The sequence below is a fragment of the Plecotus auritus genome (genome assembly GCF_963455305.1).
Source record: "Plecotus auritus genome assembly, chromosome: 9".
In the NCBI taxonomy this organism is placed as follows: domain Eukaryota; kingdom Metazoa; phylum Chordata; class Mammalia; order Chiroptera; family Vespertilionidae; genus Plecotus; species Plecotus auritus.
The window spans coordinates 123,835,334-123,965,648 of NC_137783.1; the positions used below are offsets into that span (position 1 = coordinate 123,835,334).

The window sequence follows — 130,315 nt, forward strand, 5'->3', positions numbered from 1 at the left end:
CAACACAGTTGGGAACACCAATGGTAGTTTCTAGTTATATATATATATGTATATGTGTGTGTGTGTGTGTGTGTATATATATATATATATATATATATATATATATATATTTACATATGTGGATATTTATTTAGAATAACAGAAATAACTAATTACAAATTTTATAACTTGACAATTAGCACAAATATTTCAAAATCCAGAAAAACATTCTAGTTTTATTAACTGCTTGACATACCTCTATGTTGCTTTTTTTACATATTTGGAGGGAGGGGACTGTAAATGTCTTTGTAATGGTTTTGTAGTATCTTTTTAAAAAAATATTTTTATTGAGTTCAGAGAGGAAGGGAGAGGGAGAGAGAGATAGAAACATCAATGATGAGAGAGAATCATTGATCAGCTGCCTCCTGCACGCCCCTTACTGGGAATTGAGCCTGCAACCCAGGCATGTGCCCTGACCTCCTGGTTCAGAGGTCGATGCTCAACCACTGAGCTATGCTGGCCAGGCTGTAGTATCTTTTTTTAAACAGAGTACTGAAAGATAATTTAGCTTTTCCTCTTTCACGGTTGATCAAAATTATTTTTAGATGAAAAGATGCCAAATAAACAAACGTGTCCTCAACCACAGGTACACTAGCTGTAGCACAGCTTTAAGTCTGTACCCTACATAAAGCAGAATTCAGATAAACGCTATTCTATATGATTCCCATAAACAAACAAGCATGGTGCCTTTTAGACTGTATAGGCCCCATTATCAAGTATATCAAGTGTGGACAGAATCTTTATTTTGATAGATAGTGATGAAAACTAATCATCTGCTAACAGCTTCACATATCTAATTATTGGACATTTTCCATAAGCTACTCTATGGCTCCATATTGCAGGAAGACCTCCGGCCCTGCATCTGGTGCTATGGAAGTGCAAGACCATGTAAGCACAGTGCTGAGGACCCTCGGACCCTTGCTGGTCTTGGCAGGGCCCTGATGTTTATGCTTCATCAGCTTCCTGGAGCTTCAGCCTCTGCTGATGAGGAAATGGAGAGAAAAAAGTTCGGGCGGGACAAATCAGCATGGGGGCTCACAGCTCCTGATCACTCACAGCCCTGCAGTTTTTTTCTACTAGAACATACTTTACAAGTCTCTTTTCAGGTTTTCTTCATTGAAACTCTCTCTTGCTATCAGGTGGGTACTAGATTTATCGGAGTGATCACTTCATAAGTTATATAAATGTCAAATCACTATTTTGTACACCTGAAACTAATATTGCATTTCAACTATAATTGAAAAAATTTTAAAAACTACCTCTTGCTTGTCTGAAATTGTTTACAATTCAGTAAATTTAACTTTTATCTCGGAAAGCATTATAGTTCTCCAAAGTGAGGTTTTTAAAGTAAAATGACCCATTATAAACACCATTCACATGGGTAAACGCAGGCCTGGAGCTAGAAGAGAAGGCAGAGAAGTGATGCACTGTCCAGACCTCCATCTGTGCTGTCAGTCTCGCCTCCAGAAAGCATATGCTCTATTTTAATTAGGCTACAATTTAAAAAATAGTTTTGAGATAATTTTAATATTTAGTGCTTACATCTTATTTTACTCTTCTAAGAGGTCATGCTCATCCCACATTATGAATATTACTTTTCCTGGAAAAAAATAGTCTATTCATAAACTAAAATACCTTTATTTCTTTAGTAAATAAAAAATAAAAGAAAACCCACCCGAGTCCTCTGCTAGCACATTTCAGAAAGTCACCATCCTATCTAATAAAAGAGTAATATGCAAATTAACCATCACTCTGCTACAAAATGGCGGTGCCCAAGATGGCGGCGCCCAGTCCTCTTAGCTCCACCGGAGTCCCCCAGTCCGCCCAGCGGCGGCAGTCCAGGGTGTCCAGCTGGGAGGCACCAGCGCCTAGCGCAATCCCCAGCCACAGCCTGGGCTGGGTTCTCAGGCCAGCAGGGCCGCGCACCCCCACCACACGATCTTCTGCCACAGCCTAGGCTGGGGTCTCAGGCCTGCAGGGCTGCGCACCCCCGCCAGTGATCTTCTGGCCAGCGGCGGCAGCCTTGGCTGGGGTCTCAGCCTGGCTGGGGTGCACCCCCTGCGGCACGATCCCTGGCCAGCAGCGGCAGTCCAGGGTGTCTGGCTGGGAGGCGCCAGCGCCCGACACGATCCCCGGCCATAGCCGGGGCTGGGGTCTCAGCCTGGCCTGGGCACGCACCCCCAACGGCGCCATTCCTGGCCAGGCTCATATGGCAGCCTGGGCTGGGGTCTCAGCCTGGCCAGGGTGCGATCCCCTTCCAGCCGTGGCAGCCTGGGGTCTCAACCACTGAGTCACACCAACCAGGCAGATATGGAGGAATCTTAAATGTTTCTTTTTAAAAAATATATATTTTATTGATTTTTTACAGAGAGGAAGGGAAAGGGATAGAGAGCTAGAAACATCTATGAGAGAGAAACTTCGATCAGTTGCCTCCTGCACACTCCCCACTGGGTATGTGCCCTCAACCAGGGTACATGCCCTTGACAGGAATCGAACCTGGGACCCTTGAGTCTGCAGGCCAATGCTCTATCCACTGAGCCAAACCGGTTAGAGTTGTCCAATATGCTAAAGAAAAAATCCTATCTAATAAAGAGGGAATATGCAGGGGAGGGCATTTGGGGGTGAGCAGGTTGTCAAGGGAGGGCAGTTGGGGATGATCAGGCTGGCAGGGGAGCAGTTAGGCATCGATCAGGCTGGCAGGGGAGTGGTTAGGGGGTGATCAGGCTGGCAGGCAGAAGTGGTTAGGAGCAATCAGGCAGGCAGGCAAGCAGTTGGGAGCCAGCAGTCCTAGATTGTGAAAGGGATGTCTGACTGCCTGGATTGGGCCTAAACAGGCAGTCAGACATCCCTTGAGGGGTCCCAGATTGGAGAGGGTGCAGGTTGGGCTGAGGGACACCTCCCCGACCCCCCCCCGCAGTGCACGAATTTCGTGCACCAGGTCTCTAGTCACTGATAAAGGTTTAATCTCCAACATCTACAGGCAGCTTATACAACTTAATAAAAGGAAGATAAATGATCCAATAAAAAAGTTGGCAACGGACCTAAATAGAATCTTTTCGAAAGAAGACAGAAGGAAGGCCAAGAGACACATGAAAACATGCTCAAAGTCACTAATTATCCGAGAGATGCAAATCAAAACGACAATGCGATACCATCTCACACCTGTCAGCATGGCTATCATCAACAAATCAACAAATGACAAATGTTGGCGCGGATACGGAGAAAAAGGAACCCCCGTGCACTGCTGGTGGGAATGCAGACTGGTGCAGCCACTGTGGAGAACAGTATGGAGTTTCCTCAAAAAACTGAAAATGGAACTCCCATTTGACCCAGTAATCCCACTCTTAGGAATATATCCTAAGAAACTAGAAACAGCCTAGGTGCCCGTCAGTAGATGACTGGATCAGAAAACTATGGTACATCTACATAATGGAATACTATGCTGCCATAAAAAAGAAGGAATTCTTACCATTTGTAGCAACCTGGATGGAATTGGAGAACATTATGCTAAGTGAAATAAGCCAGTGAATGAAAGAAAAATACCACATGATCTCACTCATTTGTGGATAATAAAAAACATTATAAACTGATGAAGAAAAAGATAGATACAGAGGCAGTAAAGCATCAAACAGACTGTCAAACTACAGCGAGAAGGTTAGGGAGAGGTGGGGGAGATAAGAGATCAACCAAAGGACTTATATGCATGCATATAAGAATAACCAATGGATGCAAAACATTGGAGGGTGAGGGCATGTATGGGAGTGGGGTGGGTGTGGGGCCAATGGTAAGATATGTACACATATAATACCTTAATAAAAAAAAAAATAAAACAACCCATAAATGAAGTCTAAATACTTGACTCTCTTTAGATCAAAGAGAATAAAAACATTAAATTAAAACATAATAAAATATGAAATATTGGTTTAAAATAGCATCTGGCTGGCATCTCTTAGCCCAGATTTTCCAAACTTTTCAAGTTCCAGAAAAAGACATGATATAATAGAAAAGTTAGACTGATAATGGAAGGAATCTGGAAGGAATATCTACAAACTACACAGCTCATGTAACCAGAGGAAAACCCCCTAAGGCTTTGTTTAACTTACATATCCAAGAGTTGCTACATAAAACAGACACGCCTTTCAAACAGATATTACAAAAATATTGCATAATTCCATCACTTCCTTTTTATCCAAATATCCAATGAGAAAGACATAGGTATGTATACAGGGTGGGGCAAAAGTAGCTTTACAGTTGTTCATATGGAAAATAATACAATAGTTAATCTACATTAATAAAAGAGAAACTTGCAAATTGACAGTACCTCCGCTATGCCCACAAGCCATGCCTACCAGCCAATCAGGAGTGGGTATGTAAATTAACCCAACCAAGATGGCTGTGGCCACAGAGTGAGCAGGAGGCTTGGGTTTCCCTGGTGATGGAGGAAGCCAAGCTTCCACAGCCCTGGCTTGCCCTGGCCTCTGCTCAAGGCTACAAAGTTTCAATTATAGAAGATAAATAAATCCCAGATACCAAGGCCTCTGCTTGGGTTGCCGGGGGGCGTGGTCAGCCTGCAAACCACCATAGGCCCCTTGCCCAGGCTGCCCCACGCCCCAAGGGAATCCCCACCCTGATCTGGGACACCCTTCAGGGCAAACCAGCTAGCCCCCACCTGTGCACCAGGCCTCTATCCTATCTAATAAAAGCAATATGCAAATTGACCAACACTCCAACACACAAGATGGCTGCCCCCATGTGGTCAAAGATCCTGCCCCCATGTGGACACAAGATGGCCACCACAAGATGGCCAGCAGGGGACGGCAGTTGGGAGGGACCAGGCCTGCAAGGGAGGGCAGTTAGGGGTGACCAGGCTGGCAGAGGAGGGAAGTTGGGGGCGACCGGGCCTGCAGGGAAGGGCAGTTGGGGGCAAACAGGCTGGCAGGGGAGCAGTTAGGCATCAATCAGGCTGGCAGGGGAGTGGTTAGGGGGTGATCAGGCTGGCAGGCAGAATCAGTTAGGGGCAATCAGGAAGGCAGGCAGGTCAGCAGTTGGGAGCCAGCAGTCCTGGATTGTGAGAGGGATGTCCAACTGCTGTTTAGGTCCGATCCCAGTAGGATCGGGCCTAAACGGGCAGTCGGACATCCCTCGAGGGATCCCAGATTGGAGAGGGTGCAGGCTGGGCTGAGGGACAGCCCCTCCGCCACCCACCCCCCCATGCACGAATTTCGTGCACCGGGCCTCTAGTTTCAAATATAAGGAGGTAACTTTCTTAATACACTAGAGGCCCGGTGCACGAAATTCGTGCGTGGGGGGGGGGTGTCCCTCAGCCCAGCCTGCACCCTCTCCAATCTGAGACTCCTCGAGGGATGTCTGACTGCCCGTTTAGGCCCGATCCTACTGGTAGGATCGGGCCTAAACGGGCAGTCAGATATTCCTCTCACAATCCAGGACTGCTGGCTCCCAACTGCTGGCCTGCTTGCCTTCCTGATTGCCCCTAACCGCTTCTGCCTGCCAGCCTGATCACCCCCTAACTACTCCCCTGCCAGCCTGATTGATGCCTAACTGCTCCCCTTCCAGCCTGTTTGCCCCTAACTGCCCTTCCCTGCAGGCCTGGTCGCCCCAACTTCCCTCCTCTGCTGGCCTGGTTACCCCTAACTACCCTCCCCTGCAGGCTTGATTGCCCCCAGCTGCCCTCCCTTGCAGGCCTGGTCCCTCCCAACTGCCCTCCCCTGCTGGCCATCTTGTGGCGGCCATCTTGTGACCACATGGGGACAGCCATCTTGTGTGTTGGAGTGATGGTCAATTTGCATATTACTCTTTTATTAGGTAGGATAGATACTATGAGCCCAAGACAATATTGGAGTGGGGGAGGAAATGATGTGTAATTATGTTAAACCTCTTTGTAATCAAAGATAAAGAGACTTAATTTAAGTATAATCCTATTTTGTTTTGAATTACTATTACTGGGGGGGGGGAAGGGGGATCCTTTAAGGAACTGCATTCAGTAACAACCCCACAGTATAGCAATATGTATAAAATCTTAAATTCAGCAAAGAATGGCATTTAAGATTGTTTTAAGGTATTTTGCCTGAATAATAACATAATACCTCAACTTCCAATTAAAAATATAAACCTAGCCCTCTCGTCTCTCATTCACTTCTGACTAGACCTTTTAAAGGCAACTATCGATTACATGGTTAGATTGGATGCACATTAACCCATAAACCCAAATGAGCAAAAAGCCCAGCGATGTGTAAAACCCAAGAGGCACCCTGAAAGGCTGACCTGGGGAGCCGCTTCCTCCTTTCTTATTTTATGAAACAATGTGATCACCTCTGGAGATGAAAACTTTTGGTTGGAAACGTAGAACCAGGATACCCAGAGGAACAAGAATAAAAGAACGCTACATCGTGCTCCACAACAAATACTGAGATTATGAAAACAGATACTACTTGTTGAAAGAAGAGGACATCACTAAAAATAGAAACATAAAACTTAGGAAGAAAAACTAAGAAGCACATGGATAAGCCTTTGCCTTTTTCATGTCATCTGCAAGTCTTCTGCTTTGTGTAGGACTTCGGAATAGGTAGTTTAGATGCAATTATTAGGCATGCTATTCACCAGAGCGGACTCAGTCTCTTTCCCTACCAGATATCTGAATACAGGATAAGCATCCTAACATTGCCACAACCGGCTTGAACTTCAGGCTCTCAAGTGTTGGATGCAGACCTTTGCAAGTAAAATGTGATTTCCCAACTCTTTATTGTGTGGATATGAATTGTGAAAGACATCTATCTTCCAGCTTTTCCCTGTTTCTGTGGCTTCACAGTGCTGGGCTCTGCATCGCCATTTGGCCATTTTAACCCAACTTTGGAAATCACGAAGGTTAGCCTGGTTTCAGACCCTGGTATGTCATCTCTCCCAGGGTACAGAGATGACAATAATCCAAATGGCAGTTTTCAATGTTTTGAAGCATGTGGGTCTGTTCTACTAATCTTGATTGAGATATTTAAGAGATGATAAAAATAAATTTAAATATTGAAGTATATTTACATTGTATGTAACCAAAAAACAAAATTATATACATATTTTTTTCTTTCACATATTGGACACTGTAACTGCTCTGGTCTTGACAAACCAGTAAACATGTAAACCCAAACTGAAAGTGTCATAAAATAAACTTCTTAAACAGGAAGTTCATGAGACCTTGGAAAGGTGATACCATGTGGTTGTTTCTTCCTTTTTTCCTTCTCTTTCTTTTTCTTGATGTTTCATCTTTTCTCCTTTTATTCCTTTTCTGTCCTCTCTCTTAACTTTTCCGTTGGTAGAATCGTTAGTACTTGAATCTGTCTCGCTTCCAGAAGACGAAGAAGAGGGAAACACGCAGTCATCTGAAGAAAAAGATGTTTATCTATGTTGGGATCGGTGGTGTTTCTGGTTTTGCTCTTTTCCCCCGTTTGTGATTGCCTTCAGGCTGGTCCTGCATCTTCAGGACTTGTGCGTGGGCACTTCTTTAAAAAAAAAAATGTATTTTTATTCATTTCAGAGAGGAAGGGAGAGGAAGAGGGAGATAGGAACATCAATGATGAGAGGGAATCATTGATTGGCTGCCTTCTGCACGCCCCCTATTGAGGACCGAGCCCGCAACCTGGGCATGTGCCCTTGACTGGAATAGAACCCTAGACCTTTGAGTCTGCGGGCTGACTCTCTATACACTGAGCTAAACTGACTAGGGCACTTCTTATTCATGTCTACAAAACCTGCCTGCCTTGGAGAAAACTGTAGGGGAAAAGGCCTTCCTGAGTGGGCTCAGGCGGGGCCAAGGGTGCTGAGGAACCAGGGTGGGGAGCGCCCGCCACCGCCGCTGCGGAGCCCGACCGCAGGACCACGGGGTACTCTCTAGTTACGTTGCATTTTGCCTACAGAAATTAGTTGTAAGTTATTTCGGATGTGAAACCTGACCTTAGACATTTCCTTTGCGTTTTGTGAGGGTTTTAAATCCAGTTACCGTCCCTAACTTCATGGCAGCCAGGGCTACCCGGCCACAAGTCCCTGCCCAATGGGAGAGGTTTGCTGAGCAGCGTGGCCCAGATGCTCTCAGGCGGAGGGGCGAGCTCAACGCTCATAGGTGAGGCCATGACCCTGAGGCTGCCGCTGCCAGCTTCCCTCCCGCCTCCAATCACTTGGATGAGGGCGCCGTAAGATGCCAGGCAGATTCCGCGAGAGGCTGCAGGTGGGTGGGGTAGGATCACTCCGCTGGGACACCGGTGCTTCCGCGGCTGAGACTCTCAGGCTGCCTGGGAGCGGATCGCTTGGCGGGGGCGCGGGATTTTCCGAGGCTGAGACCCCGAGGCTGCAGGTGTGTGTGTGTGTGCGGGCGATCACTCCGTGGGGATGCGGAAGCTTCCGAGGTTGAGAACAGAGGCTGGGGCGGGGGCGGGGGCGGGGGGGGGGGAAAGAAGGGGAGGGGGAGGGGGTCGCTTGGCGGGGACGTGCAAGGTTCCGAGGCGGAGACCCGGAGGCTGCCGCTGGGAGGGGATCGCTCAGTGGGGACGCGGGAGCTTCCGAGGTTGAGAACTGAGGCTGGGGGTCGGGGGTGGGGGGTGGGGGAGAGGGGATCGGTTGGCGGGGACGGGGTAACTTCCGAGGCTGCAGTGGGAGGGGATTGCTCTGCTGAGACGCGGGAGCTTCCGAGGCTGAGACTCGGAGGCTGCCACTGGGAGGGGATCAGTCCAAGGCAGTGGTCGGCAAACTCAGTCAACAGAGCCAAATATCAACAGTACAACGATTGAAATTTCTTTTGAGAGCCGAAAACCGACTTCTTGCGCAAGGGCCACGAAGTTTCCATCGCACTGTACATGCGCGCCCTCACGTGGCTCGGGAGCCGCAGTTTGCCGACCACTGGTCCAAGGGGAGGCCGGAGCTTCGGAGGCTGCGGGGGGATTTACCCAGTGCGTGCTAGGGTAAGTCATAAATCAGGTTGAAGGAGGGGCAGAAAGATTTAGAAGGCGCAAAGAAGCCACTCTAGTACCAAGCAAGTGACCGCCCTAAGACGCGGTTTTGCGGACTGCGCATTCCGACCGAGGACTTCTCTTTCTAGAAAGAAACTCGGCGATGGCCTCCAGTGCAGACCGGGGCCGGGCATGCCGGTCCTCCTCACGCATGACTGTCGGGGAGGCCGCGGCAGGCCGCTTATTGCGGGGCTTCCTGCGGCTGCTTCCGGTCCTGTGGTGCTGGGTGTCCACCGCCGGTAAGGTGGGGTGAGTTGGGGTGGGGGTTGGGGATGGTTGTCGCTAGGCAGACTCTCCCTGTTCATCTCCTTCGGGAGTCCCGCCTGACGTCCTCAGCCACCTGTACCTTAACAGTCCCCAACTCTAAGCTTTCCTTTGTGGAATTGTAGGAATTAAACGGATTTGAACATTTCTAAGAAATTGCAAGAGACCAGAATAATCAAAACAATATTGAAAAAGAAGAACAAAGTTGGAGGATCTTATGCGGATTAAGGAGGGGCCATGAACTAAGGGCCTCTGGACATGAGATACCTCCCTCCACACCCCCCCCAAAAGGAATTTGTTTTTGTGTTTTGTTTTTTATAAAGCGTCAGGTAGAGTGTCTGTTACATAGTAAGCTCTTTTTTAAAAAATATATATATATTTTTATTGATTTCAGAGAGGAAGGGGGCGAGGGAGAGAGAGAAATGTTAATGACGAGAGACTCATTGATTGGCTGCCTGCTGCACGCCCCCTGCTGGAGACCGGCTAGGGCAAGGAATTTGATTTTAATTACACAGTAGTGTCTGAGAGTACAAGGCCTAAGTTTTTTTTTCAAGGTTCTCCCATAACTGAATTTTCTTATTTCCACAGATTGCTTGATAGTGGAGATGGAAGGGAAGAATCAAACTGCGTTGCTGAATGACAATGTCACCATCTCCTGCAAGATCCCTGGTTCCACACCCCAGAACACCAACATTATGGGTATTATCTGGTATCTGAAGCATCAGGGGAATGAAACAAAGGTGTTTGAAATGTATGGAGACCATCAAGAGGCATTCAGACCCGGAGCCAGCGTGTCTCTAGCGGGGCTAGAGAAGGGGGACTTCTCACTGCACCTTCTTGGAGTCCAGCCTAGTGACGCAGGAGAGTACCGATGTAAGGCGGTGGTCACCCCTGAGGAGGCCCAGGGAATAGACTTTCTAAATGTTTTGGGTGAGTGCCTGAGGCAGTGTCCTGTCGTTCCCATGGTGATGGGGCTTGGGGTAGAGATGTGGATCAGTGAAGTAGAGCAGAAGTTTGGGCATGGGCCTTGGAGTTGGATAGACACAGGTTTAAGTTCTAGGCTTCCCTGGACGTCTGGACAACTTAGAGCAAGTTATTAATCACGCTGAACCTCAGTGCCCTTTTCTCTAAACAGATGTAATAGTACCTCTATAAAGACCCTGTCTCCAGCCCTAGCTGGTTTGGCTCAGTGGATAGAGTGTGGGCCTGCGGACCAAAGGGTCCCGAGTTTAAAAAAAGACCCTATCTCCAAATATAGTCACAGTCTAAGACAGTGGTTCTCAACCTTCCTAATGCCGCAACCCTTTAATGCAGTTCCTCATGTTGTGGTGACCCCCAACCATAAAATTATTTTCCTTGCTACTTCATAACTGTAATTTTGCTACTGTTAATGATATTTTGCTACTGTTAATGAATCGTAATGTAAATATCTGTGTTTTCCGATGGTCTTAGGCTCTACAGCAACGGTTCTCAACCTGTGGGTTGCGACCCACAGGTTGAGAACTGCTAGCAGGATCGCTAGCGGTTCTCAACAGTAGCAAAATATCATTAACAGTAGCAAAATTACAGTTATGAAGTAGCAAGGAAAATAATTTTATGGTTGGGGGTCACCACAACATGAGGTGACCCCCAACCATAAAGGGTTGCATTAAAGGGTTGCGGCATTAGGAAGGTTGAGAACCACTGGTCTAAGAGAATGGGCTTAGGGCTTCAACATATGAACTTGGGGGTGGGGCCACAATGCAGCCTATAACGGGGGCAATGTCTATGAGCCCTTCAAAATTGTACTTAAACTTTGAATGTTTTGTACATATTAATTAGGGGGATGGGAAAGTGTATTAGGATTCATTTCCTCCGCAACCGACAGAAAGCCTAAAAAGATTTTTAAAAAATTAATAGACTTCATTTTTTAGAACAGTTTTAGATTTACAGAAAAAATTGCAAAGATAGTAGTTTCTTTATGACTCCTGCCTGTGCATATACCACTTTCTCTATTATTAACCTCTTGCATTGGTATGGTATATTTGTTATAATTAGTGAACCAATATTGATACATTTTTATTAATTAATGTCCCTAGTTTATTCAGATAACCTTAGTTTTGACTTAATATCCCTGATAATTTTCCTTGTTCTAAAGGCTACTTTGACATTCATAGAGCTATTCCAGTTTTCTTTAGATTAGGGTTAGTATGGTATATAAACCCCTTTACTTTTTGTTATTGTTGTTGCTAATCCTCACCTGAGGATATTTTTTCCATTGATTTCTTTTTTTTTTTTTAAACAAAATTGGAGTTTTTATTATCAAGACAGTGTGGTATTGACCTAAGGATATGCATATAGGTCAATGGGACAGAATACGGGAGCCCTGTTGATGTGGTGGTAAAGTGGTGTGGAAGGGAAGCAGTCTATCATCTGATATTAAATCTCATTCTCTGAGTGGCCTGAGCCCCTAGGCTATGACCTTCAGAAGTGTTCCTGGGTGAGAAAGGAAGGTTATAAAGGGCTGAAGAGCTAATCATCATTCTCCCGGGCTCTGGCAGTCTTCCCACTTGAGAGCATTCTTTGTTATGGAGAACGCACTGGGTATATTTTTAAATGGTTACTTTTCCTCTCCCTTCTCCCCAAAACAGGAGGGAATTTTTCTTGCAACTGCAAGAACCTGAGGGGGGCGGTGGGGAAGGGGTTCCTGGAGGTAAAACCCAGAAAAACCTCCTAAGTCTGGCCTCCAGCTAATCCACCTTCATCCTTTAGCAATTTGTTAGTTATAACTCCAGCACCTTCTGCTTATGGTAATATGATTTTGGCTGTGGTTCTCTCAATCTGCTTGTCTCTCTAGCTTTCAGGGTTGTGGTTTGCCCTGTCACCTTAGTTCTCTGATGGATCTAAGAAAAGTTGTTGATTTGCAGTTTGTTCAGTTCAGTGTTTTTTCCCATTATGAGGATAGGAGTGATGACTTCTAGTTCTTTACATGTCAGAGAGGAAACCAGAAGTCAACAAGGGCTTTTATTATTTTTAATTAAATTAATTAATTTAAAAATATGTTTTTCTTGATGTTAGAGAGAGAGGAAGGGAGATGGAGAGGGAGAGAAACATTGATGTTTGAGAAGTATTGATTGGCTGCCTCCTGCATGCCCTCTACTGGAGATCGAGCCTGCAACCAGGGCATGTGTCCTGACTGAGAATCAACTCGGCCACCTCTTAGTCATGGATGACACTCAACCAACTGAGCCACACTGGCCAGAGCAACAGGGGCTTTTAAAAAGGTAGTTTATTTTTCTTTCACAAAAATGGAGCCAACTCTGGGCAGGTAGGGCAGTTCTGTGATCAGCTGGGACCCAGAGTCCTTTTATCTTGCCACTTTGGCATCCTCAACATGTAGCTTTCACCTTGTGTTTGGAAATGGCTTCTCCATCTTGAACCATGACATGGTCTTCCAGCCGTTCTCCAGGAAGGAAGAAGGGGAGAGGGAGAGAAGAGCATAGTGCTTTTCTTTAAGATACTCTTGTTCTTTAAGGGTACTTCCTTGAGGTTGCTCTCCCTACTTCTGATTCTGTCTGAACTAGTAGACCCTGAGTTCACATGGCTACACCAGCTGAAGTGGAGGTTGGGAGATATAGCTTTAACTTGGATGTGTCATTGAAGAATGTACAGCAGTTTTTGCCACAACAGTGTTCCAAAGCTTTCCTCCCATTCTCAAAGGTGTCTATGACACCAAGTGGCTTAAGAAACTCTGCTTTACAAAATGGCTGTGAGAGTCAAGGTCATGGTCTATCAGCATCACATTGGCACTGGGATTACTTAGGCTAAGCAGAATCTCATTCGCCTCACTCACCGTTCCTGAAGGCTTGCTATGGGTCAGGCTTTGAACTGATAATAAGCTAGTCCCAACCTACCCTCAAATCATGACTTCTCTTCCCTGGCAGCTTTCCCAAAGTGCACCTTGTCTCAAGAGCAAGCCAAGGTGAAAGATGATGGCGACAAATATATTTTGTGTAAGGCAAGGGAGTTCTACCCAAAGAACATTATCATAACATGGAATACATGGACCCAGGAGAATCCCCAGGGCCAGGAGATTTCTGAAGGTATCACCACTGGTCCAGCCATCAAGAATGCGGACGGCACATTTAACATCACCAGCCATTTGAGGCTGGCATACAATGTGACCACCTACCAATGTGTGATAAGTCACATATCCTTGCCCACCTCCTGCAGGTTGAACTTCACCCAGTCTCGGAGAGGTAAGCATCCTCTAAACGTTTCCCTTATTCTTCACCTTGAGGGGGTATAACGTAACACTCAAGTTCCCAGTTAGTCTAGGCCAAGATGGGGGCTAATGAGGAAGGAGAGAAAGCTTGGTTTGGCCTACTTCAGCCCCAGAGTCAGTAGTCCAGACTAGGTCCCTACGCCAGGGTGAATGGCCTAATAGGTGGAGAGTGGTGACAAGAGTCCTCAGGGTTGCTGTTAACTAATGGCAGCTTAAGGAGCTGGGTGGTCTATGACCTGGAATGGGAAGCCTGTCAGCTACGAGGAGAAAGGGGATAGGATCCTGTCCATGCCCCCTGAGGACAAGGGTCTATCAGGGGCCAGAGACCCAACCTTACCAGCAACTACTCTTCTGGCCAGGCTCCAGGGCCACTGCAAACTGTTGGCTGGTAGAAGTCAAATCAGTAGTTCTGTGCCCAAGCTGGTGAGTCCATAGTAGGGAGTCCTGCAAATGCCAAGGCCTTTCCCCAGGCACACTAGATCCTGAGCTTAAGATAATACAGCTCACTACAGAACTCCCCCTGCTGGTGGGGTTAATTGAGCTCATATCTTGATTTCCATGGTCATGGCTCTGGTCCTGGGTGGGGATGACCATGCAGGTCAAATGCATCTGCCTAGAGCTGAGAGGGGTTAGGGAGGCAGTGGCTGACTGGTTTTGCCAGATAGGGCCTCGAGTGGCCCTGGAGGTAGAGAGGAATTGTTTTTGGGAGCAAGGGCCAGGGATATGTATGAGTGTGGTGTGTGTAGAATATGTGTAGCACATGGGAAATAAGGAATTGAAATATGCTTTACATGTATAATCTCTCATATAAAAGGCCCGTGGCTGTCATGCCATAATGCTGTCACAACCAAATGAGCAGTGGCTGGGGCGGGCAGGGGGGAGGCAGGAGGCTGGGGCATGATCTACTAGCGGTGATGGGTGGGGCGGCCAGCTGAGGCAAGCAGAAGCAAGCTACCCATGCATGATTTTGTGCATGCTGGGCCTCTAGTATAATAAAAGAGATTTGTGTTGGTGACTTGTGGCTGCTATAATAAATTGCCACAGACCGGGTGGCTTGTAATCAACAGCTTTATTTCTCACAGTTCTGGAGGCTGGAAGTCTGAGATCCATGTGCCAGCATGGCTGGGTGAGGGCTTTCTTCTGGGTCACAGATTTCTTGTATCCTCACATGGTGGTAGGGATGAGGGAATCTCTCTAGGGACTCTTATATAAGGGTGCTAATTATTCACGAGGGCTCCTCCCTCATGACCTAATGATATCCCAAAAGCTCCACCTCCTACTACCATCATATTGGGTATTAGGATTTCAGTATATGAATTGGGGGGCGGGGGGAGAGACACAGGTATTCAATATATAGCAGTGTATAGTGATGTAAGATGGTGTAGTGTGGAAGCTTTGGACATGTGCATGGCATACATATGTGATAGGTGGTGTTCCATATTGCCCTGTATTTCTGGAAGGTGCTAAACACACTATTTGATGTGTGGAGGTGTATGTGATAGGGATAACAAGAAGTGTGGCAGAGGATTGGTGGTTACATCTATGACAGGGAAATGACACACCACCACAGATATCTTAGCAGTGGTTGTGTGGTCACTTTGGCCCCTGCCGGTAGGTTTCCTTTTAACGTTTGCCTCCTCTTTCTGCAGGACCTGAGATGAGAAATGCCTGGGGGACTACTGAGACTTTGAGTACTATTGCTGGCTGTGTAGCAGCAATCATTGCACTGATTTATTATTGCAAAAGGTAGGGGGGATGCCAAAGCAAAGTTTAGCCCTGTGTTTTGGAATTGACTCTGGGAGTTCAGGGATCTTTGCCAATGGGTGATACTTGAGAGTTCTCAGGATCGATGCCTGGGGGAATCTGAGTGTGGTGTGTGTGTGTGGTGTGTGGCTTTTTCTGATGCTGTGTCAGGGAAGAACGTTCTCATTAGATCCATATGTGGTAGCTTGCGACTCTGGGGAGATGCACTGTAAGGCCCCTCTGCCTCTTCCTGACATATAGGTCTCACTGTGAACCAGATCTCACTGTATTCGTTCAGGCCAGGCCTTTGAACTGTGTATGTGCTGCGTTGTTGTTCTCACACATAGAACCACAGCTCAGAGAGGGGAATTCCTTCCCCCAGGTGCTCACATTTTGTTAACAGCTCAAAGGGATAGCTTACAACCAGATTTCACCATTAAATCAAGAATTTCTAGCCCTCATTGGTGTTTCCAAACTAAGACAGGTTTCCAAACATATTTATCCCTAACTGTGGTCCAAACAGCAAATAAAACAGCTCAAGGTAAAGAAATCTAAGAGACAAGTGTAAACATGTTGCTTAAAATGGTTCTAGATATTAAATTGCCCTCATTTTTTTTTTTTGAGGGGGGGAAGGGCCTCCAAGGCAGAATCTGTGCAATAGCTAATACATCTCATTAGAAATGCTGGTATATGGTCCTGGGGAAATCACTTTATAGAGCTGGTCTTCCAAGTGGTTTTTAAAATTTATCCTTCTGTTGAAGTTTTTAGGTCAATTACGTATGTTGACTAAATTTACAAATAAACTTGTTAGTCCAACTTAAAAAAAAAAAGAAATGCTTTAGGAAAATTAGAATAATCAGTTAATTAAGAAAAAAGGCCGTTTATCTAAAGTTGGCCAACTGATTCATGGGACATTTTCTTCCTTTTTTAAAAAAATATTTTTATTGATTTCAGAGAGGAAGGGAGAGAGAGAGATAGAAACATCAATGATGAGAGAGCAACATTGATCGGCTGTCTCCTGCATGCCCCCCATTGGGAATCGAGCCCACAACCCAGGCATGTGCCCTTGACTGGAATTGAACCCAGGACCCTTCAGTCCGCAGGACAATCAATGCTCTATGCACTGAGCCAAACCAGCTAGGACAGGACATTTTCTTCTGATTGGACTTAGGCCAATGCGAAAACTGGATATAAAGTGGTTTTCAAATGATTCTTGTGATATTTGTGAATGTTCTCATATTTCTGGCCTTCCTCTGGCTTCTGATATCTAGTACGGTCACTGTTAGCAAACATTTCACATTGAAAAAAGAGACTACTAAAGTCTTCATAATCATTTTGGATTCTGTAGTGGTTTGTAATGAAGGCTTCAGGCCTCCAACCTTCCCTAATATTTGTCCTTTGCCATGTAACTTTTTAAAAAATATATTTTTATTGATTTCAGAGAGGAAGAGAGAAGGAGAGATAGACAGAAACATCAATGATGAGAGGCCATGTAACTTTTCAGTGCCCTCCAATCATGGGCTGCCCCTTAACATAGAGTTCAACCTTGTGACTTGCATTGGCCAATAGAATGAGACAGAAGTGAAAGAGGCCTTGTGTATTTCCATTTGCTTTCTTTTGTGCTGACATTAGTGAGAGGAGGACACTTGTAAGCTAGCCTGAGGGAAGATGAGAGACACTGAAGCCAGCGCTAGTTGCTCAAGAGGAGGTCAGTCTACAGTAAGACCTCACTTAACGTCATGCCTAGGTTCTGCAACTTTAAACAAAACGACATATAATGAAGCTAATTTTACTATAGGCTAATTGATATAAACAAGAGGCAAGTTCCTATGGCATCTCATCAACATTATAATGGGAGGACATTGACCAAAACCATGTTTTTTTGAGAACCAGCTATAGATTAGACGACAGCCATCCCGTTCCTAGACATGTGAACAAATCTAGCTGAGATCATCACCATCAACAGGGTCAACTCTCGAATGTGTGAGAAATAAATATTTATTTTTTTAAAGCCACTGTTTTAGGCTTGCTTGTTATACAGCAAAAGCTAACTGATACAGCTCCTCGGAGAGCTGAGTTTTGACCAAAAGTGGTTGCTCTAGAGCTGTGAGAGAGTCTGCTATGAAGCATGCACCCAGGTAATATGTTCTACCTGTGCCATCTCAGCATCTGCTGCTATCCTCACCCCAAGGAGGTCCAGCCAGTGCCTGAACAAAGCAGGAGTCTTTGGAGCTCTCTGTTGGAGTGGCTGAGACTTTCTCAGAGTTGTACTATAGTCTGAAACTCTTGCTTCCCAATCCTTTCTCCTTCCTCCCTTCACAGATATCAGATCTACATCATGATCTAAAGGTTTTCCTCACCTATTTCTGTGCCCTCTTTCATAGTTCCTACTCCCAAGAACTCTCTCCTATTTCTTTTTTTTAAATTTAATAAATCTTTATTGTTCAGATTATTACAATTGTTTCTCCTTTTCCCCCCATAGCTCCCCTCCACCTGGTTCCCACCCCACCCTTTGCCCTTACCTTCCCCCACACTGTCCTCATCCATAGGTGTACGATTTTTGTCCAGTCTCTTCCTGCACCCCCCATACCCCTTTCCCCCTGAGAATTATCAGTCCACTCCCTTTCTATGCCCCTGATTCTATTACATTCACCAGTTTATTCTGTACCTCAGATTTTTAATTCACTTGATTTTTAGGTTCACTTGTTGATAGATATGTATTCGTTGTTCATAATTTTTCTCTTTACTTTTTTCTTCTTCCTCTTCTTAAAGAATACCTTTCAGCATTTCATATAATGCTGGTTTGGTGGTGATGAACTCCTTCAGCTTTTTCTTATCTGTGAAGCTCTTTATCTGACCTTCCATTCTGAATAATAGCTTTGCTGGTAAGAGTAGTCTTGGTCATAGGTTCTTGCTATTCATCACTTTGAATATTTCTTGCCACTCCCGTCTGGCCTGCATAGTTTCTGTTGAGAAATCAGCTGACAATCATATGGGTGCTCCCATGTAGGTAATTAACTGTTTTTCTCTTGCTGCTTTTAAGATTCTCTCTTTGTCTTTTGCTCTTGGCATTTTAATTATGATGTGTCTTGGTGTGGTCCTCTTTGGATTCCTTTTGTTTGGGGTTCTGTGGGCTTCCTGGACTTGTAAGTCAATTTCTTTCACCAGGTGGGGGAAGTTTTCTGTCATTATTTCTTCCAATAGGTTTTCATTATCTTGCTCTCTCTCTTCTTCTGGCACCCCCATAATTCTGATGTTGGTATGCTTGAAGTTGTCCCAGAGGCTTCTTATACTATCTTCAACTTTTTGGATTCATTTTTCTTTTTTTTGCTTTTCTGGTTGAGTGTTTTTTGCTTCTTTGTATTTCAAATCTTTGACTTGATTCTTGTGTTCCTCTAGTCTTCTGTTGGGTCTCTGTATAATATTTTTTATTTCAGTCAGTGTATGTTTAATTTCTAGTTGGTCCTTTTTCATATCTTCGAGGGTCTTGTTATATTTATCGGCCTTTTCTAGGATATTCTTGAAAAGCCTTATAACCGTGGTTTTGAATTCTATATCCAGTCGTTTGTTTTCCTCCATTTCTTTCGTTTGTGATCTGTTTCTTCATATCCCCATTTTTCACTGCTTCCCTGAGCTGGTAGGGTAGCTTTGTGTGCTAGGTTTCCTATGGCCCAGTGGGTCGGCCTTCCCAGTTAACCTGAGGTAGACACTCTTGGTGCACCCCTTTGTGGACTGTGTGTACAGCCTTGTTGTAGTTAAGTCTTGATTGTTGTTGGTATCACTGGGAGGAATTGACCTGCAGGCCAGTTGGCTGTGAGGATCAGCTGTGTCTACACTGGGAGATTTTTGGTGCTGGAGACAGCCTTATAGGATTAGCCTTGCCAGATTGCAAAAGCCTCTGTGCTCAGCTTGGAAGGGGTGGAGTTTCAGGGCGGAGCAGACAGTCTTGGCTTCCCGTCAGCCCTGCCCTTGCGCGCGAGTCTCCAGACCTCTGCCTTCCGCAGTTCCCGAGTTTCCGCCTTACAGTCCAGATTTCCCCCGTAAGAGCGTGGGTCCCCAGGGGCTCGCCTGGAACTGCGGTTCAGTGCAGTCGGAACTGGAGTTCAGTGCAGTCAGGAGCTTCCGACTCCCTTCTGCTAGGGATAGCTTGTGGTAACCTCCGCAGTCAGTCTTTGTGCGCACTCGCTCCTCCAGACCCCTGCCGCCGCGGCTCCCCTGAGTCTCCGAGTCTCCATGTGCCTTTCTCTCTACCTGACAGTCCAAACTCCCCCTGTATGAGCCTGGGTCCACAGGGTTTCGCCAGGAACTGAGGTTCAGTGCAGTCGGAACTGGGGTTCAGTGCAGTCGGGGGCTTCCTTCCCCCTCCCGCCAGAGAAAGCCAGCCAGGCACTCCACCGCCCTTCCTTTCTGTGCGTGTGTGTCTCCGTACCTCAGCTCTTTGCCGCTCCTTCTCCGTGAGCTTTCCTCTTTCCTTCTAGTTGTAGAATTTCCACTCAGCCAGCTTTCCTGTGTTTCTGGATGGTGTCTGTTCTGTCTTTTAATTGTAGTTTTGAAATTGTTGTGCAGGGCAGCAATTTAGGTGCTTACCTATGCTGCCATCTTGGTTCCCCTCTCTCTCTCCTATTTCTAATACATCTAGAAAGCTGCTTCTCAGGAGACTCACACTACTACCACAAGAAGAGATTGAATAATTGGAACTTGGTGCTTTCACTAAGGTGCATTTATGATGTCTTCAGATGGAGGAGCACTGGAAAATTGGCAGTTCTTACACAGTGACAAATAACAGAAACCACATGCTTTCTCAGAGAATGTGTAAGTAACTGACTTACTTTTCCTGATGACTGCCACAGCTTGCTCAAAAGCAGACTGTTCAAGCTGCCCTCCTGGATAGCCTCCGGCCAATCATCTCTTTCCAAGAAAAGGAGAAAGCAACACTTTCCAAAGAAGATATACAAATGGCCAGCATGGGTATAAAAAGGTGCTTAACATCATTAATCCGCAGGGAAATGCAAATCAAAACAATGAGACATCACCTCACACCTCTTGGAATGTCTACTATCAAAAAGACAAGAAATAAAAAGTAGTGGCAAGGATGTGGTAAAAAGGGAAAACTTGGGTACTGTTGGTGGGAATATAAATGGGTGCAGCCATTATAGAAAACAATATGAAGTTCCAAAAAAATTAAAAATGGAACTACCATATGATCCAGCAATTTTACTTCTGGGTATTTATCTGAAGGAAAGGAAAATTCGAACTTGAAAAATTATCCGTACCTCCATCTTTATTACACCATTAGTTACAATAGCCAAGACATGGAATCAACTTGTGTCATCGATGGATGAGTGGATAAAAAAAATGTGATACACTCCTACACACACAGTCATGTGCCACTTAACAAAGGGGATGCATTCTGAGAAATATATTGTTAGGCAATTTCATTGTTAACATCATTGATTATACTTACACAAACCTAGATGGTATACTAGTAGCCTATTGCTCCTGTACAGTCAGACTATACTAAAATCATAAAACAATATGAGACCAAATCAAGCAGAAGAGAAAATGATATCAAGAGATACAGTCAATAGGCTAGGCTGCTGCTAGTGTAACTCCACATACTGTTTTTCAGAAAACTTATTTTTATACATAGAAAGAGTACACTCTAAAATAGCAGTAAAAGGCCCTGGCCAGGTGGCTCAGTTGTCTGGAGTGTTGTCCCATGCACCAAAAAGGTTGTGGGTTCAATTCCTGGTCAGGGCACATATATACGTTGCAGGTTTGATCCTTGGTTGGGGCAGGTACAGGAGGCAACCAATCAATGTTTCTCTCCCACATCCATGTTTTTCTCTAAAATCAATAAAAACATATTCTCAGGTGAGGATTACAAAAATAGCAATAAAAGTATAGTATAGTAAATACATGAGCCAGGAACAATCGTTTATTATCGTTATCAAGTATTTTGTATTGTGCATAATTATATACACTTTTATATGACTGGCAGCACAGTAGTTTGTTTACACCAGCATCACCACACACCTGTGAATAATGCATTGTGCTACAATGTTAGGATGGCTATGACTCCCCAGGTGATAGGAACTTTTTAGCTCCACTATGAGCTTATGGGTCCACTGTTGTATATGTGATCACTCCATTGTTCCTTGAAACATCATAATGAGGCATATTACTGTGCACACAATGGAATATTATTTAGGCATAAAAAAAGGAAATCTTGCAATTTGTGACAACATGATGGACCTTAAGGGCAGTATTTTAAGTGAAATAAGAGAAAGATATGTATGATCTCACTTATATGTGAATCTAAAAAAGTACCCTCCCTCCCCCCCGCCCCATGAGCTCATAGATACAGAGAACAGATGGGTGGTTGCTTGAGGTTTGGGACAAGAAGGAAGAGAAATGGGTGAAGGGGATCAGAAGGTACAGACTTTGAATTTTAAAATAAATAAGTAATGGGGATGTGATAGCACAGTGACTCGAGTTAATAATGCTGTATTGCATATTTGAAAGTTGCTAAAAGTAAATCTTAAAAGATCATCATAAGAAAAATATTTGTAACTGTATGGTGATGAATTTAAATTAGATTTATTGTGGTGATTATTTTGCAATACATACAAATATCAAATTTTATCCTGTACACTTGAATCTCATATAATATAACTCAATTATACCTCAAATAAAAAAAAGGGGGGGGGGAGAAAGCAATATTTACTGGCTGCAGATTGTGACCAGTTTCCATTTCATATTCTATTTATGTTCAGTAAGTTCAATCTGTACATGTCAGTATATGAATAAAAATATTCCCCTTTATTAATGGCTGAGTTATTCTTTGATAGAAAATAAGTGACTTATCCCCTAACTCATGATTAGTAAAGAGTGGAGCTTGGATTTTTAATCAATATACCATACTGGTGGGAGGCAAGATGGCGACCGGCAGGAAGGTAGGGAGGGAGAGTGTGTGAGAGAGTGAGGGAGCGATAGAGGTGTGTGTGGACATGTGTGAGTGACATAGGGACAGTTAGACCCTGCAGTTCTTCAAGGGGTTTGCCAATCCGGGCAGTCTTAGATGGCAAAACCCCACTGCCGCCGCAAACACTCCTGGGAGGACACTGGCGGCACAGAGACCACACCATCTTGAAGAACAGAACTGCTTGAGACTAGGATCCTTGCCTTGTCACCACCCAGTCTGGTCTTGGAAGCAAACCAGGACCCTACAGCCGCTCTGGTAGAGATCACAGCTGCAGACTCAGGGACACCAAGACTCCAGGCACCCGGCCAGAGATTTCTGTGAGTCACAAAGCCAATCTCCCTCCCCCGCCACGCCCATGGCAGCGACATAGAAACTACCAGACCCCAGCCGCACAATAAGGCTTTCTGCACACACAAAGCAGTGGTGAATCTGCCTGACTTTGAGCCTTGGTGTTAGACACGGGAAGTTTGTTTCCTGCGACTAGTCTCCATGCCCAGGCAGGGAGACTGAGCTGAATTCGAGCCTAGCCGCTCATCCTTAGGGAGGTGGTCTTCTGCGACCAGATCCCATGCCCACGCAGGGCAGGGAGACAGCGCTGAACTTGAGCCCAGACTTGTGAACTCGGGGAATTTGTTTCCCGCAACTCCTCTCCATGCCCAGGCAGGGAGGCAGTCCTGAATTTGAGCATAGGTGCACGACCTTGGGGATATTGTTTTCTGCGACCAGATCCTGCGCCCACGCAGGGAGACAGTGCTGAATTTGAGCCTGGGAGTGCAAACCTGGGGAGTTTGTTTCCCATGACCAGACTCTGCACCTTAGCAGAGAGGCTGTGCTGAATTTGAAGCTGGATGTGCGATCTCGGGGAGTTTGTTCCCCACGACCAGACCCTGTGCCCACACAGGAAGGCAGCGCTGAATTTGAGCCTGGGTGCATGAACACAGGGAGTTTGTTTTCCACTGTGAACACCTGTGTGACCAGACCCCATGCCCACACTAAGTGGCAGTGCCAACTGACTTTGATTCAGGGCAAGCACACACAGAAGGCTGTTTACCACAGGGCAGAAGTGGATCTCCTGCCAACACAGTGTGACTGAGCAACCCGGTCTCCCGAGCAGATCCGGGACCCTGAATTTCCACACAAGAGGCAGCAAAGAGCACCAGTGACTAGACTCCGTGCCTCATTATGTGCACCTGGGATCTCTGATTCCCAGTACATTCACACTAAGAGCCAGTGACTCCAGTTCTTGGCTCATGTGCACAAGAGACCTGATTCTCAGTGTGAGGGAGCACCAAGAAACAGAGACTCTGATACTCGATTCACGGCATGGACACAGGGAGCCTCTGACTCCTGACACGCAATAGGGGACTTTGATTTTTGGCACACGCCAGTGGGTTCTCTGTTTCAACGTGGCGCAGGCAGGGTCCCTGATTCTAGGTGCACACACGAGGCCACACTAAGTGCCTGTGACTCTGACCCAGGGTGAGCGTGGCTCTCACCAACCCACAGCAACCGCACGTCTTGGTATCAGAGCTCTTCAGTGACACTTGGGGGTGCAAAACTCCCACTGCACACGGTCCAGGCCCCCACAACTCGACATCTGAACCTTCTGGTGATAGTCAGAATGGGGAGACAACGAAGCAATCCCCAGAGGAAAGAAAAGGAGGAATCGCCAAGTAAGGAAATAAGTGAAACGGAAGCATGCAACATGACAGAAAAAGAATTCCGAGTAATGGTCATACAGTTCATACACCAGATGGACGAGAAAATCAACAACCTATGCAAAAATCAGGAAGAAATGAAAAATGATATAACTACAATAAAAAACACAATGGAAGGCTTTAACAGTAGACTAGAAGAAGCAGAGGACCAAATCAGTGAGTTAGAAGATCAGGTACATAAACAAGCCCAATTTGAACAGCAACTAGAGAAAAAAATTAAAAAGGAGGAGGAGAGCCTAAAGGAGCTTTGGGACAATGCAAAACGAAATAACATACTATAATAGGGCTGCCAGAAGAACAAGAAGAGCAGCAAGGATTAGAAAATTTATTTGAAGAAATAATGACAGAAAACTTCCCTGATATGGGGAAGAAAAAAGTTACTCAAGTACAAAGAGTCCCAAGCAAGACGAATCCCAAAAGACCCACACCAAGACACACCATAATTACAATGACAAATGTTATCAACAAAGAGAGAATCTTAAAGGCTGCAAGAGAGAGACAGAGTTACATAAAAAGGATCCCCCATCAGATTATCAAATGATTTCTCAACAGAAACACATCAAGCTAGAAGAGACTGGAAGGAGATATACAAAGTGATGCAAAGCAAGGGACTCAATCCAAGAATACTCTATCCAGCAAGACTATCAATCAAAATTGAAGGGGAAATCAGGAGCTTCGCAGAAAAAAAAAAAGGCTAAGGGAGCTTATCACTACCAAACCAGCAATGCAAGAAATGCTAAAGGGAATGCTGTAAAAAGAAGAAACAGAAATGTAAGAAGGAACACAGGCTCAAAAAATAAAAATGGCTACAAACAAGTACCTTTCAATAATAACTTTAAATGTAAACGGACTAAATGCTCCAATCAAAAGAGATCGAGTGGCTGAATGGATAAAAAAACATGACCCATATATATGCTGTCTACAAGAAACCCACCTCAGAACAAGGGACTCACACATACTGAAAGTGAAGGGATGGAAAAATATCTTTCAGGCAAATGAAATGAAAAAAAAAAAAAAGCTGGGGTAGCAATACTTATATCTGACAAAATAGACCTCAAAGTGAAGGCCATAACAAGAGATAAGGAAGGCCACTTCATAATACTAAAGGGATTGATATAACAAGAGGATATAACCGTGGTAAACATATATGCACCCAATGCAGGAGCACCCAAATACATAAAAAATCTCCTGGAAGATATCAAGAGAGAGATAGACAACACTACAATCATAGTAGGGGACTTTAATACACCATTGACATCATTGGATAAATCCTCTAGACAAAAAAATCATCAAAGAAACAACAATCCTAAATGACTCACTAGATCAGATGGACCTAATTGACATCTTCAGAACATTCCATCCCAAAGCTGGGGAATATACATTCTTCTCAAGTGCACATGGGACATTTTCAAAAATAGACCACATACTGGGTCACAAGCAAAGTCTCCCCAAATTCAAGAAGATTGAAATCATACCAAGCAACTTTTCAGACCACAATGGCATAATATTAGAAATAAACTACTATAAAAACAATCCAAAACACTTGGAAGCTGAATAGCAAGTTATTAAATATTGATTGGGTTACCAATGAGATCAAAGACGAAATTAAAAACATTCTGGAAACTAATGACAATAAAAACACAACAATCCAAAAACCTATGGGACACAATGAAAGCAGTCCTGAGAGGGAAGTTTATTGCTCTACAGGCCTACCTCAAAAAACAAGAACAAATGGTAGTAAATCATCTAATGCTAAAACTCAAAGAATTAGAAAGAGAGCAACAAGAAAAGCCCAGAGTGAGCAGAAGGAAGGAGATAATAAAGATCAGAGCAGAAATAAATGACATAGAGACAATAAAAATACAAAAGATCAATGAAACTAAGACCTGGTTCTTTGAAAGGATAAACAAGATTGATGAACCTCTAGCCAGGCTCACCAGGAAGCAAAGAGAAGACTCAAATAAACAAAATCAGAAATGATAGCGGTGAAATAACAACAGACCCCACCAAAATACAAAGGTTTGTTAAAAAATATTATGAACAACTCTATTCCAACAAACTAGACAACCTGGAGGAAATGGACTTATTCCTAGAAAAATACAACCTTCCAAAACTCAATCAGGAATATTCTAAAAATCTCAATAGGCCAATAACTATGGAAGAAATTGAAGCAGTCATCAAAAAGCTTCCAGCAAACAAAAGCCCAGGCCCAGGTGGCTTCACAGGAGAGTTATACCAAACATTCAAGGAAGAACTAAAACCTATGTACCTCAGACTATTCCAAAAAATTCAAGAGGAAGGAACACTTCCAAACTCATTCTATGAAGCCAGCATCACCCTAATACCAAAACCAGATAAAGACAACACAGTGAAAGAGAATTACAGGCCAATATCCCTCATGAACATAGATGCCAAAATCCTCAACAAAATTCTAGCAAATCGGATCCAGCAATACATCAGAAAGATCATACACCATGACCAAGCAGGATTTATCCCAGGGATACAAGGATGGTACAATATCTGCAAATCAATAAATGTGATACATCATGTAAACAAATTGAGGGAGAAAAATCACATAGTAATATCAATTGACACAGAAAAAGCATTTGACAAAATCCAACACCCTTTCTTGATAAAAGCTCTCAGCAAGGTGGGAATAGAAGGATCATACCTCAACATCATAAAAGCCATATATGACAAACCCACAGCCAGCATCACACTCAATGGACAAAAACTAAAACCGTTTCCTCTAAGAACAGGAACAAGACAGGGATGCCCACTCTCACCACTCCTGTTCCACATAGTACTGGAAGTACTAGCCATTGCTATCAGACAAGAAGAAGAAATAAAGGCATCCAAATTGGAAAAGAAGAAGTAAAACTGTCCTTATTCGCAGACAACATGATACTGTACATAGAAAACCCTAAAGACTCCATCAAAAAATTATTAGACTTAATAAATGAATTCGGCAAGGTAGCAGGATGCAAAATTAACGCCAAGAAATCTATGGCATTTCTATACACCAATAGTGAACTTACAGAAAGAGAGACTAAAAAAGCAATCCCATTTACCATCGTACCAAAAAAATTAAGATACCTAGGAATAAACTTAACTAAAGAGGTAAAAGACCTATATGCAAAAAACTACACGACACTGAAAAAAGAGATAGAGGAAGATATAAACAGATGGAAGAACATACTGTGTTCATGGACTGGTAGAATCAACATAATCGAAATGTCCATACTACCCAAAGCAATCTATAGATTCAATGCAATCCCCATTAAAATACCAACGGCATGTTTCACAGACCTAGAACGAACTTTCCAAAAATTCATCTGGAATAAAAAAAGACCCCTAATAGCTGCAGCAATCCTGAGAAAGAAGAACAAAGTAGGTGGGATCTCAATACCAGATATCAAGCTGTATTACAAAGCCACTGTTCTGAAAACAGCCTGGTACTGGCACAAGAACAGACATATAGATCAATGGAATAGAATAGAGAACCCAGAAATCGATCCAAACCACTATACCCAATTAATATTCGACAAAGGAGGCATGAACATACAATGGAATCAAGACAGTCTCTTCAATAAATGGTGTTGGGAAAATTGAACAGATACATGCAAAAAAATGAAACTAGACTACCAACTTATACCATACACAAAAATAAACTCAAAATGGATAAAGGACTTAAACATAAGACGGGAAACCATAAAAATACTAGTAACTAGAGGAATCCACAGGCAGCAAAATCTCAGACATATGCGGAAGGAACTTCTTCCCTGATACTGCTCCTATGGCAATGGAAAATAAAGAGAAAATAAACAAATGGGACAACATCAAAATAAAAAGCTTTTGCACAGCAAAAGAAACCATCAACAAAACAACAAGAAAGACCACTACATGGGAGAACGTATTTGCCAATGTTATCACTGATAAGGGTTTAATCTCCAACATTTACAGGGAACTCATACAACTCAACAAAAGGAAGATAAACAATCCAATCAAGAAATGGGCAATGGACCTAAATAGAAACTTTTCGAAAGAAGACAGAAGGAAGGCCAAGAGACATATGAAAATGTGCTCAAAGTCACTAATTATCCTAGAGATGCAAATCAAAACGACAATGCGGTACCATCTCACACCTGTCAGAATGGCTATCATCAACAAATCAATAAGCGACAAATATTGGCGAGGATGCGGAGAAAAAGGAACCCTGGTGCACTGCTGGTGGGAATGCAGATTGGTGCAGCCACTGTGGAGAACAGTATGGAGTTTCCTCAAAAAACTAAAAATTGAACTCCCATTTGACCCAGTAATGCCACTTCTAGGAATATATCCCAAGAAGCTAGAAACATCAATCAGAAAGGATATATGCACCCCTATGTTCATAGCAGCACAATTTACCATAGCTAAGATTTGGAAACAGCCTAAGTGCCCATCAGCAGATGAGTGGGTTAAAAAACTGTGGTGTCCTGGCTGGTTTGGCTCAGTGGATAGAGCGTCAGCCTGCGGACTGAAGGGTCCCAGGTTCGATTCCAGCCAAGGGCACATACCTGGGTTGCAGGCTCGATCCCCAGTGGGGGGTGTGCAGGAGGCAGCCAATCAATTATTCTCTCTCATTGATATTTCTATCTCTCTCTCTCCCTCTCCCTTCCTCTCTAAAATCAATAAAATATAAAAAAACAAACACAAAATAATGTGGTACATCTACACAATGGAATACTACACTGCGCTAAAAAAGAAGGAATTCCTATCATTTGCAACAACATGGATGGAATTGGAGAGCATTATGCTAAGTGAAATAAGCCAGTTAGGGAAAGATAAATATCACATGATCTCACTCATTTATGGAATATAATGAACAACATAAACTGATGAACAAAAACAGTTCCAGAGACAGAGAAACATCGATCAGACCATCAAACCTCAGAGGGAAGGTAAGGGAGGGTGGGGGTAAGGGGAGAGATCAACCAAAGGACTTGTATGCATGCATATAAGCCTAACCAATGAACACAGACACCGGGGGGGTGAAGGCATGAGTGGGGAGGTTGGGAGGGGGGGTAATAAGGAAATAAGGGCACATATGTAACACCTTATTCAATAAAGAAATTTAAAAAATATATACCATACTAGATGCCCGGTGCACAGGATTCGTGCACTGTTGGGGGCATGGCCTGTGGGGATAGGCCCACTGTGGGAGCACCTCTCATACCGCGGCTCTGGACCCGCACTCTGAGCAGCTGCTCCCTGGTCTGGCATCTTCCGTGGAGCCAGAGCACTCGCCTCTCCAGGGGACCAGGTCAGGCTGGGCCCAGGGACAATAGCACTGAGAGGCAGTGGAGTAGGCCTCAGTCCTGCGGCAGCCACGAACCAGCCTCCGGGGTCAAATCTGTGAGCCTGGCAGTGGTGGTGCACGGCCTGCAGGTATCTGGAGGAGTTGGCAGGGAGCAAGGAGGAGGAGCCTGGGGCAAGGAGGCAATTGCAGCCTGGGTTCCTGCCTGTCGGCCCGAGGTTTGCAGCAGGAGCAGCAGCTTATCCCGGGTCAGCCCAGCTATGCTACCACTGTGGTAGCGCACTGACCACCGGGGGACAGCTCCTGCATTGAGCGCCTGCCCCCTGGTAGTCAGTTTATGTCATAACAACTAATCTACGGGTCATTCTGGCCATTCTGCCATTTGGTCACTGGGCTTTTATTACATAGGATTGATTACCAAGGAAGATCCAGGGTATGAGGTTGGGCTGTGAATCATGAGCTTGATCATTAATTAGATCTAGAGGAGAGGCTTCCTCTGTACAGTTCTAGTCTGTTCTTAGGGGAGGACCTGATAGTTGGTGTGTTCGGCCTTTGCCTTATTTTCTGTGACTGGACCAAGGTGGCTGATGCTATTCCTATGGGATAGAAGTAGGGGCGCCTCAGCCAGGACAGACTGACAGGGCTGTGGAGGGTCTCATGCCAGGTGTTGGTCATGGGTAACATACAGTGTGGTTCTGAATGCAGTTATCAGGAATGTGCAGCTGTATTTCAGGACCTTTGTGGGGCAGAGAAGCCCTGTTCCCATCTCTACTGGATGGAGTAATGACTCAGAAACAAGTCTTAGATCACTCAGGACTGGTGCAATTAGCACACAGGCATAACTTAACTTGCGATTCTCTTGGCTTAGAGCACTGATTTGCAACCTGTGTGCCACAAATAATTTTTAAAACATGCAATTCCTAACTATTTAGTCAGAGGCGCTAATCTTTCCCCTTATATCAGTGGTTGGCAAACTCATTAGTCAACAGAGCCAAATATCAACAGTACAATGATTGAAATTTATTTTGAGAGCCAAATTTTTTAAACTTAAACTTCTTTTAACGCCACTTCTTCAAAATAGACTCGCCCAGGCCGTGGCATTTTGTGGAAGAGCCACACTCAAGGGGCCAAAGAGCCGCATGTGGCTCGCGAGCCGCAGTTTGCCGACCACGGCCTTAGATTGTCAAATGACAACAGCCAACATAACAACAGCTGTCTGGTGTGAATGAGTCAAAATTATACCTATTTTTTTGTGTCAAATAGACAATATAATATATTTTTTGGTGTGTTGCAGAATTTAGTTTGTGTGCCATGAGATGAAAAGGTTGAAAATCCCTGGTTTAGAGGGACGAATAGAACAGACTCCCCATAGCTGAACTCCCACCTGAGGGTGAGTTAGAGTGGCCTTTAGCGGTGGCCTGTGGGGATGGCAGCATTGATGTGTTTGGTGCCTGCTCTGAGAATATAATTAGAGCAAACAATAAATCTCAAAGTGGAAGGAGGCACATGGCAACAGTAGGAAGTAGTCCAAAGGTGTTCATAGTGGTTGAAAGAGAATGACATCCTTTGGAAAAAAGTAGTAAGGCAGAGGAAATTTTTATAAATTTAGTAAAAGAAATTATAATTTTGTAGAGATTGTGATAAAATAATGCAAGGGGAAAAATAAAATATAATTAGATGGGGGAAATCACAAATGGGGTCTTTTTATAGGAAGATGAAAATATTTGATATAAAACATGGGGAACGGTAATTGGACATTATTAATTGGAAGAGAATCTATGATGTAGAAAAAAAAGGCATCAAGGAGTTACTAAACTCAGATATAAGTATGCTGGTCAGACCCTGAGAGACCTGAAGAGAGGCGCAAAAGAGGCAGAATTATGGGATGATTCTCATTCTTCTACTTCCAAGATGGATGGGAAACCAAGGATACAGTAGGACTTTAACAAGGATCTCAGTCAGAACTGTACTGCGTTTACTTCTCTCTGGGTTCCCCTGAAGTGACTTCCCTTCCCCAGTGATAACGGCCTTGTGAGAAAAACTGGAATGGATCAAAGAAAGAGAACGTAGAGGCAGGGCTCCTCAAAGTCTGGTTCTCTTCACTTTGGGTGCTGATGGTCTATGGAGGAGGAGTTTGCGACCCATTTGTGCTGCAAGGAATGATGCCCCTTCATGAAGAGGAGGTGTGTGTCTGAAGACCACTTCTGGGTACCGCTCACATGGCCTGTACTGTATACCCTTGCTCCTCCCAGTGAAGGAAATACATTTGTGTAGTTGCATATGCACTTTGCATTACTTCCCCACTCCGTGGTGTCAGTGCCTGAGATCAGGGGAAAGGCAGCTCACACTCCTGTACCCAAGTTGGCCAGCATAAGTGACCTGCCTTTCCCGTCACTTCAGAGTTGGGCCTGTCCAGAGTGGAAATAGAGTAGGGTGTAGGTAGCACCTGCTTCCGCTTCCATGAAGACATACAATGCCCCAGGCAGGTGGACCTGGCAGAGAGGATGCCAATAATTTAGAATGTCGTGTAATAAACTCACTCTCTGGAACACAGTCTGATTTGAATCCTACTGTTCTCTCTTTCCCCAGCTTCTTTCAAGCTGGAACACATCTGTTGTTCTTCACACCTGTCCTAGTCTGGGGTCAACAAGACTTTGGCATGAAAAATTCATACCTTCTTCCCCAAAGTCTTCTGCATGTCTTGGTGTCTGATACCTGGACCTGGGGAATGTCAGAGGTGAGCCCAGAGACATGTAGGGAGCCACCTTGGTAGAAAGCTCCTTGGGGAAGTTCTCCTTAAGGAAAGATGCTGGGTAGGAGCTCACCTGCAGGATGGAGTTGGGAGGATGCCACCTGTTGATAGTGGGTCTTGAAGTAGCTGGGTGAGTCCAGGGCCACGTGACTGGCGGGAGATGCCACAGCTTAGCCTGCTGTCAGTCTCAAATCTGGGACTCAGGGAGGCCCAGGGGCTTCCTGAGTTACACTCTCCCTCTTGCTCTTGGACTAGAGACAACTGTCTTTCTGTGGTGGATTTGACACTTAGGAAAGGTGGTGCCCCTAGTAAAAGCTGGAGCTCAGTCACTGGGACTGTGCAGCAGCCTCGGACAGACTCAGGCTCGAGTCTTGGGCCTGTCATTTACTAGCTGTGAGATTTTAGCAAGTTAATGTCACTCCTGGTCCTGTTTCCTCATCTGCAAACTTGGAGAACAGTGCCTCCATCAGCACTGGACCGTGGTGACACCACGTGCTTCCCTCCCATGTCCACGGGGACTGGGGGAGAGCCAGTTCTGCACGCAGGGTGTGGACTAGCATGGACTGATGTCTGCTCTTATGTGATGTCCAATGCTGTCCTGGAGGCAGCATATCAGAAATGAAGTTCTCACAGGAGCTCCTGCTGGGCTGAGTGGAGCTCAGGGGACCTTCTTTGGCCAGGTTAGTTCAGTGCTTTAAAGCAGGGATGTCCTCAAATGGAAGGGGCACTACCAGTGGGCAAGAACATTCACAAGGGTAAAGAAAGGCGTCATACTTTCCCTCCATGGCTGAAACTTTCCAGCTTCTCCCGGAGCTAAACCTTAAGGCTGGGGGTGTCTCTCTTAGAGTGACCAGTGGCCCTGATTTTTTGGGATCAAGTAGGTCTTCTTTGTGACCAGCAGGTGGCGCTGAGCCCTCAGTTCTGCCAGTTCACTGTCCCCAGCGCCTTAAGGTCTGAGGGCTGGAGGAAGGTTACTCTGGATGTGCTGCTAAGGGGTTTTACAGTGGGTCTGACCTCTCCTCTGGCCTTAAGAACAGCTAATGTGAGTCCCAAGAGCCAAGCACTGCCCCCAGAAAGTCTGGGCTGACTCTGAGTAGCTTCTCATCTCCTTTTTCTCTAAACCAGAAATGGGTCAGCTCAGCAACACTAGGGGACTGTGTGGTGCAGGGAGGAGGCAGCTTAGAGCTTGGAACTGCAGCAACAGCAGCTTCCTGGCTCTCAGCCTTGCCTCTCGAGTAGCCTGGGATGAACTCTCATTGATCCAACAAAAGCCCTCTGCAGGCCTCGAACTGCAGCAATAACCCTGGTTTGTCATGTACACCATCCATCCATCCATCCATCCATCCATCCATCATTCATTCATCCAGCACTTACTCAGTGCCAGGCACAGGGCTAAATCAGACATAGTCCCTGATCTCAAGGAGCCGTGGACTTGGGGAAGGGGAGACAGACCTAAAAATTCAGGTAAAAGTAGAATACCCACAGACACAGATGAAGGGGGAAGGACCATGTCTTTCCAGAGGAATCAGGGAAGGCTTCAAGGAGGCATCATTTGGCCTGAACTTCTATGGGTTTCAATAGGCAGACATGAAGCCTGGGCAGTCCAGGCAAAGGGAGTAACAGAGGCAAAGGCTCAGAGGTAGGAAGGTCAATGTTATATGCAAAGAGGGGATAGTAAGGCAGGCAGGGGAGTGGGAGGATGCACAGGATCCTGGCAACTGTGAACTGTAAGGCTGGAAAGCAGGTAAAGCTAAAATGGCTGGCTATGGGTCTAGCCTTGACCCAGAAGGCGATGGGAGCTACTGCAGGTGGTTGACATAGGAGGGTATGATCATAAACCTTTTAATAAGACCACTGGTGGCTGCATCAAAGATGGACTGAGGTGGTGAGATGGAAACAAGAAGACCAGGTAATCTGTGCAGCTACAGCCCCTGAGATTAGTTCGAGGGGCAACTGTGAAGAAAATAAGATCAGGCAGAGACTCTCATCACTGAGGGGAAATATAATAGCACCCTCTCTCTTAACATCTGCTTGGCCAGTTGTCTCATCATGTGGCTGATGCTATAGCAATCACAATAGCTAACATTTATTGAGCACTTATTATGGACCAGACATGAAAGCATTTTATGTGGAGAGCGGCTACAGTGTTTGGACAGGTTCAAGCCTCAGGCTAATGAGAGGGCACAGTCCTCTCATGGCCTCGTGCAAGTCCCAGCTTGGAAAGCAGAGCCCTCCCAGCACAATTATAGCCAACAGCTATAGCTGTAAGCTTGAACCTATGGTCCGAACACGTGGCCCCACGTGCCTGAGTGATGTGGGCTTGCTAGAGTTCAGGTGCATGTAATTGAGTAGGATCGAAACCCACAAGAATGTTGTAAACATCTTGACCACATCCTTACTTTGCCTCGTGGCATCCTATCTAATAAAGAGGGAATATGCTAATTAACCATCACTCCGTCACAAAGATGGCTGCACCCACAGCTGAGGCCAAGTTCCCATAAGAAGCCTTAACAAGCAATCAGCAGGGACCTGAGGCTACACCCTCCCCCGCCCCCATGGGGCTTGATGGGATCTCAGGCCGCCTTCCACACCCGGCAGGGCTTGACAGGACCTCAAGGTGCACTTCCCGTCCTGGTGCTGGGCTAGGGGACCTCAGGCTGCTCCCTCTACCCCAGTGCCAGGCCAGGGGACCTCAAGCCACACCCTCCACCCAGCAGGGCTTGACAGGGGACTTCAGGCCACACCCCCCACCCCAGCACCAAGCCAGGGGACCTGAGGCTGTACCGCCCTGCCGATGGGGCTTGACAGGGGACCTGAAGCTGCGTGCCACCCGCCCCCACCCCCACCTGGTAGGGCTTGACGGGGGACCTCAGGCCATGCCCCCCACCCAGCAGGGCTTGACAGGGGATCTCAGGCCATGTTCCACACCTGGTGGGATTTGACGGGGGGCCTCAAGGCATGTCCCCCACCCCAGTCTGGGCTGGGGACCTCAGGCCACGCCCCCCATCCTGGCGCTGGGCCAGGGGACCTGAGGCTATGTTCCCTGCCCGGTGGGGCTTGACAAGGGTGGGACTAGCCAGGTCTGGATCTATCCCATGAGGGGGGGGGCGGCCAGGTCTGGGTCTCATGCGATTTTGAGGTGCATGTGGGTGGGCGGGGACTTGACTCTGGGTCCCGTGGTGTGCCCCCGACTTTGACAGGAGGAAGGTTTTCATATACATTTTACTAATTTTCTTTCATCTCTGACACTTCTATTATAGAGAAAGGGCAAATAGCAATATTAAATTATTTCCTCTAATTAATCCCCTTTTAATGTGCATGAATATCGTGCACTGGGCCACTAGTCTGGCTATAAAATAAAGACACGGCTTGTAGTCCGTGGCACTGTCACTAGCTCTCCACCAGAAAGACTCTCCATCAGAGAGGACAGCATCCCACCGAGACCCAGCTTTCATTTTCTTGTCTGTCTTTTCTCAATCCTTCACCGTCCCCACTCAGGTTCACCCTTGGCTGTGCTGGCACGGCACAATTTTACATATATTTTTCACTTCCTCCCACAACAATTCTATGAGGTAGGTAGTGTTAGTATCCCTACTTTATAGATGAGGCAACTGAGGCACAGAGAGGTTGAGTTACTTGACCAAAGTCTTAGAGCTAGAGCCAGGATTTGAACGCAGGCGGCTGGCATAAGAGCTTATGCTCCAATCACTACACTAATGCGCATGATGTCCCCATCTCTCTCCCACTGAGCACCCCAGCTTTGCTACGAGTTCCTGAGAATGGAGGCAGCGCTATAAGCCTGGTGAATGTCCAAAGGTTGAAATGGCCAGACAGGTTGGCAGGGCTGGGCTGCTTGAGGCAAAAGGGGAAATGTCTCCTTGAACTGGGGAAGAGGGCCAGTCTCAGGGCTCTCTCCAGGGCTCCTGGACTATACTCCATGGCACCTCTGGAATGTGGGCTGGTAGCCCCAGCCCTCCCCTCCCTGTCCACCAGCATGCCTCCTGCTTCCCCAGGAAGAACAGCCCAGAGTTAGAGTCATGAAGGAGGGAGGCTTTATTGACAAGAAGGCAGAATTATGGGTAAGTACACACAACACTGCTCCAAGATTCCAGGCCTGGAGTCAAGCCCATCAGGGCCAAGGGCCCCTTCACCTCAGGGACCTTGCTCACCCCCACCATCCTGAGCTTTCCAGCATCTCCTTTTCTAGCAACCCCTAGACCCTCCATGGTCACCCTCTGGACAAAGTCAGTGGCAGCCATGGGTGGGGAGCCAGGACCAGAGTTTGGTCTGAGGCTCAGTGAGTGTGGAGGGTCTTTCTGCGTGGCATGCAAGTGTCTGCCCCAGCCCACCCCAGCGTCTGAGGGTGGGGGACAGAATGGGAACAGGCAGGCTCAGCAGCCACAGCCCACGGAGCCCTCACCATAGAAGCCTTGGTGTTGGGGCAAAGGGTAGGGGAACAGTGCCCATCCCCCTTCCCTGTGCCTGAGAGGTCTCAGTGAAGCTGAGCTTTCTCACGCCATTTCGCCATTTCCTCCCTGCAGGAGCCTGCCAGTGGAGGGGAGTCCTGTCAGCCTCAGCCTGTCCCTGTCTGTGCAGGCTCCACACCTCCAATCTTCCAGCTGGAATGAGCTCCCTCATTGGCTGCCCTCCCCAGCTGGCCCACTCTTTAGCTCATCACGTTTTCAGGGAGCAAGGGTTGCCGGGGTCACAGAAACACAGCAGCAGGCCCCCAAACTGGGAACTGTTCTTCCCCAGCCATCTGCCCATCTGTGGCTGGTTGATCATGGGGCTCTAGGAGTAGCTGGAGATCCAGCTTTAGGGCCTGACACTTCCCACAGTTTCCCCAGCCTTGAGTCCAGGGAGGGGCACCAACCAGTCCTGAGTTGGGGCTGGGAGGAGCAGGGACAAAAATAACCCAGTACAGGCTCCCACTGAGACCAGAAATAGGTAGTGACAATGCCTTGTAACACCCTGAGTGAGCACAGCAGGGGGGAGGCTGATCTGGGGAGGGCCCAACCTCACACTAGATCCTGACCTGGCCAACAGGCCCATACCATGTCCATTCTACATATCGTATCACACTGCCCATGTGCACACACATGTGGGGTGAGAGCCCAAGGGACCATGGCTCAGGACAGGGAATCTGGAGAGATGCTAAACCTGGGCTTGGCCTTGGCTACGGCCACGCTGCGCTTACGCAGTGGCCCACGGGCCGTAGCGAGGGTCAAAGCGTCTAGTAGGCTGCGGTCCTCATCAAGCTGGCGGGCCGTGCAGAGTGGCGTGGGCACTTTGATGGTGTTGCCAAACTTGGAGTAGTCCACGGCGTAGCGGCCATCCTCCTCAGCCACAATGGGCACGAAGCGCTGACCCCATAGGATCTCATCGGCCAGGTAGGAGGTGCGGGCTTGGGTGGTGATGCCCGTGGTTTCCACCACACCTTCCAGGATGACAATGATCTCGAGGTCCTGATGGTGGTGCAGGTCACTGGGCGCCAGGTCGTAGAGTGGGCTGTTGGCATCAATGATGTGGTAGATGATGAGGGGAGCCACCAGGAAGATGCTGTTGCCACCCACTCCATTCTCCATGGGGATGTCCACCTGGTGGAGGGGCACCACCTCGCCCTCAGGGCTGGTGGTCTTGCGCACCACCTGCATGTGGATGGTGGCGCTGATGATCATGCTCTTGCGGAGGTCGCCCACGCGCAGCATGAAGCAGAGGCGGCCTTGGCGCAAGGCGATGACCGCGTGCTTGCTGAAGATGAGGGTCTCGGCTCGCCGGTGGGCCTGGGCAGTCTTCATGAAGATGCAGCCCAGCATGATGGCGTTGATCATGAGGCCCACGATGTTCTGCACAATGAGGATCAGGATGGCCAGTGGGCACTCCTCCGTCACCATGCGCCCGCCAAAACCAATGGTCACCTGGACCTCAATGGAGAAAAGGAAGGCAGATGAAAAAGAGTGGATGCTGGTGACGCAGGGCACAATGGCGCCCTCTCCAGGGGCCAGGTCAACAGGAGCCAGGTCGCCGTGGGCGAAGGCGATGAGCCACCAGACCATGGCAAAGAGCAGCCAGCTGCACAGGAAGGACATGGTGAAGATGAGCAGCGTGTGCGGCCACTTGAGGTCCACTAGTGTGGTGAACACGTCCTGCAGGAAGCGGCCCTGCTCCCGGATGTTCTTGTGGGCCACGTTGCAGTTGCCCTTCTTGGACACGAAGCGGGCCCTCCGCTCTCGGGCACGGTACCGGGGCTCCGCAGGGTCCTCTGCTAGCCGGGTCAGCACGTACTCCTCAGGGATGATGCCCTTGCGGGACAGCATTGCTCCAGCGGCCACCAGGGAGAGGCTTCCCTCATGGGGGCACCCCCTGACCAGCCTCAGGCCTCACTGAAGGGTTCCTTCCCTGGGTACCCTTCCACTCTGGGACCACCCTCAGCCTGTGCTGGCCTCACTTCTGAGACGCCTCCCTAACCAGACTCATCCTCACCTCCATCTGGCCCCTGCTTCACTTTTTACAGCCCTCTCACACCTCAGCCCACCTGCCCATTGCCTAGTGAGCCCCCCACCCTACCGGTTCCCCACCTGGATCTCAGCTCAACAATCCTCCACCTACTGGGCACCCCGGGGGCGGGGGGGCCCTGTCTAAGACCCGGTCTCTCTCTAAGCCTTCCTTCTCAACCCACCTCTTCCACTGTGGAACTTAACACCTCTGGTTATTATCAACTGACCAGACCTCACACAACCCCCACCGTGTCTTCTGCCTCACCCATTTCTGTCCCCGGGTCCCCTCCAAGCTTGTTTCATATCCTGACCACTCCCCAGGCTCACCTTCAGGTATGCCCCTCTTTCCTACCCCACCCCCTGAAGCGGGCTCGCGCTCTTCGCTCTTCGGATCCCCCTCCAGCTATCGTCCTCTCTGTCTCCTTGGGATCCTGCGATCCTCCAGAGAAAACACCCCACCCGGCTCAGCTCCGGATCCCCTCACCCCTGGCACGACCTGACCGGGCTCACTCCGGAGTTGGGGCCTCCGGCCCCCAGCGGGCCGCACGCACGCCGGCGCCGCGCCCCCGCCCCGCGCTCGGTCCCGGCCCCGCCCGCTTGTCGCCGCGGCACCTGCTCCTGCTCCTCAAGCCGCTGCCATCGCCTCCCCGCCCCCTTCTGCCGTGGGGCTTGCAGCGGCCCGTCCTCCGGTCGGTCTGTCAGTCCGCGGAGACCGTCCAGTGCTAGGTGGGGGTAGAAGATTGAGGGCGAGGGGCGCCGGAGTGGAGTGGGGGACGGGGCCGAGGGCCGCCAGGGGGAGCCCGACCTATTCTTGAACTGGAGCGGGGCGGGCACAGACTCAAACCCCGCCTCTCGCCGGTCACCTCCCATTGCCTGCTTTTATCCAGACTCACAGGCTGGCCTTGGGGATTTGTCCCATCAGACGGACAAAAAGAGCTCCCTCCTGCCCACAGTCTATGAAAGTAGGGCGGGATGGGGGTGAAGGAAGTCGTGGCTTGCCCTCCCACTCGGGGTGACAGCTCCTGTCGCCCTGGCTTCCGTCCCCAATTTTCCCATCCTCTGTTGGGTCAATGTCCGCCTCTGAGTGCAGCACTGGGCGTTGCGGTTCCCAGAGAAAGGAGGCACCGAGGCGCTGCATAACCGACCCGGTGACTGGGGGAGACTAGAAGGCCCTGATGACTTCTCAGCTATCTGCTTCTTCTCTTTGGGGGATGTTCTTAACCTTTTCTGAGTCACGGATCCTTTGAAAATCTGATGAAATCCACGGCCCCCCTCCCCAAGGGCGGGGGGCGGGGAGAGTACCTGAGAAGGTGTAGGAACACAATTTAACAGCCACTGCAGGGAATGCTGGATACAGCAGCCCAGGAGCCTGGGTGGTCGCATCTTTTCAATCATGACTACCCCACCCTAGCCCTGCATTTTAAAGAAGGTTTGAGTTACTGGCACTTGCTTAACACCTCCTTACACCCAAAGCCTGATTTCTTCTACCTTAGTTAATGGGAGGTACTCTGTTCTCTGAGGCTGTATTAGGGCCGACTTGGGTACTGAGGACCCAAGCTCTTGGCCAGGACATGAGTGGTTTCTACTGCAGGCATTAGCCTAGGGTTGCCCTATGGCTTAGGCTCCAGATGGGAGGTCCCCAGTTCTTGGCTGAAGGGGAAAGGCTGCTTGGTCTCTATTGTGGCAGTACTAGCCCCACTCCCTTTCAGGGGCTCAGGACCCATGTGTGTTCATTGGTTGGAGTGGGGGCTTGAGGTAGAGGCTGGAAAGTTAAGGACAGTGGGTTTGTGGGCCTCAGTAGGGCCAGGTGTGGCTTTCATATTGAGTTTTCCTCTTTCCCATACCCATCAGCAGACAGAACACTATTACTTAGAATAAGCATGATCTTGGGCTGAATTACCAGAGGTACAGTGCCTATGGTGGGGAAGGGGAAAACAGGATGAGCAGAGTGGGGAGCTCAAGGAGACAGGATTACACAGGAAACCTCTGGGGCAACTATAGCTGTTGAGTCATCAGCTATAGGAGACTTGAAAATCGCTGCCCTCCCTTGAGAGTTTGGGCTTGAAAATCGCTGCCCTCCCTCGAGAGTTTGGGCACTACTGCAGAAACCCTTGAGGTCCAAGAAGGATGGACTAGTAGTGTTGTGTGACCCCAAGTGTAGACCCAGTATAGACACTGAGTGGAACAGAGGCAGTCTTTGATTTCATGCAGGGAAGAGTCAGTTCTAGTAGCCAGAGATGAACCACGTCTGTAGGGTATCCAAGTCAAGGTTGGCAGAACATTAGGGATGCTACAGAGGGGTTTGGGCCAGAATTGCCTTGGGCATCCCTGCAAGACTTCAGTGTGGACCCTGCCCCTGCTACTTCCCTTCAATTCCGTGGGGGTAGGGTGGGCATAGGAGGATGGGGATCCTCTTCTCCTCCTAGGCTCTGCTCCTGGGAGGTCCCATAGTGGAGGGAGCTGCTGGGGCCCCAGAGGCATCTCAGAGCTGGAAAGGCCAGGCCCTACTCAGAGTGTGGTCCTGAGGCCTCAGCTATTTCCTGCTCTACCCTTTCCAGGAGGATGAGCCCACTATCCAAAGAGCTCAGCCTCCAGCCCTGCTCCATCCTGTACCTCCTCATACTCATCTTCCTCAAGTCTCTTTCTTACTCAAAAAACATCTCCATTTCCATTTTGTTCATAGTCTTATCCCAGACTTCTTGTTCTGGCATTTAAGGCTGTCTGAATTTATGTCACCCATCCACCACTAAATGGACCATTTTTATCCAACTCTGCCTATATAATTTATATCCCTCCCATGCCCAACTCGAATCCAGCCTCTTCCAGGCAGCCTTAAAGGACTCTCCCTCTCTGAGCTCCTGTGGCTCCTAGAACATCCAGAATGGTTTGTGTTGGGTTCCTCTCCAATGACTGGTGGGTTTTACTTATGTTGCATGGCTCTGACCCCCTTGCAAACAAGATGAATGCAGGCCCAGGGCTCCTGGGGTATGCACCCCCAGGGCCTGGTACAGCCAGTACTGAAGGCAACATGTAAATGATAATAAAATGATATGCAAACGAGCACCTGCCATTTCTTGGCTGAGGGCAGGTATGCTCTCCTGTTTCAAGATGCAGATGGAGTCTGAGGACAGTTGTTTTGGCCTCCCCTGTCTGGGCCCCAGCACTTTCCAGCCATTACCTGGCTGACTTGTGGCATGCACTGTGCTCTCCCTCTGGAGGGCCACCATCTCCTACTTCTGAATGCCCCTGCATGGAGGATGGAGATGGGGACATGTGGTCCAGACCTAGCCAGTCAGTTTGTTCCAATCCTCTGACCACATGATTAGGGGCATGGATGTGACCCAAGTTGGTCAATTGAGATTTTTGCTGGAACTATGAGGAGAAAGCATCTCTTTTTTCAGAGGGGTAGGGTGTAAGCTGGAGCTGCTAGTGACCATTTGTCATTGGGGAAGGAGAGGAAGATGGACCCAGAAATAGAGACACATCCTGATGTCAAACACCTGGATCCAGCATACTTGAAGTAGCACACCTCCTGCCCTTCTCAGTCATATATGATAATAACTCCAGTTTTTGTTGAAGCCACATGGGGTTCCTGTCATTTGCAGGGGAAATAGTGCATTTCAAAGAGGGGTTGAGTAATCCAAGGTACTTGGGGTCCCACAATTTCAGTTCAGGAATTAAAGTAAGAAGGAAGGGGACCAAGCTATAAGGAGATCTGCTACCTTATCTGATGAGATAATCACAAAATGCTATAACTCTTGTTATGTGCTGCCCCAAAAAGCATATGTTGAAGCCCCCCGCCCCCAATGTGACTGTATTTGGAGATAGATCCTGCGAAGAGGTAATTAGGTTAAGTGAAGTTATAGGAGTGGGGCCCTAATCCAAGATGACTGGCATCCTAACAAGAAAAGAGAGAGACACCACAGATGTGCATACAGAGGAATGGCCATGTGAGGACATAGCCAGATGGTAGCTGTCTGCAACCAAGGAGAGAGGCCTCAGGAGAAGTCAAATCTGTGATATCTTGATCTTGGACTTCCAGCCTCCTGAACTATCAGAAATAAATTTCTGTCATTTAAGCCATGCAGTCCTTGCTGGTTTGTGATGGCAGCCCTGGGACAGTAATACAACCCTCATTTCACAGACAAGGAAACCCGCTTTGCCCGAGTTCACACAGCTTCTTCAGGTCTGCTTGATGCCAAAATAATGCTGGCTCCACTGGACCCACAGTCCGCCCAGCCCCTGCCCACCAGATTCAGGTCTCTGGTAGGAAATAACCAATCTCTTTATTTACAAGTGATTTACAGTTAGAAAACCCAGGTGGGAGGTGGGGCCAGGATGGGGCATGGGATGGCACTTGTGTTCTGGGAGGTCACTTGTCTGCACGGACGAAGGAGGCAAAGACGCTGTCCTTCCGGCTGAGCAGCTTCTCTGGAGTGTCGAACTCGAGGATGGCGCCACGCTTCAGGACAATCACCAGGTCTGCACTCAGGATGGTGTGCACACGGTGCTGAATGGAGCAGGAGGGGGCTGGTCAGGGTGGTGGGGGAAGGCCAGGGCAGCTGAGGGCATCCTTCCTGCAGCTTGGAGGAGGAGGAGGCATGTGGCCAGAATGTCCTGGCTCTGTGGTGACTGCCCTTTCCTGAGGTGGCTGTGATTCCAAGCCTTCTGTTTACTAATGACGTCCTCTCCCTCCACCAGGTCTCAGCTCTGCCCCAGACTTCAGGCTTCAAGTCTCAGAGACCCCCACCCCCCATTTCCTATGGAGATGTAACCCTAGCCTAGCTCACTGGGCCTTGGGAAGGGGTGAGGTGTGGGAAGGGATGGGGAGGAGGGCTTGGAACTTGAAGAAAGAGAGGGGAGGTCTGAGGGACAGCAGGTACAAATCCTCCCCACTCCAAATCCTGCAATCCAGGGTCCCTGCAAGCCTTCTAGACTCCTTGCCATGCCCTGCCCCAGGTCCCCTCCCTCTTGATCACCAGGAACCTGTGAGCCTAAGGGCTGCTCTTTCACTGGGTGTCCACCCTGCACCCCATCAACGGGCCCCTTACCGCAATGGTAACCACGGTACGGTCTGCGAAGGCCGTCATCACCACCTTCTGGAGGATGTTTTCCTGCCAGGTTGGAGCAGCAGCTGTTGGCTCACCTGCCCAGTGGCTGTGGTCTGGCCTAGCTTTGGGAATGTGGGGCCCAGGGTTGTGGCCCAGCTCCCATCTGACCCCAATCCTAGCCCCACCTCCTCCCTCTGTCTGGCCCTAGTCCACATAGGACCAACTGGGTTCCTAGCATTTAAGAAGCTCAGCTCTGTGCTTGTGTGTGTGCTGTGAGCTTATGTGGGGTGTGCTGTGGTGGGGGACAGGTATGAAGTTGCCATGGATCTGTGTGCAGCTTGTATGTATATGGATTGTGAACATGCCCTAGCTGGAGTCAGGGTCCCCAGCCCTTTGCCTTTTCTGCCACAAATGGCCTTGATGTTCAAGGCAACATCTTGAACTTCAGGGCTACTTTATGCAAATTGCCCCTAACCCACCCACCCTCTCCAAGCCCCCTACTCCGTGGATGTGCCCAGGACCAACCGTGGCCATGTCGATGGAAGCCGTGGCCTCGTCCATGATGAAGATGCTGGTCTTCCTCACGAAGGCCCTCGCCAGGCAGAACAGCTGCCTCTGGCCCTGGCTGAAATTCTCCCCGCCTTCTGTGATGATGGCATCTGAAATCAGCCCCAGGAGAGGAGCAGGGCTGAGTGAATCTTGGGTTGTGAGTAGAGTAGATAGTGTGGCTTGCGGGGAGGGGGCTCAGGAAATGTCTGTACAGGAGCAAATATGTGAGTGTGTGTGGTGAGTACAGGTGTGTAGGGTTGCCGTGCGTCACACAACAACACGGATGCCACCTGCATGGATTACATAGAGAAGAGCACCCTCTGGAGTGTGTGCTGCTGGGGCCCTGGGCAGTTCTGGGAGGGTGTGTGCACTGAGTATGCACTCCATGTGCGGGGGCCTTGGTGGCGTGTTTCTCTGAAGCCAAGGCGTGGCCAGCCTCTGCTCCCAAAGGGACAGCAGCAAATGGACCGACCCTGGGGTGGGACAGTCTCCCAGGAGCATGCATGAGCGCCCTGTGCTTGTGATTCCCCAGATGGTTTTCTCCTTCCTCTTTCCGGGAGGACTGGGCAGGCAGATGGACAGGGAAGGGTAGGACTGAATATACCACCATGGTATCGGGGACCTGGAAGCTCTCTCTCACAGGGACCCCTACTGTCCTATCGGTGCCAGACCCTGAATTGACCATTGTGTGACCCGGGGCAAGTCACTTGACCTCTCTGAGCTCCCGAATGGGGAGAGCTAGGACTAGATGGTCTCTGGGGTCCTGCCAGACCTCAGACTCCAAACTCTGGACAAACTAAGGCACGAGTTTTCCCTCCCCAGCCCTTACGGACATCTGGGTGTCTGCTAGTGCCCGACCAGCCGCTCAGCCAGCAGTAGTTACCGAGGCCTCCTGGCAGCGCCTTCACCACCAGCTTCAGCTGCGCTATCTCCAGGGCCTCCCACAGAGTGCTATCGGAGCACTTCCTCTCTGGGTCCAGGTTAAATCTGGGGGGTGACACAGAAAGCTTCACAGGGAGGGGAGCAGGGTCCTGGCTCCATCCCCACGGGCCTTGCAGAGGGTGAGGCTGGTGAAGGGAGCAGTGAGTGAGAACTGATTGACTTGGGAGTCTGGCTGGGAGGTGGGCACTAAGGTGGTGGCACACCAGACCTGAGGGTAGGGGTACCCCTAGGGACCAGGGCCTGCCTAGGCCTAAGGAGAAAGAAAAGGGCATGGGGGTAAACTCCTCTGAAGAACCAGCGCCAGCCCCTCGCGCTTCTGGTCTTGTTCAGCCCTCCTCTTTGTGCTCCAGATTCGATGGCTGGAGCTGAGCCAGTCCTGGGCGGGGCCCTGGGCTCACCGGATGGTGCCGCTGAAGAGGACAGGGTCCTGCAGGATGATGGAGAGGCGCGAGCGCAGGGTGTGCAGCGGCAATTTGGCGATGTCAATGCCATCAATGATGATACGCCCTGCGTGGAGACCATGCTACAGGTGGGGCACCATGGTGCTGGGACTTGGGTCCCCAGGAGGAGGCAGGGGAAGACAGTGATGGCCGGGCCTCCTGTGACGTCTGAGCATGCACCAGGCCTGAGGTTTCATCTGGTGGCTGTGGGTGCCTGTGGGGTGCCCGCCATATCACTCACCTTCGAACATGTCCACCATGCGGAAGAAGGCGAGAGAGAAGGAGGACTTCCCACTGCCAGTGCGACCACAGATCCCAATCTGGAAAGAGAGGAGCAGGTAAGTTGCTAGGGTGCTGGGAGCCTGGGGGCGCCGGGAGCCTCTGGTGCTAGCTATGAGGGTGCGTGGGGCTGGGAGGTCATAGCGCATCTCCTTGTCCTGGCTTTCTCACCAGCTTCTGCTTGGCTAGGGCTGGGCCCCATGTTTGGACTTGTTTCCTGCAGTGGGTTCAGAGGGGGCTCCCATGGGGACCCGCAAGCAAGTGCAGGTGTAGATGCCCATTTGCCTGGGCCTGGGTGTGGGCCTGGCTGTGCCTGGTACTCGCTGCAGGAGAGTTGGGGGCACTAGTGTGTCTCTCTGTGCATGGGTGTGGCAGGAGGCCTGGGTGGCTGCGTGTGGTGTGCAGGATGTGTCTGTGCGTCCCACCTTAAACTGGAGCCATCTCTGTCCGCGTCGCTTCCTGGCCCTTGGGTACCAACAGAAATGACAATAAAGAACGAATACAGAGACAGAGATAGTGACAAAAAGATGGAAGGAGAGGGGCAGTGGCAGAGAGAGCAGAGTGGGAGTGAGGAAGAGGGAATCAGTCAGAGAGGCAGGGCAGAGGGCCAGATGGGGATTCCCTCCCCGGGACAAGGGTGGCCTCACACTCTGTTCTGAAGCTCAGGGGGCAGTGCCCTGGGACAGTTTGACCATTTGCAGTGGGCTTGGGGGGTGCTGACAAAGCTGCTGTAACCAGGGGAGTCTGAGGTGTCGTCCTTGGTGAGTGAGTGAGGGCAGCAGGAGGAGAAGGGGAAAGGGAGGAAGGGGAGAGGTGGGCTGAGCCATGTCAGGTGAGGGGCCTGGGGGCTCTGAATGGGTGTGAGAACTGAAGGACCCTGGAGGGCCCCAAGGTGTCTCTGTGGGTGGCCCGCTCGGTGCCCTCCGCCCTGACCTTCTGTCCTGGGGAGATGAGGGCGTTGACGTGCTTCAGCACGGGCTTCAGGGAGCTGTCGTAGCGCACACTCAGGTTCTGGATCTGGATCTTCCCTTGGTCCGGCCAGTTCTTGGGGATCAGCGAGGGTGCTGGGGGCCGGGCTGGGGGTCAGCCACCAGGCAAGGGCCACAGCTGGTATCCAGGAGTACCCTACCCCCAGGTTCCCTCCTGGTCCCCTCCACCCAAGCACACCCCTCCACCAGGCCGTCTCCCCAGAAGCCCTCCTGCACCCCTCACCCAGCAGCCCCTCATAGCTCTCTGCCTCTGTTTTCAGGAGCCCATGGATGCGTTTCACAGCCCCCAGCTGGATCTCCATGTCTGCCAGGTTCCTCACCATCCAGTTGAGGTAGTTGGAGACCTGTGGGGAGTGAGCCAGTCACAGTCAGTGGCCACCTGGTCTATCCCTGGCCACCAGGATGCTCTTCTTATGGCTGAGGAGGGGCTGTCACCCCCACCCCAATATCTTTTGCTGCCCACTGGCTGGCTGTTCAGGGTGGCCCTTCCCAGAGGCACAGGAAGGGTCACCGTGAACGAGTTCCTCACCCACCCTCTGTCTGGGGCCTGGACTCTCCTGCCTGCATGGTCCCTCTGGCATCAGACTCAAAGCAGTTTGGGGTAAGGCCCAGGGGTGTCTCATGTGGGAGAGGTGCCCTGGGATTCCCTGTGTGTGGTTTCTGATCCCTCCCCTGACCTAGCCGCTGCCACTCACCATTAGGGCGTAGGTGAGGCCCAGGCCCACCAGGCCGGCAGAGAGCCCCCTGTGCAGGGAGTTGGAGATGGAGGTCACGGCCGCGATGAGGACCACACATGCACCAATGTACTCCTGTGGAGGGACGGGGCTGGCTTGGGCCCTCGGGGGCTGAAGCCACAGTGACCTCCCCTCCCCTTCAGAGCAGAGAGAAGCTCAGCTGAGACTCAACCCCAGCCCCAAACTCAGGTAAATGTCAGCACACACAGGAGGCCTGTGAAGGCTGGAGCCCCAGGAGACAGAGTGCACACAGCTATGCTCCCCCAGCTCCCCAGTCACCTGTACCTGTGTCTCACCAGCTGGCCCATATATGTACACAACGTAAGTATTATATGACCCACTTCAGACACACACACTCATCACAGTTAAACACACACCTATTCCCACTCTTCCCACCTCAGATTCCCAGTCCCCAGGCAATAACATGGAGAAGAGGGGGCTCTGGTCAGACACCGGGAGGACCACCAGGGCTGTGAGACCTCGAAGACCCCTTCCTCCCCCCTGCGTGTGCACATGAGCTGGTGGTATTCCACATTCTTCCTACCCTCCGGTCCATGTTTGGCCCTGGCTCTGCAGAGCTCCACACCCCTATCAGAACCCCCTGTCCTGGGGCCCGGGGTGGGGGTGGGTGGCACTTGCCATGCGGACTTCTAGCCATCTGTTGGCAGCCGTGAGGAAGAGGGAGGCGATGTTGTTAGAGTCTGTGTATTCGAGGAGCTTCTGCTGGAACCGGGCCTCATACCTGGTGGGAGGATGATTGTCTGAGGCAATAGCCTTGGTCCACATAGCCTGTGGGAATCTTCCCTGATGCTAAGGCAGCGGTTCTCAACCTGTGGGTCACGACCCCTTTGGGGGTCGAACGACCATTTCACAGGGGTCGCCTAAGACATCTTGCATATCAGATATTTACATTACGATTCATAATAGTAGCAAAATTACAGTTATGAAGTAGCAACGAAAATAATTTTATGGTTGGGGGTCACCACAACATGAGGAACTGTATTAAAGGGCCACGGCATTAGGAAGGTTGAGAACCACTGCTCTAAGGTAGATGAGACCTCTCTGTACAAGGAACTCTGGCGGCTTCTTTCCTGCCCTCGGGCCCTCATCACTTCTCTCCTGGGGTTACTACACATGGGTCTGCCTCCTCTTTCTGACCAGCCTGGGCTCCTGGCATCACTCTCCTTGGCCACCCCTCAGACCTGGTTGGCTTGGGCACTTGTTTGATGATGAATAATGGAATGAATGAAAGTGGCTTCATCGCTGGTCTCAGGGATGCAGTGAGAGACTCAGAGGGACTCTAGACAAACCTTGGTGGGCATTGGCTTTTCACTCCTGGAAGGTGTTTGTTCTGCTTCAGTTATTTCTTGGTGGAGGGCCTGTGATGAACTCTGTGTGTGAGGAGGGTGAAGGGAGTCTCTGAGGCGAGGAGCGTGCATTTGCGCAGCACAGGTGGATGTGTGTGGGGTGATGTGGCTGAGGCGGGTGTGAAACCCTACATCTGCAGGGCTCGCGTGTGCAAGATGTGTATGTGAGAGTGCAGGTGTGCGTGACAGGAGAGTCCACGGGGTGGGTGACTGTCTGCGGGGTGAGTGTGTGATAGTGTGTGAGCTTCTGGGGCACGTGTGTGACGGTGGAAAGAGCCCCAGCTTTGGGGCCATGTGGACCCAGGTTGGAGTCCAGCCCACTCCTTACTGGCTGTGTGTGTAGACTGAGACTGAGTTTCCTTATTAGATGGTAATAGTTCCTACAGGGCCTCTTCTCTTCATCTTAGTAGGGGGCTACAGTAACTCTGTGGTGCAGAGTTACTGCAATAGTGCAGGTACAATGCTTAGTGCAGGGCCTGGCACTTGGCAAGTGCGCAATCAATAAATGCTACTCAGCTCTCAAAAGAGCGGACTGCTGGGCAAAAGCCAATGAATTAAACACATCTAAGGGATTATTATAAAGTTCTTCATTCATTTATTTAAAAACCATCCACTGTGTGAGTGCAATGTGGCGGGGGAGGGGGGGCACCTCGCTGGGCAGCAGTTCCCCTGGCTGACCATAGGCTTGGTCTGGGGCTGGTTACAGGATGCTGGGATTTACCCGGATCCTACTGAGAGGGTCTGGCTGCCCTAGGCCCAGCCTCAAGCCTTCAGGACACCAGTTGTAAGACAGACATCACCAATATCTAGAGTAGAGGTTAGGCCCGGGGGGTGTCGAGGGGTCTGGAAGTTGAAGGAACTGGGGAAGTTCAGGCTTGAGAAGGGGACAGGGAGGAGACCCTAGATAGAGTTATGTGCCAGGCTCCAAGGAGCACCTGGATGGGAGACAGCACAGGCTTGCAGGGGGCAGGGGATGACCAGGGAACAGAGCCAAGACCAGAGCGGAGCTCTGTTTTACTCAGACAAGACCCCTAAGAGGATCTCCCACTGGCCCCAGATGTCCCAGGGTGTGAACACCAGGGACCCGGGCATCTCTCCCAGGGCTGTAGCTGGACTTACTTTGGGGGCTAGGGGAGAAGATGTCAACCTCCTTGGACCCTCCCAGCTGGTCCTTGGGCCCTAGGGTTACTCTTGGACACAGGGCTTGGTGTCGCATGGCTCCCGTCACACCCTGCACAGCCATGCCATCCTAAAAATAACCTGGGTTCACTCTCCGGTTGAGGCTTAAATACCAGAGCCCAACTATCTGGGTCAGGGGTATCTGACCTGTCTGGCTGGAGGAGAGATGCCCTAATATATCAGTCAGAGACTAATATAACAGCCCCTCTACTCCCCAGGCAGCCTCAATGCTCCCTTCCAGTCCAACATCACAACTCAGGATGGCAAGATGATGGCAGGGACACTGAAGTTTTCAGGGCATTCCTCCAGCCTGGTGAATTCTGTCCACCCTTGAGTTCTAGCTCCATTGCCACCTCCTCTGTGAAGTCTCCCCTGTGTGTTCCCACAGCTTGTGTCCCTCCAGGTGCTTTCAGAGTACCTGTCACATGGGTTTGTCCTGGCCTGCTCAAAGTCTGGACTGTAAGGGCCTCCAGGTCAAGGGCTCATCTGACTCCTCTTTTTTAGCGCCTGGCATGGGGCTTAGTGCATGGTGCATGCTCAGTAAAGGTTGTTGAATGAATGAGCAGATTCAAGCCTGGGCTTTGACGGGCTTTACACAGAACAGTAATATAAGCTCTCTGGGCTTCAATTTCCTTGTCTGAGAAATGGGAATAATCACTGTCACTACCTTGGATTGCAGGGCAGAATGAATGAGATGGGCATGGAAAGAACTCGGCAGTGTTTGGCTTACAGGAGGTACATGCCATTGACTGTGAATCTAACCCATGATCCTTTGGTGTGCAGGCTGATGCGCTATCCACTGAACACCACCGGCCAGAGCTAGGAGATTCTCAAAGATGGCCTCATGCTTGCCCATCTGACGTAAGGTCCTTTCTAGCATTGATATGTGAGTACTTGTCCCAGCCTTGTTTGTTCTGAAATTCTGCCTTAGGTCACAGGGGGTCCAGGCTTGGCTGTGGGGCTAAGGTTTTCCTCTCTGGATCATACAGTGGAGCCCACCTGTCCTGACCCTCCGGGGGACATCATCTGGGCCTTGGGTTTTGAGGAGGGGTTGGGAGATGTATGCCCTGGGCCTTCCTAAGTGGAGCCCTGAGAACTGAATCTCATGACCTATGACCTGAGGCCCCCCCACCCTCCCTGGGGTGAATCTGGTACCTGAAAGCCCGGATGGTGATGAGGCCTTCCACAGTTTCAGCAAAGTGCGAGAGCAGCGGGAGCTGGGTGGTGTCATCCAGCTGCTGCAGGTCCCTGTGCCAGGGGAGCAGAGAGGGATGGTTAGGAGGGCAGGCTCCGGGCTCAGCCTAGGTCTGCATACGAGCTCCACCCCTTTGACCATGTGGGCAAATGGCTTTGCCTCTCTAGAGCTCAGTCTCTCACCAGTCAATGATACCACCCCATCAAGCAGTTGCGAGGACTGGACAGCTCGTGTAAGTAAAGTGCTTAACCAGCATGTTGGCACAGTCACTGCTATCCTGGGCATCACCTACCCCTCTTCTATACCTCTGTCCCTGTGCTGCTGCTGCTGCTGCTGCTGCTGCATAGTCTCTCTCTGCAGGGAGGCTGCGCAGGCATGCTTAGTTCCCTTGCACAGGTGAACAACCTGAACCTGAGACAGCTGGTCAAAGGAACAGAAAGGCAACCCAAAAGCTTCCAGTCCCTCCCCAATAACCATAATAGATTTCAGCACATCATAGGTCAGGTCAGACTCTAAAGAGCTCCTAGAGGGGGAAAGGGCAGCAGTTTCCATGGAAACAGACTTGCTCCTGCTCTCCACAGCTGCACCTTGAATAGGCTGGGATGCAGAAAGCAGCTTTCCTCCAGGGCCACAGTGGGTGCTAGGGGAACAGGGCAGTTACCCTGGCAGAAGAAATGTACTTTGTAGAACAGCTTGTAGTGTTTAAACAGCCACTGTGTTTTGTGAATGTCAATGTACTATGGATACATTGTGGGTACCAGGGGATTCTGGACCAAACAGGCAAAACACAATTTATACAAGTCTTGATCCTTTGGTCAAGGTAATTGAGGCCAAAATGTACCTAAATTTAATTATTACTATTGCTAATCAGCATTTTGACTCCAGTTTTTAAGCAACCTTTGCACTTGAGAAAGGTACTTAATCTTTCTCACCATAACCCATAGTAAGAAATACATTTTATATCATAACACACCCCTATGCCACCCAAACAAAGCTTCCATGAAGCAAAGCTTACTGTTACTATGTGAATACGGTCTGATATTTTCCATTTTTATTTATTTTCTTTTTAAATGCTGGTTATAATCTATGATACTGATTTCACGACCCATGGCTAGGTTGTCACTGGCATCTTGAGAAACGCTGGCCTAAAGGTTCTTTAAAATTGTCCCTACGATTCTTTGAATCTAGGAGTTAAATAGAATTGTTCCTAGAAAAAATTCCTAGGGAATGTTCTTAGAAAATTTTGAGGAGAAAAGAGGTATGTGTGGTTCCAAGGCCCCTGAGGGCAAATGCGATCATGAGGCTGGTGGTGAGCGGCTCCCTGGTGAGGTGGCTCCTGACCCACGCGGCTGGGATGTGTGGTTGCCATAGCACCCCTCACATCAGGTGCCCTCTGACTTCACGCATCGGCAATCTGCCTGGTCACTGGACTCATACAACCCTTCTGAGACGCATTTTGGCAAAATGAATGAAGGGCATAAGCATGCACATACCCCCTGACTTAGCAGTTCCGTTCCTGACCATAGCTCCCAAGGAAACAGTCCAGGTATTAGCTGCAGCCTGTGTGCTGACACTTGCTTACATTAGGATAGTGGAGTATGAATACTTCATTTCCTTCAGGTCTATTTTCCTTTTCACGGGGAATAAGACTCTACTACTTTTATGATAAAGACTAACAAGAGTACCAAACTGCCCAATGCAAAGCACCTCCCACCCCCCTCCCCACCCTCAACCTCGGAGGTTGACAAATGATGCCATCACCTGGACGCCACCCGGAAATACTTCTGGATGAAGTAGCACACGATGGCCAGGGGCAGGAGGGCCACGAGGAACACAGGTGTGACGTAGGAGATGACGGCCAGGGCCGAGACACAGAGCAGGGTTGAGCGGCTCAAGCACTCCAGTGTGGATGGGATGTGCTGAGGGAGGGAGGAGAGGGAGAGGGAAGGGGAATTTCCATATTTGATGACCTTCAGTGTGTTATTGCTGCCAGGTTTGCTTTGTCACACTATTATAGGCACATGTCTTATCTCTCCAGCTACACTGTGAGCTCCCTGAGGGCAGGAGGCAGGACTTTGCCTTCTCACTATCCAGTGCAATGGTAAATAAAGAACACAGGCTGAATCAAAATACATATTCTCCACAAAATCAGTCACCTTTGCCCAGCCAGTGTGGCTCAGTGGTTGAGCGTCGACCTATGAACCAGGAGGTCATGGTTAGATTCCTGGTCAGGGCATATGCCCCGATTTCGGGCTCGTTCCACAGTGTGGGGTGTGCAGGAGGCAGCCAATCAATGATTCTTTCTCACCATTGATGTTTCTATCTCTCTCTCCCTCTCCCTTCCTCTCTAAATCAATAAAAAGATATATTTTTAGAAAATCAGTCACCTTGGTTTGGAATATGTTGGAACCTTCCTCGAGTGAGCCAGGGGACTCTTGGATGGAAGCCAACCAGATGTGGTTTCCCTCAGCCTTATTATGAGGGCCTTATAGGGGGTGTGGGCAGCATTATAATCAGATTGGGGCCCACTGGGTTCCTCCCCCAGGGCCCAGGTCACCGGATCTGGGGAAGCCAGCAACAGACAGAGGCCTGGCCTCTCTCCAAACTGGAGGACTGGGTCACAGTCCTGTGTACCTGGTCGATGGTATTACAATCAGATGAAAATCTGTTCAGGATGCTTCCGAGGGGTGTGGTCTCAAAAAACCTAAGAGGCAACCAGAAGAAGTACCTCATTTGTTTACTGATTTCTTTTCTGTTTATTGAATGAGGGTAGTTATTTCTTTCATTTTGGTGTCTCTGGAGTCATCCCTGGGTCTAACCTTTGCAGGTCTGTAGCCATCTGGCCTGAGTCCCTGAGAATTCCCGCAGCAGCCCCAAGGGGTGCTGGCCCCTCGCTAGCCTCTCTTACTATCAAGCCCATGTGTGACCACTGCCACCTTCCTCAGCTGCTCCCCAGGCCTGACTCACTCAGCAGCTGTCCTCCCCAGGACATAGAGTCCTCTCCAAGGGACAACCAGTCAGGGGAACAGGGCCCTGGGGACAGCCTGTCAGCTGGCTGACCCTGCAAGGCCACTCTGTCTGTCATCACTCTAGCTGTGACACAGAGTCGGCCTAACCCCAACCAGAGTATTTCAGACCCCCAGATCTGAGACAAATAGAGGGTAAATAAACTTTGAGGACATCTCTCTGGGCCACAGAGAGGCTGCAAAGTAAATAATGGAGTCAGATGGTGAGGTCTGGCACTGACAAGGGTGGGGCCAGATGACCTGTTGGCCTGTGGATTCTTAAGCCGAATTGGCTAGCCAGCTGGGCAGTGACTTCTTTTATACCAAGTGGTCTTTGGGGTTTTTATCCAGAAAATTAGAGCAGCTACACCATGTGCCCAGTGTCAGAACCTGCAGGCTGGCGGAGGGAGGACAGAGAGGAGGAGAGCTGAACCCGTGGTTGGAGAAAGGGAAACTAACAATTACACAGAGCCTGCAGACCCTCACTTTGGAAGACTGTTGTGACAATTAGATGAGTTAACCATGTACAAAGCCTAGCACTGTGTCTGGCTGAATAAATGCCCATTTCCCTCTGTTTTCTGCACTGAAGAGGGCACTTTTACAAACACTTGAGGCTCCTTGAGTCATGCCCAACAGCTTGTGACAGAGATTGTATATCCCCATTTTACAGATGGGACAACTGAGGCCCACATAATAGTGACTTGCCCACAGCCCCAGTGTGGTGGGGGAGAGGGGTACCTCATGGGAGCCAGGATAATCCGGTTCAGCAGGCTGCGGTGCAACTTCTTGGCCACCTTCAGCCCCGTCCACTCTACTGTGACAGATGTGACCAGGCAGAGCATGATGCCCAGGCTGCAGAGCACCGTGAACACCATGGCGTAGATGGTCTGGTCAAGGGAGCATTCCTGGACCAGGCAGAAAATAAGGCAGAGTCCCGGGGGTGTCTATGGCTCAGCCCCCCCAACCCCCTGGGCCCTTGCCCTGGGGCTGTTGGCCCCACCTGGCTGAGGGAGCAGTTCCTGGCCATGGGGCTCAGAGTCAGGGCACTGTCTGTCCACTTGGCCAGCCAGTAGTCAATGGCCACCAAGACCATGTGCTTGAGCAGCTGGGAGAAGACGAGCAGCGACAAGAGCAGGATGCCAGCAGACGACAAATACTTGGCGCAGGCTCTCCATGGGATCTTGGCGCGCTGGTGCAGCACCGACGACAGGTTGTCCTCCTCCTCACTCTCGGCTGCCTCCTCTGCAGGCCACAAGAACACACCCTGTGGCTTCACATTTTACGGTCCTCTAAGGGTGGAGCAGGGGGCATGTTCTCCCCACTTACAGATGGGAAGACTCAGGGAGACAGAGGGGAAAGGGTAAAATCAAAGGCATACTATCTTACCGCACACAGGACTCAAACCTTAGCCTCCCAGGGAATGATTAGACCTTAGGCCATGATTTCACTCCCAGTCCCACTGTCTGTACCTTCCTCATCTTCTTCATCCTGTAGGAGACCATCTCTCGAGGACATGGCCCGGGGCAGGCCCTGGGGTGGCTCTGGGACTTTTCTCTCCACGATGGTCTCCTGAAAGACAAATGGGGCCTGGCTAATGTCCTCAGGTATGCTGAGGGGAAAAGAGAGGATGGGGGCAACCACCCCTGGTAATGAACAGTGTCAATTTCCAGGTTGCCCTTGCCTCTAGAAGGGTCCAGAAGGACACATGTTTGTACTGCCTTCTCTCTCTCTGTCTTTTTAAAAAATTATTCTTTATTGTTGAAAGTATTATATATATATTCCCCTTTTCCCCCCATTGACCAACTACAGCCCCCCCCCACCTGCTAACCCCCGCTACTGCCTTCTCCATCAGCTAACAGCACCCCAAAGTCCCTGGGGGAGACACCTTTCCCCTATTCTCAGTCTCTGTGATATGGGAGAGCGGGCAATTCTCCCTAGCTCCAGGGGTGGGCATATGACACAGTACTGGCCAATATTCCATATCCTTGGCCACAATGATTTGTTCAGAGGTGGGCACATGACCAACTTGGACCAATGAGAGTCAGCCCTGGGACTTCTGCTAAACAATCCTGAAAAAGGCACTCTCTTTCTGACAGTTGTTGATCTGTGAGAATGTAAACCTGAAACTGCCAATGGCCCTCACTGTTACCATGGGAATGAAGCCAATTTGAGGGGAGCAGAGCCAAGGGATGGGGAGAAACAGATCCCTGGTGATACTGTTTAACGGCCTGGATCCAGCTCTATCTGAAGTTATGATATCCCTGGACTTCCTGGTTTCATGAGTCAATAAATTCTTAACCCCCGCCCCCCCCTTTTTTTTTTTTGCTTAGTCAGTTTGAATTGATTTTCTGAAACTCTGTAAAGTAAATGGTATCTGACTATCTCAGGATAAGGGGAGGGCATCCTTCTGATTCTGCCTTGGGTAGTGGGCACAGATACTGTTCATCCTCTGATAGGAGCAAGTTTATACTCCACTCTCACATCTGTCCTTTGGGGGGTTTCCTGGGACCAGCGAGGGCAGGAAGGCCTTTATGAGGTTAGGTCTAGCAGAACCTTCTTCTCAGGGGGTGGTTGCTTGGTCCAAGGATATACCCACCTTCTCCAGCTCTTGGTCCTGCCGGTTCATGAGGGTCTTCCAGTGCTCAAAAAGCTGGCACTCAGACCTCTGGAAGTCCTTGAGTGTGCCCTCCCTTTGGATGGTGCCATCCTTCATGGCAATGATCTGGAAAGGCAGTAATAAACCCTGCTGAGTGCTGCCTGGGGATATAGAGTAGAGGTCACACCCCGCCTGACTGAGGAGTCAGAGGTGGACATATACATCCTTTTCCCACCACAAATGGCCTCTGGTTTGCCCACTGCAGCAAGCTGGTAGTGATAACCTACCCTCACCAACACACTCCCAGGATTTAGGGTTTGGTACATCTGGGCGGTAATTCTCAATGGTTGCCCATGGTTGATAGGAGGGTTTGCAGAGCAACTTCGTGCATCCTGGTCAAGCTGCCTGGTTATCTGCAAGGCAGCCATGGCAGATGTTTTTGTACACTTAATGGGCTCATTGCACTCTACCCTTTGCTCCTCCTGAAGGCAGGTCTGAGAGGTTCCACCAGCTTTGGCAAAGCACCTGTTGGCTTAAATGTGTGGCCACGCCTCTTTAAAATCAATAAAACTTATTTTATTTGTGATACTCACTGTTTCACACTCATGTGGACTCGTGATTAATTTAGACACCTACCCCTGCTCCTCTCACCCCAAACACCTCCAGGGGGTTTAGGGAGGGGTGCTGGGAGTCCTATCCACTGATTCTCCAATAAACCAGGCACTTCCATGCTTTCCTTCTTTGGATTAAGGATTGTACTGCAATCTCGTCAAGGTCACCATGGAAACTCAGACATAAACTTGCACCTGTTTTAATAGCTTTTTCTTTTTTTTAATTTGGACTTTCCCCCCTTTTTCATAGTGGAGTGAGGGTCTCCCTACATGTAAAAGGGAGACTTATTTAGGGGGAATTAGAAGGGCCAATTGGCACAGGCAGACCTGAAGCTTAGGGAGGACCTCAATTTTCAGGGGCAGCTCTGAGTTGGGTTTAGGCAAGGCCCAGATGTCAAAAGTCACATGATTTCCATCTTAAAAACGAAGTGTTTTCCAATGAATTAAAAAGGAACTATGTGTAGATGTTGATGGGTATGAGGATTTAGTTAAATGTGGGGTTTACAAAATTGCATTCCACTGATAATGAAGTCCTGTTACTACTGCTGTCATTTGTTTCCAGATGGGAAAACTAAGGCACAAAGAGGGGAAAGAGTAAAATCAACTTGAATCTGACCCACCAGATGGCAGGAAGCTGGTTTTCCCACCCAGTGGGCATCCCAAAGGCCAGGGGGATGAGCTATTTAACTGAGCAGGATGCAGAAGGTAGGAACTGAATGTCTACTGATTTCTGAGACGTCTCAGTGCCAGCCCTTGTGGTACCCAGGCCAGGATGGGGAATGCCTGCAGCTCTAGGTGATAGCAAACCCTTGGGCTGTGCAGGTCTCCCTGATCTGCCCAGTCTGCATGAAGCCATCCAGTACTGATCTCTTCTGCTTGGTGGCCCTCAGACACTGCTATGAGACATCTCATTAACTTCTTGGAAGACGTCAGACTGCCTCTCCCAACTCAGCCCCCCACAGCTTGATGTCCCTGTGGCCCCTTACCCAGTCTGCGTGCGGCAGGTATTGTAGTTTGTGGGTCACTAGGACCACTGTCCGCTTATCGTCTCTGAGGAGCTCGAGGATCCCGGCCTGCATCAGGTGGTCACTCAGGTGGACATCCAGAGCTGAGAAGGGGTCATCCTGGATAGAGAGGAGAAGGTAGGGGCACATGTAAAGGGAGGGGGTGACAGTGAGTACAAAAACCAGCAGAGTTATATCAGCTCTGGTCTCAGGACTAATTAGCTGTGTGGCCTTGGACAATGTCCCTCAGCTCTCTGGGCCTCAGTTGCCTCATCTTAAAAATGGGGCTGTTATCAGTGATCATTCTCAAACAGTGGTTCCCCATAGTGTATGAAGCCTGACCTTAGCGTGGGAATCCAGGCCCTTTACAACCTGCTCAGTCTTCCTTTCACTGCTCATCTGTCTTGCCCAAGTTCTCTACACTTCCAGGGAACTTGCGATTCCAGGCCTTTGTCTACACCAGTGGTCGGCAAACTCATTAGTCAACAGAGCCAAATATCAACAGTACAACAATTGAAATTTCTTTTGAGAGCCAAATTTTTTAAACTTAAACTATATAGGTAGGTACAATGTTATTAACTTAATTAGGGTACTCCTAAGCTGGCCTTTGCTAAAAACTCAAGGAGCCAAAGAGCCACATGTGGCTCATGAGCTGCAGTTTGCCGACCACTGTTCCCTCTGCCTGGAGTCTGATGTGCTTTTTGTCTGCCTGGTGAACTCCTATTCATCCTTCAGTGTTCAACCCAAGCACTGGCTCTTCCTGTGTCCTTTCCTGACCCCCTCAGACTCTGCTATGAGACACACCTAGCTTCCCCTCCTCGCTGTTCCAGTGATACCCTGCCCAAAGCCAGATCTGGTAGTTATGTACATGAGGCCCCTAAGATCTGAGATCCTCCTTTCCCCACAAAAGAAAACTGAGACCTCCTGTGCCTGGTACAGAGTAGTACCTTAATAAAGTTTGCTGAAATAAACTAAAATACCCACTTTACTTCTCTCCAACAAGGTTGTTTAAAGTTCACATGGGATCCTGAGTGAGCTAGGACTTTGTGAAGTGCTGTACATGAGTCAGTTACAGACTGTGAACCTTACATAATGGCATGTGTTTAGTAGGGAGTGTTTGTGTGTGTTGTGGAGAAGAGAGAATAAAGCTGGGATCAGAGACCTGAGGCTCCTCTTCTAATTCTCTCTCTAAATGGCCCCCTCTTTCCTTTTGTTTAACTGACCCACACTTTCTCCAGGAAGCCTTCCCTGATTACTCTAGTCCTCACAGTTGTCTTCCTGGACAAGGCTCCTCGTAGTCGGTGCCACACAATTTGACTCTCAGCTGGGCTGTGGCTCTTGAGTATAGATGAGCTCTGCCTCCCTATCTGCACCTTTGAGGCCAGTGGTTTCTCAGTATTAACCAAGGCACCTAACAAAGAACTTGACACGAAGTAGGATAGGTATAGCTAAGAAGTTTAATCTCATGTCTGATGGCTAGTGGTTACCCAGAATACTGTGTTGAGAAAGATTCTGAGGACAAGTTAAGTGTCTGTGGGAAAAAAAATTCTGTGATCAACTAGCAATGTCTGCTGTGGGCATAAGATGGGAAGTGGCAGCACACATTCAATGTACTAGTCATTCTCATAGTCAGGCTAAGTATGTACTGATCGGTTGGGCTCTCCTACAGAGAAGTGGCCTATAACTACTACTTGCCTTCCCTCATGGCTACACTGGGTCACTTGCACTATCCTTGTCTCAGTTTCCCCATTAATAAGATGAATAAGTAATATCTCTGGCAGGAGAAGATTGCTCCTGGTGATGGTGTGTGTGTGTGTGTGTGTGTGTGTGTGTGTGTGTGTGTGTGTGTGTGTGTGTAGGCAATGGGCCAGGGAGGCAAGCCAGACACGAGGGCCCCTAGGGAGGTGCTGGCTGGTGCACTCACCAGGAAGACGACGTTGGTATGCTGATAGAGAGCTCGGGCCACGCTGATTCGCTGGCGCTGACCACCAGACAGATTGATGCCCTGTCACCAAAGGGGAGGAAAGGTCATGCCCTCACAGCCCTTCAGGAGAGCCTGTCCTGGCACCTACTCGACTGTGAGCTCTCTAGGATAGAGGCCTGGCTCTATCCATCTTTTTGTCCCCCTCACTGTACAGAGAGAAGGCACTTGTATATGTTCACTGAATTCAGTGGGAAGTGGGGCATATAATCTCCAAGTCTTCGATGAGTCATCATATAGGTGCTAGGGACCATCTGACCCATGAAAACCAAGACAGAGGATGTAGGGGTTTCATTATACGCAAGGAGGATGGCCACTGGAGAAGCCTGTTGTCTAAGCTGCGGAGTGAACAGAAAGATCATAACCCTAAGCCTAGCACAGTGCTGTGGGAGTTCCCAGTATATCCTCAGGGCCTGAATGAAGGAGAGATGTCAGTCATCTCCAGCCTGGGAAGGTGGTAAGCTTTCTGCACCAAGCAAGGCTGAAAACTTGCCACAGCAGCCACCAGCCTGGGTTCAAGGAGATGATTTTGACCCCATTGCAGGAAGCTCTGCAGCTTCACCCTCTCTCATTTCCCAGGTACCTGTTCTCCATGATAAGGATCTGGGTCTTGGTGATGGTGATGGGTGGGGAGCAGGGGAGGTTAAGGTCCCCAGTTTTGAGAAAACCCCTTAGAGCCTCTACTAACCCGTTCCCCAATCTGGGTCTGGTCTCCATGAGGCAGGATGTCGATGTCCGGCTGCAGGGAGCAGGCTTCGATGACCATCTTGTACCTGGAGTGGGGTGGGGCGGGGACACAGCTGCTCAGCCTGACCAGAGTGGGGCCTGAGCACTGGCAGAGGGTCATTAGCCTCCAGGCAGCTGTGCCAGGGTGAGCAATGGCTTTGATGGGTCTCCTGCTTGGGTGCGAGCAAACACCACGTTAGCTTTAAAAAAGCTGAGGGAAGCACGCTACACGGGCGTGGAGCAAGTTAAATATTTGAAGGATGGAATTAGATGGCAGCAAATATGCCACATAAGTGACAAGAGAGGGCCCAGGGCCCCTGTGCAGTGGGAAAAGTGACGGTCAGGGCCCACGCTTGGGGCGCTGCCAGGGAAAATTACTGCTGGTTGGTTTAGGCAGTAATGCTAATGGCTGGTCCAATATTTGCCCAGCCTGCTCCTCTCATACTTCTCGGGCCAGCTTTTCACCTGGCAGGTGCCAGCCAGGGTGCACAGAGGAGGCATCAGAGTGTCTGGGTGACATGCACTTGGGTATCAGGTAGCCTTGGATTTGAGACCCATTTCGTCACTTAGTGGCTGGGTGGCCTTGGGCAAGTTACCTAAGCTTTCTGAGCCTTGGTTTCCTCACCTCAAAATGAGAATGAGAATAGTACCTGCCTACAGGGATTGTTGTGAGCATTAGAGGAAGTCACGTGTACAAAGAGCGTGGCACTGGGTCTGGTAAGAGCTCAATCAATGTCAGTGGTTATTGTTCACTGGAGGGAAAAGAGTGCACAGGCTGAGGAGCTGGGGGTAGGGAATCGTGAGCACAGACTCCTGGGGAGCTGGGTTGGTTGTGCCACCAGCCACAGGAGAGGGCAGCAGGGCTCCCGCACCTCCCTCGCCTCCCGCCCTCTCACACGGGAGTTGGGCTGCCTGATGCCCGGGCACATCTGAATTGTTTCCAGATGGACCATATGGACCAAGCTGGAATCCAGCTAAGCCGGCTGGAGAGTGGATGGCTGGGAGTGGGGGATGGATGGAGGGGCAGGGCAGGGCAGAGGGCTGGGGCTTGGGGGCTGGTGCAGGTAGCTAATGCTGCCCATGATCAATTTCTCCCTCCCCCAGCCCACCTCCCTCTCAGAGGCTTTTACCGTTGTTTGTTGAAGGGACTCTCAAAGGTGATGTTCTCCTCCACGGTGGCATTTAGCAGCCACGGTTTCTGAGAAGCATAGGCCACGGGGCCTCTCTTCCTGGGAAAAGCAGGGTGGGAGTTGGGAGGCATTTTCAGGGCTCATTCTCAGAGGCACTTGTCCAGGTGATGGCTTAGGTCAGAGCAGGTGGGTGGGGCGGTGCTAAGGTGGGAGGTGCATTTGGCTGAAATCTGCTCTGTGTGGCCCCTGGTGACGGCTCCTTCCCCAGGGCCTGAGGCAGGTTTGGGTGTTGGGTGCTAGCTGACTTGGGGGACCTTGGCCCTTCCTTACCCTACACCCCACATGCCCCACCCCTGCAGTGTGTAATCCTTCCTGAGTCCTACCCAGAGCCAGGAGGGAACCAAGCAAACACCGGACCCCTGGTTTCCCCTTCACTGAATAGCTCTCAAACCACTCAACTTTGACATTAGCAGGTAACTCTCCAAATGCAACTTTTAAAGGAAGTGGAGCCAAGGAGACCACACTTAGTATGATGCAACTTTTGAAGACACCCCCCCGCCCCAAATTAAAAAAGAAAAGTTGAGCTTCAGATAAAAATGACCTGGTGGGGGCCAGCCAGTGTGGCTCAGTGGTTGAGCATCGACCTATGAACCGGGAGGTCACGTGCCGGGGTTGCAGGCTCGATCCCCAGTGTGGGGTGTGTGGGAGGCAGCCGATCAATGATTCTCTCTCATCATTGGTGTTTCTATTTCTCTCCCTCTCCCTCTTCTCTCTGAAATCAATTAAAAATATATTTAAAAAAATGACCTGGTGGGAAGGAGCAGCTTGATGTGCTGTGGCTTCCAAACCACCCCTCGGACACAGAGCCCTGTATGGCTCCTTCCTGGGGCCTGCCCTCCACAGTTCTCCTCGGCCTGAGACCCCCCTGAGGAAGCCGGGCCTGGAGGGCAGTGCTCCCGGGACACAGTACCTGACGTCCGCCTCAGCTGCCGGCTCCCGCTCTGGGCTGCAGCAGGGGAAGAAAGACACACCTTCAGGGTTCACGTGAGTGGACTGAGCTCTCCGCAGACATTTCCAGCTCCCTCAAACCCAGCACGAGGGTCTTTATCATCCCTGTGACCACGTCTGCAGCCTCAAATGCTGCATGGAGGGGTGTGGCCATCCAGGGGGAGCCTCCACTGCTGGAACCCCAGAAGTGTCCAGAATCCCTGTAAGGTATGTGAGGAGGGTCCCCCGGGAAGGGTAAAGGGGAGAATGTGGGAAAGGTGCCATTGGTGTAGGCTCATGGGGGAAGGGGACGTCTTGCATCGGAAGAGTAAGAGGACCAACATGTGATTCCTCCAGACCCAGCCTCTGCATCAGGGCTCAAGTGCACTGGCCGAGGTCTCAGGCTGACACAGCTACACCAACAGCTGGGACAGGGAGTGCTGTCTGGCTGGAGCCAGGCCTGGCTGGGCAGGCAACAGTGTTGCCTGCAGTTTGTGGGTGGGAACCCACAGCTGATGAAACTCAGGTGGCACCGAGAGAACTGAGAAGGTGTGATTTGCAGCCCCATGTGGTCCTCTCAGAAGACGACAGAGGAATCTGGGATCTGCCCTGAGACCTGGTCAGCTGCAGTGCCCATGGGCCCTGGACTGACCTGACCTGCTCCGGGACCAACTATTCTGTCCTGTTATTCTCATCCACACAAGCGTACTTGTCACATACCACGAGGCCCGATTTTTGGCTCAAAAACTATGGCCACTGTGGCTAGAGAGGCTGGGCCTGTCATCACACGCTGGCACTTGGGGACAAGGTGGGAGAAAGGGCAGGGAAAGACAGGGACATGAAACTCTAGTGTTAGAGAGCGAAGGCCTTAAACCCGCATAGTTGAGTCACTCTTTCCAATCCCGACTTCCCACCACCTCAGTGTGTTTGAATGTTCTTGGGAGAGGTGAGGTTAGGGAGAGTTTTGAGAGTCTCAGAGACCCATTAATCGATTTCACTTTGATTTTTTAGACAAGAACATTAAGCAGCAAGACCACATATTTTGTCTGGTCTGGGGGATACCCACCTCCTCTCTGTACAGCCGTGTTTCTCAACTTTTTTTCTCATGATCACCCCTGAGGGCCATTTTAGACCAATGTTTTCTAATTGACCTTTCTTGAACACATTTCTTATCCAATTTGGTGTTTTTTGTTGTTGTTGTTGTTGTTGCTTTTTAAAATCACAAGGTTGTACAACCATCACCCCAATCTAATTCCAGAACATTTTCATCACCTTAAATAAACCCTGCCTCCTTTAGTAGTCACTCCCTTCCTGCCTCCCCCCACTAACCCAGTGGCAACCACAAACCTACTTTCTGGCTCTGTCTACCAGGAGATTTTAATCCCACAGGTATACTGTATATCTATTTATATACCATGGTCACAAGTCATTGTAATGTCTAAGTTTTTTCTCTCCCTAAGAACCAGATTTTGTTTTCGTTGAGAAGGCCTCTGAAATTATGTAGGTGGCACACCCCTGAATCCATAATCAATATCCCCACCACCATAAGCACCGCCCCCACTCCCCCTGCCGTGCCCCACATCCAGACCCTTCCTTTATCCAGACCGACCGGCTTCCATCAGTTCCAAGGTTGTACCTGGGGTCCTCTCCCGTCTCACTGTCAGGAAGGCTGCTAGGGCACAAATGGGAGGGAAAGAGCACCAGTTACTTCTCTCTCATTGACTTTCTTTCCATCACAGTGGGTCTTTGGGGAGAAGCAATCCCCACTGTCCTCACTCCCCACCCAATCCCAGTGTCCCAAGTGGCTTCCTTGGGGCACACACTGCTGTTCTCAATCTCTGCCTCTCCAGAAGCTGGATGGGCACCTTCCCAAATAGCAAGGGCTTCACCAGTGCTCCTGGCATGATGAGAGCAGCAGTGAGGCTGGCTGGCACCAAGATTGGCTTATAATTGGGAAAACTAAAGCTCAGCGAGGGAAAGGGACTTTTTCAAGGTCATAGTCATTTCCTACAGTGTTTCCAAACCGTGGAATGAGACCCAGTAAGTGGATCTGAAATAAGTGAACTGCACTGAAAAACAAAACAAAACAACCCCAAATCAGTGTGGTCAAGATATGTAATTTTTTGTGTGAAATTGTTTCTCTTGTTTATCAAGGAATATATGAATGTAGTGGACTGTGATGTAAAATGCATTGCACACTGTGGATTCTAGTAAATGTGTTTTTTTGTTTTTGCTTTTTAAAACACTGAGTGACGTGACCTGATTTTGGTACCAGTTTTGCCAGTGCTCTTTCTTCTGCCTCAGGCCATCTCTCAACCGTTCAGCAGCAGCCTCCTGCCAATGAGAAGTGTACTCTGACAGGCGCATTTGGGGAAAAAGAATCTGCTCTGCTTTCAAGTAGATCTTACGGAAACAATACTGAAACCAGCTAACATTTATTGAGCTTTTATAAGCACTGTGACAAAACAGTGCTATCTATTTTAAAGCTCAAAATAACCACACAAAGGAGGCGTGTTTCGACTGTCCCCACTTTACGAAGAAGGTGAGGCACAGAGAGGCTAAGTAACTTGCCCAAAGTCACAGAGCCGGCAAGCAGCAGAGAAAATAGATTTGTTTGACTCCAAGGCTCCATATTCTTAATGACCGTGCCACATAACTTCACTGTGATCACGGGCCATGGCTCTGATAAACGCCTTCTTGTCAGGAAAACCAGGATGGACTGAAAACAGGGGCGGAAAGAAGCCTGAGGAAATGAGGAGGTTCTTTTCTGTCTTCAGCTGAGGGGCAGGGCTGACTGGAGACCCTGATGGATATGTCATCACTAGTCTCCAGTCTCTGTGGTCTCACTTCATTCTCTCAACCCAACCCAACTTTGGGTCCCTAAACCATCAGATAGCTGTGATTTACGGACAAGCTGGTAACGTGAGCAGCATGGAAAAATCCAAGCTTACAAATTCCAACTGTGTGGCCACAGCCCAGATAAGCTTATCTGTGGAGTCTCCTGCCTTGATTGCTTCCAGGGTTGCAAAGGCTGTCATTTATCTGGAGGAAAGCGCATCTGCGGGCTCCCCAGGGACCGGGCCCACAGTGAGCCCTCTCTGCCCTAATCCAGTTTGCACCATTGTCTGGGCTGCTCAATTAGCTCTTATAATGGACTCGCTCCCTCTCTAATCAGCTCCTGTGTAAGTCTTTTCTCCCAGTGGGATTTTAAGGCAGGAAGAACATCTTTCAGCCCCCACAGTGCAGAGCACACGACGGATCTGAAATAAAGGGAGGTTGTTAACTGACATGTTAATCATTCAGGAAGAAGGGAGGGGACTAGGATGCAATGTAGGTGTCCTCATGCCAGGCACGGAGTGAAGTTGTTTATATTCACCACTTCATCCTCACAGCAACCCTAGAAACAGGTGTTAGTATCCTCCTTTTACAGATGGGGAAACTGAGGGATAGAGTTTGCATAATGTGCCCAATGGTACAGAGCTGGGAGGAGGGGAAAGCTGGGAGTGAATCCAGGTTCTTCTCCTCTTTCTAGTGTAGACCCAGCTTCCCTAGAAGGAGCCTCCTAAGACGTATATGTCTATGTTTTAACCTGAAAAGTAAAGAATGGTATATGTGGCGCACACTTTCTCTCACTGATTACTGGGCTCTTCAATGAGTGTTGCGGACATTCTCCCAGGCCTGCACTTTGGGGACCAAGCCCTGAGCTGAATAGACAATTTCCCTAGTTTTCCAAGCCCATATCCTTCCCTCTAGCCAGCCATGAGCTGGGCACGTGAGCGCACCAATCTGAATGAAAGCACAGAACCTGCCCTGCAGGGGCTCACAGTCTGGTAGAGTGAATCGGACAAATACAGAACGTTGTAAGGGCCAGAAGAAAGTAGAGCAAGAAGGTATTATAGAAGCACTGAGGGGAAGGTACACACAGACACGTATGCCAATGCATAGAAAAGACTGGAAACTTTTGGGTGATGGTTTTTATCTTCCTTATACTTGTGTATCTTTTCTAAATTAATGCACATCCTTTTAGACTCAGAGAAAAATGTAATTTTAAAATGTAGTTTGGAGGAGGAAGCAATCTGAGGAAGTAAGGAAGGGCTGGTAGGAATTACAGCAGAGCTGAGCCTTGGAGGGAGAAGCACTGAGACAGTGGAGATGGAGGGAGGGGTGCTGGGACAGGGGAGATGGAGGGAGGGGTGCTGGGACAGGGGAGATGGAGGGAGGGGTGCTGAGACAGGGGAGGTGGAGGGAGGGGTGCTGGGACAGGGGAAGTGGAGGGAGGGGTGCTGGGACAGGGGAAGTGGAGGGAGGGGTGCTGGGACAGGGGAAATGGAGGGAGGGGTGCTAGGGCAGGGGAGATGGAGGGAGGGGTGCTGGGACAGGGGGGATGGAGGGAGGGGTGCTAGGACAGGGGAGATGGAGGGAGGTGTGCTGGGACAGGGGAGATGGAGGGAGGGGTGCTAGGACAGGGGAGATGGAGGGAGGGGTGCTGGGACAGGGGAGATGGAGGGAGGGGCTCTGGGACAGGGGAGGTGGAGGGAGGGGCTCTGGGACAGGGGAGGAGGCAGGAGAAGTGGAAAGAATAAGGGGTCCGAAGTTTGTATCTGAGAAGCTACTCTACTCACTGGTTGAGAAACCTTAGGCAAACCCCTTTACTTAGGGGAACCTCTGTTTTCTCATCTGTAAAATGGGGGTAATTGCACAAACCTCACAGGGACACTGGGAGAATATAATATAGCTCATAGCTCGAGAACTGGGGTGGGGGTGTCGTCATCTTTTCAGCTCAGGGCTTGGTCCCAAAGGTGCAGGAGGAGCAGGAACTGAATGGCCCCAACACTCTTTTAAGACCCCAGCAATAAGCAAAAAGGGAAGAGGTGGACATTGAGGTTGGAAGAAGTTAGGACTCATAGGTCTCTACGTTCTGTTCATCTTGCCACAGGCAGGCTTGTCGTTGCCCTGAAATGTTACCTTTTCTACCCACAGTGCCTTTTCCAAATGATGTCATTGGGTCCTCATGCCCAATCTCTGAGAGAGGAAAGGGTTTCCTCATTGTCCTGCTGAGGAAACTAAGTTTCAGAGAGGTGAAGTAACTTGCCCAAGGTCACACAGCTAGAGAGGCAGAGTCAGGTCTACAAGCAGAGACCATCTGATTCCCAAGGTTGGCTTCCCATAGTGTCCCTTCTCCTGTCTGCCCAGGAAATCTGGGTGCACCTGAACCCTGGGCCCAACGCCCCAAAGGCTCCAGGAACTATATGAGCAAATGGGACTACAGTCCTGAGAGGAACCTATTTCTCATCCCTGAGGAATCAGGGATCTCGGGAGGCAGCCTTCACACCAACCACTGCAATACAACAATGTTCAGAGGCAGGCCCAGGGTAAGCAGGGCCTAATGCACTGTTGCCATGTGGAAGCCTTGGCAGGGGTGGGGGCGGGCAGCAGGGAGCCCGAGGGAGGCTGATTTGCACAGGGAGGTGGGACCTTTTCCCCACCCGATGCTTTCCCTCGGGGCCCAGCTTCCTGCTGGCTCCCCGGGAACGTTGAAAATCATTCTACTGCAGACACTAATGGCCCTATTTTTTATTTTCATGGAAAAGATTTCATTTAAGTACATCTACTAATATTGCCTTTTTATAACAATGCTTTCCTTTTAAAGATTAAAGAGAGAGTTTGCAAATTCCCAGGTTGATAGTGCATTGAGCAGAGTGCCGGGCAGGGGCTGGCGACCAGTATGAAAGGGAATGCTTGGGTGTCACACGATCCTCCAGGAGAGCTGGACCCTGCCAGATCTGCTCAGGGCTGCCGCAGTAATTCTCCAACCCGGAATGCCAGGCCTCACCCAGTGGACCCTCGGGGCCTGCCCTGGGGTCTGTCTGCACGCCTCTGTCTACTCAAGACGGGTGAGCTCTCTGAGGCAGGGGCTAGGTTTTCTCCTTTGTAGTCTGGACAGAGGGGCTCACAAAATCCACATCTTATGTCGGACACCTGGGGTCCAACATGGAATCATCCTCCAGCCCTGTCCTCAAGGAGCTCAGTGTCAGGGGGAGACGGCCGCAGATAATCACGGTGCAGTGAGAGATGCGCACTAACAGGGCTCACTCATTCCCAATGTTGGTGGAGAAGTTGGGCGCTGAAATTCTGGGTTAGGGGAACAGCTTGGGCAAAGGGATGCAGGAAGGAGAGACACATAACAACACATTTATACTGGCAGTCTCTTGAAGGTCATACATGGTTTCTGGTTTACTCATTTAGCAAATAAATTCATTTAGCAGAGCCACGGTGGATGCAGAGACAAATAAGAGATGGTCTCTGTCCCCAGGGAGCACACCACAGTCTCCTGGGAGACAGGATGGAGTACAATTAAAGAGCATTTTGTTCCTGGCATAGAAGTACATCATCAAAGAATAATATTTATAATAATATTTATAGGGCACTCATCACATGCTAGGTTAAGCCTCACGTCCACCCCGTGGGTAATAAGGGAAAGCTGGTACAGAAAGGTAACAGAAGTTGCGAAGCACAGAGCCCCAATTTGAACCCAGGCAGCCTGGCTCCAGAGCTTGCTCAGCCACACTGCTCATTTGTTCACTGAAGGAATAAATGCACAGTTGTACAAACAAACCAAACTCCCCAGAGCATTCTCCACTCTGCGCCTCCTGTTCCTCCATCTCCCAGCCTCGTGCCTCCTGGAACTCTTTCTTCCAGGCACTAAAAACCTCCATCCGGTCCCTCTTTCCCTCGGCTACTGGGAAGCTCCAAGCCAGCTTGTGTATTAAATGCAGTAGCTGACTTCTGCCCAGGTTTCTGAACACCTTTTCCAAACACTTCATTTCTTGGTTCCTTTATTTCTTTTTAAAAAGCTTCTATTTTATATGTATCATTTAACAACTAGTCTCAAGTGCTTTCTGGGAATAGGTGGGTATAAATAATAGATTCGTGCTGGACTCAGCGTGGGGTTCTGGCTCTTTAATTAAGATAGTGATCTTTCCCCAGAAACCCATGTTTGTCTGGGTTCATTTTGGCTCCTCAAAACATTGACTGAATGGTCTGCTCCAGCTTTGCTGAGGATCAAGCTGGAAACCACTGTCTGGGTTGCACTCCCTCCCCCTCCCCCTCCGCTGAGTGAGCATCGGCTTTGGAATCAAACGGAACTGAGTTGGAATTCCATTTATCAGGGGGATGGATTAGGGCAACTAGTTGAACCGTCATCTATGAAATGAGAACTGTCAGCAGTACTCACCTTGCGGTTGTCATAAGGATTAAATGGAATAATGCATGTAGAGGACTTGGCAAGGTACCTGGCACATAATAAGGGTAATGGGTATTCATGATGATGATGGGAATGACCAGTCACAGAGTAATCACTGGACACACAGTGGGTGCTCAACAAATGCACAATAAAGGCATCCTTAACGGAGCAGGATGGTTGCAAGGAGGGCTGCCCACCCGCCCACTGTGAGTCTCTCCCCACTACCTGAGCCCTGAGGCTGTGTGTATTACCTGTTCCAGAAGACGGCCCCCGAGACCTTCTGCATCTCCCCCAGGGTGGCAAGAAGAAGCGAGGACTTGCCGCAGCCCACCTGCCCCACGATCATGGTCAGCTGGCCTGCAGGGAGGGAGGCCAGCAGATGGGGCTAGGGCCAGGAGGGAGTCTGAACAACCACCACCCAGAAAGACAGACAGATACGCCCAACCCTGGGGCCCCATTTCCTTTCCTCCTACCTAGAATCCCCAAGGAGTCCTTTCCCTTTTTGAACCTTTCCTTCTGGAAATCTACACCCTCCTTTTCCTTCCTCACCGATGATTTCCCCCATCCCTCCCAAAACTCTTCTTCTCCCTTCCATGGTTCCTCAGTGTGAGCCCAGCTCCTCATGGTCCCACTAACACCACCCTGAGTCTCACCTCCATCCCACTTTCATGCTTTGCTCAGCTGCTGCCCCTGCCAGAATGGCCACCCTGCCTCCTGGCCCAAGGGACCCTGCTTATGCTGAGAAACCCCACCTCTTCCATAATGCCTTCCCTGGCTACTTGGGTCTGATCTTTTTGCTAAGTGCCCATACTGTCTTCCACCGGTGGTTTGACATTGAGGCCCCCATCTTGCCCTGTCCCTGCTGCTGTATACAGACCCCTCGAGGATGAAGCCCACCCCCTCTCTAGCATCCAGTCCCTGGAGCACCCACCATAAGTGCGCACAGAGCAGACACTCAATAAATGCTGATTTTTCTTGTTCTCTCCATTCGGTGGAGACCTGGGGAGGGGCACTTCAAACATGACTCTAAAGGGGACACCCCAGACCATGATGGAGGGGTGAGCGGGACCTTACCTCGGGGAATGTGGATGGTGATGTTGGACAGTGTGGGAATTCCATCGGGGGTCCATGTGAAGAAGCCTCCAATGATCTTCATTGGCAACACCCACCGCCCGCAAGAGAACAGAAAGACAGCTGGATTTTCAGTGTTAAAGTCTCTTGCCTCCCCTCCTCCCTGAAAGCCAAAAAACCCACTGATTCCAGTCCCTGGGTCACTTCCAGGACAGGGGAGTAGAGAAATGGTCTTCTCATGCCCACCCCTGCCCGAGGCACCCTCCCTGAGAGGTCAGCCGTGGGCCCCCCACTTGGTTGAGATGGAAGATTTGTCCCTATGAACCCCACAGGCAGGTACGGTGACCTTGGGGCAGAGGGCTCAGCACATAGGTCTCTGGCCCTTCAGATGCCGAGCTCCTTCTTGGTGATGGTGCTGGGGGACCAGGCATGGGGTGCAAGGTCTCAGACTCACCTGGACACAGCAATTGTCAGCATTCCCGTCTGCACTGGGGGCCAGCCTCTGCAGTGGGCCTGTGAGGCCCCGACAGTCCTCCCGGGCAGGACGCTTGCGGTTCACGACCTTGAGGGGCTGGGGATGGTTAGGAAGAGGTGAAGGCGCAGGGGGCTGGGAGCTGTGCAGGGAAGGGAGCCCCCTTCCTGTGAGGAAAGGCTGAGGCAGGATGCAGCAGGGATGAGTGGCAAGGGGAGACCAGGCACTCACCACGGCCTGGTCCTTGCTGGCCTGGCCCTGAGGCGCAGGCTCCCGGGGAGCACACTGCTCCTCTCGGATCTCTGCACTGGACAGGAACTCACTCAGCTTTTGCACGCTACAGAGGAAGCACAGAGACACCCCTCACCCCTGCCAGGGGCAGAGGGGAGGGGAGAAGGGAGAGGGTGCAGCCTGAGAGAGCAGCTCTGAGAAAGTTCTGGGTCCTGAGGTGCAGCCCCTACAAAGCTCCCACTGGAGGGGGATAAAGCAGGGACATCTGTGGTGGGAGCAATAGGTGTTACCAGGATTTGTTAGGGTTGAACAATCCTCTGGAGTAGGCTAGGGTCTGGATTAGGGCATATTTGGTTAGTTTTAGGAATAGTTCAATGTTAAGGTTGGTTAGACTAAAAGATGGTTGGTGTTAGACTATATGAGTTACTGTTAGACTTAAGGTTGGTCAGTGTTAAGGTTAATTAGGATTAGAATTGGTTATTAATAGTAGCTAATATTTATTGAGTACATACTATATGCCAGACGCTGTATGTCTTATAAGCATACAGTTTAATCCTGCTAGGGGAGGTGTATTATTCTCAACTCATAAATGAGAAGCCTTCCCCCACCCCACCCACCCCAGGAATTTTCCTGTGGACCCAGAGAAGGCTCCAAAAGTTTTCGTTCATTTTCTCTCATCCCTGGGGGTGTGGAACCTGTCTTGGGCAGCTTTAGAATGATCTATATACCTCTTTGCTCCCATTTGCTAAATCTTCCATAGCCTTGGGGCCAGACAGGCCCTCCAACTCTCAAGGCAAGAATAGTCTAAGGCTCTAAATGTACTGTGGCCCCTGGTTTCTGCTCTGTGCATGAACCCCCCTCCCCTGACCAGGAGTAAATAGACTGGCAGTTCTGCCTACCTCCTCCCCCCCCCCTCCGTGTCTCCTGGATCCAGCACTCTCTCAACAGTGAGTGTCTGCATATGGAAATGCTCCTGAGAATCAGCACAAGGATTTCCAACAGGTGCAGCATTCTTGTGGTTTTTACACAGAATCACAGGGCTGGGTGGTATTGGGGAGGGGGTGGTCATTAGAAGTCACAATGCGTGGCCAATAAAACTGAGGCAGCACAGCCAACCCTGGAAATGAGAGCTGATCTTTTCCAGCCTGTTAGTCCCTGGTTAGATATTCATTTGACAACAATTTTTCTGGGTTATATATAACCCCTTCCATCCTAGAACCCCGGCCAGAGCTTCCTCGTCTAAATTGCTCCTTCCATCAGCTACTTCAACCCAATAGCTACTCCTTCCTGCTAGCTGCCCAGGACCTGCCAGGGTCCCATGAGACAGGGGTGTCATTTTCCTCAAGGCTATAGGGGCTTGGGTACAGAAGGTATTTGTCACTGCCTGGTCCCATTGACGATGAGGAAGGACATAGCCAGCTTTCCTCAGAGATATGACAGGCCACTGTTTTCAAGGAGCTATTTCAGAGGACCAAGGAGATCCTCACAGTCAAAGCCTCAGCCCTCTACCTTTGGGCATTCATTCCCAAGAGGGCGATGCCTCTGGGAGAGGGGCAGTCACCACTGGGCTCAAGAGCCTGGAAGTGGGGCCTCCCAGAGCACAGGCCAGTTGGGGACAGGTCCTGCAGGCATGTGGGGGAAGTTGCTTCACTGACCAGGGCTGTGAAGGCTCTGGGACCCGTGGGAAGGACAGGGGATGCTCGGCCTGAGGAAAACAAAGATTCAGTGGATATCTTCTGAAATCCGGGGGCTGTCCTGTGGGAAAGGGATGGTGCTCATGCTGGGTGGCTCTGGAGGGTGGAACTAGGACCAATGGGTAGTATTTATGAAGATGTACCAATTTTGGCTCACTGTTGAATTTTTTTTTTTTTATAGAGTTATCTTGGAGTTGACATTGACATTGGAGCTATGGAAGCAAGTTGGTTAGTCCTTTCTCAGGGATGGCTTGGAGGGAAGCCACACGGGGCCTACACCCCTCTGCCCCCCACAACCAGCTCAGAGAGGCCCAGATCAGTGGGGAGGCATGTCCTGGGACCAAATAGCTTTGGCTGTAACTGTCAGTCACCGGAGCCAGTGCTGGGGCTGTCACATGAGCTGCCTGTCCAGTGCCCTGGCTGGACCCGCCTCCTCACCTGACTAGAGCTTTGACTGTAGACCGGACCACACTGGACAGCAGGAACAGCGGCGTGACTAGGATGTGGAAGAGGGAGAGGGAGGCGAAGGCCACCGAGGGCGAGAAGTCGGCCTCTTTGAAGAAGCTGACGTGGCCCACGAAGGTCTGTGGACAGAGGCACAGAGTGTGGGCCCCTCCCACACCAGAAGGAAACAAGAGGCCTGGAACAGGGGACTCAAGGGGACCTTCCAGTTAGGGACACCTCCACCATCCTCACAGTCATCTCCTGGCAACGTCCCCAGCAAACTCAGGACTTAAAGCTGGAGGGCTGGGATGCCCCTCCCTATCCTGCCCCCTCCTTGCCAGGAGTGGCCAGGGCGGAGCCCTCAGGTTGGGTCAGCTCTGCCCCATTTCAGACAGCAGTCCTCAGCCAGGAGAACTATAACCACCTGGTCACAGTGCTTGCCCCCTGGCTACCTGGCTGGCTCTCTGTTACCCAGAATTCCCTGAAGAGCCAGGCCTGAACCAACCCAATAAATCATGTCGAAAGAGAATTTCCAAGCATGCCTGATGGGCTGTGAACTCACAGCTCAGGGACACTGGCCCCGGGGGAAATAAATGCATCTTCTTAAATAACGGTAGCTATCATAGAAGCCAGGGATGGGAGTCCTGGGTGAAGGGGCTACAGGTTCACCGGGGCCCAGGCCTTTCTGGGGGGGCATGATGCCGCCCCCACTGCTGAGCTCATACATGGCTTTGGTCAAAATCGCTTAGGAAAACTTCCACTGTAATATCTAATGACGTGCAGGATTGTTCGTGCCGTACCCTTACAGTTCAAAGGGCAGGTTACAAAACTGCATGTGCGGCCCAGTCCTATTTTCGTAAAAAGGTCATATTACGTGCCTTCAAAAAGGACTGGAAAGAAACACATTGAAGATGCTGCCAGTGGAATTATGGGTGATTTAAATTCTCTCTGCCCTTTCCGCTCTGGATTTCCCAACATTTCTACCATAAACATGCTTGGTAGCTATTTTTAAAAGAAAGATTAATTTCTTGAAGACTAAGCCTCAGGTCCTCCAGGCCCGGAAGCCCGAGGCCCTTGTCTTCCTGGAGTGGAGGAGGCACCCACTCTGTATAGAGACTTGCAGACCACTGCCCTGTTTGCAGTTCTACTGCTGAGTCACCTTCCGATGTCCCGTGCCGAAGGGCGGCCTTCCACTCCAGACATCCTGCCCCCACAGCCTACCCGGAGATGGAGGAAGCAGCCACTTACGATGAGGACAGCTGCGATGGGGATGGCCGTATTCATGAAAACTGTGGAGGAAGCACAAGTTCAGTGAGAGGGATGAGGCAGCTAAAATGAAGGCCCTCTCCCGGGTGGTGGAGGCAGTGCAGCCTGTGGGTCCCTTCCCCAGCCATGGGACAGGGTAGGGGCAGAAGTCCAGCCCTGTGGCACCTCCAGCTCCTTACCTGTTTCCCTCAGGAGGACTCTTGTCCCATGCCTCTGAGACATAAGCCTTTACATAGAGGCTTACATGCTCCTATTCTGCTCCACAGTGTGAAGAAAGCCCCGTGAAAAAGTGGTGGAGATGGGATTGGAGAGGTGGCGGCCTGTGGTCAACTGGGAGGCCAGCAGTATGGGTTTCTGGAGCCAGCAAGTTGCTTCTTCTTTCTTTGCCTTTGGTCCCTGGATCCCCCCAAACAGGGTTCCCTCAGAGGCTTAGAGGCTTCCTAACCTCCCATGGCTCTTGGGAAAGATTTCAAACTCATTCACACTGAGGTATGAGCGACGAAGGACAGGTTACAACGGGGTCTCCCTTAGCTCTAAGACTGAGAGTCCATGCCCAGGTGGGGCAGTTGGTTTGTTTAAATGTGGCCCTCGGATCCTCCATAGGGACCCCAGAGAGTAACGAGAGCTGGACTAAAGTCAGAGAACAGTGGAGGCCCTGCTACGTATGAGCAGGGTGACCTTGGGCAGGTCATTTCCCTACTCCGTGCCTCAGTTTCTTCACATGTTCTTTATGAACTTGTGCTTACTTGTTCACATGCTCTGGCTTTCCCCCAAGATGAGAGGAGATAATGTAGGGAACAGGCTCTGTGAGCCCCAGGTGCTGACTATCATACCTCGCCCACTGCTAGCTCAGCCCTGCTCCACAGGTCCCTGCTCCTCTGGCCCAACGTGGAAGATGCCTGAGGTCTGGGCATGGGGTCCTGAACTTGCAGAAAGAGCGACCCTCCTACTATCACCTTCCTATCTCATCTTTAATTTTCCCCGTAGCCTCTTCCCGGCCAGCCAGAAAGGAATCTGCTCTGTAATTAGCCAAATGAAAGCAAAAGAGCCAGGAGCCAAAGGCCAAAGGCTCAGCCTGTGCATGTGGCCCTATCTAATGAATGGTGAAGTCTCAGACACTCCGAAGAAGTCCAGACGGTTAACACCAATCCGAGAAGCTGAGTGTCTACTTACTCCAAGAATCCTGCATCCGCTAGTACATACACAGTATACTAGTATATGGAGGTCTGGACCCCAAGTGGGAGGAAAAACATAGCCCTGCCTCCAGGGGGCTCCTAGTTTGAGGAAGGAGACAAAACTATGCCCCCAGGAAGGCCCTGATATGCTGGGGAGAAAGGAAACATGCCCCTAGGGAGTTCCCAAGCAGATAGGGAAGACATTGTGCCCACCTGGGGGCGCTGGGGGTTGGGGGGCAGATTCCTAATCTGATGAGGGAGACACAGTCTCTGCAGAGCTCCCAGTCTCATGGAGGAGATACAGCTGGGGCTCTTGAGGCTCTGCCAATCTGTCTGACCACAGGCTTTTCATCAACACCAGTAGCATACATGACGGTGCTTTAACTGCCCTTCCTGAAGAGGGCTCCATGCCTCCAGGTGCCCACAGCAGTGCCACAGCCCTCCCCCGGAGTCTCGGGCAGAGGCAGGATAAGCATTATTGGTTTTCCTGCAGTAGAAGGGACCCAGGTCTGGGACTAGGACATAGCACAGCCATCACTGGCAGGGGAGAGGGAGGAGGAGAAGGACTCCCATGAGGCCTGGGCCCTTGACTATCACCTACTGTATAGCTCTAAACACAAGGTAGCCTTGTCCCTCCCCTCCAGGGCCAGTTACTCCAGGAAGCTCTCTCAGGACAGGGGCCTCCTTCTGTTCCTCTCCTGCCTATCCCAGCAACTACCAAAGAGGGGGGTTCAAGCTACAAGACACCTGTGCACCACCCCTTGGCCCTTGCCTCAGGCTGAGACCCCTCCCAGCTAAAGAACAGGTTCAGAGTTAGATTGTAAATCGGTGCAACTCTGCTTGGAAAGCAATCTGGTGCTTTGTAGCTAGAGCCACGGAGTTTAGACCTTCTGATCCTATAATCCCTCTCCTGGGAATTTATCTTGAACACGTAATCATTTGAGAGAAGCAAAAAGCCCTCAGCAAGCTGGTGCTAGCTATAGCACTGTAACAGGCAAACGAAACCACAGCCACAGCCACAGCCACAGCAAACAAACCACCGGAAATGAGATCAACTGGCAACATCCAACATGAGGGGCTGTTTAAGTAAATGTGGTTCATCAACGCTCAGGAAGATACTGCAGTCACAGAACACGTCATAATTAACACTTTGTTCTGGAGCATGTTTTTCCTGGTTGTGATTTTCCTTCATTTATATTTTTTTCTATTTTGTTGTCTTTGTTCTTCTTGTGGCTGCTTGAGCTCCTTTGAGGAATGAGACATGCTATAAGTAAATTTAAAAGTGAGTATTCCAAAGCTGATTCTCTCAAAAGAGAATCCATCTATATTAATAAAAGCGTAATATGCTCATTAGACCAGACGACCTTCCGGAGGAAGCTGGGGCTGCGAGGGAAGCCTGGGTCCCGGGTGCCAGAAAGAAGCCAGTGCTGGCAGCCGGGGGAAGGAAGGCCTACTCTTGCATGAATTTTGTGCATCGGGCCTCTAGTATGTTATAATTAATGTTCTACCCTGTTCTGGCTGTTGTATGGAGACACTAAAGAATGAAAATATAATTTTTCATTTTCCTCACCCTCTTTTGCAAGGATGGCCTTTGTGCAGGAACTCTGGGTCCCCTTTGGGGCCGGGACTGGGGGATGGAATTACCAGCTGCTTGTATTTTAAAGGCCTCTCTGAAGAGCACCCCGCTGGGCCCTGAAGTGGACAAGGCTGGAACTAGGGATGTCAGGGAGGCCTGGGAGGCTCTGGCGCTCTGGGCTCAGCAGACACCCCTGAACCCTGTGGAGGGTGGGGAGGATGGGGAGCTGGGCATCCCAGCTGTCGTGGTTGAACACTGTGGCCTTGCCTCTATTTTCCTGAACCACATGAAGCCCTGTAAGATGTTAACGGGGGTGGTGACGGAGGGGTAAAAAAATATGACCAATAGATCTCTCTCCAACTTTGGCATGGGGTAGGAAAGAAAAAGAAAAGGAGAACAAGATACTGCTTAGATCTTGTATGTTAGGGAGCAGGGAATCCTGTTGAATAACACGAAGTGAGAGCAGAAGATTACAAAATGATGTGTAAGTGCGATGCTGCGGTGGACAAGTGTAGCCGCATGTAGGCGGCTTCAAAGGCCTCCTTCGAAAGTGACAGCCTCTCTGTTGTGGTGTAGAGATGTGGGTAGGTGTGGTATTCATCTTCCCCCAAAATATCCTCTAAGAATAACTTATTAAAAAATTCTTTTTTGAGGGTTTTCTCTGTTCCAGGCATGATACTGGGCTCGGGGGGCACAGCAGTGAACAACATGCTGGCTTTCCCCACCCTTCCCAAATTAAATAAACCCACAAATCAACCGAAACCAAAGCGGGGCTTAGGCCACCGCTCCCCTGGCTTTGCCTAAGGCCGTGGTCGGCAAACTGCAGCTCGCGAACCACATGCAGCTCTTTGGCCCCTTGAGTGTGGCTCTTCCACAAAACACCACGGCCTGGGCAAGTCTATTTTTAAGAAGTGGCGTTAGAAGAAGTTTAAGTTTAAAAATTTTGGCTCTCAAAAGAAATTTCAATCGTCGTACTATTGATATTTGGCTCTGTTGACTAATGAGTTTGCCAACCACTGGCCTAAGGAATGTGGCCTGGTTCTGTGGGTGCCAGGTGCACCACAATACCAGCAGCTTTTCATTTTCAAAGATAAATATTTCAGAAGCCACGTGGCAGGGAGCTGCAGCCAGCCATTTGTGCCTCTGGTGAACTGCAGTTTTGTCCCGGGGGTGGGCGGTGAGGGATGGCCCGTGGGAGCTGCAGGCTCACAGCCTGGCCTAACTGCAGGCAGCACCTGCAGAAGGGGGCAGTGTAGTTGGATGTGCACAGGGCTGTTTTACATTCTGTCTGATAGTCATTCAACGTCAGCAGAGGAGGAGAAAAGCAGGTCACCGGTGTGTCTGCCGCTGGCAGTGGTGGAAGCACAGCAGGAGGCCCCACATGTCACACTGATTTCTGCCTCTTTCATTGATGAACCTCCCAGCTCCCCCTCAGCCACCTCCAGGCCCAAGAAGGTCAGGATATGCATCGGCAACCCACACCCACCGTGGCTGCACCAGCTGGTGGCAGGAAGAGCAGATGTTGAAAAAGAATTTCAGAGAAGCTGGAGAAGGAAGAGGGACCAGGTCAGGAGGCCCCTGTTCTGAGACAGGGCCTCCACCGAGGAGGACAGAAGGAGCTCAAGTTTTGGGCTATGGACTGGGGCAGGTGCTGGGTGCCCTATGAATGGGGTTCACCAGCATCCTCCTGCCCGTCCCACCCCCATGCATGGCATAGTTAGGCTTGGGGGTTTGTTTTTTGCTTTTTAGGACATGGTATGAGGCCAGTCACATTCATCCAAGGAGGGCCCACCTGACGGTGGTTCAGACCGGACTGGGAGGACAGAAGGTCATGACCCAGAACACTAGGAGAGGCGGCAAACCCACCTTTCCTGCAGTTAAACTCCTTCAATGGTGCCCCTGCCTCAGAAGAAGACCCAGAGGCCTGCACACAGGGCACAAGGTCCTGTATAATCTGGCCTTGTTTCCCTCCGCTCACCGGATTATGTTTGCGTCTCGGACACACTGTCCTTCTTCTCACCTGTAGCCCTTTGTACCCGGAACATTCTTCCCCTTACCTGGTTAATTCCTAGGAGTCATTCTTTGAGCGTCGGCTATGAACTTCACTCTATGACTAGGTCAGGTACACTTCTTACTGCATCTATAGAACACCCCTTTCTACTCCTGTCACTCACCACACGGTCCCATGACCAGCTTCCCTACTAGACCTAGCAAACAGCAGGCAGGGACCGATATTTCTTCTCAACACCACATCCCCCATGCTTAGCACAGGGCTTGACACACAGCAGGTGCCCAGTGAAGACTTGTTAAATAAGTGAATAAAAGAAACAAAAGAGGCTAGGGCCGGTGAGTACCGCAAAAGAGGAAGTGGGGCATTTGGAACTGACCCCTGGCTCTGACCACAGGCATGGCTTGATCACCCACAGGACTGTGAGGGTGAGTACCATGCCTTTCACCTCCAAGGTCTCAGGAGAGTTTGGCACAGAGAGAAGGCTCTGGAATGGGTGCTGCATAAAGGACAGAATGAACTGGCAGCGTGCAGCTTGGTTGACTGGTAGGGCCTAGGACCCCTTTGTCACCCTTGCAAAGCTTGTCCTCAAATACATGGTGGGACTAAATACCCAGAGTTATGCTGCTGCTGCAAGGAAACAAGTATTGAACTGACTTCTAAGGGGAGTGGCCACAGCACTTGCCTCCAGCTTTTTCCCATTTTATCTTCTACTCCAGTGGTCGGCAAACTCATTAGTCAACAGAGCGGCAAACTGCGGCTCGAGAGCTGTATGTGGCTCGCGAGCCGCAGTTGGCCGACCACTGTTCTACTCATTGAAATCCTGCCCATCTTGCAAGATGCCGCCAAGCCTCATCTTGCATGAAGCTCTGTGTGAACTCCCGGTCCACATGGGCTTCCTTCTTCTCTACATTTGCTGGCTGAGGACCTCAGTGAGTCATTTAACTTCACTGAGCCTCAGTCTTCTCTGCTGTAACATGGGACAATGGAGCTAACACTTCACAATGTTGATGTGAGGATTAAGTGCAGTCAGGCTTGCTAGGCAGGCAGCGTGGAGCAGGTCCACATAGTGTACAGCTCCCTGCCACACTGTTAGCTCTGACTTCTCAGCAGACTACACGCTCTTTGAGAATGGGGAGCACATCTTACTGACTCTTGCATTCCTCCCGGTACTTAGCACAGGGCCAAGCACACAGGGCTGGGCTCACTCAACACCCACTGAGTAACTTATGTCTGTTTTTCTTTGATTCTGAATTTTGATGGTGGGGAAACTACACCCAATTTCCTTTTCACCCCCTCCGGGGTGGCCCTGCCCTGCCCTGCACCAAGGCTCCACACACAGCTCTCAGGGAAGCTGAAAGTAAGACCATCAGATAGAGAGTCCGAGGTAACCTGTCTGCCCCACAGCCTGATTGACTGGTGTAGGATGACAGACTGAAAGCCCAGCAGGCAGCACCAGATGGGCCCCATCAGGAAATGTGACTCCGGGGCTTCTCTGTGGCACCAGGACCCATGGCTGGCACCGGGGGCGAGAGTTAAAGATGCCCCATTACCTCAAGCCTAATGACCTGTGTCCTGATCCCTGGGGACAGAGAGCAGAAGGCAGGAAGCCTGGGAGGAGATCAATGAAAACACACTCAGAGCATATACCTGCAGCCAGGAGATGCCTCACCCACCATCCATCTCTCCCCCTCCCACTGACCAACACAAAGAGACCCATCCCAGGAAGGGCCAACCCTGAGCAAACAGCGCTGGGCTCTCAGAGCTCTCCCGCGGGCGCTCTCCTTTCCCTCCCCAGTGCCTCTTCCAGGGATCCGCCTGGGCTGCCCTGTTGATCCTTCTGAGTCCCCCTTTGGCTCCAGAGCCTCTTGTTCCTTCCAGAGTCATCTCAGCTCTTGACAACATACAGTCTCCTTTCCCTGGGTCCTCCCGGCTTCAGGCCACTCACAAAGCCCTGGCTTGTCTTTTCAGGTCCCCAGGGGACAAGTGCACCCACTAGATAGGCTTCAGTGAGCCAGCCTGGGAACCTAGGCATCTTCCGCTGTCGTTTACATAGGATGGAATGCGGGATGAGCATACATCTCCTAGGAGCAAAGTAGCTGCCACCTGCCCCCATCACCATGACGGAGGCTGCCCCCTACTTTCCTGCCAGTGCCTCAGTTTCCTTGCTGCTTCTCTCCCATTGCAGCAACCATGAGCCTGCCCTACCCCACCCTGCTGTGTTGTTGCTGGGAGAGAAAGTCACCTGGCTGATGGGGGAAGCCATTTCCTACCTCACTGGCTCTTCCCCCTGTTCTCAGGTGTCTGTAACTCAGGAGGCTGTACACAGGGCGGGGTTTCTGTTAACACAACCAGACCCAGGGGCAGGAGGAGCTGGCAGAGAGAAGGATGAAGAGGGCCTGGGTCTGTGGACACTGATTTCTGAGCTCTCTATGTCCTCCCCAATTTCTGCTGTCCTGTGGAGTGCTCAGCCTAAGGGTCGGAGGCCACAGGGTCAGGGTTGAGGGTAAAGGGGAGAGACCAGCAACCTGTAGTGTCTTGGTGAGGAATCCAGGAAGCAATGGCTGCCTGCCCTGCTCACAGCTCCAGTCTGAGAAAATCAGATCCTAGCAGGACTTTCTGCAGAAAGATGCCATGGCTGTGCTGTGTATGGTGGGAGGCCTGGCCACTGCTGACTGGACAAGGGTCCCTGCCTGAGGCACAGGACCCCAGGGTCTGGCTGGACACAGAGAGGCAGGACACCTGGGTGCTTAGTACAAGGCTTGCCCTGTGAGAACCATCAGGTTGGATGGTGGCCACCTGTCCACAGCAGACCTTAGGCAATATGAACACCAGGAATGCCCAGATGACTCGAGGGACTGTCCATTCTCTGTGAGCTTATCTGGGAGACACATCTAGTGCACCCTCCCCTACTGCCCAACACCTGTCACTCTCCCCGCTCTGCCCCCACCCCACCCCAGGGATGTCTCTTCCTTGCACATAAAAAACCCCACCACATTTCAGCTGTGGGAGGTGATCAGATTTGTTCATCTCTTCTAATTTCCTCCCCTGTTTTCACTCCCGTCAGAGCCCATTCTAGGTTGTTTCTCTTCTTAGTAAGAGAAAACAACCTGAAAATGGTGCCCCATTGTGTCCTAAGCCTTGTCCGCCCATAGTTTCCCAGCTCTGTGTGGAAATGGTTCAAGGCTGGGAGCTAGAGACTCCAGAGGATCTAGTCTGAGTCATACTATTAACCTCAGGAGTGACCTCAGGAAGACACACCTCTGGGTCTTATTTTTTTCCATCAGAAAACCGTTTACCTCCCTTGACACATTCGTGTAATTTCTACAGGTCAGTCTTCTAATTCACAAATTCTCTCTTTAGCTATGTTATTTCATTTAACCTGTACACTGAGGTGCTTTTATTTTTTATTTTTATTGTTTGCATTTTTCTTTCCTCCCATTGAGCCATTGGACCAACTGAGATAAACTTCAGCCAGGACTCTATCGATCACCTGATCTCATACACCCTGACTCTGACTGGGAACTATTATCCATCAAATTAATTTCAGTAACTAAATGTTTAATTTCTGCAAGTTCTTTTCGCTTGCTTTTTTCTCCTGGTATTTTCCTGTTCTGCCCTGTAGGTTCTATATCTTTTTTTTTTTTTTTAGCTCTTTAATTATTTTACACACACTTATTTTATGATCTCTTTCAGACTATTCTGACATCTACAGATATTGAGGGAGTAATTCTCCTATTTTTTGCATTTGCTGATTCACTCTGGGGATGCATTTATTTTCTTGGGAGGATTTTTATTTCTTTATTATTAGCTCATTGTTCAACAGGAATGTTCCCCACAGAAGCCCCATGTTCTCTGGAAAGTGGTTTTATTATGTGTGTCTGCTGAGTTTTACCAGTTTTGGTCTTTTTTTTTCTCTCTATTTCTGGGCTTGGAGTTCCCAAACCAGTTGGTTAATGTAAATTCAGTTGGTGTGGATACACCTGTGAGGACCTCAAACTCGAGCTCCTGTTGTTTAAAGAAAACGTTTCTCCTCCTCAGGGCCCCAGATAGATGGAAGTTTCCTGTTGCTTCCCCAGGCAGTGGCAGCTCAGTTTGACTTATTGAAAGGAGTCCTCACACTTAGGAGAATTCAGACTGTTATTTATTCCTTCACTGCTGCCTCTCAGGAACATATCAACTCAGTAGCATATCTCTCTTTCTCATCCTGTATCTTGAGGGCCAGCACAGTGCCCCCGCACAGCAGGCTCTCAATACGTTTTCTGAATAAATGACTGAAGAACATTGTGATTTCTGGGGGCTCTGCTGCATGAGACAGTGTGAGGCTCAGCTGGACTGGATGACCCCAAAGCCGCCTGCTCTGCCACCACCCCTCCCCCAAGCCCTGAGACCCTATCCCAGCAGCACACAGGGCTGGCTGGTTGGGTGGACTCACTGGAGATGGAGGTATAGATGGCGAAGGCCCTGAGACTTGTCATCTCCTTCCTGCGGGTCATCTCCACCCGCGTGCGGAAGATGTTCTCCCAGGCGTACAGCTTGAGCAGCTTGATGCCTCGGAGCATCTCGTTGGTCTGCTTCAGCCTCTCGTTAGAATACTCCTGCCAGGGGCACCGAGTCAGAAAAGGGCTTCGTCTGCCCCCGTCCCATACAAGAGGAAGGAACTGAGCCAACGTCCTCACCATTGCACAGACAATGCCCAGCTCCTGCCTTCTTCACTAATCCCACCCCACGGATCAAGAAATGGGTGAAGCCGACAGGTGAAGTGACCTGCTGGAGGTCAATGATAGTGTGTGCGTGTGTGTTTGTTATCTGGTGGCATCTGGGGGAAGGATGGACACTCACCAGGGTGCTCCGCTGGGCCTGGGAAAGCTTGGTGGCCACGAAGTACTGGACAGGGGCCAGCAGAATGATGACAGTTGCCCCAATTAAGGCACTGACTCCGAGGATGTAGTAAAGGAGAATCACACCCACGATGATCTGAGGGAGGATCATGGGAATGAGTTTCCTTTGACCTGGTGGCTGCCCTGCAGGGGGTATTGGCAAAATCCCCTCCTCTCCAGTCCCCTAAAATGGTACAGCCTTGGTGCCTGGGTTTCCAAGTGGTCTTGGGGGTCAGGGCAGAGGAAAAGGGGAGACAGAGCAGTATCAGAAGGAGTTAACATGATGGGCTCACACAGCAGAGAGTGTCTGGGCTGGGAACTAACTGCATTTATCTGCAAGGCTGGCTGAAGCATTATCTGTCCCCAAGTCTGTTTCCCAGGTGGAGGTCTCAGAGCCGAGGTGGCACAGTGGGTGTGACAGCTCCCTTTGTTTTCCGCTGGTTATCGAGGCTGACGAGGAGGCTGACGTTTCACTCTCATTGGGAAAGAGTGACATAAGAGCAAAGGGGCACCGTTGCCGCCTCCATGCCAGACAAAACCAGCCCAGGATCCGAGAGTTTACTTTTCATTCTTATGCTCCTGACATCTTTAGTTTTTTAGTGGCTCTCCAAGATATTCTCTAAAAAGAAAATCCGTTCTGTTTCTAGCTTTATGTAAATGACCGCCTGCTTCTGAATATTTATGAGAAGTGTAAGTTCCTCTTGCCAGTCCCCAATGCAGCAGGATGACAGTTTCTCAGGTTGCCTTCAAAAGCAGGCACCTCTGAATTCAGGGTTTATTCTAGAGGAACAGATGTGCTGCCTTCCTAAATAGAAAATAAAAAAGTCTGTTGGGCTGGCCCTGCACTCCCTGAGCCCTACGCCAAATTGGTGCTAAGCTCCTTGCACCTCAAGGACAGAGGAGTGGGCGGTGGCTCTGTGATTTCCATTAATCACAGAATGCTTCCTGCATTAGCAGGTGTTTCGGGCTGGTAAGCGACCCTCCACCACCTGCCTCCCAGTGTTCAGCTGATGTTAAATTAATGCTGGCATGGATGGGCAGAGGAGCTCATTAGGAGATGAAGAACCTCCTCTCCTGCTCCTGCTGGGCCCCGCTGCCATCTCCCTCCGGGAAAATTATCCCTGGTCCAGTCCTTTCATGAACTGTCTGTATATGGAAGCTATCAGAGCGTCATTCAGCAGCTTGGGTAGAGCCAGACCACAAGGAAGTTCCCAGAGTCACCACCAGTGCACCAGCTGGGGGTCAGTGCCTGCAGCCCCACCACCTCCAGGTGCTGGCAGCTGCTGGGGAAGCAATATCTGCTGCTGCAAGCCTCCTCCTCACCCTCCACCTGTCCTTCCTCGTGCTCCTCAGACTCCTCTGTCCACTCCTCTCTTCTCCAGGGGCCTGAATGAACCCCACGGGGGAACATACCAGAAACCAGGGATTCTGAATTTGCAAAGCAAGCGTGGGGGGAAGGGGCTATTTTAGCTCCTATTCACAAGTTAGAAAAGCAACTTAACCTCTCTGTGTCTCAACTTCTTCATTTTTCTAATGGTGATTTTTATGTCCACTTAGCAGGACTGTTGTGAAGATTAAATGAACACATGTGATAAGCACTTAGAATAGTGCCTGGCACCCAGTTGTAAATCAATACAAGGTGGCTGATGCCCCTTCTTAAAAACAAACAAATAAACACAAGGGCCCTATGGAACTCTGTCACTGGGGGACCACAGAAAGGCGATGCTTGGGTGTGGTGCTGCTACCAGCTCGCTGTGTGGCCCAGGGTAAGCCCCTGCGCTCTGGGCCTCTGATGCCCAGAGATGGGATGGGGAAACACAGAGGTTCCTCACTATGGCCGAGTTCATTACCAAGGTGTCCGTAAGCTTCAGGGGGCCCATAGAGCCCCTGAAATTGTAGGCAAAATGTCTGAACACCCATTTCTTTTTCTGAAAGAAGGTTTCATTAGATTTTCAAAAGTATATTCAGGGTTCCTCAAACTTTTTAAACAGGGGGCCAGTTCACTGTCCCTCAGACTGTTGGAGGGCCGAACTATAGTTTTTAAAAAAAACTATGAACAAATTCCTATGCACACTGCAGGCCCAGGACAAGTCGGCTGCTAAGCAGGACAGGCAGCGGCACCCGGCGGGCCGGATAAATGTCCTTGGCGGGCCGCATGTGGTCCGCGGGCCGTAGTTTGAGGACGCCTGGATATGTAGACTAGTGGTTGCCTAGGGCTGGGGTGGGGAGGAGGCATGACTGCCAGTGAGTATGGGTTTCTTTCTTTTTTAAAAAATATTTATTTTATTGATTTTTTACAGAGGAAGGGAGAGGGATAGAGAGTTAGAAACATCGATGAGAGGGAAACATTGATCAGCTGCCTCCTGCACATCCCCTACTGGGGATGTGCCCGCAACCAAGGTACATGCCCTTGACTGGAATCGAACCTGGGACCCTCACTCCGCAGGCCGACGCTTTATCCACTGAGCCAAACCGGTTAGCGCATGGGTTTCTTTATGGGGTGATGAAATTGTTGTAAAATTGTGACATGATTGTGCAACCCTGTGACTATGCTAAAACCCATCATGTTGTACACATTAAATGGGTGAATTATATCTCAATAAAGCTGTTATTTAAAAAGTATATGTGACCAAAAATGACTACAAAGCAGGGAGAGTCCTTGGAGATAAAGAAATGGGGTTCCTGAGGCCCAGAGAGGTTATTTGAATCAGCCTGCCTCTTCCAAGTCCAGACACTTTCCTCCACACCAGGCAGCCCCCCAGGAGCTAGTAGGCCCTCTGGGAATGGGTCTGGGATTTCTGCTTCTGCTTCTGGCCTGAGCGCCCGAGTGGAGATTCGCTCCCAGCTACAGGAGAGGATCAGAGACTCCCTGGTGGAAGGTGGGAGTCAAGTAAACCACGTCTGAGATTCTTCCCGTATAGTCGGGGGAGAGTGCACCTCCTTCACAGCCAGCCTCTCAGGGTGTTTAGTTTTAAAAACAATCATGGTTTTGATGTTCAAAAATAATGCATGCTTATTGGAGAATTTAGAAATGCATGAGAAAATAAAAACCACTTGCACTCCCACCATGTGACCTTCCAGTTCTTTTTTCTGTGTGAATCTGTGCAAATGCATACATACATGTATTCCAGTTTAGTAGGGAGTGTATTACATATACTATTTTGTAATTTACTTGTTTTACTTAAAATATATCAGAACACTTTTCAGTGTACTTAAGCACTTTGTACAACATAACTTTTAAAGTCTGCAAGTGTTCCACATATGGTTATTCTATAGTTTTAAAAAAAGATTTTAAGGTTTAAATTGCATTTAAAAAGTTTTAATGGTACTCCCTTCTCTGACCATCCAGAGAGATGGCTAGATGCTTGCAGAGGGTGAGACAATATAGAGACCCAGGGATACACCCCATGGAGACCCTAGCAGGGTGGAAGGTACAGGCAAACATGGAAAGGAAGATGGTGAACTCCTAGTCACTGAGCACATAGCAGCAGATTCTGGTTTTGTGCCCCCTCTCCCACTCCCCACCAAAGCACACATCACTTACCTGTACTGGCATAGCCCAGAGGTTTGGGCACAAGAAGAAAAACCACATGAGCTGGTTGGTGTCGATGGCAACCAGGTTACAGATCTGCCCGGCAGTCATTTCCCCCATGGATAGGTTGGAGGTGGACAGGTGCATGATTTTATTGTAAATCTTGGTCTAGAAATGAGAGCAGCATGGTTCACATTTGTCATCATCATTCTAATCACCACCCCAGATGCCACACGTCTATAATGTGCTAGGGGCTTCTCAGACATTCGCCCTATGGAGCACAGAGCAGCTCTGTAAGGGGGCCCTGCATTACTGTCCCCTAAGGCTCAGAGATGTATAGGGCTTAGATGACCAATCACACAACCCAAGAGGCAGCGTGCAAACGAGGAACCCATGCCAGTATGGCAGGCTACTTTCCCAGCAAGCAAAACCTCTCCCTTGGGGACAGGACTTAATGAGCTCTTAAATCTTAAAAGCAGATTTTCGTGTCTAGTTGAATTCTTGATTTACCAGAGGCCAGAAGAGAGCATACTTCAGAGCCATAAACATGACAAAGTGGGGCAGCCATCTGTTTTAATGGCCCATCTCCAACCGGGGATGGGGTGTGCTCCGGGGCCACGTCCTGTCTTCATTGAGCCTTGACATAAGACAAGTGCTCAGCCTGGGATGGGCTTATGTGAGACACAATGTATGAGTGTTGATGAGCCCAGCCCCATCCTGGAGGCCAGCCACCCTGCGGACCTTGTTCTGCCCCCTCCAGGCAGATGGGAACAGCCATGGTAATGGCTCTCTGTGAGCTGTGAACCTAAAAGCCATACATGCAGAGTGATTGTGCCTCCCAGGAGGACGGCAATTTCCAGGCCATGTGCTCTTGAAAAAGGAAAAATGCATTTCTGTCTTAAATATCCTAGGGATACCTGTTCACAATGAAATTCTATTGTGCGTTCTGTTGTAAGGTGCATTCCCGGGCCTTAACTCATTATTTGTGTAAACCCAGGATTTTCTGTGGGTCGGGCATGCTTAAAGCATAAACCTATTCTATGTCTTTTTTGTGAGTTTATTTACACCACGGGTAAGGTTTAAAATGAGGGCAATGGCATTTTTGGACAAGTCTATGCAAATCCCAGGTTATATGCAATCGGTCTTTAAAGAATAATAATAAACCTAGTTTCAGTGAAGTAGAAACATAGACTAGTCTATCGAAGAAAGCATTATTAAGTAAAGACCAAGATACATAGAAACACACAACCAGCTGATAGCTAGTATGCCAAAAAATTATATATAACACAGGAATTTTGCTTAATAACTTTTCATGCAATAAATGGGATTACTCTCAAATTCATGAAGACACAGACTCTTATCTATAATCTGTAAATTTCTGAAAGAAATAAGTTTTTACCTCATTTGTTTTCAAAATTAATGCTAGCATTTTCTTTTTCTGACACCTGAATCAATCTCTCTTTTTAATGCAAAAGATTCAGATAGTTTTTTTTTTTAAATAAGGTTTTTATTGGTCCTCACAAGATTCTCTGATTCAATTGTAAGCTCTTTTTTTAAAAAAATATATTTTTATTGATTTCAGAGAGGAAGGAAGAGGGAGAGATAGAAACATCAATGATGAGAGAGAATCACTGATTGGCTGCCTCCTACACACCCCCATTGGAGATAGGAGCCCTCAACCCGGGCACGTGCTCTTGACCGGAATCGAACCTGGGACCCTTCAGTCCGCAGGCCCACGCTCCATCCACCAGGCCAAACCGGCTAGGGCGATTCAGATAGTTTGATAAAAACAATTATATGCTAATACATTAAAAAACCATTTTGCCTCTTTTAGTGTAATTGGAAAACTCTGGGCCAGAGTGTGAATTATGACATACAAATAGAAAGCTGATTTAATTACAAAACTGTTTGACTACAAAACTGGCTGTTGTCTGTGGTGGTGCAGGTCTGCCTGTCACTGGAGGGGTGTGAGCGGAGGCTGGGATTTTCAGAATGGTTTTCCGAACTGAGCAATAGCTGGTTCCTGCCAGTTCTGAGCCCCTATGAGTCAGAGGGTCTTGGATTTTCCTGGGATCTTTCTATCATTCTCATATGATGACATTCCTGGAAATGGCTCTGCTTCCTCAATGTAAAACCACTGGGGATGGGCAGCGATGTCATGGCAGCTGCTCAGGTTGTGCACTACACAATTCCAGGGGTACCATACACATGGACTACACCTAGATAACCAGAGTTTGGTCCCTGACACTGTCCTCAACCCAGGCTATGCCTTTTCCCTTCCAGTCCCTCTTCTGCACAGCCTCTGGTCCCGGCTCCCAGAGGATCAGTCAATGTTAATGACTCTGAGGCTCATTTCTAAAGAATGATGTGGCTTTGGGGTTTAATCACAACTTCCTAGTGTTGTACTGACTTCATGGGAATGGCCAGGTATGGCAGAATCTGTAGTTGTCCCCCCATATCCATTCTTTTCTTTTCACCAGAAGAATTCCTAGAAGAATTATGGCAAGAAGAAAGACCCCACTATTTAGCCTCTACGGGTGGCCATGTGGGCAATTTCTCAGGAAAGGGATGGAAGAGAATATGTGCAACTTCCGCACTGTGATTTTAAAGGAAGGCAGCATTCCCTCCTATTGTTCCATCTTTCTTCTGCTGGGTTAAATGTAGACATGTGGCAATTTCAAAAGTCCTTTAAAACCACAAGATGAAAGTAATTGTGAGAAGCCTGGCAGAGCAACATTACAGAAAGAAATAAGGTTTCTGATATTGTGTAGCTATTTCACAGTCCTGACTGTGAAAAACAAACTCCCATCCTCTGTAAACCACTATTGTACTGGGTCTCTTCGTTCCAACCACTGAACCAAAATTCTAACAAAAACACTGGAGCTTAGACAACTCTCATCACCAGCTTGCCTAAAGGGCCCTGCATCCTCCCTGACTTTGATCATCCTTCCAATGACTCTGAGAAGAAATCCACAGAAGGCAGCAGCAAGAAGCTAGACCCAAGGGACCTATCAGACCAGATAAGTCTTTCTTATGACCTAAAATTTAAGATCTCCAATAGATCTTAGAGGCTCTCTAATCCTGGTATGTCAAACAGTTTTCTGTTTTGCACCCAAAGAAGACTGTGTGGTAGAACTCTGGAACGGTACCTAGAGAAGGATTCTGAGGCTGCATTTGCATTCCGAGGGAAAGAGTGCTGTGATGGATTAGGGATGTCAGTCCCATTCAAGGCTGAAAAACATGGAGGCCCAAAGGCTGAGCAGTTGACATTAGGGGTCAAGTCCAAGGCAGAACTACAATATTTCCTAAGTCCAGCCCAAGGCATTTCCCACTATCCCACACTGCATTGTCAATGGTCATTATTTCAAAACACAGTTAAAAGAGCCACAAAAAAGAAAAAAGAAAAAATCCAAGCAGAAATTATCCTTGAGGGCCCATGAGGACAAGTCATGTGGCTCTTACTATGAAGTGAAAAAATAATCAGCCAAATACCTGTATTGCTCCTCGCAAGTTAATTCCAGTTTCGATGGCGACATAGTAGGATGCTTGCAGAAATGTCCTCTGCAGCAGGAGGGCCAGGAACAGAAGCACGGCCAAGACGTAGGCATTAGCAAGAAACTCTTGGGATGAGACAAAGTAAACCCCGAGAAATTGAGTCTGTTGGAAAGAGAAGAGCAGAGGTGGCTGTCATTGCCAGCAAAAAGACCACCATCAGTACCTGTTCCTGGGCCATAATGGCTGTTAACATAGGACCCCCCATGCTTGCAAAGCCATGTGCAATTGTTTATGCGGGAAAAATCAGACCGATGAATCCTACTAAGCATTCTTCTAACTACAGGGAGGGCTGCCTATACCCTCTTCAACATCTTGCTTAGGGGAACAGAATGTGGCCCAGTTCTAACCTTACGCCCATAAATATGACTTGCAGTGTTGCGGCCACCAGGCCCAGGGGAGCTCACTCTGAATGGAGCAAGAATAAATAGAGCGAATCACAGAGCAGCCAAAACCAGAACGGCTAGAACAAATCCCACGATGTGTGTTCTTTGCTACAAAAATGGAATTAGGGAGGCCTTGTCCCACACTCACCAGCAGCCTGTTCTGTAGTAATTTCTGGAAGGAAAGACCAGTGAAAAATATGGCATGGCAGTGCTCCCAGGCGAGAGATGGGAATGCATTGCCTATAATAGACTGAAAAGATTTCAGGCCCAAGCCCCCCAGCTTCTTGGGCTCCCAGGACCTCCTTTTAAATTTAGGGTTCTCTTGCTGCACTCTCCAGCAAGATCTCAGATGATATGCAGTGAAAAAAAAACAACCCCAAACATTTTGACTTTGTTGCTAAAGATACCAGAGAATAGCAGCATGTCTGCTTCCAAATTCAGCATTAAGAGCTCCCAGGAAAACTTTGATCTTGGCTAAGTTCATTGCTCCCCAGCAGAGCCGCATCAATATTTCCATGAAGACAGAGGTTCTTCCCTGAACTCTGCAAGCTATGTGGAAGGGTGTGGGAGCTGCTGCAGGGGAAAGAGTGCTGGGAACGAAGTGATGAGAAGGGGCCGAGGCGTGTCCCTGACTGTGGTCAGGCTGAAAGGGGCAGGCCTCTGAGGGGAGTCCTTTCCCTAGAGTCAGGAGGGCTTCCTGATGGTAGGAAAGATACTGCCTTTTGGCTCAACAGGGCTCTCTAAACGAGCCCTCACTGCTTACAGCTGTTGCTCCCTTGCTCTGTGGGACAGGGGGCTCTACCTTTTGGGGACAGCAGGAAGCAGGCACAGGGAGATCACTGAGGGATTCACACAGGACTCTTAGAGGAAAGCCGACTGAGACCTGAAGCCCTGGATTCTCTTTCTCATTTGTCAAAATACCAGAGGGAGAAAGTAATGGGTGGGGGTGGGCAGGAAGTAGCAAATGGACCTTAAAATTAGGCTGCAGGGTGGGGTGGGGGATAAACCTGACATTACAGGGGAGCAAGGGGCAGGACACACTATTTATCAGGTGCAGAGCTCCATCCTCATAAAACCCTAACGAGAAGGGTAGCATTATTAGCCCTATTTTATACATGAGGAAATGGAGCTACAGCACGAGTAAGGGGCTGGCTCCAGGTCACGTGCTGTAAAGGAGAATATGTGAACATGAATCTGTGTGATGACAAAAACACCACCCCAGACCTGATGCTTAGGCCATCTAGCCTTTGACCTTGAGTCTTTTATCGTCATCGTCAAGCTGTGACCTGTGGGGGAGAGAAACATGCCCATTTGGCTGGTTCTGAGTGAAAAATGAAGGTATGCAGGGAATTCTTCCACTACTATTCTCTGCAGAGACCCTGGAGAATGGAGTCCATTATTTTAAAACAAGAAAGCACATCATGGGAATTCATTCCAAAGGAAGTAATTTAACGTAGGGAAATGGCTGTAGGTGCAAAAATGTCTATCCCTAGATTAGATCAGGGGGACAGTGCAAAAATCCCTTAAATTTCTAACCACAGGGAACTCTCAGGTATGTTATGATGCTCATGGGAATGCTATGCACCCAAGAACACTGATCATCATGAAAGCTCTTGAGCAGCCCGGAATGCCACACATGTGCTGTGCCACAATGACCAGAAAACACATAGGGTGGAGAATGAGGGCTGGAAAAATAAATGGATCATAAATGTTGGTTAGGCTCTGGGTATTTGTTAAATGCACTCATTTCATATTTGTATATTTTTTACAAGGTAACAAATTCTCCTTTTGCGGCTGTAAAAGCAAAGCCTTTACCCCTTACCCTGCAACATACCCATTCTAGAGTCAGAAATTGTATTTCTTTGGATCAAGAATTTTGTGACCTGTTAAAATGAAAATCTCCCTTCAGGCATGAATCATGAGGTCATTATTTCATCTCCCTTCAAAGAGACAGTTTAAAAAGGATGAAGTCTAGAAAACCAACGTTTTGATTAAGAAGTGGAGACTAAGTTAGCCAAAGAGGCCTGGGGTACTGTCCAAAGAAGGCAGGCCCTGATGAAGTCTAGTGACCAGAGGGTCCTGGGAGGCTGTGCATGGCTGTGAGGGCATGACCATTGTCCAGTGCTCTGAAAGCATCATGGCAGGACAGAAAAGGCTAAGGACCTACAACTTAACATTTGGTGGAAGATACATGCTTGGTAAGGTCAGATGCCCCCATCTCACATTTTCACAAACTCTCAGAGAAGAAATTATGTTTGTTTCCAGGGATTTCCCCAATAGTGCTCAATAAATATTTAAAAATTAATCAATGTATATGATCTTCACCCCCATCTAATTTCTATAGAAGTTATTACACTTTTCCCCATTTTGCAATTGAGCCAATGAGGGCTGTAGAACGTGAGTGATGAAGAGCAGAAGGAGAATTTGTAGCACAGGTAGGACTAGAGCCCAGGACTCATGACTCTACAGTGATGACTCCAGGGCCCCTGCCTGGCCAGAGGTTTGACTGGAAAGGCTCCCTCCCCTTGTTCTCTGGAGCTCGAAGGGAGGGGCCACTTGAGCTCTTGCTTCTGATTTTGGCAGGACCCAAAAGGTGAACTGCCCATAGGTCCTAGCCCAGGGCGGCTATGGGTAAAAGCAATGAGAACTGTCTTTGACTACTCACAGACCAACATAGCCCCATCTTCCCACAACAACATGCTGGTTTAGAGCCTGGACTTTGAGGCAGACATATCTGAGTTAGAGCTCTGACATATTACATACTAGCCATGTGTCCCTAACTAAGTTCCTCAACTTCTCGGAGCCTCAGTTAGCTCACCTGTAAATGAGGCCATAAAAGGTTTCTACTTTAGAACATTGTTGGGAGGATTCAACGTTGCAATGAAGGTTAAAAAAATTAGTAAGTGCAACTACTCAATCAATATACAATAACTTCTGCATTATTTGTTAAAGATCATTTCTCCTGTGCCTTCTGAGTGTTAGGCCTGGAGCTGGGAGCTGAACACACAGAGACCAGACAATGTAATTCCTGTCTTAAGGGACTCAGGGTCCAGTTGAGGAAGGAGAGAAGGGGTGCTTTGATGGTACAAGCATGGTATGTTATAGGATCACAGAGGAGGGCCATCTAATTCAGCCAGAGGAACGCTGCCTGGAGGAGGTGACATCTGAGCTGGGTCTTGGCAGCTGAGAAAGGGTTAGTGAGGTGAAGGAAGGAAGGAAAGGCAGCTCAGGCCAGAGCAGAGGCATGGGGAGCTGTCACACACTAACTCACAAAGTCACAGAAATGCATATTAGTTCACAAAGTCACCCATAGGGACAGCCACAAATACGGGCACTCAAGTGGGGACACAGACTCACAGAGAACATGCCAATAGACACAGGGACAACACCAAGGACACACAGACAGAAACATAAGTAGTTCCCAGGAGAACTCATTCAGAAACAAGCACACACACAGTCACAAACATACACGTTTTTCCTCTGAGATTTAGAGGCCATTTAAAGCTTTGGCCCTGAGACCATACCCAGAATGTTTCTCTGTTCAGCTGACAGCCTAGAGCAGTGCTGGCAAGTTTCAGATGCCAGCAGTTCTTTTGAATCCAATTTCCTCATCCTCTAGCCAGATCAGTGGCATCCATAGCAGGTGACAGATTGTGGGTGGGGGTTGGGCAGGAGAGGGCACTGGCAAAAGATATATAATGGCCTGTGCCCAGCCTGGGTCCTAGCTTTTCCTGGCAAGTGGCAGGGGAGCAGAAGCATCAAAGATCTGTCAGGCCACGGGACACTTCCAGTCATTAAAGAAGAAATAAGAAATGTTTGTCCTTGCGGATGCCCAGGGCGGTGTGATTCTTGCTCACTGTGAGTGTCCTGGACAGGGAAGAGAGGGCAGGGCAGCCACTGATAGTGAAGTAAACATTGGTGCCTGGCTGTGCAGGCTTCAGCAGGTGGATACGGGCTAAGCGGAAAGAAGGGCCTCTCACCGAGAGGTTGTTAAACATTGCAATGTGTAGCTAGAGAGCTTCCCTCTCTGCAGGTACGTAAACACCAGAATAGCACCTGTCTCTCTGGGTTAGAGCTGCTGGGAGGCAGGGGGATGAACCAAATGACCTCATTATATGACCCCTTTCCCCCATTTTCTGGGCCCAGAAGCCCAAATGAGGAGTAAGCCATGTCCCAGTCAACCACACGATTGAGGATTCCTTGTTGCTGACAGTAGAGACTACATTTACTTTCAACTCTCATCTCTATGTGTGTAATTTGCTGATTGCATTTGGGCCACAGGGAACATATGTGAAATGTGTAAGGCCTGCTGCCACTGAGGCAGGGCCACCGGTCTCAGGGACTTAGGTGCTGGCGAGTAACTGGGACAAGAGCATTCCAATGAGAGGGCAGCGAAGCCCAGGTTTGTGTTTAAATAAAGAGAAAAGAGAAGGCAAAGCTAGTGTCAGATGAACTGACATCTAAGTGCTATTCTCACCATTGCTTCGGCACATCCTGCCTCACAGCTCTCTTCTCAGGAGAATTCCACAAGATTTTGGGGAAACACAGGAAGAAGGAGATGATGTGGACTAACAGACAAGGGCTCTGGCCTGTGCCACTTCCTTCTGATATTAAAAACTGACTCCATGTTGCTGCAGGATTACCAATGTCAAGTATTCTGGGGTCACTTCTGACTAGAATTAAGCTAAAAGATGACACTGCTGTGGACAAGAGAAGCAGCCTCTTCCCCTCTCTTTTGGGACCAATAAAGTTCAGATGCTCAAAAGCCATCAACATCTAAATAATCAAAAGGCGTCCTCACATTTTTGATTAAACAAGAAATCTGCCCACCTTAGCCTGACCAACTCCTAGTCATCTGTAAAGGCCCCATTCAAATACCTCTTCTTCTATGAAGCTGTCAAGACCACTGGCTGAGTTAGTCATCCATCTTCTCATAGTTCGCTGTATATGCCCCCTAAGAGTAGTATTTAACACACAATCCTATATAATAAAACTCTAATATGCAAATCGACCAAACAGCAGAACGACCAGTCGCTATGATGTGCACTGACCACCAGGGGGCAGACGCTGAATGCAGGAGCTGCCCCCTGATGGTCAGTGTGCTCCCACAGGAGCCAAGTGCAGTGGCTGTGGCGGGAGGGCCTAAGCTGGCAGGCGGACATCCCCTGAGGGGTTCCAGGCTGTGAGAGGGCCCAGGCTGGGCTGAGGGACCCCAGACCCCCCAGTGCCCAAATGTTGTGCACCTGGCCTCTAGTATAAATATATTTGATTTAGATTTCTTGGAGTCAGAGGTGATGGCCTCATAATTGTAAGTGCCCAGACTATGGAGTGAAAGAGACTTTGGTGCAAATCCTGACTCTGTCACAAACTAGTTGAGGGCCCTAGGGAAAGTTACTTAACCTCGCTGAGTGTTAAGTTACTCATCTGTAAAATGGGGATAAAATACCTACAGCATAAGTTGTGTGGTATGTGAATTATATCTCCATAGTTATAAAAAATATTTACCCTAAAGGGTTGTTTTGGGGATTAAATGGGATAATACATGGATCACTCCTGCACACAGCCAGGCATGTAGTAAGCAGCCAATAAATGGTGTTACTATTGTTAACACTCCTCATCATAACCATCGTCTATATTCTCACAGTATTGACACATAGCAGGGTTCAATAAATATTTGCTGAATAAATCAGACAAACGGACTTGGAGTGTCTCATATTTCTGACCCAAAGTGCTTGGCTGATTAATTATAGCTCAAGAAAAAATTAATATAAACCTCCAGAGAATTAACTGCTATCTGCGATTTTAGAGTTCTCGAGATGAATAACATGCACAAGGGAGTGTCATAAATTACTAAGATCTCTAGTTAGTCATTCTCTGCATCATTTTTGGGCTGTTTGTGGTTAAAAGGTTATAATGATGTTCTTTCTGGGAAAATAAAACACTGAGTCTTATTAGAGGTGAAAAGTTTTCCATCTTGTGACCATCTAAACCTAAGTGGCAGCATAGAAACAGGTGAAAGAATTAAGTATCCCACCTCCCACCCATGGTGAATGCTATTGCACCAAGCAGGGAAAATAAATATCCAGAAAGACTTATTGTCCAACAAATTTCAGTTTGTAGCATCTTTAGAGCTAGAAAGGCCAGTGGGTATCGTCTAGTGCCAAGCGTCCTCAAACTACGGCCCGCGGGTCACATGCGGCCCGCCGAGGACATTTATCCGGCCCGCCAGGTGCCGCTGCCTGTTCTGCTTAGCAGCCGACTCTCGTCCTGGCCCGCAGTGCGCATAGGAATTTGTTCATAGTTTTTTTTTTAATCTATAGTCCGGCCCTCCAACGGTCTGAGGGACAGTGAACTGGCCCCCTGTTTAAAAAGTTTGAGGACCCCTGGGACTCTAGTCCAATGGGTTTCAAATATTTTCAAGACATGAAACTCATTAAAAAATAAATTTAGCACCAGCCCGTTTGGCTCAGTGATAGAGCATCGACCTGCGGATTGAAGCGTTGCAAGTTCAACCCAAGAATGTGGGAGGCAACCAATCGAAGTGTCTCTCACTCATTGATGTTTCTCTCTGTGTGTGTCTGTCCCTCCCTTACACTCTCTAATTCAATGGAAAAAATGCCCTTGGGTGAGGTTTAACAAAACAAAACAAATGAATAAACAAAACAAAAAAAGAAAAGAAAAAAGAATTCAATGAAAAACTCTAACATATTAATAAAACTGGGGAAGCTCTGAATGAACTTTGGATCAGGGGGACAAAAAGCCCTAGGCATGGGGATTTGCCGTGTTCCTTACCCCAACAGCAGCCCCCCCAGGTGCCCCTGCAGAACCTAGGATGCTATGGATATACAGAACTGGGGAAGACAGATTCCTGAAAAGGTACTGAGAGTCTATTAAGGTGACATGAACTAAAAGCCAACAAGTCATAAAAGCTCTTGACACTGAGCACACAAATGCACTTCCTGCAACTTTCTCAGTGACTAAGTAACCAGGAGAGCTATTCTGGTGGGGGAGGCATGGCGAGCAGAGCAGGGCACCAGAAATCCTCTTGGGGCACAAGCTCGCCTCCTGGCATTTCTGTGGACCGATACGGAGCATCTTCTGGATGGGGGATATTGCCAAGTGAGGAGCAATGTTGTGCATGTGCGAGGAGTTACCCTACGGCAGCCACAGCTCACACACATGGGCCTCTGGCACGTTCTCACCCACCAGTGAAAACTTGCCAAAGGGTGCCCTGCTCTGCCCCTGGGTGGCCTACCTTGGGCTGGAAGACATGGTTCTCCTTCCCTAGATGGTCCACGATTCCGAAGATGCACATGGGTCCGGCGAAGCCCAGTAGGTCGGCCAAGATGCGGAAAGTGCTGCTGAGGACCAGGCGTCTCCCGAAGGCATGGCAGAGTGCCCGCCAGATGGCCCGGGCGCCCTGTGGGCTCTGTGTGTCCTTCCGCTGCCCAGAGAGACCCATGGCCAGGTCAGAGCGGCTGAGGGCCCATTCACGGCAGGGCCCAGCATCCCAGGAAACCCCTGGCTCCTGCTGCCTGGGGAAACCCAGTGGCCACGTCTGCTGCAGAAAGATGAACTCCAGGAAGAAATCATGGAACCACCAAGTGCATAGGTGGGTGGGCCCATCAATGCCAACATGGTCCATATGGGGAAACTGAGGCCAGAATATTGGTCAAGGTCACACAGCTGTCAGGGACTATGTGATGAGCATAGCACTGTAATGAGGAGTGGCACAGGCCACACTTACTCGCTATTGCCTGCCAGCGCATCTGCCTCAGTGTTTCCCCACCATGCCAGGGCAGAGGCAGCGAAGGAGCACTGAACAGGGAATCGGGGGACTGGCTCTGATACCTGCCAGGTGTGAGCCAGCTCTGAGGAGGTCATGGCCTTTTCCAGGACCTCAGTTTCCTACTCAGTGATGTGGGGAGATCCTTATTGGGCCCAACTCATAGTTATTGTAAGGATCAGGCCACTAACGCCCTGCTCTCCAAAAGGGGTGAAAATTCCCACAGTTAATCATTGAGCTCCAGAATGAAGAGCACGGGACATATATTATCCAGTGGGGTCACTTCTCTTCTCAGGGCCTCAGTTTCCCCACCTGGAAAATGAGGGTGTTAGACCGGATGACCTAAACTATAAGGGCCATTCCAGCTGTGACTGCCCTATGACTCAGTGGGCGCTGGACTTGTCCCTGGCTCACTGTGTGACTTAGGGCAAACCTCTTCCCCTCCCAGGCCTCAGTTTCCCCACCTGTCCCACCCGGGGTTTGAGCTGATGCTTTCTGAGGTTCCCATCTGTGACTCTAAACTAGAGGGAAGGGAAGGGATGATGTGGCCATGCTCCCACTGACCACCTGGGCGTCGAAGGCCTCGCGGAGCCGCCGGTAGTTGGTCAGAGCCCTCATGGCGATGGGCAGCTTCCCGATAACTCGGAGATCAATGGGCTTCTTGTGGGCAGTCTTGATGAAGGCGTTCATCCACCAGTACGTGCCTTTGGACAGCAGGTTCACGAAGGGCTGTAGGAAGCGCACCCCCAGGTCCTGCAGGTCCTCGGGGGGCTTCACCTCCCTCGGCGTCTTGAAGAAGATGTATCTCTGTGGGGCACACAGGCCACTGAGGATGGGTAAGTGCAACTTCTCCCCACTCTCCAGTTTGCCCCAGCAGCAAACATCTGGGGTTATGACATCCCACCCTTGACCTCTAACAAATGGGACCATCGTTTGCCTATTTCCAGGAAAAGGAACACCCAATCCTTTGGCTACCAACACCAGGGCCTCCTGACTCTTCACTGAGGCTCTCTGAATCCCCTGGGCTGGGCTGGGTTCCACTTACATTGGGGAAGAGCAGAGATCTCCCATATGTTGTCTTCTACACAAATTGGAGGATATCACCATGCAGGGTTTCCAGAACATGGAGCCATGCAGACCTGGGTTCGAATCCTACCTCTTCCAGTTACTAAATTTTTGGACAAATCTTATCTAAAATGTTTCCTCATCTACAAAGGGGGTGGTACTTGAATCACACGGGGGGGGGGGGGGCGCTGTGAGGGTCAGTTGAGGGTAGGGAATGTAGAAAACCCTTGTACCCTACAAATCAACTAAAAACAGAGGAGTCAGAGAAATGCAAATTGAAGTAACATTTCACACTCATCACACTGGCCTAAATGAGAAGTGGCTGTAGCCCCCACTGCTGGTTGGAGGAAGGAAGAGGGTTTTCTTATTTATTGCTGGTAGATTACAGCTTCTCTGGAAGGTGATCTGCAACATTGATTAAAATTTAAAATACACAGGGTGTTTGAACCAGCAACTCAACTCCTTGGACTCTCTCCCATAGAAATAAAAGCAGCAATACATAAAGATATAGTAAGTATGTTTAATACACCATTCTTTGTGGAGGCAAAAACTTGGCAACAAAGTGAATGCCCATTAATAGGGTAGTGGCTGATAAATTATGGCTCAACCACATGATGGAATATTATGCAGCCATTAAGAAAACAAAACAGCCATACTATACTTGGAGGGAGTCCTAAGAGATATCTGTTGGATGAAAAAAGCAAGATGCAGAAAACTGTAATATAATTCCATTTTTATAAAATAAATATTGAGAGTTAAAACTGTGTGTGTGTGTGTGTGTGTGTGTGTGTGTATATATATATATATATATATATATATATATATATATATATATAGCGAGAGAGAGAGAGAGAGAGAGAGAGAACCCCCCCAAAATGTATACACACTTTTTTTTATAACTCAATTGATGTTTCTTTCTTTTCAGATTTAACCCATTGGAATTAATAATTACTCAAAGTGTGTATACATTTTTTTGGGATACTCTATATGTATATGTGTGTGTTGAGAAAAAACCCCTGAATAGATAGAAGTTTATGCTATTATATTAATAAAAACAAAGAATGGAAGGACACAGATTAGATTGTTAATCTGGGTTACCTGAGAAAGGAAAGGGAGGGAAAGGGCAGATAGGGGACGGGATAATCTTAGAGAGGAAAAGGGGGCAAGCAAAAATGACAACAAAAGACATGTATGCAGCCACCCTGACTCATTCACATATGTGTAACTATATGAACACATTAAAATAAAAACAAGTATCACCCCTCCCCCCCCCCCTGAAAAAAATCAAACAAACTTGGAGAAGGCAGTACCTGAAGCTTTTATTTCCCCTCTGAGGGATTAAATGCAGAATCTTATAACCTTGTTAACACATCCTGTCACCTTCCTTCCCTCTATGCAGCTGGGCCAGATGGAATGTTGTTCCTGAAACTTCTGACACTGGCCTCAGCTCTCCTTTCTGAGGCAGGAAAACAAGCTGACTTCTAGGACTTGGCTAAGAAGCAGGACACTGGTCAGAAGCCCCGCCCTAGCCCAGGTGTGTCCTCAGGTGGGGGGCAGCCCAGGAGGGGCCTGCTTACCCTCACCCTGATGACATTGACCTCCACGAGCAGCAGCATCCCGTAGAGGATTACCAGCAGCCCCGTGAGGCAGAATCGCAGCTGGGAGAAGCCGATGTTGTGGTCATAGAACTTGACAAACTTGATGGTCTTGGTGATGAAGGCCAGCGTCCAGTAGACCAGCAGGGCTGTGGAGGAGAGACAGAGAGCAAAGATGGTGTGTGTGTGCCGAAACCGGTTTGGCTCAGTGGATAGAACGTCGGCCTGTGGACTGAAAGGTCCCGGGTTCGATTCCGGTCAAGGGCATGTACCTTGGTTGTGGGCACATCCCCAGTAGGAGATGTGCAAGAGGCAGCTGATCGATGTTTCTCTCATCGATGTTTCTAGCTCTCTATCCCTCTCCCTTCCTCTCTGTAAAATATCAATAAAATATATTTTTTTAAAAAAGAGGGTGTGTGTGTGCCCTTATGCATGTGCAAATATGTGGGAGAGAAGGAGAGAAAAATGAGTGTGTCAGAGGAGGTGCGTGAACAAACAAGTGTTATAGATGTGAGTGCGCACATTTCTGAGTAAAGGGATGTTGCATGTATGAATAGCCGATTGTGTAATTTTGAGATGATGTACATACATTAAATCATTCATGATGGGCATGTTCGAAGACAATAATCTTGGAAGTCAAGCAATTCACCCCTTACAATAAATAGAACAAAAACAGGGAAACTATTTCTTTAATTTAATAAAGTTGTAGGTGCTGTGCCAAGTAAGCACTTTAAAAATATTGTCTCATTTATTCCTTACAATAGCCTTGTGAGAGAAGTATGTGTCACACCCCCAATTTAACAGACAAAAGAGTCGAGGCTCAGAAGGCTTAGGTGACTGATTCTAGGCCGTACAGGCTCCACCCTAGAATGGGAATTGTAGAATTTCCAAGCTGAGATCTTAACAGTCCTTCATTCCAGCCCTTTTATTTTACAGATGAGGAAACTGAGGCCCAGAGAGAGGAGGTGACCTGCCCAAGCTTACTGCAAGCTAGTAACAGAGAGGGTGAGGGTAGAGGTCCCTGGCTCTCCAGTCCAGAGCCGACTACTGCATGATGATGCTCCTCAGGGGGCCTGGGAAATGGGGGATACAAAAAGTCACAGTCTGACCAGGTGGCTCAGTTGGTTGGAACATCGTTCCATACACCAAGAGGTTTTGGGTTTGATTCCCGGTCAGGGCACGTTCCTAGGCTGTGGGTTTGACCCTGGTTGGGGCATGTATGGGAAGTAACAGACTGATGTTCCTCTCTCACATGGATGTTTCTCTCTCTCTCCCTACCTCTAAAAATCAACAAAAACATATCCTCGGGTGAGGATTAAAAAAAGGGTGAGCCACAGAACTGGGAGGCAGTGTGAACAGTGATTAGAACTGGGCCCTATAGCCAGATACAGCTGGGCTCAGATCCAGTGACTTAACCACTATGTGACCGTAGGTAAGTCATTTAACCCAGCTAGGCCTCAGTAGCCTTAACCATAAAATGGGGATAATAATAGTACTACCTCAAAAGTTGTTGTGAGCAATGTATGAAAAGCATTTAGCACAGTGAGCCTGGCACATAGTGGGTGCTCTTTGGACATCAGCTGTTAATATTTTTATTATCTCCAGATTTCAGACCTGGGTCATAAATATCAGAAGCTGTCAGTGGATTCTAGCCTCTTAATTCCCACCACTGCCACCTACCAATAAACCAGTCAGCTGGCAACAACAACAAAAAGAGCACAGGCAGCTCCTTCCCCCCTCACTCCCTACAGCCATCTGCAGATAAAGCCAACCTGACTCCTCTCTAGACCTTCACCCGGCCCTCCATCCCTAGGGTGGACATGAATCCCAGGGCATCTCTAGGGACAAAAGCTGGGGTCTGCCCCAGCCTGGCTCTGAGCTGGGGGCTAGGTTGAGGCACTGAACTTGCCTGGGGAAGGGCAAATGCCCTCTCAGCTCCGTCTGGTTTCCAGGTCACAGGAATCCCATAGCTGGAGGCCATCTCCCAGCTTCCACCTACACTCCCCTGGAAAGGCTCTATCCCAGGAGTCAGAACCTCTTTCATCCTTAGTGAGGGTCATACTGGGGCCAAGACCTGACAATATGCCTCACACTGGTCTTGCCTCTAACATGTAACAGACATGGTCTGATTTGATCTTCATAACAACCTTAAGACTTAGGGACTTACTATTCCTGTCCAGATGGGAAAATGAGGCTCAGAGAGCCTAAGTGTCTTATCCAAGGTCACACAGGGGGTTAGTGGTGGACCCAGGACTAAGCCCAGGGGTTATTTCCTCAGTCCCATCCTACAGTGCTGAGCCCTCAGCCTGTTGCCAGACACAGCCGCACCAGCAAAAGCTTAGCGCTCGGCTGAGCAAAGGGGAAAGGAAAAAGAGTGGTGGAACACAGCGGCTGCTGGGGAGGTTAGGCTCAGAATGCCAGTTTTTCCTCCTTCTTTCCCCCCTCCTCTCAGCCCCACATTCCACCCATTACCAAGTTCTGGCAATTTTACCCCAAAATATCTTGAATCCATTCACTTCTTTCCATCCTGGTGGCCACCTGGATTCAGGCTGTCCTCGTGCCTACCCTGGACCTCCTTGAGAGCCTTCTCATGGCTTCCCCACTCCCCTCATCCAATCTAGCCTCCATAAAGCAGTACATATCAAATATGATCTCAATGCACCCATGTTCATAGCAGCATTATTCACAATAGAAAAAGGTGGACACAACTCAGTGCCCATGGATGATGAATGGATAAATAAAATGTGGTACACACATACAATGGAATATCATTTAGCCTTAAAAAGGATGGGCATTCTGACACATGTTACTATCTGGGTGAACTTTGAGGCTATTTTGCTAAGATAAGCGATGCAGCCACAAAAGAACCAAGTAGTGTACGATTCCAATCATATGAGGTACCTAGAGTCATCAGATTCACAGAGACAGAAAGAATAGTGCTTGTGAGGGGTGGAGGAGAGGGGAATGGAGTTATTGCTTAATGGGCACAGTTTCAGCTTGGGAAGATGAAAGAGTTTGGAGATGGATGGTGATAATGGTTACACAACAATATAAATGTACTTAATTCCACTGCGCTATAGACTTAAAAGTGGTGAAAAAGTAAAATTTATGTCACACATATTTACACACACACACACACACACACACACACACACACACACACATCAATCCTCAACGGTGTGGCCTTCAAGGCCGTGTCTAGTGCAAGCCCCACCTGCCACGCCAATCATCAAAATTCAGCTCCCTTCTGTTCTGCACGTCAGCCACTATTTTTCTTCCAGATTTCCTAAGGTGCTTTGTTCCTCCTGCCTCAGGGTCTTGGCATATGCTATTCCTTTTCCTAAAGCGCCCCCCTCTCCTTTCTCCCAAATAGTTCCTACCTATCCTTCAGTTCTCAGCTCAAACGTGACTTTCTCATAGAACAGTTCCTTGTTTTCACTTGGGGCCCCAGAATCAAGGTTGTTTTGTGGGACAATGTAAGCTGCATCGTGGTTCACCTTTCTGTGGGACTCCAGACCTATGATCAGAAAGTAGCCTCCTCAGAGGACTAGCGATTCCCCCAAATACCCACTGCCCTCTCTCATTCCACTTTCCCCTGTTCTTGAATTTCTGGCTCTGTGGCGAGCAAAACTCTAACAAAGGGGAATGGAGGGAGTAATCCTTGCTCCTTGGAGAAGGACAGGGCCATCCACGGGTGGTAATTTGTGCTTTAAGGAGAGAACATTATGTGTGTCTTGGAGAATGAGAAAATGAACTCACCAGATGCCCAGACAGGGTGTTTCCAGGGGGACCAGGCAGTTAATGAGGGATTCTCTGTGCATGAGAATCTGCTTCAGAACCTGGAGTGGGAGCTCTCTGAAGCCTGTATTTAACATTTCTCCCCATGCCTCCCCTTTGTCCCCCAGCCACACTGACAGGGGCCCCCAGGGCAGCGGGATCACCTGGCTGATGGATGGAGCTCAGCTCCCACCTTACACGGGAAGGCAGACCTGTGGTCAGCTTGGAAAACACTATCTACCCTCTCACAACACTGTGCTATCTCTGACTTAGTTCAGAGAGGTCCACATTCCAGATGTCAATTAGATGCTGCGACTTAATGACACACAGTCTGACCACAGCCTACCAGCCAGATGGACAGCCTGGTGTTAGGCATGTAGACTGAGCCCAAACACAGAGGCAGACCTATGGATTTATACCTCTGGCCCATGCACATCCTGAGGACTTTAGACATACAGTCTCAGAAACAGTTAAGACCCTGTTGAGGTGCCATAGTCCTGGCACCCTGCTGGGCAGGCTAGTGCCAGTCACAAAACCTCTGAGCCTCTGTTTCCTGACCGGCCAAGGGGAAATAATAGTGGCGCTTACTATTGTTGTAAAGATTAAATGAGTTAATATAGGTAAAATGCTTTGGATAGTGTCTGACATCTAGTAAGTGCTAAGTGAGTGTCCATTGTTAGTATTTCTAACTTCCGAATTTCAGAGTCCACATCTGTAAAATGGGAATAGCAATAGTAGCAATAGGGAGATTGTGGGGATTAAGTGAGATCATGCATGTAAGAAGCTTAGCACTGAGCCTGCATGCAGTACATGCTCAGCAAATGTCCACAATTAGCACTTTTGTTTCTGACCGGGGCCCCAGCCACTTGGTGTCTGAAGCTCTAGGCTGGCACTCCTTCCTGAGTCACTTTAAATGTTGGCAAACCACAGGTTCTGGTCCCACGGCTGACCTCATCCGGGCTCAAGCTTTAGATGCTACCTGTAAGCCTGTGACGGTGGAAGGTACATCTCCAGCCCTGAGCCCCAGCCCCCTTCTCCCCCTACCCCCATTTATCTAATTCTGACTCATTTATTTAGTGGCCTATTTGATATTTAAGTTGGCATCTCAGCGACATCTCAAGCTCGACATGCAGGGAGAAAAATTGACCCACACTGCACCCCAATTCTTGCTCCTTTGCCATGTCAGTTATTAATACCACTATTTGCCCAAGCATTCGAACCCAAAGCCCCTGACCTCATCTTCTACCATTTTCCCCTTTTCCATTTGATTCCTTTGCCAAGTTTCTTCCTATTAGAAGGCCTTTGCACTTGCTGTTCCATCTGTGTGGAACGTTCTTCCCCCAAATATCTGCAAGCTCACTCTTATCGGAAGCCTCCTCTATGCGGACAGCCCCACTGCCATCGCTCTCTACCACTTACTCAGCTTTATTTTCTCCACAGCACCAGCACTACCTGTTCAGTTATTTACTCCATTTGCCTGTCTGTAAGCTCTGGAATAGCAGGGTTTTTTCCTTCTCCACTTCTAAACCTCTAGCACGTAGAAGAGTGTTTGGCACATCCGAGTCCTCAGTAAACATGATTTAAAGCAGTGGTCGGCAAACTCATTAGTCAACAGAGCCAAATATCAGTACAACAATTGCAATTTCTTTTGAGAGCCAAATTTTTTAAACTTAAACTTTTTCTAACGCCACTTCTTCAAAATAGACTCGCCCAGGCCGTGGTATTTTGCGGAAGAGCCACACTCAAGGGGCCAAAGAGCCGCATGTGGCTCGCGAGCCGCAGTTTGCCGACCACGGATCTAAAGGAATGAAAAGAGGTTCCTACCCCAACCGGCCCCTTTCCCACCCCTACCGATCAGCAGCTTAGGGAAGTTGGAGGTCTCGATGTTGTGATAGTAGACCACGGAGGTAACAGCAGCCATGAACGCCATCCCGGCCGGCATATACAGGTGAAGATGGCGGGATTCGGTCACCCTGACATGGAGGCAAGAGAGAGAGAGACAGACAGACAGGATGTGGATATGCTGAGTACCCTAACAGAGCAGCCCAGGCCTTGGGCTGAGGGCTCAGCACACAGTGGGGTCTCCAGGACTCATGCACAGCTCCACACCATAGGCTGGCAGCTCTCCCCAGTCATATTACAAATGTGCCTGCTAAGTAAGGGGCCCAGGAGGCCACACAGAGATGCCAGGAAGGCTTGGTGTTCAGGCTTTGGCATTCACAGCCTTCTTTCCCTGGGTTCGTGCTCATAGAACCTGGCAGAGGGAAGCCAGCCTTGGCAGCCGCAGCTGCAGAGCCTCTGGCCTGGAACCACTCTCCTGGGAGTGAGCACAGCTGGGTCTCTGTCCTCAGGGTCCTCTGGCAGTGCAGGAGCTTGTGCACCCAACTCCCTTAGTGACAGCCCCATTTAACATGAACAGCGTAGGTCAGCATTGCTGCTCCTCCCCAGGCGGTGTAATAATAACACTGATAGTCAATATTTATTGAGCATTTACCGTGTCCCAGGCACTGTTCTTAGCACTTCCTGTATGTTAACTCACTTTATCTTCATAAAATACCATGAAGTCGGTACTGAGGTACAGAAAGGCTAAGTAATAAGGCCAAGGCCACTGTTTTTGTTCCCTGCCTTGGGCTGGGGATGAAGGCAGCCCATACCAGCTCATTCCCTCCCCTCTTTAACTCACAGAGGCCTGGGTGGGTGGGCTCTGGTCTGGTGATAAGACCCGTAGGGAGCCAGAACTTCTCCCAGACCTGAGGCTTCCCCATGACCGGTGAGGTGGCTCATCTGCTTGGTCCTGATCAAGCCCTTCCAAAGGTCCCTCCCATAGACAGCAAAACCCACAGCCAGCACCACAGGCTCAGTGATGTGGCCTCAAACCATTCCTGTAGCATTTCCCAGACAGCTCTTTCTACTGAAGCCGTGCTGGGATCCCCCATGGCCAGAGGGCCTCCTCCAGTGTCTCGCCTCGGGCTGCTCTTGCTTGAGCTGCTCCTTCTCTACAGCCCAGCAAGGCCCCCACCCTCAACAAGCGGACAGTAGGGAAGGGCAACCAGCTCAGAGCTGACTGACCAGACAGTCTAGGGCAGTGGTCGGCAAACTGCGGCTCAAGAGCCACTTGCAGCTCTGTTGACTAATGAGTTTGCCAACCACTGGGACAGGGGCTTAATCACAAGGAACAACAACAGCTTGTAATTATTGGAATCGAGAGTCTAGGTCAGTGATTGGCAAACTCATTAGTCAACAGAGCGGCAAACCACAGTTTGCCAACTACTGATCTAGGGTAGTGATACTGCAGATGAGCAGAAGGCTGAGAGCACAAAGGAGCTGGTGGGCGAAGGAGCTTCACAGAGGAGGTGGCACCAGGCTGGACTTTGAAGGATGAGCAGGAGTTCAACAGAGAAGGAGAGGTGAGCATGTTGGAACCCCAAGTGGCCTGGAGGGACTAGGGAATAGGTATAGAGACAGGGAGAGCTGTTCACCAAATTGTATGTTCCTCTTTCCATGCTAAAAGAACAACAAGTTTGCTCCAACAGCAATGCACCCACCAGCCCCAGGAAATGGATGGTGATTGGTTCAAGCACCATGCAATTCCATACCCCTTTGCCAGTGATTTGTTTAAGGGTGGTCATAGCACCCAACTCCAGCCAATGAGATGTCAAGGAAAGCCTGCAGAGGACGTCTGCATGAGGAAGAGGCATGTGGGGAGCACGAGTGACCATGAGGGAAGATACAGCAGACACACAGAGGATGGAGTAAAAGATGGGGAGAGCTGGGTCCCTGATGCCATCACTAAGTCACCACACCAACTAAAAAGGCAACTTCAGGCTTCTTGTTAAATGAGACAGTAAATGTCAATTTTCTTGATTAATGGATATTTTCAGCAAAATATTGATATGTGACAAGGCAATCAGTCTCCAGTGGGGACCCTGAGAGCAACAAACACTCGGCCCAGGGACTTCGGGAACTCTTGCCTCTGACTCCTTGAAGTAGTTTTGAAAAACTCTAGCAGGCGTCCTCAAACTATGGCCCACGGGCCACATGTGGCCCGCCAAGGACATTTATCCGGCCTGCCGGGTGCCGCTGCCTGTCCTGCTTAGCAGCTGATTCGTCCCGGGCCCACAGTGTGCATAGGAATTTGTTCATAGTTTTTTTTAAACTATAGTCCGGCCCTCCAAAGGTCTGAGGGACAGTGAACTGGCCCCCTGTTTAAAAAGTTTGAGGACTCCTGCTATAGACTCTCGCACATTTTGAAAGTGACATCTAAGATGTCACATCATTTAAGTTTAAATGAATTATTATTTTTTTGCCACAGAAAGTAGAAATGACAAATATTTTATAAGATGAAATAAGGTGAGGAATAACCATAATTGAAATAAATATTTCATGACATGACTTCATAATATAGGTTTTGGCTGCTTATTGAATAGTATACACTGATTTAGGTAAGAAATTAGGGAACAGTTTTTACATATGGGCTTTATGCAGTGTATGGTGGTCTGGGGAAACATTCTACTTATATTTTTTAAAAGTGTGTCCTCATTAACCCACACTGCTCTGGTTGTTCTGAACCCGGAGCATCACACACAGAAGGAAGACAGGAAACCCTACAGGGTAAGGATGTCTTGATTAACCACTAAACAAGGCTTATCCTAAATTAAAGTCAAGTTTGAAGACCACTGCTTTAACCAGCCTCCACTCCCACCTGCCCCCTAGACTTCCAGGCAGGTGTGTAAACCCAGGCCAGGGTGGACTGGGGGTGCCACAGGGCAGGGACTGTGGCTTCTCCCCCTGTCTGCTCCTTTCTGACGCCCATCCCTCACACTTGCTTGTTCAGGGGTTTGGGGCCACAGATAGAGGCCAGCCAAGACCAGCAAGTGGCCGGTTCAGGAGCTGACCTGTCTGCTAGGGAGGAGATGACGGTTTGCACGGAGCTGGAGAGGTTTGGGATACAGGTGCAGCCCACACAGGAGGGGCTGCTGGACAGCCTAAGGCAGAAAAGTCCTCGACCCGGCTCACTCCAGTATCCCACCCTCTGAGGGTATGCTATCTGCCCAGGGCTCTGCCACTCCTTGCCTGGCACCCTGTTTGTGCTCTAATTCCATCCTCCGCCTTACCTTTAGTGCCCTGTGAAGCAGGCAAGGCAGGGGTTATAATGCTCATTTCATAAGAATGAAAGAGAGGCAGGGCAGCTTGTCCAAAGTCCCACAGCTTGTGTGTACATGGCAGAAGCGCTAGCAGAAGACCCAGGCCTACCTTCTGCATGGGCGGAGTGTCTTTCTCTGTCACTGCTAATTATAACCTAGTGGGTATTTCTGGCCTAAAGGCTCACAAGGCATCCCTCCCCTATCTCGCATTTGTGTGCTTTGAAAGGGGTGTTGGGGACTTGTCACCTGCTAGTCACTGTGGCAGTACGCATTCTGGTCATCTTGCTGGTCTGGGGACTTAGATACTCAGGAGAAGCCTCAAGGCAAGCAGTTATCACAGAGATTACCACTGAAGCCAGGATGCAGGGACACTGACAGTAGGAGGGTGAGGGAGTGTGTGGGGAGGTGGGGGATCCCATCCCCCTGCCAACCAGCTGCAGGAGCCAGGGCTGGCAGGAGTGGGGTCTGAGCATACTCTGATTCCAGCTCAGAGGGGCTGGACCTCAGATATTTAAGCCAAATGCCCCCACTTTTCACCACCTCCTCACTCAGGCAGTCGCTGAGCCTTGATGATTCTTCCATTCTTCCTTAGTGACAAGACTGCTTCGCCCCCTCCTCTTCTGCACTCCCAACTGCTGACACACCATTTGCAGCTGCTATTATTTCTCACCTAGATTACTGCAATCACCTCCTAAGTGCTATTTCTACCTCCATGTTCTCCCTGGCTCCAAACCTGCCCTGGACACCCTATAGGGTCCTCACCTAAAAGTGCTGTGCTGATTACAGCTGATTACACTCAACCTCCAACGCTCTGCTCACTCACCTGCTGTGTTTCATGCTTCAGCCCCATGCACTTCTCCCAACCCGCCTGCTTTTCTAGGTGGTGCCTTTGTTCCTACAGGCACAGAGAGCTGACTGTGAGGATGCTGGGTGCCAGGCTGAGGACTGGGGACATTATATACAATTGGAAACCAAGGAAAGATCTAAAGCAAGAGTATTCCCCCACCCCCAATACGGTAACTCCAGCAGCTGGTAGAAGAGGCTGGGTACCTTCCACAGAGTTGGGGCACTCTAATAGGCTCTGGGATTATTTCCCTGGGTTGTGGCATTCAGATCTGGGTTCCCCGCTGCCCTGAGAGCAGGGGCTCACTTGTGTCCAGTGCCTGGCACAGAGAGTCTGGCACACAGGAGATGCTGGGTGAACAGTTGCTGGATTAATTAGCAAGTGATACTGGCTCGTGGAATGCAGGTGAGCTGGGCTCTCCCTGAGCCCGAAGCACCTGGAGCAGATCCGTTCTCCTGAGTTCTCAGAGAATTACTCACCCATCAGACAGGATGCCCTCCGCGATCTCACACACCAGGACGAAGAGCAGCATGAAGGTCAGGATCCAGCGCAGGTTGTGCCCAGGGAAGTGGAGCCACGTGCTGTGGTGGATGTGTACCTTGGAGCTCTGACTGCCCCATCCTGTAAGGAGAGACAGGAAGAGGTGGGAAGCCTGGTGAGCGGGGAGGAAGGTGCATGAACCCCAGGAAGGTGCTTCGACATGGGGTCCATGGTGGGGGAGGAGCATACCCCTTTGTACACCTGTGCCTGAGGACGCTGGAGTCTGGCACACATGAACTAAATGTCCAAGCATGAAGCCTGGACTGGCCCAGACCCACCTATGCAGGTACCCATTTTAGATATTGATCTCTTGTGTGACAAGTTATCACATAAATAAACCATTTGGTTGAGAACAGAGTGTAAATGTTGGTATAATTTTGATACACATAGGAGCATATGTTGCGTATGCTTCCTTCTTGTTTCTATTTGTCAACAACTAGCAGCTCTGCTTCTGCAGCATCCTGCTCTTTTGAATTTTATTACAATATTTTCTTTCTTCCCAAAAGCTGCATATGAATTTTAAGATTTGCTTTTTTTTTTTATTATTATTCTTAGACTGAATTATCAGTCCTTTTCGGGAGACAAGGGAATGAGTTGACAGAGCCACCCAGTTTGGGAAATTCAAGGTCTTGAAGAGGGATGAAGGGGACGCTGTGAAGAGCCCAACTTTGCAGAGAGCTTTCAAGCAGTGGCGCTGGGGGCCTCTGGCGTCCAAAGTCAGGGGCTGCTGGCCCGGAGCCTGAGAAGTTGCGCTCCAGAGACACGCGCCCAGGTGGGGTCGCAGGGAAGGGGATCCTTGTCCATAGCTCCCGGCTCTCCTCGCCTAGGCCAAGTGGGACCCTGGGATTGTCAGAGACCACACAAGGGTTTGCAGGGCCTCGGTCCGCCTCTGAGGCGCAGGCTGCACTCCTGGGCCCAGCTTCGGCTGACAGGGAGGGTGCCTTGGGGGAGGGGTGACCAGGCTCAATACAACCCGAGCCCCTCCCGACCTTTTCAGTGGGTACAGAAACCTCTGTGTTCCCCTTTCTCCACCCCAGCTCCGGCCCTGAGGTGGCACAACTTGGGGATTCCCTGGGTCTGGAGCGTCCGCCTTGTTCGGTGCAGGTTCGGGGGCACCCCAGGGAATGAAGGGAAGTGCAGGTGTGAGAGTGCGGGATCGCACACAGAGCAGAGGACACAGGGTGGGGATCCCCGAAGGGGGACAAGCGGCGGCTGCGGGGCCGCAAGGGGACACCGAGCGGTGCGGTGCGCGGCACCTCTTCCTCCTCCCACCCTGCCGCCCCCCTCCCCTACTCCGCTGCCCCCGCGCCCGCGCACGCGCTCACCGATGAAGAGGATGGGGAAGGTGATGAAGAGCAGGAAGACGTGCGGCACCACGTTGAGCGCGTCCACGAAGCAGCCGTTGTTGAGGACGCCTTGGTCCACCCGGTAGGCGGCCGAGTGGTTCTCGCTGCCGCAGAAGGCCAGGGGCATGGCGGCGCGGGGCGGGCACGGATCGGCTGCGGCTGACTCCACGCGCCTCCGCGCCTCTGTCCCCGGGTGCTCAGCCGCCCTGCCCGGCCGTCAGGCTCCCGCCCCCCACCCCGCGGGCCCCGCCCCACCGGCTCTCCCGCTCTCTTCCCCCCCCCCCCCCCGCCACCTCTCCCTGATCCACTATCTGTGGGGCCGGGGATGGGGGTGCGGCGCAGCCGGGAGCCCAGCCGGGCCACGCTGGACCCCCGTTCCAGCTGTGCCAGCCCACGCGCCCAGATGTGCTAGAGGACGCCCCGTTGCGCGCGTGCGCTTGGAAAGAGGGAGAAGGGTGGGCACGCTCAAGTCTGGGTGGAAGAGTCAGGGGTGCAGAAGAGAGGAGGAGGGTCCTCGTGGGTTGGGGAAGAGTCAGGGGTGCAGAAGAGAGGAGGAGGGTCCTCGTGGGTTGGAGTGGGAGGGAGCGTTTGGGGTATTTAGTGTAAGCTCACTGCCCGGGATCTGAGATGTGGGTTCACCTGGGCAGGGCGCCAATAGATGTAGTTAGATCCGAGGGTCCTGGTGGGGGCAGAGTGGAGCTAGTCCCCACCCCAGGTGGGTAAGAAAAGCAGCGAAGAACATTACTTGGGCAGGGCGTGGGGTGGGGGCGCTTGGGATATTTTGAAAAGTGGTCCCAGGTGCGGGGTACTCCTAGGTGCTTTAAGGTGTATCCAGTGCTTTCACAAATGGGATCTCCCAACACTTTCGCTAAGCACACGTTGTAATGGCTCCTGTTTGTTTGTTTGTTTGTTTGTTTATTTCTGATAAGAAAACTGAGGTTCTGGGACATTACATGACTGACCCACGGTTTCACTGCCAGCAAGTGGGGAAGCATAATTTGAATCCAGCTCTTCCAATCCTCCCCAACCCTCCCCATCATCGTAAGGCATGCATCTTCTAATACATTGAAACCTCCCAGTGACTGGCAGGTGAATGAATGGGTGGGATGGATCCTGGCTCAAGGCTGAAAAAGAGGCCGCTTGTGGAGTTGTATCCAGCAAAAGCAATTGGAGGCCATCAGGAAGGATGGAAAGAGAGAAAATGACCGTAGGCTGTATTCTTAATCAGACACAGACAGGTTTAAGGAGTTAAAGAACCTGGTAAATTGTAGACAATGTTATGTATTCCTACACTTTTGGGAGTGACTCTCACAGGCCTATGGCCAGAAAGGTTTACTAGTATGTCTTCTGAAGAAAGAAGAGCAAATGGGATTTTAGGTTAGTTTTTAGAAGAATTTCCTGTGTTCAGGTTGTAGAGCTTAAATCCGTATGTTCTCAGGAGGGAATAGGGGGACAGCAGCCCCTTTCCCTCTGAGCTTCTCTGAACCTGTTCTGGGGCTGCTTTGAGGCTCCTGAGCATTTTCAGGACATTGTTAGGCAATGTCTCAGCTCTGCCTCGGCCCTGGGAGCTGCCAGGGAGAACCAGGCACCAGGGCAGAAGGCAGGTGGGTTTGGGTGAACAGCCTGGGCGGGGGGAGGTGCTCAGGGTCCTAAGGCCTCAGACAGTCTCTAACTTTCAGGGACTCTCCTGATGTTTCCTGCAGCATCAGCCAAAATAGTGAAAATTTGGCCACAGTAAATGTTTAGCACTAGCGGCAGGAGTTAATGAATCTGGGTGAATTCAGGCTCTGAAAAGGCGATTGCTGCATCCATGTGGCCAAGTGAAAAAAAGCTTATGAGATAATGTCGGGGGAAAAGGAGGACACAAAATTGTGTGTTTCCTATGGTTACAGCCATATTAAATAAGGATGTTTGCATGCAAGCCTGCAGGGGAAGCCCAGACTTGCAAATGGCTATTGCATTAGGGTGGTGGGCAGTTATATGGTACCTACTGTTGCTTGTGATTGTTATTACCATTTTCTTCCTGTAAAAATGAGACAACTGAGGTTCAGAGTGATGAGATGGTCACCTAACATTTTTTTTTTAGAGTTCTTTATTTTGTGTGTGTGTGTGTGTGGGGGGGGATTCAAGTTTCTCTCAAGCTTTCTGCAATTTTGTTTTTGTATTACAAGTTCAGTTTTTCACACTTTCAGCAATGTTATTTTTCTGTTTAGAACTAACAATATACATATCTTTAACAAGTTAGTTACTAACAATATACATATCTTTAACTAACAAGTCCCCAACATCCACCACTACTAGTTGTGTGATGTTGGACAAGTCACCATTCTGTGCTTCAATTTCCTCCTTTCTAAATGGGGAAGATAGTAATACTGACCCCAGAGGACTAAAACAAGATGACAGAGTTAAATATACTTTGTAAGCCAGGGAGATGGTTCAACCATCATTGAAGATTATCTAGTGGTTCTTCCCTTCCTTGGCACTCAGCATGCAGTGCCAGGTACCACCCACACACTTGCCTCTTCCAAGCCATTTGAAATAAACAAATAGGCCGGTTCAACACAAGCTGTGCCCAAGCATAAAGGACTATTAAGCGATCCTTAACTGGGACTAAGAGAGTGTTAGGTTTGGAGGCTGGAGTGGGGCACGGGGCTGGTCATCTCCAGCACAAATCCGCTGGGTGATTGTGGGCAAGTTCCATCCTTCCCTTCATCTAGCTTTACCGTAAAGATGCCCTTCACACTGCCCATGGTGTGGTGGCAGTTATTTGAACAGTGTGGAGTCAGGTGCACAAAGGGGCATGAAAGGACTTCTGTAGTGTGGATTATAATCTTGGAAACAACCCAATTGTTCATCAGTAGCGTGCTGGTTAAACAAAACAAACAAAAAACCCTGGTGTTATTCATACTGGGGAATACTGTGAGGCAAGTACAGAGAATAAAGTGGAAAGATGTCCAAGACATAGACGTGGAGCAACTTGTGCTGCAGAAAACCATTTATTTCTACAACAGAAATAGACACGGAGTTACAAATGTCTCTGTGGGGAGGCACTGGGTCTCACCTCTTCCCACCTCCAGAGATGCCTTCTAGCTTCTGCTGCGGTGTGCTGGAAGAAGGGCAGGCTCAAGGAGCTTGCTCAGAGAAGGGATATTCAGTCCCCTTTGAGAATTTCTAGTCTTCCTGTGCGCAGGATGGAAAACCTGGCGTGGATTTATGGGACCTGGATGCTCCCCACTCACTGGCCCACTGGGTGGGTGTGGCCTAAGGCAGGGCCCCACCTCTCCTTTGTCAGGCAAGGGTGTGGTGCAGAGCTTCCTAAATCTTTCCCAGCTCTAGTTGTTCCGCCTTGCCTTTAGTGCCCTGTCTCTATCTGGCTGATCAGGTGTGTTTATGATCACGTCAGAGAAGGTCATCAGGATGATAATGGGGTGATAGTTAAAGAAATTAACCCTTTCAGTAACTCCAATCAGTAGTGGGCTGGTTAAAAACAAACAAAAACAAAAACCATGGTATTATCCCTACTATGGAATACTGTGCAACAAATATGGAGAATGAAGGAGGGCCCGCTGTGCTGACTTAGAGAGATGTTTCCTCCCCCATCCCCTTTCAGGCAGATGATGGAAGCTGGGGCCAGGTGGAAAGCAGACAATTGCTGTTCCAAAGCCTGTGTCCTTGGGGGAACTTAGAAGACTATTGAATCACTAAAAGAGAGGATTGAGTTATAGACAAAATGTCATGGCTGGAATCAGGAGGGAAAAGTCATTTTTCCTTTCATCCCCATCCTGCCCTATGTCGGGAGGCAGGAGGAGGAGAGAGAAGGTCTTAGGTCTTGAGAGAGCAGGAACCTGTGCCCAGCCTCCTGCCTGTCTGCTCTGTGTGTGTGTGTATGGGGGGGAGGGAAGGGTGGGGGAGGCACGGGGATAGTCACTCAGCAAGCGAAAGGCTGTACATTATACCAGAAAATCCATACACGGGCTATTTTGAAGAAAGGTTTCCTTACCCCAAGGCAAGGCCACCAGACTGACAGAGGTGAGGGGCCCAGGAACAAGATGCACCCTTTCCAGCATCTTGGCACCGCATAACTGGGGAGGTGGGGAAAGAACTCCAAGAAAGCCCAGTGTTAATGCTTTCTGCCAGCTTGGCAGAATGGGAGCTTGAGATAGAAATTAAAGAAAGTTCTTGTTTCTGCCTATTTAAATTTTGGTCCAAGATCACCCTCACTACAGTAACATAACTCGGAAGGCTTTTCCATGCATGACCTGGGTACTCTACACCTTAAGGCCACTGGAGGTTGAACTCAGCCTCCCATTGCATCCCCCAAAGATCTGGCTCCCCAGCCCATCAATTACAAATGGAGGCTTTGCTGAACTCTTCTAGGGGAGGTGGAATGTTGTAATTTTCACACCTCACAGCACAAACTTAGTAAAATCCCCCATTTCTCTGCCCCCAACAGTCTTCTCCCTCACGTGTTAGTGTATATCTCCTCTTCCTTTTTCCTCACAGCCTCTTTAAAAAAAACGTGCCCCTTATGTCCCAGAGCAATTCAGCATTTGCATCCAGTTTACATAGCCATTCAGGGTTTCTCAAGCAAGTCTGTTTCCCTTCCCAAGCTGCTGACCATCCTCAAACCTGCTCTCTTCCTGGATGGATAAATGGGGGACCGGGGAGAGAATAAGATTTCCTGTCTTTTGTTTCACCAACATTTGTTAATGTTTAGTATCTGCCACACTCTCTCCCCATTTTAAACCTCCGAGTAACTCTGTTTAGTAGTCACTATTACCAGAGAAAGCTGAGGCTCAGAGGAATCACATCTTCTCCCAAGGTCACACAGCTGGGAATTGGCAGAGAAGGGATGCAAAGCCAGTAGGGCCCAGTTCCAAAGCCTGTGCTGTTAACCACTTCCCAAAGGGATGTGGGGTCTACTGAGGACTTTCCTGCCTCTGAGACTGTCTCCTGAGGAGAGAGTGCAGGTCCCAAAAAACAGACCTTTGGGGAAACCTGCATATCAGTGCATTTTGCCTTTCCTGTGTTAGAAACCAAAGGAAAGTCCCAGTCTCGGCATCGGTCGCTGGCATCAGTCAGGAGGCCAGATGGGAGCACGCGAGTGAGGGAGCTCTGCTGACTGGGGCCTCACCCTGTGGGTAAAGCAGCCACACAAATGACCCGTGGTGATTTGCTTTGGAGAGAACTCCCATTAGTGACAGAGGGAAATGATTGCATGTAAGCTGTACAGGGACAGTTCATGATCTGGCCCAGCGCTGTGGGATCCCGTTAGGTGTGCTGACCCACCCCTCTCCCCACCTGGGGCCACACTACATCAGAGCCTCCATCTGGGCTCAGCCAAAGAGGATGCCTCTCTCTGGCACAGCCTGGCCACCGACAGCTGCCCCAGCCTGAAGGGCCCTGCCAGAGCTGGGGCTGAGGCCAGGGAAGATGAGGTGCTGCTGAACAACCTGCCTTCTCCTCCTCACCCCCAACTCCTGTCCCCTGAGCAGAGGCTGTCTGGACCCAAATTCTATGCTGGGGAACTTTACGTTCCAGGATTACCTGACCAGCTGTGACCTTGGGCAAGTCAATCTTTCTGATCCTCTACTACAAACTCATGGATCATATGAGTGAGAAAGCCAGGCTCACAGTAGACCTCATGTCAGGCTTTTCCATTTTCAGATCAGCTGAGGGCTTCTTGCCTGAAATCCTAAGACATTTATTGATTTTGGTCTGGTTTTATTGAGTTATATCTGACATATAACATTGTATAAATTTAAGATGCACAACATAATGTTTTGACATATGTATATTGGGAGATGATTACCGCAATAAGTTTAGTTATATCCATCAACTCACCTATTTGCAATCTTTTTCTTGTGGTGAGAACTTTTAAGATCTACTCTCTTAGCAACTTTCAAATATGCAAGAAAGTGTTGTTAACTATAGTCACCATGCTGTACATAACATCCCCAGAATTTATTCATCTTATGACTGAAAGTTTATTCCTTTTGACTTCCTTTACTCATTTCCCTTCTCCAGCATCTTTCTCTTCTGACTTATTTTACTTAGCAGAGTGCCCTCAAGGTTCATCCATGTTGTCACAAATGGTAGGATTTCCTTCCTTTTATGGCTGAGTAATATTCCATTTCATACCACATTTTTCTTATTCATTCATGCTTTGTTTCTTTATCTTGACTATTATAAATAACGCTGCAACACTTACTGATTTTTAATAGTTAACTGAGCTCTTACCTAAAACTTAAATGGACAAGGACAAAGTGCCAAGCCCTTTATTGCATTATTTGGCTTGATCGTCATCTCCCTTTATGGCAGGTGGCATAAGGCAGAGAGGAAAACTCACTTGTCCAAGGTCCCCCAGTAAGTAGCAGAGCCTGGAAGTCTCCTGCTGAGCAACAGGGGGTGGCTGGGCTAGGGGTGGGGTAAATGAGGAAGGCACGCAGGAGAGTGGGAGCAAGGTGGGTGGCCTTGTCTGGAAGTGGTGTCTGCAGAGTAAGTCCATGTCCTTATTTAGCCTTGCTGCTTGAGGATGTGCCTATATGAAACACATATAGCTGGCTTCCTTGTGCACTGGTGAGAGCTCTGTGCATAAATGGAGATAAGTGTGGGCAGCCTGCGACTATGATTCTGTGGGAGGAGGAAGGGAGACCCTTCACTTTGGTGCCTGAGCAAAGAAAGACCTCTCCACTCAGGCAAGCTGAGACCTGAAAGGGAGGGAGGGAGAGCTGGGGGTGAGAGAGAGACGGTGAGAGATTCACAGCCACTGCCTAACTTTTACCTGTTCCAGGGAAACATTGCTGAAGTACTCCCCTCATGCCCATAGTCAAAATCTATTTTTAGCTAAAATGAGCACAATAAAAGTTCAAAATGGTAATTATATTCCATTTTAAGCTTTTGAATAGCCCGTGTGCTTTTCAGAGGATACTCTTTTAATGATGTGGGTGCTCTGGGGCTTGGGCAAAGGACAGAGCTTAGAGAAGTTTTGTCAGAAAGAGTGAGCTGGATGGTTTGGAGAAAAGTATCACCTTTTCCATTGGAGTTGGAGAAACCAAATCAAATTCCCTGCTGGTCCAGCCCCCGGTGAGAAAGGGTGGGGGAAGAGGGTGTTGAGGTGTTGCTCATTCCCCTAATTGGGAGAAATAACCTCGTTCATCCAATGGGTGCCCAGATCTGTAACGGAGGCAATTAGTCAATCAGTGAGCAGGCATTTATTGAGTATCTACTGTGTGCCAGCTGGATTCCCCTGTAACCCCGCAGCATGATTATTATTTGTCCTTAGGAAACTGAGGCCCAGAGAGGCTAAGGGACTTGCCCTAGCTCACACAGCCAGTGAGGGGCATAACCTAGGTTGACTGGGCTTGGAGAGGTAGCCTATTGGATGCTTTAGGAGAAAAGGTGGCTTGAGGGATGGCCCAGCCTGTCCAGGGGAAGAAGGGAGAAGATGGATGGCTGGGGAGGGATATCGGTGTGGGTAAAAGTGAGGAAGCTGGAATAAGGCTCCCGCTGCAGTGAGTGACCATGAATCTTGCTGGGATGGGGCACACTGAGGAGTCATGGAAAATAATGGACGGTGGGGACTGGGTTGCTCATGCTCTGGGATTTCCAGCTGAGGAACTGCCCCTACAGATGGTGACTGTTCACTTGACAATCCATATTTAGGAAGCACCTGTTGTGTGTGTGCTTTCCAGCACCAGGCAATGGAAACTAAAAACAGGCTCCTTCGCCCACTGACTACCTGCATCTCAGCTTTCAGCACTGGGCTTAAATGTCACTTCCTGGGTGAAGCCTTCCCTGACCCTCCCACAAGGCAGTCCCTGCCTTGGGTCTCCCAGCATTTGGTATGGTCCCTGTCACTGACCATATACCACCCAGTATTGTGATGGTTCATTTGCAGGTCTGCCTGTCTCACTGGACTAGGATCTGGTACAGAAGGTGCTCAATTTCAATAAGTATTTGTTAAATGAATATTGAGTGGACAAATGAACAGATGAATTGATCAGTGATAATGTTCACCCACAGACAGAACAGCTGTGTGTTTCCTCAGCTAAGTGAAAAGTTGATGTTTATAAATTGGATTCAGTTTTCTCATTGACTTACATCATCTCATTGAGTTGCATTTTCTTTGTCTGTTTTTGACGGATTCTTCTTCATTCATTTCTTGGCTTATCTTTGCTGAGCACATACTATGTGCTAAGCACCTTATTAAGTGCTGGAGATACAGTGGTGACTACAAGGCCTGCACCGAAGGAGCTCCCTATTTAATTTTTTGGGAATTCCCAACACCTCACTATTAAGGTTTTGTTTTTGTTTTAATTGTCACCCTTTTATGAGAGTGGATTTAACCTCTTTTGGGTTAAATCTGATAAAAGCTTGGGATCACTTCTCCAAAAGGAGATTCAAACACTGGGGTTTGTAAACCCTCCCTAAATCCATCTGTGGACCCTGAGTCAGGAACTGGGGTGGCTGCCAGGTGCCTGTTGGATGGTGCTGATGGATTGGAGCCCCATCAAGTAGAATTGTGCTCTGTGACCTATTAAGTGGGTGATGGGCCTGAACCGCAGAATCTGAACTGACTCACTGGTTTCAGGATTGCTTTTGACGGTTGAAGAGTCTGTGGCCAGAGTGGCTAGTCGTGGGCATTTAGGCAGAGAGGGAGGAATCTTCTTCCTCTGAGGTGGCTGTCCTCATTGCTTGCCTGTAGTGCTTGCTGAGAGCCTCCATGGTCTGCCCACCTGAAAGCAGCACGTGGATTGTGGGGAAATAAACCCCTTGGATTTCTCAGAGCTCCTGTAAAAAGCCCTCGCCTCCTGAGACTTGGGAAAATATATAAGATATAAAGATAAGGAATTTTTCCTTTCTCTTTTCCTAGAAGCGTTTTGCCCTTCATGTACTGTGAGAATTAGATCTGTAGCTATTTGTCTATATAAGTGCTCTGACCCAAATGGAAAATAAAACACATCCAGCAATCCCACTTGTGGGTCCATGCCCAAAATATTTGAAAGTGGAATCTCCAAGAGATATTTGTACACTTGTGTCCATAGCAGCATCATTCACAATAGCCAAGGGTGGAAGCCACCCAAGTGTCCACTGACAGATGAATGGATAAACAAAATGTGGTATATACATACAGTGAAATATTATTCAGCCTTAATAAGGAAGGACATTCTAACACATGCTACAACATGGAGAAACCTTGAGGACATTAAACTAAGTGAGATAAGCCAGTCATAAAAGAACAAATACTGTATGATTCTACTTACATGAGGCATCTAAAGCAGTCAAATTCGTAGAGACAGAAAGTAGAGTGGTGGTTGCCAGGGGCTAGGTGGAGGGGGGTGGGGAGTTCATGCTCAGGGGGCACATGATAAAGGGCTCTGGAGATGGATGGTGGTGATGGTGGCACAACAATGTGAATGTGCTGAATACCACTGAACTACCCACTTAAAATGATTAGGATGGTAAATTTTATGTTATGTGTATTTTACCACAATTTTAAATTTTATGTTATGTGTATTTTACCACAATACAACTTCTCTTATCTCCCCAAGAGGGCTGAAGTGTTGGAACCAGGACCAGCTTCCTAGGACCAGCCCCTAAGGTGCCACGAAGACTAGGGCTCTAGCTCCATAGATGTGTACATTCCAAAAGTTTAGGGTGAGAATCCACAACCTCTCCATCCCCTCTCAAAGAAGCAAAGTTATTGTTCTATCTTTCTCTCCTTTCTGGAGGGGAGGGGACCACTGTCTCTCTCCTGTATGTAAATGTAGAAAATCCATTGTTTCCCATTCCTCGCCTATGGAGTCTCTCACCACTCATGTAGATTTTTCCATCAGGTTTTCTTTTTTTTTTTTGGGGGGGGGGGATTCCTAAAAGGAATTCTTTTATTTTTCCCCCCCGTCTATCTTCTATGATTTGGGAAGTCAGAAAAAGGAAGGAAATTTCTTCTTCAGGTAGCCTGGATTAAATTACATGTCTGGTTCTGTTCTATCTACATCTGAATGTTATATTTCAAACCATTTGCAAAGTTCTCTCCATTTGGATATTCCAAATAATTAGGCATGTTCATAAGAGAAAGTAAAGCACTTTTACTGTTTTTAAATATCCGACATTCATTTCCCTTCTTCAGTTGTGGTACCCTGCATCACACGAGAGGTAAAGTCTGGGGCAACTGAGAGGGGGAGAGGGACAGACATGCTTATCATTTACTGTAAGATAGTTGATGAGCACTCTGTCTTTATTCTAGAAAACCTTGTGTGCACTTCAGGCTAAAATTAATAAAGATGAATATTAAAACTCAACCTGTATACATGTGTGTGCGCGTATGCACTCAGCTGGTGGCCTCTTGGGGGAGCAAGTGCCCCTAGAAAGGGAAGGGCCATGGAGGACTTTCTGTACTTAACATGTGGAGAGGGAGCAGCTCCCCCAGTTGCTGGAGTTGTAAGTTTGGGGGGCACAGACGCAGGGGAAGGAACAATTTGTCTTACACCTATCTTTGGGAAGCTCCATCCTGAGGGGTGAAATGGGCTCCAAGCTGCTCTTTCTACAGCACCAATCCCAGATTTTTAAAGAAGTTATCATTCACTTGAGATCCAAGAACTGTTTCTAAGTTCTCTATCTATATTCCTTTAGATTCTCATCTGTCTGTGAAGTCGGTACTATTTATGCTCCTTTTTGTAGTTGGGGAAATGGAGACAGAGCTTAGCAGTGTGCTCCAGGTCAGATTCGAGTTCTCACTTCTCAGCGTATTTGGGGAGCAAGTGTTGGGACTCCTGTGTCTCAGCCGTGGGAGTTCTGTGGTCATAGCAGGCCCCTCCTTTCCCCATTTCTTCTCCCCAAGTGGTGGCCAAGCAGCTGTGAGTTGGTGAGGGTTCCGCACACCAAGGGAGCTAACCCCTGGCCTCCTGAGCACCCGATTTCTCCCAGAATAGGTCACAGGGACAGGAAAAGGGGAGAACAGAAGGAAAGGAGGGGGGAAGGAACTTTGGGGGACTGAGGTCCTTAGTGGACCCTGCTTTGTGCCTGCCAAGATCTATTTCTCTTTCCTCTGTAACAGCACCCCAATTTTCCTTTTGGAATCCATCCTTTCCCTTCACTCAGTTCAGGGGGTGCTGATGGGGCTACATGGGTGAATGTGTGACTCAGGCTGGGCCAGTTGGAGAAGGCCTTACCCCCAAGTCAAGCTAATCAGAATAAGTCCTTGGGATTTAGCTGGAACTCTTAGGATGGAGATGTGCTTTTCCCCCTGGGGTTGTACTACCTGGTAGACTATGTTTGGGGGACCATCTTGGCATCACATGGGAAGAGCCTATATGAGAATGAAGCCAAGTAGACGGGGGTAGAGTCCAGAGACGGTGTGCTGGGTAATTTTATGTATCAACTTGGCTAGGCCACGCTACCCAGATATTTAGTCAAACATGTCTGGGTGTTGCTGTGAAGGTATTTTCTAGATGAAATTAACATTTAAATTAGTAGAGTTTGAGTAAAAATTATCCTCTATAATGTGGGTGGGTTTCGCCCAATCAGTTGAAGAACTTAATGGAAAGAAGGCTGATGCCCTTGAGGAAGAGGGAATTCTGCCCCCAAACTACCTTCAGGCTTGAGCTGCAACACTAGCTCTTCCCTGGGTCTCCAACCTGCTCACCTACCCTGCAGATTTTGGACTTGCCAAGCTTTGCAATTGTTTGAGCCAATTCCTTAAAATTCCTCCTCTTCCTCCCCTCTTTTTCTTTCTCTTTCATCCCTACTTCACCCTCTGACAGTTACAGATGCCCAGAACAAATTCCCGATGTCTTGCTTTACTACTTGGATCTACATCAGCTACCCCTGGATTTTTTACTTAAGAGGTCTTCAATTGGGTGGCCTCTCTCTGTCACAAAGGGTCCATCTCAGGTGGGAGCAGCTCATATGACTGAGCTCTTATTCCATGCCAGGCCCATTGTTTCCCTTCTACAAGTGAGCTGGGCCTTGAAGGACGCACAGAAGTTCATGTGCGCATGAGGAGCACAGGGTAGAGTGGACATGAATATGTGCAGAGATACAGACAAGTGAAGGGCACAGCAAGCCAGGGAAATCAGATTCAGTGGCCAAAGGGAAAGAAGTGATCGGCAAGAGACCAGCTGGAGAAGTGGTCAGGGGCCAGGTGATGTAGCCTTTATATGCCGTGCGAGGAGTTTGGACTTTGTCCTGAGGACAGCATGGGAGCCGTTGGAGAGTTTTAAGGAGAGCCAGGTATGGGCTGCTTCACTCTGCAGAGGGAAGGACACAATGAAGCAGAGAGAGGGTAGGTGCAGAGAGAAATTATTTTATGGCTGGAGTTTTCCCTGATGCTTCTGAAATCATATTCCATGCATCATTGCTTTCTCACTTTTCTCACATGTAGCATCATGGTCAATGATACGGACTCTTGGAGCCACCCTGGCTGGGTCTACATCTGGCTCTTCCATTTACTATTTAAGTCAGGCATGTAACTTAAGTCTTGGTGCCTCAGCTATGATGAACATAAATAACATCATTGTCTCCCTCTTAGTAATGTCTGGTAATGATTACATGTCACTACATGCTTAAGGCTCAGCACAGTGCTTGACACAGAGTAAATACCTAGCAGTTAGTAGCGATCTTACTCCCACCAAGGTCAATGCGTGGGCTGCTAGGGCGCAACCTCCAGGCCCCAGGAGGACAGCTGTGGCAGGGCCTCTGCCCTCTCCCTGCACCAGCCCCCCTCTGCCTTTCCCAGAGGGCTGGGCCTGCGCCCTCCAGTTCTCACAGAACATGGCCAGCCTGGACCTAGGGACCTGGGAAGGGTCACTGCAAGGACAGGAAGAGAAAAGGGCTTTCAGCTCTGAAAACAGATTTTTACCCAAGTCTCAGGCTTGGGAATTAGGTTGGAGTTGGGTGAAAACCAGCTTCCTAGCCCTACTCAGGCCCAAAGGCGTGTCCCCAGCCCTTGTACTCCGACTTCCAGATGCAGAGGTGAGAGGTTCAAGGCCAACTCAGTAGACCCGAGACTAACTGTGGGAAGCAAGTTCAATGAGATAAATGAAATGCTAAAAGTTCAGAGTCAAAGGGCACCTTGAATTTCCAGCTTTTTCCAGTTTTGTTTCCCTAGTGCAACAGAAATGGTAGCTCTACCACCAAGTTAGGGGAACACTGGACAAGAAACCCCCTCATTGGCCTCAGTTTTCCTGAATATCCAAGGATGGGAGGTCGATTCAAAGGTGGCAAGTAGGGCCCATTTTGTGGGCTAGGTTTGATCAGTTGTTAGTGGCTCCCTGTTTGGCTGGTTAGAGAGAGCACTGGGATTACAGTAGTGATGTCTGCCATGTGTGTGGGAGCCAATGGGTGATGCATGGCTGTCCTTTGCCTGAATGGGTTTTTTCCTAAATACTCAGCCTTGGCACTGAAGTGGACTCCCAGGGCTGGCCCAGTGCCCCTAGTGGACTCTTGCCGCAGCAGGGCCCCTCATGGCTCCCCTGGAAAGTTTGGAACTGCTTTAGGCCCAACCTCTGTACACATTACTCTGGGCTTTCCACTTCTTACCTGGCTACTGCCAATGTCGGCTGGGGAGAGCTATGTACTTTGGGTTCAACGCAGGACAACTTTCCAATACATGAAAATTGATTTCCTTGATGATAGTGAAGAAGAGTCAGGCCTTATAAAAAAGTAAGCTGAAGCCCACACACCCTGCCAGCCCTAGGCAACCTCGTGGCTCAGAATTTATGTCACTCATGTCCCAGACTCCCCTATTCCCTCTTCCTACCCTGCCCAGTGGCACACCTCCCCTGCTCTTCTCCTCTAACCTGAGGGCTCAGGCCCTCTTTATTGTCCCACTCATCAAGCGCTGAAAAGCACTGATAAACTCATTTGTTCTGAGGTGCCAAGAACTAAGAATAGCTGGAGATAACTTCCAATGATGAGATTCCAGGCATCAACAAGCAGGAGGCCTCAGCAGCAGTATTTGTGAGTCCCATGAAGAGGTAGAGAAGGTAACCATCGCTGAACAGCAAGCAGAATGTTAGTTGTTCTTCAACTATGGGGAGAATTGTTCTCCCAAAGGTCTGGAACCCGAGACATTCCACTAGGGCTGGGCTGCCCTGTCCTGCACAGGATGTGGTGAGGAGGGTATGGTCTCTGGGGCCAGAGTGCCTGGGCTTCAAGTGCCAGCTCCACTTTCTCACGTGACCTAGGGAAAGTCACTTAATCTCTTTGTACCTCAATCTTCTCTTAATAAAATCGTGGTTGGTGATAATATTATTACCTAGCTTGTAGAGTTGTTGAGGGGAGCAGATGAGCTTAGTGGTTAGGATAGTCCCTGGCATGCAGTCAATGCTAAGTGTTGGCTGTTATCACAAGGCTCCTTGGGGGGCCATGTACCGATCCCAGTCATTGCAGTGTGAGGTGGCAGACACCAGGGTCCAGCCCAGGCCTATCACACAGTAGGTGGCAGCAAAGATGAGCTGCCTCCTTTTACCTTCATTTTGGAATTGTCTCCAGAGTCAAGTCAGGAGCTAAATAAGAAAATACAGAGAACTCCTCAGCATGGCTGCTATCTCTGGAGCCATTAGAAGGCCATTGTGGCTTTGTCTCCACTGAGATCAGAAAGTCCAGCAGATTCTCTCTTTCTCTGTGCCTCCCATTGATCATGACTTGCTCCCCACAGTCTCTATTGCCTCAGCAGCTATGTTAGGTGGGACCTGATCCCACCCCTAGCCATAGCTGATTGGACCTAGGAATGATCCCTGACCCTAGGGCTGCCCACTCAGGTGAGTTGGCCCAATCAGAGTCTGCCTTGGGAATTTGGAGTTGGGAAATGGAAACTGAGCCAGGTGATGGTGATGGAGTTACAGCTGAAAGGTCACCTAGAGTTAGGCAGATGATCATGATGGCCATGTTCAAGCTGAGCCCTGGGGATGCAGAGGAAGCTGGTGGCAGAGGCAGGTGGCCTGAACAGAGAGCTGCTCCTTTGAGACACTGTAAATCAGAATCACTTTCCACTTCCAATTCTCAGGAGGCCTGGGGACATTATGTTTCTTTGGCTTGGATTTCCATAAGATGCCTATACTGACTCGACCCCACTCTCTTCCCTGGAGCTAGTCTGAGAGCATTCCTGGGCCCTGTGACCAGGAGGGCCTCGACTTACCTGTGGCAGCTCCTTGGCTCAAGCCCTGTCTCCTTCCATGAGGTTCTGCTGGATGTAATTTCATGGGTGGGCTGGATCCCTGCACCTCCCTCACTCACATGCTGTCTTGGTGACCTCAGGGGAAGCAGTTGTGGCCATGCTATCCCTGAGAGAAGATGGGGAACCCCGCACCTTGAGGCAACCATCTGGGGCTCCTGCTTGAAGCTATGCTCTCT

At 49.2% G+C, this 130,315-nt stretch overlaps 3 protein-coding genes across 24 annotated transcripts; 1 reads left to right on the forward strand and 2 right to left on the reverse strand.

The window, feature by feature from the left end:
* Nucleotides 1-9,150: 9,150 nt before the first annotated feature.
* NCR3LG1 (natural killer cell cytotoxicity receptor 3 ligand 1) lies at nt 9,151-20,245 on the forward strand (the record flags this gene model as incomplete). Its single annotated transcript, XM_080640669.1, has 5 exons — nt 9,151-9,286; nt 9,900-10,241; nt 13,235-13,549; nt 15,225-15,321; nt 19,958-20,245. The coding sequence occupies 5 exons, from the start codon at nt 9,151-9,153 to the stop codon at nt 20,007-20,009; spliced, it is 942 nt and encodes a 313-aa protein (XP_080496795.1). The 3' UTR covers nt 20,010-20,245.
* A 15,861-nt stretch (nt 20,246-36,106) lies between these two features.
* On the reverse strand, nt 36,107-39,315 carry KCNJ11 (potassium inwardly rectifying channel subfamily J member 11). Its single transcript, XM_080641556.1, has one exon. It carries the CDS (start codon nt 38,384-38,386, stop codon nt 37,199-37,201), a length of 1,188 nt encoding a protein of 395 aa, XP_080497682.1. The 5' UTR covers nt 38,387-39,315; the 3' UTR covers nt 36,107-37,198.
* A 3,514-nt stretch (nt 39,316-42,829) lies between these two features.
* On the reverse strand, nt 42,830-115,206 carry ABCC8 (ATP binding cassette subfamily C member 8). 22 transcript variants are annotated; one of them, XM_080642173.1, is made up of 39 exons: nt 114,938-115,206; nt 113,552-113,693; nt 108,936-109,057; nt 103,290-103,456; nt 101,215-101,454; nt 100,117-100,305; nt 92,416-92,580; nt 88,936-89,091; nt 85,354-85,488; nt 84,947-85,109; nt 75,735-75,775; nt 74,481-74,626; nt 72,349-72,454; nt 72,100-72,216; nt 71,649-71,724; nt 70,826-70,931; nt 64,968-65,000; nt 63,315-63,350; nt 62,345-62,443; nt 61,177-61,261; nt 60,432-60,512; nt 58,490-58,627; nt 56,893-57,018; nt 55,766-55,865; nt 55,297-55,538; nt 55,035-55,201; nt 53,926-53,995; nt 53,053-53,210; nt 51,252-51,344; nt 48,190-48,292; nt 47,512-47,625; nt 47,040-47,160; nt 46,761-46,891; nt 45,790-45,868; nt 45,507-45,615; nt 45,050-45,153; nt 44,143-44,276; nt 43,618-43,680; nt 42,830-43,076 (listed from the first exon to the last, which is right to left on the reverse strand). In XM_080642173.1, the coding sequence occupies exons 1-39, from the start codon at nt 115,083-115,085 to the stop codon at nt 42,939-42,941; spliced, it is 4,743 nt and encodes a 1,580-aa protein (XP_080498299.1). In that variant the 5' UTR covers nt 115,086-115,206; the 3' UTR covers nt 42,830-42,938. The 22 variants fall into 22 exon arrangements, 19 of the variants coding, with proteins under 19 accessions (XP_080498299.1, XP_080498297.1, XP_080498295.1 ...); XM_080642171.1 differs by having other exon boundaries at nt 64,968-65,003; XM_080642169.1 differs by having other exon boundaries at nt 46,761-46,903; nt 64,968-65,003.
* Nucleotides 115,207-130,315: the final 15,109 nt, after the last annotated feature.

What these genes read in the sequence shown, in the direction of transcription:
- KCNJ11 (XM_080641556.1), bottom strand. Translation starts at nt 38,386, where the DNA reads ATGCTGTCCCGCAAGGGCATCATCCCTGAGGAGTACGTGCTGACCCGG.
- ABCC8 (XM_080642168.1), bottom strand. Translation starts at nt 115,085, where the DNA reads ATGCCCCTGGCCTTCTGCGGCAGCGAGAACCACTCGGCCGCCTACCGG. An exon ending in TATTTCCGGGTGGCGTCCAG is followed by an intron (nt 51,345 to 53,052) that starts GTGATGGCATCA and finishes CCCCTGGCACAG; the next exon opens with GGACCTGCAGCAGCTGGATG. An exon ending in GGCGCTGCCAGGAGGCCTCG is followed by an intron (nt 44,277 to 45,049) that starts GTAACTACTGCT and finishes GGCTGATTTCAG; the next exon opens with ATGCCATCATCACAGAAGGC.